The sequence below is a fragment of the Ambystoma mexicanum genome, chromosome 13, assembly GCF_040938575.1.
Source record: "Ambystoma mexicanum isolate Mex_15411 chromosome 13, UKY_AmexF1_1, whole genome shotgun sequence".
Lineage (NCBI taxonomy): Eukaryota > Metazoa > Chordata > Amphibia > Caudata > Ambystomatidae > Ambystoma > Ambystoma mexicanum.
This window is the reverse complement of record NC_090938.1, coordinates 594428539-594572717: the sequence shown is the minus strand read 5'-3', so window position 1 is coordinate 594572717 and position 144179 is coordinate 594428539. Positions and strand designations below refer to the sequence as shown.

The window sequence follows — 144179 nt, the reverse complement described above, 5'->3', positions numbered from 1 at the left end:
TTGCAACCTGACTACATATGACTGAATCCTGACTCTTCTGAACACATGTCAAACCAGGTGTTAGAACACACGTAAAACCAAGTGTTACACCTTGCAACCTGACTACTTATGACTGAATCCTGACTCTGCTGAAAACACTTGACTACTTATAACTGAATCCTGACTCTGCTGAACACACGCAAAACCAAGTGTTAGGCCTTGCAACCTGACTACTCATCACTGAATCCTGACTTTGCTGAACACACCTGACTACTTATGACTGAATCCTGACTCTGCTGAACACACGCCAAACCAAGTGTTAGGCCTTGCAACCTGACTACATATGACTGAATCCTGACTCTGTTGAACACACGCAAAACCAAGTGTTAGGCCTTGTAACCTGACTACTCATGACTGAATCCTGACTCTGCTGAACACACGCAAAACCAAGTGTTAGGCCTTGCAACCTGACTACATATGACTGAATCCTGACTCTGTTGAACACATGCAAAACCAAGTGTTAGGCCTTGCAGCATGACTACATATGACTGAATCCTGACTCTGCTGAACACACGCAAAACCAAGTGTTAGGCCTTGCAACCTACTACATATGACTGAATCCTGACTCTGCTGAACACACGCAAAACCAAGTGTTAGGCCTTGCAACCTGACTACATATGACTGAATCCTGACTCTGCTGAACACACGCAAAACCAAGTGTTAGGCCTTGCAACCTACTACATATGACTGAATCCTGACTCTGCTGAACACACGCAAAACCAAGTGTTAGGCCTTCCATCCTGACTACATATGACTGAATCCTGACTCTGCTGAATACACGCAAAACCAAGTGTTAGGCCTTGTAACCTGACTACTCATGACTGAATCCTGACTCTGCTGAACACACGCAAAACCAAGTGTTAGGCCTTGCAACCTGACTACATATGACTGAATCCTGACTCTGCTGAACACACTCAAAACCAAGTGTTAGGCCTTGCAACCTACTACAAATGACTGAATCCTGACTCTGCCAAACACATGCAAAACCAAGTGTTAGGCCTTGCAACCTGACTACATATGACTGAATACTGACTCTGCTGAACACACGTAAAAACAAGTGTTAGGCCTTGCAACCTGACTACTTATGACTGAATCCTGACTCTGCTGAACACACCTGACTACTTATGACTGATTCCTGACTCTGCTGAACACACGCAAAACCAAGTGTTAGGCCTTGCAACCTGACTACATATGACTGAATCCTGACTCTGCTGAACGCACGCAAAACCAAAACCAAGTGTTAGGCCTTACAACCTGACTACATATGACTGAATCCTGACTCTGCTGAATGCACGCAAAACCAAGTGATAGAGGACATGTCAAACCAAGAGTTAGGCCTTGCAACCTGACTACTTATGACTGAATCTTGACGCTGCTGAACACACGTAAAACCAGGTGTTAGAACACACGTAAACCAAGTGTTAGGCCTTGCAACCTACTACATATGACTGAATGCTGACTCTTCTGAACACACGCAAAACCAAGTGTTAGGCCTTGCAACCTGACTACATATGACTGAATGCTGACTCTTCTGAACACACGCAAAACCAAGTGTTAGGCCTTGCAACCTGACTACATATGACTGAATCCTGACTCTGCTGAACACACGCAAAACCAAGTGTTAGAAGACACGTAAAACCAAGTGTTAGGCCTTGCAAACTGACTACATATGACTGAATCCTTACTCTGCTGAACACATGTAAAACCAGGTGTTAGAACACATGTAAAACCAAGTGTTAGAACACACGTAAAACCAAGTGTTAGACCTTGCAACCTGACTATTTATGACTGAATCCTGACTCTGCTGAACGCACGCAAAACCAAAACCAAGTGTTAGGCCTTACAACCTGACTACATATGACTGAATCCTGACTCTGCTGAATGCACGCAAAACCAAGTGTTAGAGGACACGTCAAACCAAGAGTTAGGCCTTGCAACCTGACTACTTATGACTGAATCTTGACGCTGCTGAACACACGTAAAACCAGGTGTTAGAACACACGTAAAACCAAGTGTTAGGCCTTGCAACCTACTACATATGACTGAATGCTGACTCTTCTGAACACACGCAAAACCAAGTGTTAGGCCTTGCAACCTGACTACATATGACTGAATCCTGACTCTGCGGAACACACGCAAAACCAAGTGTTAGGCCTTGCAACCTGACTACATATGACTGAATCCTGACTCTGCGGAACACACGCAAAACCAAGTGTTAGGCCTTGCAACCTGACTACATATGACTGAATCCTGACTCTGCTGAACGCACGCAAAACCAAAACCAAGTGTTAGGCCTTACAACCTGACTACATATGACTGAATCCTAACTCTGCTGAACGCACGCAAAACCAAGTGTTAGAGGACACGCCAAACCAAGTGTTAGGCCTTGCAACCTGACTACTTATGACTGAATGTTGACTCTGCTGAACACACGTAAAACCAGGTGTTAGGACACACGTAAAACCAAGTGTTAGGCCTTGCAACCTACTACATATGACTGAATGCTGACTCTTCTGAACACACGTAAAACCAAGTGTTAGGCCTTGTAACCAGACTACATATGACTGAATCCTTACTCTGCTGAACACATGTAAAACCAGGTGTTAGAACACATGTAAAACCAAGTGTTAGAACACACGTAAAACCAAGTGTTAGACCTTGCAACCTGACTACTTATGACTGAATCCTGACTCTGCTGAACACCCGCAAAACCAAGAGTTAGGCCTTGCAACCTACTACATATGACTGAATCCTGACTCTGCTGAACACTCGCAAAACCAAGTGTTAGGCCTTGCAACCTGACTACATATGACTGAATCCTGACTCTGCTGAACACACACAAAACCAAGTGTTAGGCCTTGCAACCTACTACATATGACTGAATCCTGACTCTTATGAACACACGCAAAATCAAGTGTTAGGCCTTGCAACCTGACTACATATGACTGAATCCTGACTCTGCTGAACACACGCAAAACCAAGTTTTAGAAGACACGTAAAACCAAGTGTTAGACCTTGCAACCTGACTACATATGACTGAATCCTGACTCTTCTGAACACATGTCAAACCAGGTGTTAGAACACACGTAAAACCAAGTGTTACACCTTGCAACCTGACTACTTATGACTGAATCCTGACTCTGCTGAACACACTTGACTACTTATAACTGAATCCTGACTCTGCTGAACACACGCAAAACCAAGTGTTAGGCCTTGCAACCTGACTACTCATGACTGAATCCTGACTCTGCTGAACACACGCAAAACAAAGTGTTAGGCTTTGCAACCTGACTACTTATGACTGAATCCTGACTTTGCTGAACACACCTGACTACTTATGACTGAATCCTGACTCTGCTGAACACACGCCAAACCAAGTGTTAGGCCTTGCAACCTGACTACATATGACTGAATCCTGACTCTGTTGAACACACGCAAAACCAAGTGTTAGGCCTTGTAACCTGACTACTCATGACTGAATCCTGACTCTGCTGAACACACGCAAAACCAAGTGTTAGGCCTTGCAACCTGACTACATATGACTGAATCCTGACTCTGTTGAACACATGCAAAACCAAGTGTTAGGCCTTGCAGCATGACTACATATGACTGAATCCTGACTCTGCTGAACACACGCAAAACCAAGTGTTAGGCCTTGCAACCTACTACATATGACTGAATCCTGACTCTGCTGAACACACGCAAAACCAAGTGTTAGGCCTTGCAACCTGACTACATATGACTGAATCCTGACTCTGCTGAACACACGCAAAACCAAGTGTTAGGCCTTGCAACCTACTACATATGACTGAATCCTGACTCTGCTGAACACACGCAAAACCAAGTGTTAGGCCTTCCATCCTGACTACATATGACTGAATCCTGACTCTGCTGAATACACGCAAAACCAAGTGTTAGGCCTTGTAACCTGACTACTCATGACTGAATCCTGACTCTGCTGAACACACGCAAAACCAAGTGTTAGGCCTTGCAACCTGACTACATATGACTGAATCCTGACTCTGCTGAACACACTCAAAACCAAGTGTTAGGCCTTGCAACCTACTACAAATGACTGAATCCTGACTCTGCCAAACACATGCAAAACCAAGTGTTAGGCCTTGCAACCTGACTACATATGACTGAATACTGACTCTGCTGAACACACGTAAAAACAAGTGTTAGGCCTTGCAACCTGACTACTTATGACTGAATCCTGACTCTGCTGAACACACCTGACTACTTATGACTGATTCCTGACTCTGCTGAACACACGCAAAACCAAGTGTTAGGCCTTGCAACCTGACTACATATGACTGAATCCTGACTCTGCTGAACGCACGCAAAACCAAAACCAAGTGTTAGGCCTTACAACCTGACTACATATGACTGAATCCTGACTCTGCTGAATGCACGCAAAACCAAGTGTTAGAGGACACGTCAAACCAAGAGTTAGGCCTTGCAACCTGACTACTTATGACTGAATCTTGACGCTGCTGAACACACGTAAAACTAGGGCTGTACCGAATAGCATATTTAGTATTCGGCCGGATACCGAATAGTTTGTCAACTATTCGGCCGGAGCCGAATAGTGAGCCGAATAGTTTTTTTTTTTTTAGGCCCCCCTATGCAATACAATCTCGGGCCACCGGCTTTGGCCCGGTGGCCCGACAAACACAACATTATTGCGGTGAGGCCGCAGGGGTTCCCTGTGGCCCCGCGGCCTCACCGTGCTCAAGGGGTGAGGGGGGGGGCACATTTCACAGCGAGGCCGCCGGGGTCGGCAAAGGGCCCGGCGGCCTCATGAGTCTGGGGGGGCGCTCCTTTAGGAGCGGCCCCCCAATGCAAAATAAACGTCGGGCCACCGGCTTTGCACCGGTGGCCCGACAAACAGAACATTATTGCGGTGAGGCCGCGGGGGTTCCCTAAGGCCCCGCGGCCTCACCGTGGTGAGGGGGATGGGGGGCACCGAGGCCGCCGGGGTCGGCAAAGTGCCCCGGCGGCCTCATGAGTCTGGGGGGGCCGCTCCTGTAGGAGCGGCCCCCCAATGCAAAATAAACGTCGGGCCACCGGCTTTTCACCAGTGGCCCGACAAATTGAACATTATTGCGGTGAGGCCGCGGGGGTTCCCTGAGGCCCCGCGGCCTCACCGTGGTGAGGGGGATGGGGGGCACCGAGGCCGCCGGGGTCGGCAAAGTGCCCCGGCGGCCTCATGAGTCTGGGGGGGCCGCTCCTGTAGGAGCGGCCCCCCAATGCAAAATAAACGTCGGGCCACCGGCTTTGCACCGGTGGCCCGACAAACAGAACATTATTGCGGTGAGGCCGCGGGGGTTCCCTGAGGCCCCGCGGCCTCACCGTGGTGAGGGGGATGGGGGGCACCGAGGCCGCCGGGGTCGGCAAAGTGCCCCGGCGGCCTCATGAGTCTGGGGGGGCCGCTCCTGTAGGAGCGGCCCCCCAATGCAAAATAAACGTCGGGCCACCGGCTTTGCACCGGTGGCCCGACAAATTGAACATTATTGCGGTGAGGCCGCGGGGGTTCCCTGAGGCCCCGCGGCCTCACCGTGGTGAGGGGGATGGGGGGCACCGAGGCCGCCGGGGTCGGCAAAGTGCCCCGGCGGCCTCATGAGTCTGGGGGGGCCGCTCCTGTAGGAGCGGCCCCCCAATGCAAAATAAACGTCGGGCCACCGGCTTTGCACCGGTGGCCCGACAAATTGAACATTATTGCGGTGAGGCCGCGGGGGTTCCCTGAGGCCCCGCGGCCTCACCGTGGTGAGGGGGATGGGGGGCACCGAGGCCGCCGGGGTCGGCAAAGTGCCCCGGCGGCCTCATGAGTCTGGGGGGGCCGCTCCTGTAGGAGCGGCCCCCCAATGCAAAATAAACGTCGGGCCACCGGCTTTGCACCGGTGGCCCGACAAATTGAACATTATTGCGGTGAGGCCGCGGGGGTTCCCTGAGGCCCCGCGGCCTCACCGTGGTGAGGGGGATGGGGGGCACCGAGGCCGCCGGGGTCGGCAAAGTGCCCCGGCGGCCTCATGAGTCTGGGGGGGCCGCTCCTGTAGGAGCGGCCCCCCAATGCAAAATAAACGTCGGGCCACCGGCTTTGCACCGGTGGCCCGACAAATTGAACATTATTGCGGTGAGGCCGCGGGGGTTCCCTGAGGCCCCGCGGCCTCACCGTGATGAGGGGGTATGGGGGGGGGGGTCGGGTCACTTACCTGGTGAATGGGTCCGGGTGCTGGCATAGGAAGTGAGGGAAGGGAAGAACTGTTCCCTTCCCTCGCTTCCTATTTCAACACGTTAGGCTGGTTCCTCTGTGGTCAGACTGCAGAAGCCAATAGGCAAACAGCTTGTTTGGCTTCTGCAGCCTGAACACTGTCAAACATTCTATGATTGGCTGTCATCTCCCAAACAGGGAGAGGGCAGCTAATCATAGAAAGTGGACTTCGGCTTCGAGTCCCTAAACAGAAACTATTCTGCCGAAGCCGGATAGCTGTATTTCAGCCGAACTTCGGCAGAATAGGGACTCGAAGCCGAAGTTCGGTACAGCCCTACGTAAAACCAGGTGTTAGAACACACGTAAAACCAAGTGTTAGGCCTTGCAACCTACTACATATGACTGAATGCTGACTCTTCTGAACACACGCAAAACCAAGTGTTAGGCCTTGCAACCTGATTACATATGACTGAATGCTGACTCTTCTGAACACACGCAAAACCAAGTGTTAGGCCTTGCAACCTGACTACATATGACTGAATCCTGACTCTGCTGAACACACGCAAAACCAAGTGTTAGAAGACACGTAAAACCAAGTGTTAGGCCTTGCAAACTGACTACATATGACTGAATCCTTACTCTGCTGAACACATGTAAAACCAGGTGTTAGAACACATGTAAAACCAAGTTTTAGAACACACGTAAAACCAAGTGTTAGACCTTGCAACCTGACTATTTATGACCGAATCCTGACTCTGCTGAACACATGCAAAACCAAGTGTTAGGCCTTGCAACCTACTACATATGACTGAATCCTGACTCTGCTGAACACACGCAACACCAAGTGTTGGGCCTTGCAACCTGACTACATATGACTTAATCCTGACTCTGCTGAACACACGCAAAACCAAGTGTTAGGCCTTGCAACCTGACTACATATGACTGAATCCTGACTCTGCTGAACACATGCAAAACCAAGTGTTAGAAGACACGTAAAACCAAGTGTTAGACCTTGCAACCTTACTACATATGACTGAATCCTGACTCTTCTGAACACATGTCAAACCAAGTGTTAGAACACAAGTAGAACCAAGTGTTAGAACACACGTAAAACCAAGTGTTAGACCTTGCAACCTGACTACTTATGACTGAATCCTGACTCTGCTGAACACACCTGACTACTTATGACTGAATCCTGACTCTGCTGAACACACGCCAAACCAAGTGTTAGGCCTTGCAACCTGACTACATATGACTGAATCCTGACTCTGTTGAACACACGCAAAACAAAGTGTTAGGCCTTGCAATCTGACTACATATGACTTAATCCTGACTCTGCTGAACACACGCAAAACCAAGTGTTAGGCCTTGCAACCTGACTACATATGACTGAATCCTGACTCTGCTGAACACATGCAAAACCAAGTGTTAGAAGACACGTAAAACCAAGTGTTAGACCTTGCAACCTTACTACATATGACTGAATCCTGACTCTTTTGAACACATGTCAAACCAAGTGTTAGAACACAAGTAGAACCAAGTGTTAGAACACACGTAAAACCAAGTGTTAGACCTTGCAACCTGACTACTTATGACTGAATCCAGACTCTGCTGAACACACCTGACTACTTATGACTGAATCCTGACTCTGCTGAACACACGCAAAACCAAGTGTTAGGCCTTGCCACCTGACTACATATGACTGAATCCTGACTCTGCTGAACACACGCAAAACCAAGTGTTAGGCTTTGCAACCTGACTACATATGACTGATTCCTGACTCTGCTGAACACACGCAAAACCAAGTGTTAGGCCTTGCAACCTGACTACTTATGACTGAATCCTGACTATGCTGAACACACCTGACTACTTATGACTGAATCCTGACTTTGCTGAACACACGCCAAACCAAGTGTTAGGCCTTGCAACCTGACTACATATGACTGAATCCTGACTCTGTTGAACACACGCAAAACAAAGTGTTAGGCCTTGCAATCTGACTACATATGACTGAATCCTGACTCTGCTGAACACACGCAAAACCAAGTGTTAGGCCTTACAACCTGACTACTCATGACTGAATCCTGACTCTGCTGAACACACGCAAAACCAAGTGTTAGGCCTTGCAACCTGACTACATATGACTGAATCCTGACTCTGCTGAACACACGCAAAACCAAGTGTTAGGCTTTGCAACCTGACTACATATGACTGAATTCTGACTCTGCTGAACACACGCAAAACCAAGTGTTAGGCCTTGCAACCTGACTACTTATGACTGAATCCTGAATCTGCTGAACACAACTGACTACTTATGACTGAATCCTGACTCTGCTGAACACACGCCAAACCAAGTGTTAGGCCTTGCAACCTGACTACATATGACTGAATCCTGACTCTGTTGAACACACGCAAAACCAAGTGTTAGGCCTTGCAATCTGACTACATATGACTGAATCCTGACTCTGCTGAACACACGCAAAACCAAGTGTTAGGCCTTGCAACCTACTACATATGACTGAATCCTGACTCTGCTGAACACACGCAAAACCAAGTGTTAGGCCTTGCAACCTGACTACATATGACTGAATCCTGACTCTGCTGAACACACGCAAAACCAAGTGTTAGGCCTTGCAACCTACTACATATGACTGAATCCTGACTCTGCTGAACTCACGCAAAACCAAGTGTTAGGCCTTCCAACCTGACTACATATGACTGAATCCTGACTCTGCTGAACACATGCAAAACCAAGTGTTAGGCCGTGTAACCTGACTACTCATGACTGAATCCTGACTCTGCTGAACACACGCAAAACCAAGTGTTAGGCCTTGCAACCTGACTACTCATGACTGAATCCTGACTCTGCTGAACACACGCAAAACCAAGTGTTAGGCCTTGCCACCTGACTACATATGACTGAATCCTGACTCTGCTGAACACACGCAAAACCAAGTGTTAGGCTTTGCAACCTGACTACATATGACTGAATCCTGACTCTGCTGAACACACGCAAAACCAAGTGTTAGGCCTTGCAACCTGACTACTTATGACTGAATCCTGACTCTGCTGAACACACCTGACTACTTATGACTGAATCCTGACTCTGCTGAACACACGCCAAACCAAGTGTTAGGCCTTCCAACCTGACTACATATGACTGAATCCTGACTCTGCTGAACACATGCAAAACCAAGTGTTAGGCCTTGCAATCTGACTACATATGACTGAATCCTGACTCTGCTGAACACACGCAAAACCAAGTGTTAGGCCTTGCAACCTGACTACTCATGACTGAATCCTGACTCTGCTGAACACACGCAAAACCAAGTGTTAGGCCTTGCACCCTGACTACATATGACTGAATCCTGACTCTGCTGAACACACGCAAAACCAAGTGTTAGGCTTTGCAACCTGACTACATATGACTGAATTCTGACTCTGCTGAACACACGCAAAACCAAGTGTTAGGCCTTGCAACCTGACTACTTATGACTGAATCCTGAATCTGCTGAACACAACTGACTACTTATGACTGAATCCTGACTCTGCTGAACACACGCCAAACCAAGTGTTAGGCCTTGCAACCTGACTACATATGACTGAATCCTGACTCTGTTGAACACACGCAAAACCAAGTGTTAGGCCTTGCAATCTGACTACATATGACTGAATCCTGACTCTGCTGAACACACGCAAAACCAAGTGTTAGGCCTTGTAACCTGACTACTCATGACTGAATCCTGACTCTGCTGAACACACGCAAAACCAAGTGTTTGGCCTTGCAACATGACTACATATGACTGAATCCTGACTCTGCTGAACACACGCAAAACCAAGTGTTAGGCCTTGCAACCTACTACATATGACTGAATCCTGACTCTGCTGAACACACGCAAAACCAAGTGTTAGGCCTTGCAACCTGACTACATATGACTGAATCCTGACTCTGCTGAACACACGCAAAACCAAGTGTTAGGCCTTGCAACCTACTACATATGACTGAATCCTGACTCTGCTGAACTCACGCAAAACCAAGTGTTAGGCCTTCCAACCTGACTACATATGACTGAATCCTGACTCTGCTGAACACATGCAAAACCAAGTGTTAGGCCGTGTAACCTGACTACTCATGACTGAATCCTGACTCTGCTGAACACACGCAAAACCAAGTGTTAGGCCTTGCAACCTGACTACATATGACTGAATCCTGACTCTGCTGAACACACCCAAACCAAGTGTTAGGCTTTGCAACCTGACTACATATGACTGAATCGTGACTCTGCTGAACACTCGCAAAACCAAGTGTTAGTTCTTGCAACCTACTACATATGACTGAATCCTGACTCTGCTGAACACACGCAAAACCAAGTTGTTAGGCCTTGCAACCTGACTACATATGACTGAATCCTGACTCTGCTGAACACATGTAAAACCAAGTGTTAGGCCTTGCAAGCTGACTACATATGCCTGAATCCTGACTCTGCGGAACACACGCAAAACCAAGTGTTAGGCCTTGCAATCTGACTACTTATGACTGAATCCTGCTCAACCTACGCTTGACCCAACCTCTCCCAACAACTACCGGCCCATCACCACCGTTCCATTTTTACTCAAGATACTGGACAAAGCAGCATACCTGCAGGTGCAACACTTTATCGAAGAAAACGAGCTCCTAGGGCTACGTCAATCTGGCTTTCGCTCAAGTCACAGGATGGAAACCGCCCTACTGGACCTAAAAAACCAGATGGACGATGCCAGAGACCCAGGTAAACCAGCCCTACTCTTACTTCTTGACCTCTCTGTGGCATCCAACGTCATAGACCACAACGTCCTATGCCACCACCTCTCTTCCACAGCTAAATTCTCCCCCGACACCACTGCCTGGATCACCTCCTTCTTGTAAGGAAGGACCATGCAAGTCTTCTCTGACTCAGCCTCTGCATCTACCACCATCATGCTGTGCGGGGTACCTCAAGGATCCTGCCTCTCTCCCACTATCTACAACATCTTTACACACCCTCTCTTCCTCATCCTTGATGCACCGAGTATCTCCTACACCAACTACGCAGACGATACCCAGATCCTCCTAACTCTCACAGGTAACTATGACACAGACTCCACTACTCTCAACAACATCTACAACACTATCCAGGCATGGATGGCAGCCAACGGACTATGCCTCAACTCTGACAAGACAGAACTCCTTTTGGTAGGATCCTCTGACACACTTAAAAACCTTGACACAAAGTTTAGCCATTTCATTATTGACTCTATTAAAACCCCAGTATCTGACACAGTCATAACCCTCGGAGTCTGTCTGGATTCTAACCTTTCCATGAATAGACAAGTTAATGCAATCGCCTCCTCAGTGGCCTACCATGCTAAACTCATTAACGCAGCTAGGCCTTTCCTCTCCAAAGAGAACTGCACTAACATTGCCAGAGCCAGCACTGGTTCGAGGTTAGACTACTGTAATGTACTCTTCTTAGGGACATCCACCAAAAACCTGGAAAGACTGCAAGTCATCCAGAACAATGCGCTCCGTGCAGCTCAAGCTATCTCCAAAAGAGAACACATCACGTCCGACAGAAAAGAAGCCCACTGGCTCCCAATAAAGGAAAGGATCATATTCAAAGCGCTGAAACTGACCCACAAATGCATCCACCTCTCCACACCTGACTACCTATCGCAAAGGATACACCCCTCCACAAGGCAAACTAGAACACCTCACGCCAACATGCTCAGTGTGCCCTTGGTAAAAAGAGCTAGAGCAGGTGGTGCTAGCTTCCCCTACCTTGCACCCTCACACTGGAATGCTCTACCTTCCACTCTCCGAGGCAAGGTATCTCTTATGGCGTTCCGCAAAGCCATGAAAACTGCGCTTTTTCCCTGATGTAACACACCTCCACCGGCATCTCATGAGCAACTACAAAATGTATTTACAAATCTATTCTGTACCTAATGTATTAATGTACAACTTGTAAATGCATTTCTCACCTGTTTCCTCCCCTGTAACTAAGCTCCCCGCAAGTAACAGCGCCTCGATGCCCAAGGGCTGTCTGTGCACTATACAAATGTAAATAAATAAATAAATGGAATGACAGTGATCTAATGTGCGTGAACTGAGATGTGTGAGACGTTGCTGCCACCTAGAGGCCTCAAATGAATTCGAGAGCTTTGTGGTGGCAGTGTCTATTTTAGCCCATGGTGCAAAGTAGGGCTAGTGTGTTTGTGGGGGGGGGGGGGGGTCGGAGCCCTGGCAGAACCGTAGTTCACAAGCACTCTTTGGAGTCCACTTAATCATTCCTTAGACTTGATATTCCCAAATACCAGTAATCTCCCGGCAAATGAAAGCTCAGTCTTAAAGATGAAGTTTTGTATAGCAGCAGGGCCCTCTGCAGGCTGCTTTGGAAAGAAATGGCCAGACGGTATGGATGACGTATATAATTGGGATGTTTACTGGGAAGTGATTTGTGGAACCAGTTTACAAAAAAAAAAATCTTTTAAATACATTAGAAAAGTAGATGTAATATGATTGACAAAATGGGTCTATGACTGCAGTAAAATATTGATACACATGACGTTGCTCTAATTTGAAGCGAGCCTGCCACCTCACTTTATTGCTGTTTCATCGTGTGATTGTATGTTGTTAAAACATGCACTTTTTGGCTGAACTGTTCGATTCTCTGTCTCCACTGACTCTTGTCTCTGCTAGTATTCGCCCCTGGACGTGGGAGAGCTAGGGAAATCATGGGCATGGCTGAGCCAGGGTCGAGCCTGGGGGTCTGGCCTGGATCTGAGACCAAACACGAGCCAAGCTGGGGAAACGGCTGCGCAAAACGTGGGAGGGGCCTGTGTCAGGGGGTGAGGGCAAGAAAAGGGGTAGAGGGAGTTGGGGGTAACAAAGGGCTGAAGGGGCAAGAAAGGGGGCTAAAAGGGACTGGGTCAACACAAGGGGATGATGGGGTTGGGGCAAGAAAAGAAAAGGGGCAACAAAATGGACTACACGGGATTGGGATAACAAAAGAGGCTAAAGGGGTTGGGGCAACAAAAGGAGCTAAAGAGGACCTGGGGCAATAAAATGTTCTGGCGGCACCAAATGGGGCTAAAAAGGACTGAAGCCAACGGAAGGGGCTAAATGGGTTGGGGGAAACAAAAGGGGGCAATACAAGGGGCTTAACAGGACAGAGCACAATACAAGGGGCTTGTAGTTGGGATGTCGCTGGCATTTAGTGGATGGTGGCGCTAGAAACGGGACTGGTGCCATTTGGGGCAAAGTGATGGGGACTTGTGGGTGGTGGCATGGGGACAAGAAGGGGGCTGCCTTTACTCGGGCAGAGAACAAGAGAAAGGGGATGGTGACCGGCAGGGGGTCAGAGGAGACACCAGTGATGTTTCGGGGTTGGTGGGGGCGCTGGAGCAGGGATGGTGGCACCTCACTTTAATGTTTCTCATCAGTGTGACTTTTAGGCTGAACTCTTTTCTCTGGTAGTATTCCCCCTAGACGCAGGAGAGCTAGGGAATTCATGGGTATGTCCGAGCCAGGGCCGAGCCTGGGGTTCTGACCTGGATCTTAGGGACAAACACGAGCCAAGCTGGGGAAATGATAGGAGGATATATATGTGTTTAATTGAACTCATTCAGCTATTTTATAATACTCAAAAAGTCATAGCTCCCTGCTATGACATCACTTCAGCTACATATGAAAGTCATATTTCACTGCAGTAACTCTACACCCTGCACACTTACCTTCCACTGCAGTCCTCCCGGTGCAAATGCTTGACAAGTCCCTCTTCACAGTGCTCCTTCTTCCATATTACAGCTGCTCTTTACCCACCTTTTGTCCAACCACACTCAGGGCATAGTAAAACAGGAAGTGATGCATGGTTAGAGGAAAGGACCCTACTATACCTCCAAGACGCCAGAATGGGTTTATAGACACCCATATACAGCAAAACATTGTATATGGGTGACTATCAAACAAGGGAAAATATTCCATCTCGGAGTTCAGGGCCACATCATAGACAACGCGAGCTTTGCTCCCGAGGTCTGTCAGATGTAATAGGGGAGGCCAGACACATGAGCAGGGGCCGCTGTGCCGTAGGCAGTAGTATGTCTTTATATCAGTGCGCCTTAACCAGTCGACTTCTTTTACTATGTGTGTTTATTGGGGTAACATCAAAGCACAGAATAAAACATAAGAACATTGGTCATGGGAAGTATTTGTAGTTATTGTATTAATGGAGGATGCAGGGTGTGCCTCCCAGAAGCACTTACAATAGCAATTACCAATCAACAGGGATATCCTAAGTCAGGCGTCCTACATTAGAAGCAAGTGCCCGGGGGATGGTGAGGAATGCGTGATGCAGAAACTTGGGACAGGGCAGGTATCACAGACGGTAGTCTGAGGGCATTGGCTACATGCAGGTTAAAATGTACTGTGGAGTTAAGTGCAAATTGCACAGGGAGGAGGGACAACGTAGAAATAGGTGCATTGCTCTGCTCATTGGTTTAGCGAGGATTGGAAGGAGTGGATCGTAATAGCGTTTTTAATATAGGGAGCAAGAGAGCTCAAGAAGGGAGAAGGAGCGGAAGCAAGAGACTACACATAGTGGGACAAGGGATCGAGAGATGCGCGAGTGAACTGGAGTGGAGGGTGCACAGAGGAGAGTGATGGGAGACAGTGTTAGCTAGCTCGGGGGTGAGCAGAGTAAAAGCAGGGCTGGAGAAGGGGATTTGTGTGCCATCCGTGAAGAGGTGGCAGAACAACGCAAAGGAGGAGATCAGTTGGCCCAGGAGGATGTGTAAAATGTGAATAGTAGGGGATCAAGGATGGTGTCTTGGGGGAGGCCAGCAGGAAGTGGACTGGATAAGAGGTGCCCATGTTTCAAAGGACAGAGAAGGACCAATGTGAAGAATGTGAGGAAATACATTTGAGATCCCTGTCCTGGATTCCGAGGTTGGTAAGATCCCTGTCCTGGATTCTGGGGTTGGTGAGATCCCTGTCCTGGATTCTGGGGTTGGTGAGATCCCTGTCCTGGATTCTGGGGTTGGTGAGATCCCTGTCCTGGATTCCGAGGTTGGTGAGTGGCTGGAGAAGAGAGGAGTAGTCAACCATAGCAAAGGCATCCGAGAAGTGCTTTAACATTAGGATAGATGATAGTTTGAAGTGGTGAACAGAAGTCATGAAGTGGGAGATGGGATGAGGATTAATTGGGTAGAATTACGGCTGTGAAATCCAGACTGGAAAGGGTTGTAGAGGTCATTAGAGTCAAGGCAGGAGGAGATCCTTTAAAAGAGGATTTGTTCTGGATTTTGGAATCGAGGGAGAGCGGAGAAACAGGTCGATGGGTGGCATAATTGTTAGGGTCAGTCGAGGGCTACTTTAGTATTGGTAGGGCCGCTGCTCCCTTAAGGTAGGCTGGAATGACTCCAAGGGAAAGTTGAAGTGGGAGGAAAGATAGAAGTGGTGAGAGGTGCAAGCTCCTTAAATGTCTGAGGGCCAAACAGGGAAAACGTCGAGTAAGCACAAGTACTGGGGTTTCACGGTTAAAGAAATTAAATAAATAAAAGCACGTGACACACAATGCACTAGACCTCTGACCTTTTTTTTCCAAATGTTTCCAATTACATGTTTCACAAGTAATTATTGTACCCCCAAAAAGACCCTGCCCTCCTCATGTCCGGTGCAGGTCCCTGTATATTCATTCACTGATGAAAGAACTACTGCGGCCACGCATGTGTTCTTCTGTGGATCTCTCGAAAGCTCCCTGCTGGAGTTGGAGAGTGAGGCAGTGTGAGTATTCATTGAAGTACTTAGGGCCTGATTCATGGAATTTTTTTGCATGGTGCAAAGTGACTTTTCACTGGTGCAAAGTGACTTTGTACTGCCAACAAACACTCTGATAAATGGAGCATTGTAAAGTGTATTTGCACCAGTGAAAGGTCACTTTGAACCGTGCTAATAATTCCATGGATCAGGCCCTTAGTGTCCACATGGGTCCTTTGCCTATTTGCACTGCTTGAGTTAGGTCACACGAGAATGAAAAAGGAATGTGTTTGAGACAGCGGTCGAAGTGAGTGGGAGCGGTCGGGAGCAGTGCTCCTCTACTTCTTTTAATTAAGTTTTACTGTTCCTATACTTTTACTTTAAAAAGAAACCGTTCTGGAATGGTTTCAATTTTAAAATAAAAGTGTAGGAAGAGGTTGAAACTGTCACTTTCAGTGCACTGCACTGACCATTCCCCTAAACAGCAGGAGCATGTGTTTTGGACAGGCACCTGCCTGCAGGCCCTGACTCATGTCCCACCCCTAACACGTCATCACGATCCACAATCATGGCCCTTATGGCCACCTAAATCCAACCCCACACCACCCCAGTCCAAACACACAACCAAGTATTACATCCACCCCACATTGAAATCCCCATCACATGATACATCCCAAATGGCAAGTATGCACATATATACATGTCCGTCACACACACACAATGGATGCAAGTGAATGAGAAAACCCACATCGTGACATGCATGAAACCAAAGAGAGAATACCACACATTGAAGTATGAAATAAAAATGTATTAAACACAAAAGCCAGGGAATGAAATGAAATCACACAATAATGGAAATAATAAACAAAATGCTTCATGTCCAAAATAATAGAAAAAAAATGTATGATAGCAGAATCCAAATTAATCCGAATGAACATGGGTCCAAAGTGTCCGTCCCTAAAACCAAATCCAAAGATAAAAAATAAGACAAATCCATTGATCCATGGTAAAATAAAAAAATAATGAAGTTAAATCCAGTGTTCAACTATATACAAAGTACAAATCCAGGGTCCATGAGCCCAACTATTGAAAGGAAACCTACAAAAAACCCTAACTAATGAACAACTATATACAAAAAGGTGGGGCATTGTCCAAGCGCCCCAAATGAAAGAAAAACAGAAAGGAAACCTAACACTAATTAACTATATACAATGGCGGCGGGCAAGTCCTACGGCTCACTTGTTGATTTCCCGGGCCAGAGCATCATCGAACTCCCGTTCTACGTTCTGGAGGCGGGCCTGCTCCATGGCCCCGAGGTTTAGGGATAAAGCCATATCCACTTCCAAATCCCTACGAATTGCCTCGAGACACTCAGCCCGCCTCAGCGCCCTGTGCATGGAGTTCTCCGCCCTGACCACAGTGAGTCATGCCTCTTCCACCCGCCGCCGCTCCACATCTATTTGCTGGCCCAACTGCTGCCACACGGAAGACACTCCCAATCCAGGGTCCTCCTGCCCTTCGGCCGATGCCTGCCCCTCTGATGTTGATGGCCCGAGCCATCATCGCTTTCACCTTGAGCCTGCTGCTGTCGTGCCTGTGCCCTGCCTCTTGCTGCCTGCACATCCTCCTCCTGCTGGGGTCCAGTTTTTGGGGTGCCCACCCCTGCTCGACCTCCGACTCCCAACTGTGGCAGGGAAGTGTCCTCCACCAGCCTGGCCGCTGGGTCAGAGGCAGCTCCACAGGGTACACAGGTGATATTTGGGCCAGAAGATGGCACGGAGGACAACTGGAGCATAGGGGGTTCAGTTGAGCAGGGGGTCAGTACAAGGTCCAGCACTGGTGACCCGTCCTAGTAGAGCGACGCGGTCAAAGAGGCATCCGAGATAACGTGCAGAGTCTTCACGAAAACCCTGCAGGTCATCTTGCATGCGTCGTTGACTCAACGCCATCTCAGCCAGGACAGGCTCAACACGGTCCCGGATTGCCACATCTGCAGGGAGAGGAAGGCCAGTTGTTGTGCGCTCATCCCCTTCGTGAAAACGGGTCTGGACGAAGGCATCCCTGCTGGCATCCCTGCTGGTGCGGGATGATGCAGTCACAGGATCGGGGACAGGATTACACACAGGCACCTCCGCGGCGGCCTGTGCTGCCTCCTGTCCCTGCCCCTGGACTGCACCACTAGCACCAGTGGAATCCCCCCCTCCAGACCCTGTGTGTGTCCCTTCCACAGCCTCCTCCTCACCAAACCCCCCACCAACCTGGATGACTCCGTGCCATCTTCCTCCATCGGACCCTGTGGGGTCTCAGCTGTCCCTTCTGCTGCCGAGAAGTCCACCTCCGACCTCCGCCTCTTGGACCTACCCTCGGCAGCTGCGGCCTTTGACGCGGCACCAGACTCCTCACTCCCCGACGAGATGACAACATAGGAGGGGAGCCGGGCCTTACGTCTCTGGCTGGCGGTGCGATCCCTGTCGCTTTGCTCCACAACACCGTCTCCGCCCTCTTCATCAGTTGACGCTGCAGACAGGGAGAGATAGAACCAAGGCATCAGGGCACTGTACAATGAATGGTATGATACACATATGACAGTTGCACATGAGTGGCAGTGTCAAACTTCACACAGAGCATCACAATCCCCAACACACATATCATTTAAACTCACACACATGAACAAATCAACAGGAATGTTGCACCAGGCAGCACCATCCATACACAAACAACAGCATGAGCAGTCGAAGGTTAGCCTGATGTCACATGCAACACGGGGAGTGCAGAACACATGCACACACAACACCAGACATACATGCATCTGTACATCTCCACCACCTGTCGCAGTGATATCATCACCATCCATATCACATCTGCCAATCAGCCTCCTACATGTCAGTGTCACATGCATCCATCCGTGTATCACAGTTGCGCTCTTGTCAAATACACACACATGCACATGTACATAGTGCAGATACATGCAGGTGGAACCAGCATCCATGTGTGACACTACAACCATGCCACAGTACATACACAGAAATGTAAACATGTGTGCACCCACACATGCATTCGGCCAGCATGCATTCCAACACATACACCATTCATGTGTCTCACACATGACACGACTCACATGCAGCAGGCTCATGTCCCTGTACATACACATCCATACATGGGCCTACAAAGACATATGTGCAACCTGCACACTCCTGGGACACCACAACATGCACAGCGTCCAATCAGTACACATGTACACTTACCGCTCGACTCTGGACGGGTCTGCCTCTCAAGGATCTGGAGGTGGAGCGCTGGTTGTATAGGTTCCAGGACCCTCATCAGGTTGTTGGTTAGGTGAACCCGGCACCCCTCAGCATCCGCTGCCTTCAAGAGGCGCCGGGCCTTGTTGAGGGGTCTTGGACCTGAAGTCCTCCCAGCGCTTCCAGATGTGTTGAATGTCGCGGACTGCCATCCCCTCCATGTTGATGGCAGCTACAATATCCATCCAGATCCTCTTCCGTCCTTCATTGTCGGCGCGTGAACTTCCAAAGAGGGCATCATACTGCCCCAGGACTCGCTCCACCAGGATACCAACTTCATTGGCGCTGAAGCTGGTAGCCCTCTGCCTCTCTGCTGGGGGGTTGCCACTGGTGCCAGATGGTGTTGTGTCCGACATGGCAACCCCCGAGACAGGTGTGGGTGGGCAACTGGGGCTGGGCTGTGGAGCGATGGAATCCCAGTCGGGAGTCTTCTGTTCCAGCAGGGGTGGTCACAGCAACTGGACCCCTGCAGATGGCTGACGTGCAGGCACCAAACAGCAGGGCACGTGGCCAGCAGGCAGGCAGGCAGCAGCAGATGGCAGGTGGGAGCATGCTCGGGGCTCTGGGGGCAGGAAAATGGCCTTCTGGGCAGGAGCGTTGTCTTCCATGTGTTGTTGCGTGGCCAGCTTTATACAGAGTGATTTGGCACGTGAAAAAACTGCGTGTCAGTGTGTAATTCGAGGAAAGGCCCTTAGCGCGTAAGCGCATCTGTGACGTGAGGCGCAAGGGCGTTTCCCTCAACACGGGTGGATGTTGATTGTACATGTGCAAAAACTGCATGTCCGGGTGTCACTGCGTGTAATTGGAGGACAGGCCCTTAGCGCGTACGTGTGTGAGTGTCGTTGCACGTGTGGGCTGGGTTAAAAGGTGCATGTAGGACGCCATTTTCTTGTATGTGCTTTTCGTGGAGAGCGGGCGGGTGATTCTTGTACTTCTTGTTGGTTCACACGCGATTACTTCACAACGGTTCCAGTTCGTACTCCCTGTATACTCAGACAGCATTCAATTCTTCTTTTGGCGGGGGTGTTGCCAACGCCCGTCTTTTTCACATTATTTTTCCAGGCAGACGGTGAGTTACGTATGTATTTTTCAACTGTGGTTGCCCCGTGTGTCGCGTACCCATTCAGAGGTCATTGTAGCCTGTGTGTACCACTCGTATGCTTATTTTTGTGTTTCTGGGTGCCACAGCGTAGTGCAGGTTCTTTATGGTCTACCAGGGGTCGCATGCACGTCAAATGTTGTTTTCGGGGTGCCTGAGCATTGCATGACCCGTCATCTTCCCCCAGGGGTCACAGACAGCCTTGCTAGCGCACTGGGGTACGTATTCCATCTAGTACCCTACTCCTTTCACTCCAATTGCCCAAGACAATTGTTTACTGCACCTCCCATTCACACAACTACATCAGTGCCATGGTTGGGAGGTGACCAAGCAGTAAAGGAGGCAAAGGTGGCCGACCTCAAAGAGGTGGGTACGGTAGGGGATGTGGCCAGGATGTGCAGGGTGGCCCAAGAGGCCAGTGTGTGGAGGACCAATCAGGGACACCTATACCCCCCCACAATGGGTTGGGGAGATGTAGCTGACATCATCCCAGCTGAGGCCTTGTTAACCCGGCCCATATTGTCAACCGATCTGGCACAGGATGACTCCCAGGCTGACTTCCGTGTCACCAAGTCAAAGCCACGTGTGGCGGTAAAAGTTGCTGTCACCAAGCCACGTGGATCTGGGGCAGCAATGTCATATGCTGCCCCAAGTAGCCAGGGTGAGGAGGCTGCAGGGGCAGCTGCAGCTCAATCCACCCCAGCTCCGAGTCTCCCAGCCGGGACAGTGTTTGCCCAAGTCCATCACACTGAGGTTGGTCCTGCCAATGCCAATGCCTGCAGTGAGACCTTTGGTCATCGTGCCTTTGGATATTTCCAGTGCCCACCCCAGTGCCCAGTCCATCTGCGCGTCAGCCCCTACCAAGCAGAGCGGCGTAAGCCACTCAGGGTCCGCACCACCTTCCAAGAGGAAGAAGGGTGCTCTTGCGGTACAGGCTGGGACCCCAGACACGGCTACCCACTCCGGCACGTCAAGGAAGCCTAGCTTCAATGATGCAGAACTAGACACACTTGTGGGCTACGTTTCGGCCCATGGCCGCGAAATGGTGGTGACTGCAGGGTGCAAGACAATGACTGCTCAACGTAGGGCCCACTGGCAGACCATCGTGGACCACATTAGTTCCCTTGGATTTGTGAGGCGCACAGCTGATGATTGCTCTAAGCGGTGGAATGACCTGAAACACAGAGCAAAGAACAAGCTAGCTTCCAGTCATGCCTCTACTCTGGTGACTGGTGACTGGCGGTGGGTCTCCACCAGAGGAGGAACAACCGACTGAACATGAGTCTATCGCTGGAGCCTTCATCACAGAGGATCAGATACAAGGCGTGGGAGACCTACCAGATCTTGAAGCAATGTCCGGTGAGTGCCCATGCATGTGTGTGCAATCCATGTGTATGTTGTTTCGGTGATGTGTTCTGATTGAGTGCCAGGTGAGGCTGTGTAGTCATGACTGCTATGGGTCACCCATGTGGTCCCTCCAAACCATTCCCCGGCCTTGGGTTTCAGTTTCACAGTATCCCTTCTGACCGCAGCTGACAATTTGCACCTGATTACTGCACTTGCCCTTCAACTATCATCTTGCCACAACATTGTTCATACAGTTTGCCTGTTCATTCTGCCTGATTGATGAAATCATTAGCATTTTTAGCACACATTTTTGTGCCGTACTGCCCCAAATGTAACATACTTCAGTCATAGATTACACCCCACAATGGCCCACATTTCTTACCTTATTATGGGAATGATTTGACCAATCAGGCTGATTGAGTAATGTGCACCTACACATGGCCTGCACACAATCATTTTGGGGCCCTGTTTGAATGTTGAACATGAAAATTGTCTTCTGCCATGTCGGAGTGACCAACCATTAATGTATCCATGTGCCTGCCATCACTGCATCAGTCAACACTGGCTTTGTTGCAGCGTGTGGCACATGCGTGTTTTGTCACACTATTTTGCATGTTTTATTTCATGATGTCCATCTCACATGGATGGGTGACAGTACTGATTTGCTACCATCTGGGTGTCCTTGTCAAATCTGCCATGGCTATGCTACGTGCCATCTGTGTGCTGGCATGTGTCATGTATGTGGATTGTCCATGCCACTCAAGGCTAATGTGTGATGCCAGTGCATTCCAGCATGCAGCACATGTGTTGGTTTTCCATCTTGGAGTGCTCAGTGTCTGCTTTTTGCCTCCCTTTCCAGTCAGTCCATGCATACCAGAGTTATTGTCATGTGTGACATGTGTCATTTATGTACTGGATGTCTGTCTCATCATGCCTATGTGTGTGTGCTATGGTGCTCATGCCTGTTTTCATTACTTTTCTTTCATGTTTTTGCAGGTGATGAGGCACTTGATGCTGTTGAGGAGGAGGAGATGGCGCAGAGCCAATAGGACTCACAGCCTAAACCGGGCACCAGTGGGGATGTGGTGTGGTGGTGGGTGAAAACCCATTACTCATGCAGACCATACTGTCCACAGGTTTCTCTGGGTACACCTCCTGAGACCTCTATGAATCTGGTGCTGAATCGGACATTGAGACATATGTCCCGTCGCAGGTGAGTGTTTCTGGCAGGGATGCTGTTCTGACCCCTCTATGGGGCATTCAGTGTTGGAAAGTCCGCCTGTGGCGGTTACGGATGCAGGGTCACACTCCACAATATTTGCTCCTGTTCCTGGGCCAGCAGATCAAAGGAGGAATGCAGTCCTGCAGCCTCAGGCAGTGCCAGCAAAGCAAGGTGCACATCACCTTGCCCCAAACAGGTGTGGTGCCCGCCAATGCGGTGGCCATGCGCCACCAGGCAATACTGTGTGGGAGAACTCCATCTACACTATAGCAGCACAACAGGGGGCATTGTGTGAAATGATGGCTCAGGCCATGGATAGGGTGGCCACCTCCATTCTTCCCCTTGAAAGGCAGGTGGAGCTCCAGCAGCAGGCAACAGAGTCCATTTGCCACTCACACAGGGAGGACATGTTGGCGTCTGACAGGGACCGATGGGCTGGACTGGAGACTCTGTGCACAGCCATATCTGCAGAGTCACAGGCCCACAGGGAAGCCCTGAGGTTAGAACACAGCTCCATCAGAGATACTCTGTGTGAACTTGAGGTGTCCCGGAGTACAAGGTCAGAACAGCAGCTGGAGTAGCTGACACGCACACTCTCAACTGAGCTCCAGGCAACCCGTCAGGAGATCCGGGCATCACGTGAGGTCATGCAGGCAGAAATGCGTGCTACCTGTGAGATGCTGCATGGGGATCTCCGTACCATCATCCTGCAGAACCAAACATTTCAAACATGCATGCTTGCTGCCATGGAGGAGCATGCCAGGGCTTTGCGTGGTCTGCCTCCCATATCACGCCCACCTTCTGATGTAGCACCAGAGGGTGATGACAGCGACGGCAGTTCTCCCATTGTAGCATAGCCGTGCAGGTCATGAGCCCATGGAGGGTTTCTTTTTCTCAACATCCACGCATGTGGGTGTTGGGGTGCACCCTGCACCTCGTCCCTCCTGGGTGGCCCCCCCCCAGTCCACACATGGCCATTTTATTTATTTATTTATTTATTTTATTTTACAGTGTGTTGCTTTGTGTGGCTCCCGTAGGCATCCACTGTGTATTCCAGCTGGGCACATGCAGGCTTGTCCTATCTTTGGGTTTGAAACTTGGGTTCCTAACACACACACCCCTCCTGCTTCTCCTTTCCATGGGCTTGCAAAGGGTGTTACCAAGTGATAGTAACATACACAGTGACATTGGGCTCCCATAAGTTGTGGGGCCAGTCTGTAGTCAAAACTGTGTATACACCCCTAGTGGGGATTTTTCTTCAATTCTCCACTGCATGGTGGATTTATATATGGTTCTACATCCATGACCTTTTCCTTATATACATGGACCTTCTTCATGTCTTACCAAGCCCGTCTCCTTTGCAGATGCAGTTCATGTTGTATGCAGTACACTGACACATTTGCCTACCAGCAACACTCTGCAGTTGGAAGGGGTCGATGTGCTGCCTTAGTCAGGTTGTGACACTTGCACTACTTAAATGTTTTACTGTCATATATTGCCACTGTTTGATCCTGTACTGATGTGTTGTCTTGCTGGTATTTCTTCATGTGTGTTGTTTTGTATTCATTACTGAGAGCAAATCTTCTGTGGCCTGTTTCCATTTGGGACAGTGCACTTTGTGACACTTGTGTCATGTGTTGTGCATTCATTTGGTTGCTTTCACATTGCATGCCATGCCATGGTGTGTTGGGTAGCTGAGATGGGGAGGGGTTGGGTGACATGCCACTATTTTCATGTGGTATTTTGCAAGGGGGTAGTCCTTCATGCTGCATGAATGTGTGGCTTTTTCTGACACAGCATTGGGTGTCTTTAAGTAGCTAGGGATGCACACAATGTAGCACTTCCAGGTGAACAATCTCAGGCTGGTATGGTTGTGACAGTTGACTGTCCCTGTTGTCATCATCATTGATTGTCAGCTGGTATGTGCCAGGCGGTGTGCAGTCATAATGTCGACATCAATAATGTCGACAGTCAAAATGTCGACAAATTAATGTCGAAAATCAATAATGTCGACATACAAAAATGTCGACATTTTACATTAATGTCGACATTTTTTCGAAATGTTGTATAAATAAATAAATATATATTTATTGTTGTGTTGTATGTGTTGAGTATGAGGGGTGGGGGGTGGCAGGGGGTATTGGGTGAGAGGGGTTGGGGGGGACATCCCCATAGTAAATGATATTCTTTTTATTTATTTGTTTATTTATTTATTGAATAATAAATAAATAAATAAATATATAATTACTATGTGTTGGGAATGAGGGTGAGAGGGTGGTTGGGGGGGTGTGGGGGGGTGTCAGGGGGGTGTTGGGTGAGGGGGGGTTGGGGGGGGGACCCCCCCCCATAGTAAATTAGACTCTTTTTGGTTATTTATTTATTGAAAAAATAAATAAATAAATAAATAAATAATTAGATTGTGTTGAGTATGAGGGGTGAGAGGGTGGTTAGGGGGTGTGGTGGGGTGGCAGGGGGGTGTTGGGTGAGGGGGGGTTGGGGGGGGGGACCCCCCCATAGTAAATGATACTTTTTGTTGGTTATTTATTTATTGAAAAAATAAATAAATAAATATATAAATAATTAGAATGTGTTGCATATGAGGGGTGGGAGGGTGGTGGTGTGGGGTGTGGGGGGGTTGCAGGAGGGTGTTGGGTGAGGTGTTGATAGTGTTAAGGGTTTATAGTCATATTGGCGAAAAAAAAATGTCGACATTTTTTTTTCGACATTATGACTTTTTACATTAAAAGTATAGAATGTCGACATTATTATTTTCGACATTATTTTTTCGACATTTTTGTCTGTCGACATTTTTTTGTCGACATTATGACTATAAACCGTGCCAGGCCTGTGTGCACTACGCAGGGGTGGGATTTTAGGTGAAGTAATTTGCCACAAGCTGGGTACGGGCTGCCTCACCACGTGCCCTATCACCTCCCATGTGCAGTGGCCGTGCATGTGGTTGGGGATGTGGGGGCACCACCATGTCCACTGGCACACCCCGCCGGGTTGCAACGTTGTGCAGGACACATGCTGCCACTATGATCCTGCACACTACTGGGGGCACATATAGCAGCTGCCCACCAGAGCGGTCAAGGGAGCAAAAGCGTGACTTGAGCACTCTGAATGTGCGCTCCACTAGACCCCAGGTTGCAATATGGGCTGTGTTGTATCTTACCTCGGGTGGTGTGGTTCCGAATTGGCGTCATCATGTAGGTGCTCAGAGGGTAGGCACTGTCCCCTGGGGAGGTGATAATGGTTGTCATTAGTGGGGTTTTCACATGTCTCAGTCTCTGACATGCATGCATGTGCAGAGGCATTTATACTCACCAATTAGCCATGTGTCACCATGCCGCCCAGCTTCCAGGTCCCGGTTTAGGGGTGACATTCTGAATATAAAACTATCATGGCTGGACCCTGGATAGTTGGCATATACTGAGGTGATGATTCCCTTGGCATCACACACAACCTGCACGTTGATAGAATGCCAGTGCTTGCGGTTTCGATAGATGTGCTCAGTGGCTCTGGGAGGACGTAGAGCCACATGGGTGCAATCAATGGCACCTAGCACTTTGGGGAAGTGTGCCACCCCGTAAAAGTCCTGGACGACAGCCTGCCTTTCTGCAGGTGTTCTGGGCATGTATATGTGCCTGCGGACTGAGGGGCATGCAGTCATGATGGTCAACACCTGGTGTAGACAGCATGACTGCGTGGCCTGTGAGACACCCCCACTATGGCACTTGTCCGCTGAAATGACTGAGTAGCCAAGGAATGCAGTACATTGAGCACCTTTTCCAAGAGGCTCAGTGCTTGGGAGCACAGGGTGGGTGATGCGAGGTCATCCTCCCACTCCCTGACCAGTTCTAGGATTATGTATGGTGGAAACCTGTACCTCCCATACACCTGGTCATCAGGCATCCCAAAAAGGCTGGTCCTGGGTAAAAAAATGCGGGGCCTGGCTATCCTCCTCCTTCTGCGGTGTCCCACGACCACTGCTGCGAGGAACGGTATATTCATCATAGCGTATGAGCTTGTTTGTTGTTTGTGCGCACGTTTATGCTGCGCGGGGCCACTTACGCCTGCTTCCTGCAGGCGTACGTGTTTCCGGATTAGCGTGTCTTTTTTGGCGCACGGCTTTCCCCGGTTCGATTCCATGAATATGTGTTGTTAGCGCGCGTGTGGGCGTTGCGAGCATTTACCTCCTGTACTTCCCCCATGACATCCACATTTTCACGCGTTGTTCCCCATTCTGCATGTTATGCCCCGTGTTACGCCCACTTTTCTTGTGTGCGCTACACGATGTGTGCTTTCCCTGTGCGTGTCGCGCACGCCATTTAGTGACGTGTGCGCCCGCGTGCACCACCCATGGATTTGGTGCACATCCCAGGTTTTACAAGCGCAGCGCATTCCATGAATCAGTGAACGGCTGCATGCACGGCTTTAGCACACGTGTGCTGCGATTTTCACGCTTGCGCTCCCCTTTTCGGCGCACATTTATTCCATGAATTACCCTGCTAGTGTGTCAATTATACACAGCCAAACTCATTCACTCATTTTCAAATCCATTCAAATTCCATAAGAGATACAAATTACATCAAAAAGAAGAAAACCCACACTAGTGGGGTACACAATTTCATCATAGATTAACAATTCAAAATAATAGGCTCTCAAGATTATTCAAGAGTCCGGGTAGAAACAAGTCCCAACTGGTTTCGACATATAGCTTTTCAGCACGTCTTCATCAGGAGGAAAACAAATGTCAACACGAAAAATCAGTAAAAGGAAGGTAAGGAGTATTTGTTCATAAACATTCTTGAAGACATACGATCAAAGCATGCATTTTTTTTCAAACACTTGTGCAAGGCTCCAGAGTTGGCTCCAAAAGTTGAGTTAATGAATCGTTTACCCACTCCCTGCACACTGTGTCATACTGTGGATAATAACAAAATATTCCATAAATCAAGCCCTTAGTGTCCACATGGGTCCTTTGCCTATTGGTACTGCCAGAGTTAAGTCACACGAGAATGAAAAAGGGATGTGTTTGAGGTCTTTCTAATAACACAGCAGGATCAACAGATGAATGGGCAACACATGCACAAACGCACTGACGCAGGCGTGCATGCACACGTACACACACACACTGAAATGAACAAAAAATACTAAACCGTGCACTGTTTGTCTCGCAGTACCTACTTTCTGCTGAAAGTGCACGTGTGTCCCATTGAAAGTGTTGTAGAACTGTTCCGAATATTCCCTAGTTACCCTTGAAAAATCGAGACGCAGAATCTCACACAACCTCACTGTACCTACGTATTAAGGGCCTGAATCACAGAAGCGTTTTATAATGGTGTTTTATAATGGGGCAATCCCATAGGAAAACGTTATAAAAGATAAAAGGTTCGCCCGAAAAGATGAGCACACCAACTCAGGTAAATTTGTTTTTTTTTATGAGAGTGTTAACACACTATCACGGTCTAAGGAGAAACTATTCTGCTGAGCATATTATATATGTGTTCTCAATACACCATATACACATAACAGCAGCCTTTTCTGTATCTCGGCGGGCCAGCCCTGACATCAGGTATAGCTCTGCTTATTTACAAATAGTAGAGAAACGTTTTTATGAGAGAACATTTATTTAAGTCAGGGAAGGTGTGATACAGTCACAGAAGTATAACACGCGTTTTGCTGTGCGCTCAAAATCTCACTCTGTACTATGGAAATAAGGCACAAGTTCAATAGAGCATGATAGAATCTTGCTTAAAATTCGAAAAGAAAAGTGTAAAACATCGAAAACGTAAAATTTTGAAAACTGTAAATAAACAAAGTTCTGTAGGAAGAACTAAGGTGGGTGTAGCGGGTAAAAAGGGAGGGGTTGGGGCGCGACACATTATTTAATATGAAAAAAACACTTTGTAAACAAGGGATGGAGGACACCTTTTTTGGGAAAGAAGGAGAAGATGTCCGCAGGTTAAAGGGAGGACAACAAGGGCGTTATCACATGACCAAATAAACGCATGTGCACAGGGGGGCATCATGAGTTAGGAGATAGGAGTATAGCTGGACAGGGGGTGCCAGAGGGTAGGAGAAGGAAAGGAACGTCAGCAAAAGGCATAGCAATGACAAAAATACATGCATTTTCCAAAGCGACTTTTCAATCTTTCATTTTCAAACTTAATGTTTTCCAATGAACTATAATCAAGATAACACACTGCAACATATTCTGCATTCCCTTTTGGAGGCTTGACTATGTTATCACCCATTAGAGCCTCACACGGACTTACGCAGATCTTTACATGGACACACCCTCACACGCTGATCCCAGAAAACCCTCACATGCCCTCAACAGACCACGAGTCTGTGACCAATTGTCCTTCTAGACGGGGATCTCACAGGACCCACGAGTGAGAATCTGTCTGGTCCCGCAACCGCATGCGGCAATGTGGGTGGTCCTGGGCACTGCTGGTTCTTCCCAGGGTTGGGGCAGCGCCTCCACAGTACACACTGAGACTATGCATGGGAAAGTGAACATTTAAGCAATTTCATCTGGGCTTATTGGCACATTTCATGGTCGTTCTGGAAACCCAAATGGAGTTAACTATTCCGTGGGTTGACGACACCACGCCCTGTTTGAAATTCAATGGGTGTTTCTCATCCCCCATTGACATGACACCGGCCATACTGGGTTCTGATTGGCTGTTATCCTTTTCCTACAGAATCCAAACTTTAAGGATGTGGAGATTTTTTGGTGAAGTCCATCCCCTGCTTCTCTGAAATGGAGGTCTACTGGGTGAGGCCACGGCTATCTCTGTGGTGGCAGAAAGACCCTCGGTGTACACAAAGGTGGCCTCACTACATGGACGTTTTGGAAATGCACAGTTTTGGTTTAGCCACATGAAGTAAAACAAAGACAGCAATCAAAGTGTTTGGCAATGTTTAAATGTGTTTCTTTGCAGCATGACTCCCCTTACGCAGCCTCCTATCCCGGTCCAACACCACTACCCCTCGGTTAGATGTTACAGTCATCTGCCTCTGCTTTTTGACGCCTTTTGACCATTTGCTATATTGAATATTAAGTTTTGGCTAATTGATGGCCATCTGTTGTCATGCACACCGTAAACGGCATTGGTGAACAACCTGACTTAGTACTGCACCCTAAACACTGAATGTTGGGTGTAACCTTCCACATGCAAAGAAGGGCACAGCAGTGCTGTGGGGTGCATGAGCCCCGAGGTGGCAGAGAACAGGCGGTGTGCACTTCCAGTAGGAAGCTTTGAGGTGAGCTGCAGCTGTGAGGTTGTTTGTTTTTTCACTACATACTTCATCATGATTACATGTAGTCAAGGATTCCCCAGCATGTGATGTCACGCTTTGGCCTCGTCATGTGTACCTGGGCGTTTAATGCCACACCCGAAAATGGTGTGATCACCTGGGCGTCTAATGGCAACACATGGTATTTAATAGCCTTGTGAATCATTTGATGTGTATGCTAGGGCACGGCATGGCAGTACCCGGGAATATGATGGCAGTAGTTGGTCATTGATCAATGCCTAGGCAATGACATGACAAAAGCACAAACTATCGACACAGCAAATGCTTGTGTATTCATGTGAGGGCTTCCAGAATATGTGAGTGTGCAAAAGACCTTGAAACTCAGATAAATCTGTCGGTGAAGGGATTAATACACTTGGAATAGAAAGCTTGTTTCCCGGAAAAGGACTGAGGGAGGGATTCCAGTATAATTGATTACATCTCTATGTGCTATGAAATGACTAAATGTAACCCTTTATCCCACCCAAAAATACATTCGGTATACAGGTTTTTGTTATAAAATGCTCGATATATGTGAGTTTCAATATAACATAAAACTGCATGCCCGGTTGGTCTTACCATCATGGTATTGTTTTTTTTTTTTAAATTACAAATACTACATCCTGATTGGGCGTGTTGTCCCTAGTCCAGCAGTGCAAATCAATAGTCATCCAGCATCCATCGATGGACAGTCACAGGGGAGTCGAAGACTGCTAAAACCTCTGAATTTGGACACTGACGTCAGTGCTGTCACTGCCTTCTGCCTCCTTAGCAATGGTAGCTGGAAGGCCCTGAGCTTGTGCCTCACCGGCGCAGCCACGCCGCACGCGGCACGCCGCACTCATGAGCAAGAGGCCTTGATACACAGAAGAGATGCTGGGATAGGCGTCTGCCCCAGATCTTTCAAAAATAAGGTTGTCACCAAACGCAGATTCACGAATTTGTATCTTATTAAAGTTTTTATTACTTCTTTTAATGGGGGTATTCACCTATACGTCCTCCGCTGACTCCCACTTCCCACGGCCAATAATCTACCCTAAACTGCACTAATACCCGTTCCCTTCTTTTATTCTGGGGGACGGGAGTGGGGGGGGGGGCGATTTGGATCACAAATTGCATTTTCATGGCCAGGTAGATTTAGCTTCTTTTTTTTAAAATGTTTTTGTGAAAGTGCATAAATTCCCTGTTAACCCATGTGCCGTAATTTTGGGGGAGCGAGAAGCATGTCAACTACACTGGTGTGGTGGGAGGCACGGTCCAGTCCAGCTTTGGATGCTTTGAAATCTTAGCATTATATCCTTTGTCAGAACCACCCCTCCCCCCCAAAACCCCCTATCAGGCCCCACTGCCCATGAAGAAAGCCCTATGGAGGCAGTGCAGAATAAGAAGGAAAGGTTCAGAGGGGACAAATAAAGAATATAAAATTCAAGATGTTTAAGAATCCAGAACTGGGGACCCTGTTTTTCAGACGCCTGGATACCGTTCCAATCTTCTGGTAGATGATGTTGCTCGAGATAGGTCAATGGAAACATTTTTTGTCTAATTGATGCCAAGCTACAGAGTAAAACTGCTTGTATCCATGTTAGTTGAGGAAGAGTATCGTTTACTGGTGCGGTGGCCCTCCAGATGCTTTAAGGTTTCTGAGCGGGCACGGCAGCCTGCGCTTTTCATCATTAACAGAACTTCCCTACGGAACTTGACCCCGACAAAGGCATAGAGCACAGGATTCAGGCAGCAGCGGGTGAAGGCCAAGCTGCTGGTGATGATGATGGCGTAATCCCTCTGCTTGCTCTCAGTGCAGCTCATCTGCCGACTCCATAGAAAGTCTGTCGTTTCCAGGAACATAACCACGCTGTATGGCAACTGGAAGACTAAGAAGACAACCACAAGGGCAATAATCACCTTCAGGGCCTTATGCTTCCCAAAGTTCCGGGCCACCAGAAGGGTCTTTGTGATGATGGAATAGCAGAAGACCATCAGGAGGAATGGGATCACGAAACCAAGAATCACCTGAGCAAAGTTGGTAAGTCCTTTCACTGTCTTGGTGACGTCTTCAGGAAATATCATCCTGCACAGATACACGCCTTCTCGGAGAATGGAATTGCTGTAGACATACTGGGGGATAGTGAGAAGGATGGAGAAGATCCACACGGCAACTGAGATGATCTTGCTGTAGTAGGCTGCTTTTAGGCGAAGCTTCCGTGCTGACGTTGCTCGGACAATCATGATGTATCGGTCAATGCTGATGCAGGTCAAAAAGAGGAAACCACTGTAGAAGTTGATGGTGTACATGCCCTGAAGAAGCTTGCACATCGCAGTGCCAAAAATCCAACCATGCACAGAATTGATGGCGATGAACGGGAAAGTCATAAGCAGGAAAAGATCGGACAAGGCAAGGTTGAGCAGGAAGACATCGGTCATCGATTGGATCCTTCTGTAGTAGATGTATGTGGCCAGCACCAAGGTGTTGCCTACAATTCCCAGCACAAAGACAACAGAGTAGATACAAGGTTGGTAGATTCTGCTGAACTCTCGGACGTCATCCTTTTCGCATATTTCATGCATTAAATTGTAATCCGGTGAATAATAATCTCCATCATAAGTGGTGGACGTGGAAACTTCTTCCCAGTTTGTGATGGAACGCTGCATGGAAAGGAGACATTAATAGGGCAGCAGTTAGTGAAATAGTATTTCTAGAATCGTCAAAATTCATGTAACAATGGAGTAACAAATAATAAACGTGGCTAGGGGTTAGGGAAATCACCCACCATGACATGGCCAACTGACACCAAGAAGGTGTCCAGGAGTTTATACATGCGGCCCGCAGAACCACCGGCTGATCAATGCAAATTTACCACTACCAAGTTACGTTGTGGTCACAGGAAGAATTGATTAGGAAAGACCAACAATGTTGCACAAACAACAAATTGCCACTGGTTGGCATGTACAAAGGTATGTTGACAGTAGTTAATGATGGACCCGGCTATACAACGTGACTCGATGCTGACAGTTGTGTGGGAGGTGAACAGAAGGAGAGAACAGTAAGAGGAGCAGACACAGAGATGCTCGAGATCAGGAAGAGTCAGTGGAGATTAGAGGAATTAGGCAGAGAAAAGAGAAACAGCCGATGCAAGGAGAAGGTGCTGATCCAGAAATTACAAACGAGGTTTGAGTAGAGAAGAGAACTGAACAACGGGAGGAGGAGGAAGGAACCCAGGGATGGGGGCAGAAAGGCCCTAAGAACCACAGGGGGGGGGCGAGCCAAAAGGCCAAAGAGGAAAGAGGAATAGGGGAGACAGGTGGTGGTAGGTGGAGCCGGTGGGCCCTAAGGTGGGGAAGGGCCAAGACATTTGGGTTGAAACAGTTGGAAGCCTGGTTCACCCGGGGCAGAGTCTGGTGGGGCCCAAACCTAAGCACCCCTTACTAAGCAGATAGAAATGGAGCTAGACAGTAGCAATAGGAGGCTGAGATATGGTAGGAACGGAAAATCCAGCAACGACACTAATTGAAACTTGAAACAAGAGATAGAAAGACAGACTGAACTCAATAGAAAACTTCAAGCTATCCAGTGGCTACAAGACCAGATCTTGTGGAACTGGAAGTCCACCAAGAGCACTCAAGAAAATGTGCCCAGCAGCCCAGAACCAATGATTGCTGCCCTGTAGGCTCCCTGGGGTGCTCATCAGCTTGAGGTTGCCCCAACAGTTGAGCTGAGCTCCAGACAAGCTGGAGGAGATCTGAGCTCCTACAAGACCATCAGGGAGTGACCACGGTGGAAACTACAATGACATTGCCTGAAAATTGACCAACAGAAGTGAGGGAGAAAATAGGCTGTCAACGCCAGAGAATCAGGTATGATCCAGGAGAACCAGTATTTACCAAGGAGCTTGAAAGGGCCTAAGGAGCTAGACCCAAAGATTTGATAAAGACTTGTCATCATTGATCATGAGGAGGGAGACCCTGAGAATCAGAGGAGATCTTTGGTTCTTTTATATTGTTTTTTTGTGTCAATATCTAGGGAGCAAGTTAAAGTGAACTGTGTGAGAATCTCAGATAATGACCCCAGAGGAAGTCATCCCCTTCAGGATTGAGAGTAACTTCTGTTTGTGGACCTTTTCCTTTTACTACTAACCTTTGTTGAAATTTACGCAAGGAAGCGGTCTGCAACATTTTGCTGTTTTGGACTACAACTCCCCTTGGCCCTCCCAGAATAGTTAATGGGGAGGAGTGATGTGAGTTGTAGTCCAAAACATCTGAAGAGCCACAGGATTTAGACCCTTAGCATAGGGTAATGACCCCCTCAATGACCGAGAGGAAGAAAAGCTTTGCAATGGAAGTTCTTTGCGTTGAGTGAATGGTAAAACCTGCAAACTCCTACTGGAGCAAGGGGTCCCAGCCAATTCACCCCAAGGTAGGACAAACGGGATCTGTTTGGTTTCCAAGAATACATCTCCTACAAATGTGTCAAACCTGCCAGTTCAGAAAAATGATTCCGTACACAAAGTCAGAAATATTAAAAATAAATGTTTCCTGGATAGAGGATTTCCAAAAAGATGCCATATTTTAAGACACATGATGCCAGTCTACAAGAAATACAACCGTATGAAGAGTACAATCATGCCCAACATAGCTGAATTGGTGCAAAATTATTTTACAACTGGAAACATGTGTTTCTCACACAATCAAGAGCATTTTCGAGGCCCAGCATAAACTAGAAACTGGTGTAACATTTCATTGGACATTTCTTGTGGAATAGTCTCATCTGGTGAGGGTTTTCTGAAAAGTAAGTATTGTTGTTTTAGGAAGTGTTCACTTCTTCATACATTGAGTGTAGTTCACCCAATGGCATATCCACAAATGCAGGTCCACCGGCTGACATTCCCAAAAGGAAGTTTTGAAAGCTTACCTATTAGCAGGAAAAAGCAGCCTGCACAAAATGCAAGCTCACGAGTAGTCAGCAGTCGCAGGTTTGCGAAGCTTGTCCATTTTGAGATGCAAAAATCTGGACGAGGAGTGCAGGCGCTGGAAATACCCTAGGGGCAGCAATGAGGTGCAGGGTGTCCAGCGATGAAGTCATCTGGGACATGGACGCCAGGGGGCGACATTTCCCAAGAAATGCACCCTCAGTAAAATCAAACACTTTCCCCACAATTTCTAGGATTGGAGTTTAGAGTATAAATGTATATCCCTCCTCGAATATTTGGGGAAAGCATTTTAGGGGTCAGGAATAAAAAGTCACCTCCCTGGTAACTTTTTCCAGGAGACATTATCACATGGAAACAGGTGTAGAGTGGGCAGAAGACAGCGTTAAGAAGGCAGACCGTACAAACAGTACACTGAGGGGAGCTCTACAGGAAAGCAGGTGAAGGGGATCAGGATACGCGGGCGAACTAGAAGGCGGTGTGTGCAGGGGTGGACTGGCCAATAGGGAACTCTGGAGATTTCTCGGTAGGCCTCTGCACTCTGGGCCTCTTTTGTGTGGTATTTCTAAATTTCCCCATAAGAAAAGGGTTGAGCTTGCTGAGAATGTGTAATATGGGGCCACTTTGAACATTATTTCCAGGGCCTCTTTTGGTTCCCAGTCCACCCCTGGGTGTGTGTGGCACCCTCATGAATGCAAAGCAGCAGATAGGAATCCAGTTGTTGAGAGGAGGTGCAAGGGGGATGGGAGAGAACAAGGAAACGATAGTTGGGGAGAGAAGTGGGGCAAAAAGCAAGTGGGGAAATGGTAATGGTGGGATAACTCGAGCAGAGTTGTCTACTACAGCTGCTTGGCTTATTTCATGCAGTCAGTGCATGTCAATAATTCATGGATAAATTACACGTATGTCCCCCTCTTTTTGTGATCTAACACCTCCCAAATAGAGGCCGGTACTAAGGCAGGTATCTGGTCCCCAAGCAGTGATCTGTGGCCCCCTGACTCTGTGGAAGTAGATATTTTTGCACACGAACATTTGCACTGTGTAACCTGTCGATAGACAAAGACAGGTGCAGGGTGCAGGGTGCAGGTTAACACCTTCAACAGAAATGACTGAGCAAATATGCACTATAGGACTGCATTGAGCTGAAAAGAAAATGTTTATGCGTTGAGCTATATGTTTTGCTCATTCCTGGTGCAGTAACAGTGTCCAGTCATTTCGTCGAAAATAAAAGATTGGTCGAAAAAAAAAAGTTCAAATTTTTTATTTATTTATTTATTTTCGTTTCGGTTGGTAAAAAAAAAATAATAAAGAAAAAGGGGGGTTGGGGTGGGAACCCCCTCATAAAAAAAATAAAAAAACCAAAAAAAAAATCGACCATTTTTTCGACCATTTGGCAATCGACCAAATGGCATTCGATCATTTGGTTTTCGACCAAATGACTGGTAACCGCAGTAACCTCTGCCATTAAAACGTGGCGCTGCACTCACATTTCCACTGATGCCCATTGTGCTATGTATTTCTTAGATTTACCTTAAGTGCAGTACCTCCAACCTCATCTAGATGCCCTCCCTTTTGCCATTGAATTATTGCATTTTCTCGATTTTTTTAAATTATCTTATTATTTTGCAACAACAACAAACAAAGATAGCATCGCCGAACCATTCAACGATATACCATTCAAGCAATTCACATACATGTTCATGCACTATTGGAATCGGAAATTGAACTGCCACAGCAAAAAATGTTTTTGTGGGTCCCATACATCTCTGGACCTTGCGCCGAAGGTGCCAGGCTTCTATAGTCCGATTCCATATCGTGACAGTCATGGGCGTAATTTTAGAGGGGGACAGGGGTGTTTGCCCCCCCCCCCAACATTCATGGCACACCATTTTGTCCCCATTCATTTGGCTGGGGCACCTTTTCTTCAGATGAGATGTCCCCCCCCCCAACATTTTCAGCAAAGTTACTCCACTGGTGACAGTACATAATATCTTTCAACCTTTCGTAGGAGGAAGTCCTCTACCCCAAGCCTTTGCTACCCGTCGTTTTGTTAGGGCTAATAGCAGTCCCACTAAGCATTTCGCAGGATCCCATGGCTGTGTCGTATAGCCTGACAACGCTACCAGCAGTGACATCTCCACCTGCTCACCTATGATCTCACTTATTGTAGAAAGAACCTCAGTCCAGAAACACATCACCGGCGGGCACTGCCAGGCAAGGTGTATTAAAGAAGCTGGTGCGAGAGCACATCTCATACATCCCTCTGAGCTGTTGGTGGAGAATTTGTGAATCAACATCGACGCATAGTAGGTTTGATGTAAGAATTTAAAATGTAAGAGTTTAAACCGGCTCTTAAAGGCAAGCCTTCTCATCTGCTTACGGCAGTACCGCCACGTGTCATCAGGTATTGGGTGTCCCAGTGTGTCCTCCCATTTACGGGGCGCCTCCTTGGCCACCCCATGGTGCCCTTTATTATTTATGCATATAAGCTCGAAACCAGTTTCCCAGGACCCTCAGCCATTATTTCCAAGTGAAGTAACGGTGAGACGTCCGGTGGCTTGGGGAAGGAGACAAACATCACCTTTAACTTGTTTCTGATTCTGAAATAGAGAAATATATCCAACGGCGAAGTACTCCCCAGTTCTTTAAAATTGTCCATTGTCATAAATTGTCCCTGGGGGAAGACATCTTGAAACCTGTTCAGACCCAGTTTCCCCATACATTGCTTGTAACCCTTTCCGCTAGTGAGTAATACCATGGGTATGTGAGTAATCGGGAGGAGTGGGGAGTAAAGAGCCCCAGTACCTAGTTTACGTTCCAGTTTTCACCAGGCTGTACATGTATATTCAATAATATCCCTCGTCCCCTTCAAACGAGGAAGAGCTGTAATGACTATCGCCCGTAAGAGGGATGGTGTTGCGAGGGTCCTCTCTATCTGAACATGTGCCCTATCTGGGTTTGGGACGTACCAATAACATAAGAAGTGGGCTTGGGTTGCCAGATAGTAGACTCAAAGTCAGGAAGTGCTAACCTCCTCTATTCAATGGGTCAATCAACTTCTCCCATCGTACCCGATGCTGTTTACCGGGCATTGAGAAAAACATATAGGAACCTAGGCATAAGTACCATCAAGACCAAGGAGATCCTACCATATATTGAGACGGCGAGCGTCATCCATCTTTCTACTGTGGAGAGTGCCTGTTCCAGTTTTTTAACCATAATTTTCCCTCCATAAAATGTCTGGCACCCTTGACAGTTCCGCTCCTAAATATTGTGTGTTCGTCATTTGCCATTGAAACCCAAATCCTTCCAGGTATGCCACCACTTGTTCTGTAAGTGGAAACAGAAGTGACTTTTTGGGGTTGATGTTAAGTCCTGAGAAGCACCCGAAATGCAGAATATTAGTCATAATGGGCCCTAAATTAACTCTGGGGTCCCCCACATATAGAACCATATTGTCTGCATATAACGATATGACCACCCTGTGTGTGTAGAGTTGTATCCCCCTTTGAATATGTCGCTCCCTGATTAGTTCTGCCAGTGGCTCATTTGCAAAGGCAAAAAGAAGAGGGGGTAGAGGGCACCTCTGTCTCGTACCTCTGCCCATCGACACCTTGTCTGACAGCTGTCCATTTCCCTGGTTTCGTGCTACTGGTTGCGTGTACAATAGTGAGACCATCGATAGAAACTCTTTCCCAGCCCCCATCCTTCTTAGTACAGTGAAAAGGAATGGCCACTCCACTGACTCAAAGGCCTTCTCTGCATTCAACAGGGCAGCCACTACAGGAATACTCTGATCTTCTGCGGAAATCAGGCCGAATATCCATCGAAGCCCATATGATGTTGATCTACTGCGTATAAAGCAAGCCTGATCTAGCTGCGAGGCCAGCACCCTGGCCAGGATCTTATTATCTATACTGATAAGGGAGATGGGCAGGTAATCTGAAAACTCTATGGGATCTTTCTTTGGCGCTAACAGCACTGTCACCGCTGCCTCTCTCATTGTTGCTGGTAGCGTCCCCTCTTCAAGGGGCTAATGGTACACCTTTAGTAGATGCAGAGCCAAGCTTGCTGAGTATGTTTTGTAGAAATCAGCAGTAATACCATCTGGCTCAGACACCTTCTCGGAGGGAAGTGCCTGAACTGCTCACTGCACCTCTTGCGATGTAATGGGGCTACAGAGCAATTGCTTCTCCTCCTGACTGACCCAGTACAGTGCCACCTGGTCTATAAATCCATCAATGTGTGATTGCGATGCTTGGATGACCGATGAGTAGAAATGTCTGCAGAATTCCCACATTACTTGAATAATCTCACTGTCGGTGCATCTTACACAGTGTTGTCCCTGATAGTGGTAATATGTGTTTTCGGATTCTCGGCCCTTGCCACCCATGCAAGTACTTTCCCATGTCTCTGTACTTCCCCATACTGGCGAACTGCAGCCTGCCTGCCCAGTAACCGTACCTCCCTTTGCACCGCCACATTAAATCGTTTCAGTTCCTCATGTATCTTGACCTGTGTGGTAGGGTCATCTATATTAGTGATATCAGCCTCAAGGCTTTTAAGCACACTTTCACCTTCCTCAAGTTCCTTTCTGACGGTTTCAATACACCACATTCCTTTCCTATACATTCTCCTCTAACAATGCATTTAAAGGCCTCCCATAGCACTTTATGCAAGGCTACCTTCTCTCCGTTCTCCTTAAAAATGTTGTTGACACATTCTAGGATACTGGGACGAAATTTTGGGCTGGCGAGACCTTCACTAACACCCAACCGGGAAGGCCCGCTAACCTCCCCGGGATATCTAGGTATGCACTGACAGGGGTGAGGTCTGATAGTATTCGTGCTAATATTTCACATAGTGAAATCAAACCGGCCTCCCTAGTTGATACCAGGATATAGTCAATTCGGGAATCTGACTGATGTACCACCAACCAAAAAGGGAATCCTTTCTCTCCTCTGTGCCTGTCCCTCCAAACATCCGATAACCCAAATGCTTTGCCAAGCTGTGGCAGCTTGCCTCTAGTTTTAGGGACCAGCCTGAGTGTCCCACTGGTTCTGTCTTGGGCAGGGTCCAACACTGCATTAAAATCACTGACCCAAATGATCACATTATCAGTATATTTCAGCAGATGCTGGTCTACCCATCCCAGAGTGTCAAGTGTGTCTGTATTTGGCCCATAATAATTAACCAACGTCACTTTGCATTTGTGGATGGCACCATTTACTATGAAGGCTCTCCCTTCCAGATCATTAATTACCTCGATAAGATGGAAGCCTAAGGATTTATGAATCAAAGTGCATACCCCCCTGGAATCGGCAGAGTAGAATGAAAAATATCAGTGGCAGCCCCATGTTTTGGCAAATTTAGTTTTGTTGGTCGTAAGCAGGTGTGTGTTTCCTGAAGAAATGCGATTTCTGTATGGTGTCTCGATAAGTACAGCAGAAACTTTTGTTCTTTCAGGGACAATAAAGACCCCTGATGTTCCAGGAAATCAAATTCACCCCTTTAGTTATCAGCATTGCAACTTGCTAATTGGCCCATCATCCGATCCCATCTAATGAGCCCACCCATGGAAGTATGATATGCACCCTGATTGCTTCTTGCCCCATCCTAAAAAATCCATGCCTTCAACACAATGTATTCTTTCCACTTTTCTGTTCTCTCTCATGAACCCTGGGTTGCCCTTGTCATTTTTGCTTTCAAATAGCAAAACAACACTAAACATTTCAACATACGCCAAATTCCCAACCCCACCCCGACCGGCAACCTCAACCTGTCGATACAGAAGCTCCCAATCCCCATCCTCCTTAATGTAGTGCGTACTTCACTTGGGCGGCTGGTCTAAGCATCATCCCCACATCCACAAAGGTTATATCTCATCGGAGCTACAAGAACAAGAAAAAGGATTATTATCTTATTTGCAGCCCCCCACTGCCGGGATATAATGTTTCAAGAACATTCAGTCCAGTTCCTGAGTTGGTGAACTGCAGAGTTCTCTTTCCCTTGGTTGAGCTCACTGGGTAAGGTGGTAGAGTGCCCAAGAAGTCTCTGTCTTCATCTGGTGTCGACAAAGAACATGGCTTTCCCTTTGTGTTCCATGCATAGCTTTGCAAGGAATATCGTAGTATATTTCAAGCCCCTTGCCCTCATTGGTCGCTTGACTTCAGTGTATGCTTTTCTCGAGGCTTGCACTTTATTGAAGGAGTCAGGGAATATTCTTATTTGGTCACCCTCGTGAACGAACCACGCTTTCTCTCGCGTAGTATGGTATCTCGGTCCCTGTAATTGAGCAATCTAGCTATTAGGCCTTGGCATGCTTCCAGGAGAAGGTCACCATCCGGGAATCCGATGCACTCTTTCAATGTGGAGCACTGTAGCAAGCTCTTCTCGTCTTAGCAAGTCTTTGGCCCTCATTACGACCCTGGCGGAAAGTGACTGACCGGACCGCCACAGCGTAAATAGCGTTTCCGCCATTGCACGATGGAGCAAAGTGCGGCCCATTCCGACCCATCGGGCACGAGCACCACGCCATGGCGGAAGTGCAAAGTCCGCGATGGCGGAAATGACCCCAAAACGGCCCACACCGCCGCCGTACGGCGCCCTAGGTGCAATACCGCCACCCATCATAGCGGACACCGCAGTGAGCGCCAACCGGAAAGTACGGCGACCGTAAATATACGGAAACGGAAGTAAAAACATGGGCCCGGAACGGGAAACAACACCCCGTACACCTATAAAACTACAAAATACACACAACCACTAAAAACACCACCCTGAGACACATCCCAACCCGTCATCCACCCTAGTGAAACCAAGAAAAATGGGAAAAGTAGCGAAGAAAGCGTGCGACCGCAAGCGGCAGGTCCACTTCTCCCGTGAGGAACTCACCGTACTCACATAGACCCTCCAGGAGAATGCCGCCGCCGTCTTCTCCACGCAAATGACCAGGACGGCACTTGCGAACAAGAAGGCCATATGGGCCCTGGTGGCACAGCGGGTAAGTGCGGTGGGGACCGCACCCCGCAACCCACAGCAATGCAGGAAGCGGTGGGACGACCTGCGGATACGCGTCCGTAGCATACTTTCTGCCAACCGCAACATTGCCACAGCCACCGGGGGAGGGTCGGAATCACCCATCAAGTTGACCCCCTGGGAAGAAATCTGTGCCTCCACCATTGGAATGGAGAGCATAGAGGGAGTCGGAGGGATGGAGAAAGGAGTGCAGACATCCGGAGAATCAGGTAGGTGGCCCAAATAAAACCATGCCAAATCCACAATGTCCAATCATGTGACTCACATGTGTCCACATAGCGCAACAGCAACACATGGCCAGGAGAACGTCCACACACATTGGCCTGATAGCGCACTTTAAAACACACAATAAATACATAAATAAGTAAAAACCCCAAAAACACCCACTACACGTGCAGCAGGCACACCCTAACTGCAGGCTGCCAAACAACTGCACCATCACTCCACACACAAATGAAAGCACCTCCAAGGCCCCGACCCAAATCACCCTCAGGTACCACCCCAATGCATGTGATACATTGCCATTCCAATTCCCACAGACCCATTAATAACGCTCGCCCTCCTTTACTCCACCACAGGGTCCGATCCAAACGACGAGCTCCAGGACACCCCTACCAGCACACCTGCAAAGAGGGCCAAGACCGACGGCCAAAGACCCTCCACCTCAGCTGCACGCATCAAGACACGGCAGCAGCACATATCAAGTGGCAGCACACAGGAGGGAACATCAACAGGCACCCCAGCAGCCAGCATGCCCACAACAGCACCACCACAGGTCCCCCCAATGGATGCCACAGAAGGTACTGCCTCTGGTGGCAGCAGCACCATAGGTGACACCCCATTAATGGCAGCATGCTCCGACACAGAAGACGGGGATGTCGAAGTCAGATCCATCCATGACCTGTCCCAATCCCCCTGTCTGTTCCATCCCGTACACCATGAGGATACCACGCAGGGGCACCCACAAGACGACGACTGGCCATCCCCCACAAGCCCTGTGGCAGGGCAACATGAGGCGAACAGCCCCTCTGTGACACCACCGCAAATGGCCATGGCCCAGCAGAGGCAACAGTCCCTCGACCAGTTAATCGTGCAACAGCAGCAACTGGCCACGCTCCTCAAGGACCATGCCGATGGATGTGGGGGCACCAAGGCAGACATAGAAACATCAACTGAGACACTTAGGGCACAAATGGAGAGTAGCACCGAGAGCCTGAGAGTCCAAATGGAGAGTAGCACTGAGAGCCTGAGAGTCCAAATGGAGAGTAGCACCGAGAGCCTGAGAGTCCAAATGGAGAGAAGCACCGAGAGCCTGAGGGGGGAACTGCATGCGACGTCCAAAGACGTATGTGCCGAACTTGCCGCAGTGTGCCGTGTGCTCACTGAGCTCTCACAAACCCTTAGGGACATGCATGGACGTGAGCAGGCAGAGACATCATCCGTTGCAAGTTCCGTCCAGGGCAGCCCCCAACGTAGATCTGGGAGGAACCTGCGCTCCACAGGCAGGGGTGCCCCTGATACCCGCAGAGGGGGCTTGCAATAGCGACTGCCCACTGACAATGAGCATCTTTGGACACTGGTGTTCGGGGGGGAGGTGGGAGGGTGGAGGGGGTGTGTTGGGCTCACTTGGGTGGCGGGTCGATAGGGTGTTCCACATGATATCACATATGCCATAAACAATGCACGATAAAACAATGAGATGTGTGGACAATGATCTTTGTGTACTAGGCCATCATAGGCGTACAGTCCATATTGTGCATGTACCAGACACACACAGTGCCACGAGTCCCGTGTCCATGTATCAGCCACCAGGCGTGAGTGCTAGAAGCATGCATCTATGAGATGCTGACGAATTTCACGGCCCTCCTGTGCCTCGCAGACTCCTTGAGGTGCTGCCACATCCCCACCCTCATCATGACCATCTTCAGGTGCTTGCAGTTCTGCGTCAGGGGGCATGGGCACATTTCTACGTACGCACATGTTGTGGAGCATGACACATGCCATCACCATCTTTGCAACCTTCTCATGGCGGTACAGGAGTGCCCCGCCAGACCTGCTGAGGCACCGGAAACAAGTCTTCAGTAGGCCGAATGCCTGTTCAATGACTACACGGGTACGTGAGTGGGCATGGTTGTAGTCCTCCTCATGCTGGTCCCGTGGGTTCCGGACTGGTGTGAGGAGCCATCTCTTCAGTGGATATCCGGCATCACCTGTATGTGGACGATAAACGAATTATGTGGAATGCCATTGCTACGTACGCACCCCCCCCCTTCCTGCCAGGTCATTGCCGCATCACATACCCCACATCATCATGCATGAAATGAGACTCACCGAGTAGCCAGGATCTGTTCCCTGCGTGTCGCTCCATGTAGCGTGGTATTGTAGAGTTCCTCAAGACCATAGAATCATGGGTTGATCCAGGGAATCGGGCACAACAATGTGTAATGATCCTGTTGGAGTCACACACCATTTGTACATTCAGTGAATGAAATTGTTTTCGGTTGCGGTACTGGGCCTCCATGGCATGTGGGACGACCAATTCCACATGGGTGCAGTCGATGGCACCAATGCAACCCGGTATGCCGCCAAGTGCATGGAATCCCACTTTTGTGTTGGTTATTTCCTGCTCCGAGCGTGGTAGAGAGATGTAGTCGTCTGCGTGCTGCAGGAGGGCATCGAGCACTTGCAATAGTGTCCGTGAGAACAGTGGCTGAGAAATGCCATGCAACTGTCCGACTGTGTGCTGGTAGGTGCCTGTGGCCAGGAAGTGGAGTACAGACACCACCTTCAGTAGGGGTGGGATGGCGGTTGGGCTATCTATCATGCTGACAAGGTCAGCCTGTGTCATGTCCACAATGGCGGCTATGGTGTCCCGGTCCAAACGGTAGAGGGTGTGGATCTGCTCATCAGTGAGGTTGAACGGATGTGCTCGGAGGCGTGGGATTGCGGGCTGCCTGCGTGGTGGTAGTGGCTGTGCTGGCAGCCCTTGCTGGCCCTGCCTTGCCCTCCTCCTCCTCCTGCATCTCCTCCGTGCGGCCGGTTGTAGTTGGTGTTCGTCTTCTTCTTGGAGTTGGAGTACTTGCAGTGCTATCAGGTCCCCCAGGGCCAACATCGCGAGTCCTGCCGGTGGCATTTCGGAGTGGTTGTGGGAGGAGACTGGGCGTGCAATTTATGTGTTTTCAGGCTGTATGGCCTCCACCTGTGGTGATTCATTCCACCTGTGCAAGCTGCTCTCCCCTTTGGGCGAGCACGTCCCGCACACAACGCTGCAATTCGAGGACTGGCATCTTGCTATTACAATCATGTATTAGTACCCGATGGCCGTGTAACATTGGTTGATATGTTCATTCGGCTATGGTCCCATTGTTTCACATGCATTCTTTGCAGTCGCGAACAGACTTGTGAAGGGTCAGTGGAACGTAGTACTCGAGTAACGGTGGACCCTCATGCATCACTGTACCGAGGTTCACCGACGGGCGGGGCCTCCCATTTGTGAGTGAAGGCAGTTGCCATTTTCACACACAGCCGCACTAGATGGATTAATTTGTGATTTCAAGCGGCCACAGATGCCTTTTCGACGTGATGTTGCAAATGAGGAATTCGAAGGGCGGCGCTTTCGGTCTTCAGCTAGCGGCGAGGAGATGCCCACAGGTCTGACTGCAAATATAACGTTCTATTGTTCAGTGTCCTTGGGACAGGGGCCATGGCGAGGATGCAATGATTGATATGAATAGTTTGGGATGCGCAATAGCGAAGTGGATGATGAGGCCGGACGTTCCCAAATACATGTTACTTCACAACACTGGAATTACGGGCTGGGGCACAGTGGATTTTGCAGGCTGCATAACGCACAGACTCAATGGAATTCTCACATGTTATGTGAGTATGGAAACAGGCGTTATCATTACGGGATGAGGGAATGATGAATGGATGCATGGGCAGATGATTTGATACGGTGTTTGCCATGTACAGGGCTTCTTGGAATCTGTCCGCCTCCCCTGCGCTATGTGATGCAGGGCTGCCATAGTGGGACCATCGTCTATCTGGCCTTGTTGAGCCCTCCCTGTCTCGACGCGCCTTCAGACACTTGTGTCCATGCACGTTACCAATCCCATCTGATGGATTCTGTTTTCACAGACGCATGCACAGGTACACTCGTTTGTGATGGTGTTTTCACCTCGATATGGATAGTTATGAGTCGCAAGTGGTTTTGGGGTGGTGATGATCCTTTGGAGTGGGCTAGCATGCATATGGCTGTGGATCTAGTGTGATCATTGAAGTGAGTTGTTCGAATGTAGTTCTGATGGCCATTCTTTTCTTTTTCTTTTCTTTTGGTTGACAGGTATCTCCTCCCCTTTTGCCACTGCCATCTGTATGCCACTCCTGCAGATGGGTTTTACTCCCGACACCTGCTGCTTCGTGTTAATCAGTGGAGCAGCATTACGATCTTATGGGACGATCGCCAATGGGCCACATGCCCTTACGCAGTACTAGTGGCTCGGAGCAACATTTCGGCCTTTCAGCTGGACTAGTGCCTCCCTATTGGGACGGCCCTGCGGTTCTAGGCGCTTCCATGTTGCCTTTTCGTACGAGAATGTAGCCCATGTGTACCATGAAGGAACAGGGCGTCACACAAGAAGTAGCTGGTCATTTATTGCGGATGCAGCCCACAATGGTGAAATGTGTTTTGGAGTTCATGGCCTAATGGCTGTATGGGCTTGGTGAATTTGTTGTGCATTAAATTTCTATTCTGATATGGGCCGTGTAGCGTTCTTCTTTGCAAGTGATGTGGCATATTCCTATTTGGGGAGCGATGTATTGTGAGGAGATCTGCATTGGGTTCCAGCTTTGGAGTATAGTTGCGTGGTACTGTGCTGGGCGCGTTTGCCTACGAAGCCCAGTGAGGTCAGGGGTGAGGGCTGCCAATATGACTGTTTGGATGATGTCATGCTCAGGGGCGGGGGATTAGCTTTTGTGTAACAGATGCCGGTCAGCCAGGTGGATTGGTGGAATGATGTGATTATCGGAATATTGCTGGTCACAGGTGCCTGTGTTTGCGTGCGTTTCTTGGTGGGAGACTGAGGTCATGTCCATTGGTATAGCTTCTGTATTCGTGCCATCTGTGCCCTACAGCTCCCATTGGCCCCTCTTGTGATTCTTTTGTTCGTTGGCATGCATGGGTGACTTGTACATTTCACTGGTTGCATTGTGACTTCGTTGCACCTACGGGGAGTTGTACTATGTGGCCAGGGAGCGGTGTACAGGCACTCAGTGGGGCCGTTTACGGTTGATTCGCGATGCCGTACTTCTCACCATGGCGGAATGGTACTTTCCGCCGTGCTTGATGGCGTTAAGTACATGTCCGCTAGGGTCGGAATTCGCGTACCCTTGCGCCATGGTGCTAATTACGGTTTGGCATGGCGCGCGCGCGCGTACTTGGTGCAGTTAGCGTTGGCGTTCACTACGGTGTCGCTAATGGCATCGTACTTTACGGTGACGGGTCATAGTCGCACCGAGCGCTATTCGATGGCGGTATTGCATTTCCGCCATCGTTTTTCGATTTCCACCAGGGTCGTAATGAGGGCCTTTGTCTTTAAGCAGCGCTTCCGCAAACTGCTCTGGCGACCTGGTGTTGTTTGCTTCAGGGACAGCCACGATACAAATGTTATTCCTTCTTTTTGTTTTTTCAACTTTATTTATCATATATAGACAAAATTATAAACCCGAAGAACATACATGTGAGAATAGATCTGCAGGTAGTTCCATAGAATCAATTTCTATATAATACATGCCACTACCAATTGCCTGACCTTGATTCAAGGTCATCCTGTTTGTCTGTCCACTCCTTCAGCATTTTCTTGACTTGTAGCATGTCCTCTGGCCTCGTGTTCACCCCATTCTTCACTGCTTATGTTCTATTTTCTGCCTCATCCAGTCGCTTTCCATGTTTATCCATCCGAACCTTCATATGATCAACCTTGCAGGTGAGAGAATCCAATTTAGAGCCCAGGGAAGTTATACCAGCTTGGAGTTGCGCAAACATTTATCTGATGTCCCCGAGAGCCGTTGACCCGGCTGTTCCAATAGAGGTTCCCCTGGGCTCTGATTCGCTGCTTTACTCTTCTTCCCTAGGGGGGTTGGTGTCAAACATAAGTTCAGTCTGCTGCTTTTTTGTCTGTTTTTCCCATCCTGGCCCAGAATATAGCCTGAACCTGCAGCTAATCATAGGGCGCATGTCCTTTTAGTGAAGTAAAATTGGTTCTCTCTGACTTTTGAGCAGAGCAGTCCCATAGTACCCCCCAGTGGGATTTATCGAGGAAGCCCCCATCCGTAAGTCAATCTGTAGATGTCCATCTGGGTACCCTTGATCCTCTATGGTGATATCAAGTGTCCGCAAGCACTCTGTGGGCCCCGCCCCATCCTCAGGTGCTGCCTCGCCTATATGCACAGAGCCGCAGGATGGCCAGTGCGCTATAGGTCTTAAGTGTCTGTTGCCAAAGAGCACCCTGGTGACTACCCCTTGGTTTGCAGGATTACCACTGCCTCACAAGTGTCCCGCTTAGAGTCCCTCCATGGAGGCCTTCGCCTCTAGATTTCCACCAGGGTCTGCTTACAAATGACCCTGCTGGCCTTAATGACATTCTCCCAACAGCTTCTGAGCTCCTGCGGCACTCCCCACTGCACCAGCTCCATCTACCTCCGAGCCTCTATCACCTCCCTTGGTGGTCTGGTCACTGCCCCGGGGTAGGGGGCCTCAATGTGTCTTCCCAAGATTATCTGCTAGGGGGCGCTTGATTCCGCATTTATCGTGGCCTGTGGGTGTCTGCTCTAGGTCGCTCCACACCTGGTCTCCCGTGACATTCTGAAATGGCCACCGGCCCCCCACCTGTAGTGCTGCTCACCCACCATGCCTGACCTGAGCGTTCCCTGCTTTGTTGGTTGCTCCACCTTGTAAAATCCTTGATCCGGCTCCCTCATGCCGCTCCAACTGTCCCCAGTCAGCACTCACAAGCCCATGGTTATTAGCTGGTAGTGCCTTCCCCTGCATTTATGCACCGCTGTACCTCAGCTCTGGACGTTCCATGGTCACCCAATGCCCGCCATTTTGCCTTGCTGCATTGCCAATGAGAAGTTCTCCGTCTTGGATGGTGCTGTTGTTTATAAGTGTCCTCTGCTCGGGTCTTTCCATTACCAATATGCGGGCCGGGTACCAGGAAGTATTCTCCCGGCTCAAACCCGGCCACTTGGTCCTGTCTCCTTCATGACCTGCTCCACCCATGTTTCTCCATGATGGTGCGCCTCTGCTCTCGAGTCCGCCTGTGTATTCTCACTCGCTTGGGCTTCCTGATGTCTTTCCCAGGATGCCAGCAATTTCTCAGGTTATTAAAAACACATGCAGCTGGGGGATTCTTATAGATAGCTCCGATGCCAGGATATCATTTAAGATTTATGCTGAAGGTGCCGCAGAGCTCAATGGAGAGCGGCCATCTTGGCTGGGTTCTGAGCGCCCTCCAACTGAATTTATGCGCAAGTCTGTTTTTTTATGTTCGGAATATTTTAGACAGTTCCCCTATAGTAGGACTGTCTAACCTGTATTTAAGCTTTGTGTGACCCTCTCAAGTGTAAATATGCAGTATATAGGTTTACTCTGCCGAAATGTGTTGTTGTAAATAATTTCCTGGACTCTTAAAGCTCATTACATGATTCATTGTCCCTGCACAGAATTGTGGGTCAGCTTGGCCCAGCGGTTTTCGGGAGGCAGAGGGCTAGTGCAGGATACATTATTATTATTCCCAAACTCTCTGATGGCTGTTGCAGTTGGGTGTAGTTTATCCAGTTTGTGAAGGTGAAGGATTTGTATGTGAAAGAGAGGAGTTCATAAATGCAAGCTGAAAAATAAAGAGTCTTTTAACACTGGGGCCCATTTACACAGAACTTTATACATATATAATTCATGGTGTTCTCATATAGAAATAATTACTTTTCATGTCTAATTCTTCTGGCATCTAAGCGGTGTAATAACCAGTGATATTAATATACAATTCAATGGCACTCAATTTCTCTGTATCTGAAGGGTGACGAGCTTCGATGTCGCAACTGCAGTAGTCGAATGTGTGAAGTGCAGGTTGACATGTTTGAGACAAATGCTTAACTCATGTACTATTCATCCCAACTTCTTCCTTGACCTTTTCTGTTCCTTTGTGTCAGAGGGTTGTAGATTCCCCCTAGTCTCTGGTGTTATGCTCTATATGCTACTTGCCCTACTTGCCTATCGGGTGACACTAACTTTGCCAGTTGGTATGTCTTTGTTTCTTCCGCCCTACGTAGAAAGAATTTCCAATATAAAAATTCTTGAAGTAAAAAGACTTTTTGGTAATGATCAAATTAACAAAGCAGGAAACAGCATGCGTAAACTGTTAGGAATCTACACGAACTGGGAAAAACCAGCGGCCCTATCACTGTCCTTTTCCCCACACTACGGATTGGGATAAGGTCCAGAAAGCACTACAGGACAAAGTGCTATTGGCGCACCATAAGATCCAAACTTGCCGCCACATACCGCCTGATTTGGAATATGAACCAGATTTCAGGAAAGAAGGTTTAGACCTACGTTTCTCATTTCAAGTCATCTCCACGCCAGAAATTGAAGACATCCTCGCTAAAATGAGACCCACATCATGTTCAGGAGAACTACTGATGTCTAAAGTAATTCTAGCAAATAAACCTTTTGCCCCTTTGCTGAAAAGATGTTTAAATGCCTCCATTAGACATAAGAGCATTCCTAACACCATTAAGGAAGTGGTTGTTAGTCCCCTTATCACGAAGCCAGGCCTTAAGCCAAAAGACCCCGGTAATCTGAGACCTATTACTAATACGAGTTTCATATTATAAATCTTGCATAAGGTTGCTTCCAAGCAACTACAGGCCCACTTTGAAGCATCTGCCATTCTACATCCCAGTCAATCAGGATTCAGGAGACACCATAGGACTGAGAGTGCTTTGTTGAATTTACAAGCACAAATGCTGGAGAGATTATAGGGAAGTTAAACCGGCGTGCTGATCCTCTTGGATTTATCAGCCGTGTTTGACTTGATGGATTACTTCTATCTCCTCAAAACGCTGGCTTCTGTGGGGAAATGCTCCAGTGACGTTGTCACATGGATAAACTCGTTCCTCAGTGAAAGACACTCCAAAAACTGTTGGGGTGCTGCACGTTCCAAGACAATCCCAATCAGAAATCGAGTTCCCCAGGGTGCAAGTATCTCTCCAGCCCTTTTCAACCTGTACATAAGGCCCTTGTGTGACCACCTTGAAGCAAGGGGCCTGCAATATACCAACTATGCAGAGGGCTTTCAACTTCTCATGGACCTTAGTGGGTCCTACAGTACTGAATACTCATCCATCCAGGAGTGGATGGTAAAACACGGGATGTGCTTAAATGGGCCTAAAACGGATCTCATGATTTTTGATACAAATCTAGCAAGAAACAAGCTATATTCAGCATACTCCGAGTTCCGGATTGATAGCTTGCAGATCCCAGTAGTAAAAAAAAGTGAAAACCCTGGGTACAGTGGCAGAGGCATCTATGAGTGCTGATGCTCACATAAACAACATTGTCAAAAATCCCTGATACCACCTAAAATAAACCCAATTGTTTCACACAAAAATTGCGAAACGCTGATTCGCGCCATCATTATGCCACGGCTGGATCATTGTAATGCCCTCATTGGGGGGGCAAGCAAGGAGCGTATACACAGACTCCAGATTGTTCAAAATAACGTGGTTAGAATAGTTTGTAGCATCCCCAGGAAAGAACATGTCTCCAGTTATAGGAGAGAACGCTACTGGCTGCCCGGCACAGAAAGGATCCGGTTTAAGATCCTCGCACTAACTCATAAATGCCTGTTTGGCAAAGCCCCGACATACCTAACACAAATGCTAACTAGGCATGTGCAGACCAGATCATAGCGCTCTAGCACAGCAAACCTGCTTGTAGTTCCTCGGGGGAGAAGACCAAGAGGGAAAGGCATCTCCTTCTCTGTTAAAGCATCTATGGCTTGGAATGCCCTTCTGGAGGTTCCATATAATAATGTCAGTGCAAAAATGTTTCCTGACAAAAAAGTCGCCGTATTTTTGCAGAGACATTATTACATTGGACATGCCGGTTTCACCTCTGCAACCCCTGATATTATTTTTTCACAAGGGGTGCAGCGGACCTCCCTGCAACCCGTCCCCATACATAATGTCGCCAATGGCTTTTCCCGGGGGCATTAAGTATTGGGACATTGTGTATGGGGACATTATTACCTGATACCCTACCGGAGCCCCTCCGCAAGGAAGAAAATCTCACCACATTTAGAAGGAAGTTGAAAACGTTATTTTTTAACTCAATGGCCCTCATTACGATTTTGGCCGGTAGCCATGCCACTATTGGCGGCATGGCTGCCGCCGAAATCGCATCCGTGTCCGGGTCCCCGGAATGAGGATTTACCAGGCCATTCCGAGGTCGGATGGCCTGGTAATTCCTCTCTCAAGGACCCGGACACGGTCCTTCCCCATTACAATTTCAGCCCCCATAGGGCTGAATGGGAATGGGAGAGGGAGCAAACAACGGGCCATTACGAGATGGCCCGTTGTTTGCTCCCTCCTCCCTTCGCGGGACCCGGAAAGCACGCCTGGTTTTCCCAGGCGTGCTTAACGTGTCCCGCGAGGGGGCCTCGTAATGTGGCGGAACGGGTTGAACGGCGCCGTCACCTTTTACGGCGCCGTTTAACCCGTTCCGCCAGTGTCGTAATGAGGCCCCATGTGTTGTTCATACTGTTTTATGTTTTTTGTCGTGGCCCTCCGGACGGCACCCTGATGTCTGTGGGCTATGGCGCATTACAAATAAATAAAAAATAATATAATATGCGCTCTGCATCCTACATCCCTCCCTGGTTGTTGCACTCCTTTCAGCTGCTACCCTTGGGGAGCTACAGCCCCTCCTCCTCATCCTCCTTTTTAGCCAACATCCATTCCAGAGAGTTCAATTCACCAAAACGCCAATGGTAGCAGGAGTGACATCACCTACCCGATCACATCTCCGCAAATTACACTACATGATCTTTGACCCTGACAATTGCCCTGGTGACATTGATGAAGGGACATTGAAGCAGTAAAACAAAAACTACAATAAGTGTAGGATTAATAAAATAACAGATAGTACTGAGGGGAACAGCCAGCAGAACCATCATAGGTCAGGAGCACTGCTTTCATATTCCAGTACTGCCTCATAGAGCCGGTCACTGCCATCTTTTTTCTATGAAAGCCTCACATGCCAGGTATAGTCGTCATATGTTAAATACTGCCTCACATTCCAAGCACTGCTATAACATGCTAAGTGGAACCTCACATAGCCTATAATGACATCTTAAACCAGGATACGCCTCAGGCGCCAGGTACAGTAGTACGGAAGCTACTGCCCCACATGCCCATTTACTGTCACCTTAATAATAATAATAATAATAATAATAATAATAATTAAGCATTTATATAGCGCTACGAACCCTCAGGTATCTGAGCGCTGCTTATTATTACCCACGGTGTGTGGTGCTCATTTATCGACCTCGTGTCAAAGCGAGCGCTCTACTCGCTGTGCATCTTGAACGGCTTATACCTTGTATTTGGTAAAGCTTGAAATGCTAGAGACTTGGTCCAGCTTTATTTGTATAGGGCCAACTTAATTGAATCACTTTTGGCGATCTCAATTTGAGAAGTTAGGGAAAACTAGGCCTTGTGAGGTAAAATTATTTGCTCAGGATTACACATGTTGGTCAAGTGCAGTAGCTGGGATTTGTGGCTATTTCACTGTCCATAATTGATCTAGTAGCCCCCATTTCTTACCATAACATCTTTATTGTCACATTAACAGACTAAGGGTTTTGCTTTTATCAGTAGACACCATTGCTTTTCTTTAATAAAACGAATATGTGAAGCACAAAACCACATTCTAAATTAATCTGACCGCATTAGTGAAATATTTATCAAAACCTGTTGGGTAAAAACAAGCATTTATTGTGACGGGATACAGGAGGAACACAATAACCAGCAGCGATCACTTAATTCACTGAAATATTCCCATTCATTTCTACATACTGCATTAATAATTGGCTAAATAAACAAGACTACATAGAAATACCTGTTTTGCATAGTTTGTCAATGAAGTGTTACACGTAAGACATAAACGTCATACTTAAGCAAACTGCAAACACAGAGATGGCTCACAAGCACCCATGCACAGACAACTTATACGTAGGACTACAGTTTCCGTCAGATTGATCATTTGGAAGATGCCATGGCAAGTCCTAATGTGAACAGTGTTCAGTTTCTTTAAGCAAATGTGTAAAGAAATGGCGCAGGAGGGCAGCAGAGCAAAGTTCACAGCTCTGCTTTGCTTTACTCCATCTTGGAAGAGTACCCAGTTTCATGGGCATATTAGAGATTTTCATGCAGGCGTAAAACCAGTGGATTCCTATGTAATAAGCCTCACATTTTCACCAGGTAAATAGCAGGTGGAATCCATTATAAGCCGCTGCCTGCAACACGTAATTTGCAGGCAGGGTATTATATTTTACAAAACAGAGCATACAAGTGAAGAGTAAAGGCGATTTTGCCTTGAGTGACTCTTCAGGTTTACACTCTGCTTTGTGAGGGTTGAACATTGCAATCAGGGAATCCAGCATGAGGTAAGTGCTAACATTGGTGGTTCCCTGTCTGCAATTTGCATTTCTTTAAAATGATCCCCGTAGAGTGCTAAGAAGGGAAGGGGGGGGGGCATTATTGTTTTTGTTTAGGCCAGTGGAACACAAAATGCGGCCCGTGGGCCAAGGCCCTTTAGGCCATTGTTTCTGGCCCTCAAAGTCATTTAAAGGCATGGGGCCTCATTAGGACCCTGGCGGAGAGGGTGTTACGCCAGCGTAGTGCATGGCGTACCTCTCCGCCATACTACGAGTTCCCGTAGCGCCATGGAGGTTTTCTCCGCCTGGTTTTACCAGCCGGAGAAAACCATGGCGCTACGGGACCTCGTTGTTAATTACGCCACCGTATTTTACGGTGGCGTAATTAACTCCTTCCCCACTCCCATTATACCCTATGGGGCGAAAATGGGAATGGGGAAGGGCAGAATGGGGATTGGGGATTTACCGCTCCGCCGAGGTCGTAATGAGGCCCATGGTCTAGTAAAACATTTTATTGTCCCTACGGGTCGGCCATGTTTTTTTAAGCCTAAGTGGCTCGATTTTAGAAAACTTTCCTATGGACCTTACCCGAGTTTTCGTCCATTAAAAACACGCGAAAACAGGCATCAGGGCGCCGCCATTTTGTGATAATCGTATCACTTGCCGCATCCCCCTGGCTGACCTGCTTCTGCGTCACTAAATCGATTCCACCGCCCCTGAGCCTGTCATCAGCAGACTCGTCCCGCCCATTTCCCAACGCCAAAGCACGTCTTGTGTCAACATTCACTGCGCTTCAGCTAATGACGTGTCGCCATGGAAATGGCAGGACGCCTCTTTCCTCAATAAGTATAAAAAGACCGTTTCACAACACACAGAAGCAGATTTTCGATTCCATTCCTCTCTCTGTGTTACTTAGAGTATTTTGTGACTCGTTTCTGTGCTCTGGTCAGCTACATTCGCCACTTGTAGCCCGTGTGAACACCTGTACCATCTTGGTAAATTATTTTACTTTGTTTACCACACAATGGCTACAATAATGCCCTACATGTACGAGCCCGAGTATACCGAGGAGGAACTACTGGAAAGGGAAGCACGCGAAAACGATGGGGCTTCGGACGGCAGTTGGCAGGACGAATCAACAGATGAAGAGCCTGGGCCTAGTCGCAAGGACGGCGTCTCCACCTGGTGCACATGCAATCGGTGCGAGCTAATGCCAACCGAGGAGGAGAACTGCTGCTGCCGAGAAAACTCGGGATGCCTGGCCTACATTTCGGAAGGCGAGCCACGACCGCAATGCATCACCGAGCTGCCAGACTTCAGGGCAGCCTGCCTCACACGGGCCGTGTTGAGAATAATGATGGTGCTTATGCACGAACTTCGTGCAATTTTTCGTCCTCGTAATCCGAGTAACGAGTAAGTATACTCTGCTTGTCATGCCACTCCTATTTCATGTTTTTCTACTATATCCAAAATTACATCTACATATCATTGTAACGCATGTAAGTCGTTCAATAGTGTGCATTATCTAGATAGCATTTGTCCGTGCAGAATGTCATTAGTTACAAGAATTGTCATTGACAACAAACGTTTGTTAAACTTATCTTGGTCATTTAAAAACAGTTTGTTTCATTCCTTTTCACAGCTGGTACAGGCTGGTGGCCTATCGTTCCTTTACATGGTGGCTCCACGGGAGGCTTGGACACCACGTTCGAAGAGTGATACCCGCCTGTGCCATTCGTGCCATTAGAGAAACGTTCCTGAGTGACAGCGGTCAGTACAGGGGATTTTCTCTCGCTGTGCTGCAACCTGACCTGTAAAATGTGTAAAGTCTTGTATTTTTGTGTCATGAAAATAAGATACAAAATAAAACACCACATATATTTTAACAACGGTTGTTTTGATTTTTTAAATGAATCAAGTGTGTCTCCATTCAAGGATGGACGTCAGACATCTGTGCTCCGAATGGGTGAAGGTCTGGTCGCTGTGAAGCAGGGTGGTCACTATCTATCTAAGCTAACATAACATATTCTCGATAATGCATGCACTAAATAACACTTGTTCAAAGTCTTTCAGTAGGTTATGTCTCTATAAAAGTCACACATATATCTATACTAACAATTACCATTGGATTATACAGGCCTTAGGGTCTTGACCACTAAAATACACCGGTTGAAGTGTGGGTCTGTGCTCACAAGAATCTCCGGTATGTGGCATTTGTTATTGATAAGCAACAATATACTATCAAAGGCGGTTCGCGCCAGTGGATGAGCGCTGGCATGGGGGGCTGTCAGGGGCGCGAAAGGCCAAGGTGCCAAACTGCATGTACACTTCAAAAGGTATCCCATGCCAAGGGGCCATCGGTCACATGGCCTCCTCAGACCCCGTATCTCCAGCCAGGCCTCCCCTTGAAGCAGGCCGCCCCCCTGCAATCCACATAAGTGTGTCTCCATTCAGCAGTCTTCCTGTGCCTTATCTGCACGCCCCAGGCCCATCCATCCCACCCCCTCTATCAAAGGCGGTTCGCACCCGGGGATGCGCGCTGTCAGGGGCGCGAAAGGCCATGGTGCCAAACTGCATGTACACTTCAAAAGGTATCCCATGCCAAGGGGCCATCGGTCACATGGCCTCCTCAGACCCCATGTCTCCAGCCAGGCCTCCCCTTGAAGCAGGCCGCCCCCCCTGCAATCCACATAAGTGTGTCTCCATTCAGCAGTCTTCCTGTGCCTTATCTGCACGCCCCAGGCCCATCCATCCCACCCCCTCTATCATAGGCGGTTCGCACTCAGGGATGCGCGCTGTCAGGGGCGCGAAAGGCCAAGGTGCCAAACTGCATGTACACTTCAAAAGGTATCCCATGCCAAGGGGCCATCGGTCACATGGCCTCCTCAGACCCCGTGTCTCCAGCCAGGCCTCCCCTTGAAGCAGGCCGCCCCCCTGCAATCCACATAAGTGTGTATCCATTCAGCAGTCTTCCTGTGCCTTATCTGCACGCCCCAGGCCCATCCATCCCACCCCCTCTATCAAAGGCGGTTCGTACCCGGGGATGCGCGCTGTCAGGGGCGCGAAAGGCCATGGTGCCAAACTGCATGTACACTTCAAAAGGTATCCCATGCCAAGGGGCCATCGGTCACATGGCCTCCTCAGACCCCATGTCTCCAGCCAGGCCTCCCCTTGAAGCAGGCCGCCCCCCCTGCAATCCACATAAGTGTGCCTCCATTCAGCAGTCTTCCTGTGCCTTACCTGCACGCCCCAGGCCCATCCATCCCACCCCCTCTATCATAGGCGGTTCGCACTCAGGGATGCGCGCTGTCAGGGGAGCGAAAGGCCAAGGTGCCAAACTGCATGTACACTTCAAAAGGTATCCCATGCCAAGGGGCCATCGGTCACATGGCCTCCTCAGACCCCGTGTCTCCAGCCAGGCCTCACCTTGAAGCAGGCCGCCCCCCTAAGACCACGACATACATACGTCATTCATTCACAAACACACCCCTGTTTCTAATACTTTATAAACCACTTGATATGTCTCATGAGAACATCTTTGTGCTTTGCAAGTCAACTCCTGAACGTGCTACCTGGCAGCCACTGAGATCTACGCTAATCTGCTCGTCGCCGTGCTATCCGTGAACTTCTGTGACCGCTTAGAGCAAACCCATTAGTGTGCTACCTGTGGCCACCCACCTATTCTCCTGCAACATACTGCTCTGCTTGCTGAATCCAACTGTTTGTTGGTCAAGGTAAGGCCATGTATCCTAGTCATATTTCGCAGATTTTTAAATTTCTATCTATTTGCGAGTAGAGTACACAATAGTGCTATGTTCATTGGTCTCATTGCTATTGACTTGAGTTTCCATTGCTATGCTATCAATAGATCTATTTATTTTCATCTGTGTCTATTGTCATCGAATTGCATCCTTTGGGGGTCCAGTCTATAATGTAAGCATGTTTCCTTCTCGTGCAAGACAGAACATCCAAGGGACGAGTCACATGTTCAGATTTTAGTCACATCATTTATACATTTCTGCAACTTATGCAAATACTAAGCCGCACATAATGAAATGGTATAGTTCCTGCGACCAAAACAAACCTTGCATTGATCATTGTATGATTCATTTACTTTTGTATCAAATCTTTATTCTTGAAGATTGTATAATAATGTCGATATTTACTTTTCAGATTTATCAACAATGCCTGCCTGTTCGATTAGCGGTTGCCCTTCGAAGACCCATGCGAAATCTGAAAGCACTACAATGCATGTATTCCCGAAAACTGTTGATCGAATAAGAGAATGGGTAAGAGATTGCGGATAACCACTGGATGAGCTGGAAAGTAGAGTCCAACAAGTCTTACAGGACAAGAGGGGTGATCGATACTGCATCTGCAGCCGGCACTTTTCCTTGGACATGTACACAACATCTTGGGTAACAAAGAAGAATAAACGGCGAACGACACGGAAATTGCTCGAAAACGCTATTCCCACTCTATTCGTCCACATTCGGCCACCGGTGAGTCAAGTGTCCGGATTTAGCTTCAGGCCTTGTGGTAGTGTGTAGCTAGCCGAATGGATTAATTGATATTGTAGGTGTTCTATCCCTTGTAATAATTTCGATATTGATATGAGTGTATAGTTTTTTGAATAATTACATTTATCATATATTCTTTTTCGATTTCATAACCCACAAACGCAATGTATATATATTTGGGAACAGGGAACTGTGCTGTATTGAGCATTTTTCAAGTATTCTGTCGCCTTACATGACTATTTTTAATATTGGCATTTCATTATCAATCATTAATTTACCTTTACAACTTCTTGACTATCCCTTGAATCTGAAGCAAGAACATTCTTCATCCTTGACGTGGTCGCAGTTATCAACCACTTCTAGCGCGTATCAGGTAATCTTACTAGGCTAATCCGCTACATACTTGTTTTATGCATGTCAAGTAATAGTTTTATTCTATTGTGTAATTATTTTACCGAATGTTTGGTTAGTGCTTTCCAATTGATATACACCTTAGTTATCGTCCACTGGTGTTTGTTTTCAGTTATAATTAGTGTTATCCATACTAATGCAAGTACTGTCTTTCAGGGAGATGCTGAAGCGTCCGCCACATCTACAACATTTCTAGATGTTCTTCACCAGCAGGAGGTATGGATACTGACAGCTCCATCGAGCGTCATCATCAGAGCTGGAATTCTTGTTGTTTGATTGTTCTACACAATGTTTCATTCGTGGTTAGCCGTTGATATGTACCTGTGCTGTCGACCCCAGGTGTGTGTTATGTTTTCACTATTGTAATCCTCACTAATGCAAGTACTATATTTCAGGCAGTTGATGGAGCGTCAACCCCTACACTTGATGCAGAGCCTGACATTCAAGTAATTCCAGGGGAAGTGGAAGCTGGACCATGCGTATACGAATCGGCGCAACAGCTTTCGGAAGTGCGCACTACATTTGCAACATCCATAGATATTCTTCAGCAGCACGAGGTATGGATACTGACAGCTCCATCATGCGTGATCATATAACGTGATTCCATTTGCTATACTTTCTTCCCTATTAGCGCAAGTGCTGTGTTTCAGGGAGACGACGAAGCTTCCACTACAATCACAACATCCAATTTAGATGATGCAGATGTAAATAAATCAGAGAAATAAGTCGATGAAATCTGCATACTTATATTTTCCTTGATTGTTTTAGACAATGAATCATTTGTGGTTATCTCTTTATATGTACCTGTGCCGTCGACCCCAAGTGTGTGTTATGTTTCCAATATTGAAAACCATACTAATGCAAGTACTGTGTTTCAGGGAGACGACGGAGCTTCCTCTACAATCACAACATCCCATTTTGATGATGCAGATGTAAAGGAATCGGAGAAATAAGTCGATGAATTCTGCATACTTATATTTTCCTTGATTGTTTTAGACAATGCATCATTTGTGGTTATCTTTTTATATGTACCTGTGCCGTCGACCCCAAGTGTGTGTTATGTTTCCAATATTGAAAACCATACTAATGCAAGTACTTTGTTTCAGGGAGATGCGGATGCCTCCTCTCCAATACAACCATTCATGGCAGTCCATGCAGAGCCAGAGGTATGGATACTGACAGCTCCATCGAAACAGATCATCACTGGTCGAATACTTGTCGTTTGATTGTTGCACACAATGTTTAAATCGTGTTTGGCTATTGAGATGTACCTGTGTGTTCGTCCTCACATGTGTTTTATGCTAACAATATTTTGATACATAGTAATGAAAGTACTATGTTTCAGGGAGACGATGGAGCCTCATTCCGTGCTGTCTATGCGGATACAGAAAATATAGTCGTTGCAGCGCCAGAGGAAGGGAGGACATGCAGAAACGAATCGGAGCTACAGCGTGCAGATGTTGAAGGTCGAGTCAAAAAAGTTGCAAAGAAAAATAAACAAAAAAAGGTTAGTTACAAACAGTTCATAATTTTAAAAAAATGTTTGTGCTGGGGACTATTTTATGTTTTTTTCCAGTCAATTGGACTACACTTTATCTTGTGTTTAAACTGAACATCCCTTTTCCAATCTCTCCTCCAGTTACCCGTGGGTGTCAGAACTATACATACACAGACAGTGAAGCGAATGAGAGATGTTGCTTGCCAGACCATGTACACTATGGAGGAACTATTAATTGAGGCGAGGCGTGTTCAGGCTTGAGATGCTCAAGTCCAATGGCCAGAACATGAATTAACTGTGTTTGGAGACTACAGCAAAGTTGCATTGGACCATTGCTACAGTGCGACCGCACCACCACAAGAAGATGTTATTGAATGTATTGAAGATAGCTCTGAAGTAGTTGCAGATCAATTCACACAATCTACACCCGCCAAAAATTTGCCACCCAAAAACCTGTCGACATTGTTGTGTTCTCCCATCAATGTTGAAGTAATAGATGTCGAAATGACAGAGAATGAACCAGCCGCAGCATCCATAGACGCATCAGAACTTGATATCAGCGATATTACTTTCCAATGTGTTGAAATCTCCACAACGTCACAGGCCGAAACAACGTTGACGCAGGATGACAGTCTAATGAAAGAGAGCAAATACATTGTATTCGACAGTTGTTTGATGGAAATTATAAGTATGCTGAAATGTGTCCATTCCATTAGAGGGAAAGTATGTGGGAAGCCATTGATTAATGTGACTCGTCAAATAAAAGGCAGTAACGTCAAAATAAATGCCGCCTGTAGATTAAATCATAGGTTCTCATGGTCTGCACAACCGATGCTGGGGAAACTGCCAGCAGGCAATCTACTGTGTGCAGCTGCATCACTTTTTAGTGGCTCCAGTTTTAGAAAGTTAGAGGCTTTCTTTCAGTTTGTGGGACTCCATTTCATTTCTAAAGCGCTGTACTACATATACCAACGTGATTATCTGTTTCCGGCCATTAGTGATGCTTGGAAAATTGAACAATTGTCTCTAGCAAGTACATTCGAAGGCAAACGATTCAGGCTAGCCGGCGATGGACAGTGCGACAGCCCTGGATTTTCTGCCAAGTACTGCACCTACCACTTTCAGGACATGGATAGTAAGAAAATTGTGAGTTCGGTGGTCGTGCAGGTAACACAATGTACATCGTCAGTGGCCATGGAGAAACTAGGATTTATAAAATCAGTGGAATATCTACAATCAAGGGGAATGCACATCGACCTCATAGCCACGGACAGACACGTTTCAATTGCCAAGACAATGAGAGAGCAGTTGCCACATATTAATCAACAATTTGACGTATGGCATCTTGCTAAATCAATCAGTAAGAAAATCTCGGCTGCAGGAAAAAAAAAAGGTTTTGAAAGTATTTTACAGTGGTCCCATTCTATCACCAACCATCTTTGGTGGAGCTCAAAAACTTGTGAAGGGTCAGTGGAAATACTACTTGAAAAATGGCGGTCACTGATGCACCACTGTACCAACGTTCACCGCTGGACAGCAAATCAACATTTCCACCAATGTGAACATGGCCCTTTATCCCCAGAGGAGGCACGGAAGAAGAAGTGGTTGATTCCATCTTCACCGACACACAAAGCCATTGAGAAGATTGTTTTCGACAAAACTCTATCAAGAGATTTGAGAGGACTGACAGAATTCTGTCACACAGGAGATTTGGAGGTGTTCCACAATATGTGCCTAAAGTACAGGCCAAAGCACTTGCATTTTAGCTTTCGGGGCATGAAACATCGCACTCTACTAGCGGTCTTGGCCCATAACAGCAATGTCGGACGTGAACAATCTAGGACTAGGGGTAAAGTAAGGATGCCTCGCTACACTAAGGTGTTTTCAAAACGAAGTGAGCAATGGGTGATCAAACCAGTCTATGATGAAATGCAGTTCGACTTTGTGAAAGGCCTTATTGTTGCTGTGTTAGAGAAGCACAGATATGTAATTTTGGACGTTTCTGTGCAGAGCAGTGATCCATTGCCACCGAACATTGCGACTGTGCCATGCCCACCCGAAGCAGAGCTGGTTGTGAAGTACAAATCCCGGTTTAAATAATTGCAATACGATTGTCTTTTTCTAAATAAATGTTATTTTTCAGTGTACCTGTAACCCTAACCCCTACCTTCACCATCATGGGTGGCGAACAAGCTGGGTGTCATCTTTGAATTCTCTCCACCTCATATATGTGTATGTATATATTTTTCTCATGTCTCATCTCATGTAAATGTAAATGCTGCGCACTGTTGCGCACTGTTAACGGAGGGGAGGCTTGCGTATTGCAAATAATAAAACAAACAAACAAACAATAAATCTCACTTTTAACTCAACTCCTGTGGTACTTTATACTTTCCCTGACCTTCCGCCAAAAATTAAATGTCTCAATTTGGGCTGCAAAGCTTGCAGACAACGGGGACAAAATTGGGGCACTTAGAAAGCGCCAAACGTGCCGTGGCATTTGGGAGAGAAGCCAGTTCGCATTTGCACATTGAGGCGCACTACATAGAGGGATTCTAAACTTCAAGTTCTCACAGATGCCTTTACTACGTGATGTTGCAAATAAAGAATGCGAAGGACAGCGACTTTGATTTTCAGCTCGCGCCCAGATGAGGCCCACAAGTCGCACTGGAAGTATAAGGGTCTATTGTTTTTTGACCTTGAGACAGGGACCATGCCGAAAGAACTACATTTAAAGGGGGTGCACAATAACGTAAGAGACGATAAGGCAGAAAATTCAGAAACTAGACCGAGTTTCATTTTGTTCAGTATATGAAAAATCGTTGTCAAGAGCACGGTCCGTTTTACAGACTGCATTACGAAGAGACACAATGGAAATTTCAAATATAATGTGAGTAAATCTTTACACGCTTTTATACCGGAATTAACATTTAATGAATGGATGCATGAATAAATGAATGAATGAATGAAGAGCTAGGAAAAGCAAGGAAAACGTGTTCGTAGTGGGCACATGGGCATGCAGGTCCACTGGTCTCACCGATCTCGGTCGTTGGCCCAGCCACCTTTCCCTGCACTGCCTACCTGCACTACGGGACTGTCTCTGTATCCTTCAGCCCCTTCTTCCGGCATTTACCTTGCACTTGCCACCAGCTGGCCCTATTATTTAATTTGTATTCAACTAACCATGTACCGCACTTTTACCCCCCCTTCCCCCTTCCCCATGCGCGATCAGAAAGACACCTGGCCTAGTAGGATCGTTGTCTGTCTGCCCTTGTTCCCCACCTGCCTCGTCACGCCTTGAAACACTTGAGTATAGGCGCGTTACAAATGCCATATCATATATCATATCATTCCTCACGCATGTAGACTAACTGTCGTTTATCATTGTGTGTTGGCCTCGATTTATTTCGTTACTTTTCGCATTGATTTTAGAGCCGAACATACTCCATTGAACTATCCTTGCAAGCAAATAGTTTCTGATCGGCTGTAATAAATAAAATGAGTAATATTAATGAAGATCGGCTGGAGAGACTAATTATAATTTTTTTGTTTTCATAACAGGTATTTGCTCCCCTTCTGCTACTGCCATCGGTTTGAGACAACAGCAGACGGTTTCTTTGTGAGACACCTGCAGCTTCGTGTGAACAACTGGAGCACACTGACAATTTTATGGGACGATCGCCAAGGGACCACATGCCCTTACGCTGTTCTAGTGGCTAGAAGCAACATATCAATCTTTACGATGGACTAGTGCCTAGTTGATGGAACAGCCTTGCGGTTCACCATGCTTCCAAAGTGCTTCTTTTAACGAAAAGCAACACCCTGTGTACCATTGCGGATACAGATAAAAGAAAATAAATGGCTTTCGGAGTTCATATGGCAATTGCTGAATATTCTCTAAACATTTAATGTCAAATAAATGTTCTTTACCAAATGTACCGTGTTGCTGTTTGATTTTAAAGTACAGTTTCATATTCCGAATTGTGGCGCGCTGTGTTGTGAGATGGTCTGTGTTGGTTTCCGGGTTCTGTGTGAAGTCGCGTAGAAGACGACTGGGCGCGTTTGCCTACGCAGCACAGTAACGTCACGGAGAGAGGCGGGGAATATGAATGTTTTGGATAATGTCAGGCTCAGGGGCAGGGGAATTGATTTAGTGCCGCAGAAGCAGGTCAGCCAGGGCGATGCGGCAAGTGATAGGATTATCGCAAAATGGCGGCGCCCTGGTGCCTGTTTTCGCGTGCGTTTAATGGACGAAAACTCGGGTAAGGTCCATAGGAAAGTTTTCTATGATCGAGCCACTTAGGCTTAAAAAAACATGGCCGACCCGTAGGGACAATAAACATTTTTACTAGACCATGCCTTTAACGAAGTGTTGCCTGGCCTAAAGCCAGTCAGTCACTAAGTCAGTCATATCAGGTGTGTCAAGCCTCTGTGGTACAGTTTTTGTCTGCATCATGATGTGTGCAGTTTTAAAAGGTCTAGGCATAGCCTCACAGTAAAAAAGTAATACATAAAAATGACACCTTTAAGAACATGTTTTTAACTCAAATTTGTGAACTGATGCCCCTACCACTCGCACATTCACTTTGATAGTTCGGCCCACTGTGTGTGGCTTATGTGGCACATTCGGCCCTCAAGCTAAACAGGTTGTGCACCCCTGGTTTAGGCCAACAGTGTACTAAGCAATAAATCCCTCATTGATAGCTAAGTGTAGACCAGGAGTTGCAGAGACACTGGGCCTCATTACGAATTTGCCTGTCCGGATACAACGGTACCAGTAATTTCACTGGTACCGTTGTATCCAGACCGGCAAATTCCAAGTTGTGCTCACGGGTGCCTTTCATTCCGCCAGGTCTGACCTGCGAGCACAGCACTTCAGATGCACAGGCACCGCTGTTAACAGTGCCTGTGCACCCCGGCTTCCCCATTCCCATTGAGCCCTATGGGGCTCAATGGGAATGGGGAAGAATTTTTTCCGGTGCCCAGGAATGGGCAAATACTGGGTCTGGGAAGGCCGTAATGACCCGGTAATTGCCCATTTCTGGGCGCCTGAAAGAATGCAACTCCGGCAGCAACCGTGCCTGTTTTACAGGCACGGCTACCGCCAGGGTTGTAATGAGGCCCACTGTTGAGGTACCAAGGAGATTGCAAGGGGTACTTACAACAACCCCCCACATCATGTCCGTGATCAGATATCTCCCATTACTGACATGAAGGCCGGTCGTTATGTACAGTAATGGGACAGGAAAGGCATGCTCAGTTGCGCCGCCGCAACACGCGCCTCCTCCTTGATCTTTGTGCGCCTCACTCACTGTCTCACAAGAAAGTTTCTGGCATCCTGCAAGACCCCATCGCCTCCTTTAGCTTTCCCAACCCATTCCTTCTACTCCTGCGACAGTGAGGGAGCAGTAAGCTTCTTGGTTTTACAGAACCTCCACTCCGGCGCTGCTACTATGAAAAGTGAGGCACTGATGCTGGGCGGCACGGGGCCGCGGGCCTGCAAAGCTGGCGGTCAGAGAGCCTCTCGGGTGAATCAGAGTAGGTTAATATAGCATTTCTTTTTTTTTAGTGCCAAGGACGAGTATGCTCGTCCTTTTTAAATAGACTCGCATAATCGCCTGGCAGTTAACCCTTTAAGTGCCAAGGACGAGGTTAAAACAGAAAAATGGGAAAATATTGAAGTGCTTTTGTTTTTGGCCCATCAACATTGATTTTGAAGAACCGCTCCTGAAATCAAATGCATTCAGCATCACAGAATGGGAATCTCAATCCCCCCAGTGAGTTTTCAACTGCTCTGGGTTTTGTGAGCTCCTAATATTTCAGGCACTACGATGTTTTCCCGGTAGGCTGTTTTCACCGAAGCCCGGTTCCCTGTGCCCAGTTTCGGTGCTGCGGGAAAACATAATTCCTTTGCTGCGCACCTTTCCTTGCCGCTCCGAATGCAGGAGGCACCTCCGCATCTCCCATTCCCTCCACCGCCCACCTCCCCCCACTGGCAGTTGTTTGTTCAGTGGGGGCAGCCCCACCAACCTCGACTGCCACAACGCCCACTGCACTTCCCAACTCTATAAACATATATACACGTGCACACCCCACACACATAAATCCACACATATGCATTTGTCCCCCTCCCCCCCGGAAAACCACCTCCATACCCAGCGTGGCGATGCTTCCTAATCCTTCACTGCTAGCGCAGTAACTGCATGCCGTAGTCCCCGACAGGCCGCCATTCGGTGAAAGCGGCCTGTTGGGGAAATATTTGGATGTAACTGGGCACTTCCATATATCCACGTGTCAGATGTATTATATGCATGTGGTGGGGGCAGATAGGGGAGATAAGGAATTATAGCCATTAAATAAACACTCCAAAGTCATTATTGCTAAAATTAATGGGGGTTGCCACCCTATACTTCAGTTAAAACCAATGTGCATTGACTTTCCCCCCACAAATAAAAATGTCAAGCACGCTACAAGGAAAATAGCACCGTGGACAAGATAATATAAACGTGCTACTGACTAATCAAGGAGAATGTCGGAAGAAGACTTCCCCAACACAGTGCCTCCAAGACTCTCTGAAGCATTTCCACGTGGCCAGGGAGAAACTACCCCATGGCAACTTCACCAGGCCATCGACCTCAGGGACACAGGTAATCTGGGACCCCGGGGGGTCCGATGGATGAAAGATTTCAAGGTATACGTGGGGGCAATGGGCCCTATGGATGAGAAAAGGAAAAAGAACATCCTTCCGTTGGAAGTGGGAGCGCTGTGAGGATATCCTCTATGAGCTGGTTGATGAGGAAAAGGCAACATACCAGGAGATTCGAGAGGCGCTTGACACCTATTTCGCCCCACACACCAATGCAGACTACGAGAGACATATTTTTCACACAACCATGCAGGAGAAATGTGAGACAATTACGTCATGAGACTGCGCATCCACATGAAGCACTGCCCTTTCCACCGGTATTCGAACGAAAAGGCCCTATGCTCCCAGATCACTGTAGGGTGTGAATCCTCTGACTTCAAACGGTAACTACTCCAGAAACAGAGGACTCTTGACGAAATACTAGCGATGGCTCTCACCGATTCACAGTCACGCAACAGGTGGTTGGCCTAGGACGGGTGAAGATATCATCAGACGCCAAAGATCAGGAGAACATTAGGAAATCGACACCAGCACACCACGACAAACCTACACATTCGGCAAGGTCATGCTGCCGGTGCGGCTATGAGTTCCCCCATGAAGGCACATGCCCAGCCATCGGCCAGAAGTACGCAGCATGAGGAGGTGATGACCATTTTAGGTCCTGATGACCTACCGGAGGTACAGCAAACGCCACCAGGCTCACAGCCCATGAAGACAGGAGAGTGAGCCACGAGCGCAGAAGGTATCGCCCTGCGGAGACTGAGAATCTGAATCCTCCATAAAATCACTCTGGTCCCCTGACAGGAGAACCTCTCACAGACCCCGGAGGAGCATTTGCTACATACAGATACGATCACAGTCAGGGAGTGATTCTTCCTCTTCCCACGTCAGCCAAAGGAGAAAAGGATACATATGGGCACTGGAGAAAGAGACAGCAAAATAACATAGCCCCATCATAACACTGCAAGTACAGAACACGCCGACAGAATTCCTCATCGACATGGGCACAACCATAAATGTCCTGAGTGATAAAGCCTACAATCGCACGCCTCATCAACCGAAGCTACGGCCCTCTCAAGTCGACATTTTTCCCTACAGCTCCAATACACACCTGCCATGCAAGGGCACCTTTACCACGGTCTGCGCACACAAATCGCACACGGCCCGAATACTACTACATGTCCTCTCCACAGAGGCCAATAGCAGATGCATCCTGAGTTTCAGGACGGCTATTGACATGGGACATGTCCAGATCCTATACAACATGAGGGCCCATAAATACATGGCCCCTGAAGGAGACGTCACGAAAACCTACCAGTACCTCTTCAAAGGTGGGGCAAACTGAGTGTCTGCAAAGTGATACTCCACATTGATCCTGAGGTCAAGCCAGTTGCCAACATTACAGGGGCATCCCGATAAACATACAAAAGCAGGAGGAAGAAGAACTGTGACACCTGTTAGACCTAGACATCATCAAGCCAGCTGTAGGACCGACCCCATGAGTCTCCCCGATTGTACCAGTGCCCAAGAAATCAGTTGAGGGCTCCATTCGTTTGTGCGTAGACATGCGCTACCCTAACATGGCAATACAGAGAGAGCGACACCAGGCTCCGAGAATAACAGACATGATCCACCTTCTCAATGGTGCAACCGTTTTTCAAAGCTCAACCTCAACAATGGCTACCATCATCTGGAACTGGCACGGGGGGTCCCGATACATCATCACTTTTGTAATCTACATAGAGCTCTTCTGCTATAAACGCCTGAACTTCGGCATATCATTAGTGGCAGAAATTTTCCAGGAGGAGATCCATCAGGTGATCAAACATATTCCAGGATGTCTCAACTACAGCGACGACATCCTTGTGTTTGGCAAATCAACCCAGGAGCACAACGACAACTTACACAAAATGTGTACAGCCCTAGAAGTAGCCAACGTCACGCTTAATAAGGAAAAGTGCAAATTCGAAAAGCGTACCCTCAAGTTCTTTGGCCACATATTCTCGGACCAAGGCATGAGGCCGGACCCTGAAAAAGTAAAGGTGCTGCAAGACACCCCACGGCCAATGGATGTGTCAGACCTTAGGTCATTCCTATGGCTGGCCAGCTACTGTTCGCGCTACCTGGAAAACTTTGCGACAGTGAGTGCCCCACTGAGAGAGCTGACCAAGACTGGCCAGGATTTCATCTGGACTACCCAATGTGAAGTTGCCTTCACAGACATCCAGCCCAGATTGCCTCATCCTCAGACATGGCATACTTTAGCTTAGCCAATGACAATAAGGCAATGGTGGACGCCAGCCCCGTGGGATTGGGCACGATACTGGCACAATACGATCCCAGGACTCCCCATATCAAGATGGTGGTATCATACACCAGCTGCAGCCTCACCACAAACGAACAAAAATACTCCCAGCAGAGTAAGAAAACCTGGCGGTCTTCTGGGCCTGTGAGCACTTCCATCTGTTCCTATTCCGAAAAGCATTCCCAGTGGTCACCACCACCAAGCCCTCCTCACCATTTTCGGCAACTCCCAGGCTCGCATGCCCCCGCGGATAGAATGATGGGGACTCCGCCTCCACGACTGCAAGTTCTCTATCCGCCACAGGCTGGGCATGGACAAGACTCCAGCTGACTATCTCTCCCGTCACCCCACAGAGTTGTCTGTCCCGGAACATTCAATCGCTGATGCATATCTGAAATACATCATACACCAGCTGAAACCGCTCCCAATAGTGTGGAAGGCGTTTCAACAAGAATCAGCAAACAATCCAGTACTGGCCATCCTCACCCAGTGCATCAGCAAAGGAAAACTGAAGGATACAGGAGAACGAACAAAACAGCTAGGGAATCGCTGCAGGGGGGACGGAAAAGCAATGCTGTTGGTCCAAGAGGGACTTACTACTACAGAAGACCAAATAATCATGAAGGGCTATTGAATTGTCCTGCCCAAATCATTGCGCCAACAAGTGGTCGACCTGGCCCACAAAGGACACAGAGGCGTAGTCTCGACAAAAAAACTGCTGATACAGAAAATCTAGTTTCCAGGGCTAGACAAACAAGTGGAAGACACCCTAAAGAACTGCGTAATCTGCAGTGCCATAGCGCCAGCATCCCACCCAAACCCCCTACAGATGTCATGACTGCCAGGGGGCGTATGGGAGGAACTGGCTGTCAACTTCTTTGGGCCCCTCTGGGATGATAAAACACCTTAGTGGTGGTTGACGAATACTCAAGATACCCATACGTACAGATTATACCATCTTTGGCAGCAACAGAGGTCATCCCTGCTCTGGACCGCATCCTCACGGGCTACGGCATCCCTCAAATAATAAAATCAGACAACGGGCCACCGTTCACCAGCCTGGACTTTGTAAATTTTGCACAGTACATGGGCTTCAAGCATCAGAAAATTACACCTCTCTGGCCCTAACAAATGGCATGGCTGAAAGCTTCATGGGTAATCTCAAGAAAACACTGCAGGTGTTGCGTGTTTCCCACAGACAGTTTGAGCAAATGCTGTACCAGCTCCTCCGGGATTACCACCACACACCCCACAGCACCACCAGCAGATGCCCGGCCGACCTCCAATTCGGTCACAGACTGTGGACATGGCTGCCACAAAAGTGTATACCCTATGTACATCGCTCCCTTGTTTCCCAAATACCTTCAGGTATGTCTTTATGGCATGGGAAAAGGGGCTAGTGCCCCATCCCCCTACCTAGGTATCTGGGGTGTGGCCCACATGGCTGCCAGCTTCAGATAAGTGAGTGCCATTATTTATAAAACATGCCATTGGGCCTCATTACACGGTAGGCGGTGGACCAAGGTGCTATTAGCACCTTGGTCCATGCCGGTAAAATACCGGCACCGCCTTGGAGGAAAGGGGAATTACCACCCTATTCCAAGGTTGGCGGGGGGGTAATTCCCCCTTCCCCCATTGCCCTTCCCCATTCCCATTTTTGCCCCATAGGGCATAATGGGAATGGGGAAGGGGCTAATTACGGTACCGCAAATTGCGGTACCGTAATTAGCACCCCGGTCCCTTTGCGGGTTGGTTTTTAACACCTGCTAAAAAGCAGGCGTTAAAGTACCAACCAGCAAAGGGACTTTGTAGTAAGGTGGTAAGGGTTAATGGTCACCGGTACCATTAATGGTGACCGTTAACCCTTACCGCCTTCCGTGCAATGAGGCCCATTGTGTTTTATGGGGCGCTGCTAAAGCTCTAAAACTGACTGATTGCTCACACTACATTCTTTTATGATCAATTAACCCAGCAAATCTTTCCGACACACAGTGGGCCATATTTTCAAACCTTTTGTTGGTGCAAGTTATGAAATGCGATAACACATCCAATCCCTTGTGCCAAAAAAGGTGCGCCCAAATCTACAAAGGGCCTCTGAATGTGTGCATCTTAGATACTCACATTCACATGCCCTTTTCTCCATGTTAGATCTGCGAACCCATTAGAGAAAGACGTCTTACAACTATAAAGAACAAAATATAAGCAGCTCTCATCTGTGGAAATAGAGCCTATGCAAAAAGCTCCTGGGAAGCTCTGTACGCGGCCATGGAGGAAAGAGATATGTCTAGATTTTGGAATTTGTTCACCCCTTGCGAGCTGGGCGGTGTGCGGTCGCTGCAATGTTTTATACCGGGTGTTCCTTGGAGAAGCCACTTTTCTAACTTATACGCCAATGCGGGTAGGCTGGCTGAGCTGGTGGAATTTCAACTCCCACAGGCTAATTATACTGAAGGGGCACTGGTTATTACCAAGAAGGAGGTGGAAGAGGCTTTGCGTTCCCAGAAATTGGTCAAAGCTGCAGGGTCCGACCTGATACCTTTGGGCTTTTATAGAGATGAACCATCCATTTCTATCCATAGTCTTTAATTCCGCCATTTGTGGTGCAAAAGCTGCCCCTAGTACTTAGAGGGAGGCTTTAATAGTCCAAGAATATACAGAGGGAGGAAAGGAGCGGCCTGAGAATTATCACCCTATACCCCTACTGGATTGTATTGGGAAAACATCTGGTAAAGTTTTGCAAACAAGATTACAAGGGTTGGATGATAACCCTGGCAGGGTTCAGAGTGGGTAGGGGAAGTGTGGACCATTGTTTTTTTATTGTTCTTACTTATCCAAAAGTATTCTAAGTTGCTTAAAATGAAAACGAAGTTATATGTTATCTTTCTCGACCTGAAAACAGCTTTTTACTCAGTGCCTAGAGAAACCTTGTGGCTGGTTCTACAGAGAAGGAATGCCCCTCAATGTTTAGTTGAAGCAATTAAATTGCTTCATGACAAGACCTCTGCGTCAGTCCGCTATGGGGAAGGAGGGAAACAAACGAAACCCTTTGAAGTAAAGAAGGGTGTTTGCCAAGGATGCATCCTGGCCTGCTCGTTTTTTTATTGGACAACCAGGAAATAGTGGATGCCGTGGAGTTGGGTGCTTTGGACGCGCCTAAAATTGCAACCACGAGGTGGCCCACTTTATTTTTTGCTGACGATGCAGCGATACTTGCAACTTCGCCTAAGGATCTTAAATTAGCCTGTGATATCTTTTTGGGGAAGTGCCAGGAGCTTGGGTTAGAACTAGACGTCAGCAAAAAAAAGTTATGGTTTTCAAGCCACCATTTTCCAAGTCCTGTAAGTTGAAGACGAGATAGAACCTGTACGTTGAAAGTCGAGATAGAAGGTCAAGTATTGGAGCAAGTTAGGCACTTCGATTGCTTGGAGATTAGATTTAATGGAGCAGGGGATGGGCCGACCAAATGTTGAAAGCTAAGGTCAACCTAAGCAAGTACAGCAGGGGTATCTCTTCCCCTCTTTTTGAGCCATGGAAGTGGGGCAATCTCTCTGGCTATTGAGCTGTTTGACAAATCGAGCCCTATCAGCAGCGCTGTATGGAGCCGAGATATGGGGTTACACACCTGCAAAAGGGCTATCCTCAATTGAGAACATTTACTTAAAGAAATTGTTGTTCCTCCCCAAAAATGTCCCGACTTCGTTGATTCACTTGGACTTGCAAACTTGGCCTAAAGCCAGCACTGTATTGGGTAAGACTCTGTTCTTCTCCGGGACTGTCACCCTACAGAGATGCACTTGGAGACTTTCTGAAGCTGGATGTTGCTGCCAACTGTGGGTGGCTGCGCCATGTGTAATATATGTTAATTGGTTTGAGCACAGTATCTTTTGGGGTTATTCCCATAGATTGCTGATACGCTTCTAAATCTGCCCTCAAAGCAAACGCTAAGACTATTGCCTTGGTCAAATTGGAGACTTTAGGCCGAGCTTTGAAGACGTTCCGACATTTTAACCTTTTAACATGAAGGAGAATTGTAAACCCATCTTGGATCTTACGAGCGTACGCTATATTTACGTTTTAGACTAGCATTTTTATACACTGCTCACTACACCCGTTTCTGGTCTGTGTCCAATTCTGCCGAATGTCCTCTTTCTAGATTGACGAATTAAACCTTAATATTGCATTTTATGTTTTTCTGTCCCATCTCACTTCTGATGCGACGTCGGTACCTGAGACTCATTTTGGTGGAGCCAAGGATAAGAAATGCTCGAGATGCTATGCAGTTGTTAACTTCCTCAATGGGCTGGAAAGTTATATTCTCTCTTGCCAGATATGTGCATCACGCTTAGCTTTTAAGAAGAAGGTTGCAATGTGTGATTTACTTGTTGGGTAACCCTGTGAGGCTGCAAGCGTGCTCTCCTCATAGATGGTACCCTTGCGAGGTGGTACCAATTCACGAGGTCTTACAAAAGTTCACATCAACTTGTCCTTTTAAATGTCATAGTATTTGTGTATTTCAATCCTATGCATTACTTTTCCTTTGCACAAACTGATTATGGTGCTGAATTTTGCTAGAGGTCAATCCAAATAAAGCTTTACATTTAAAAAAAAATAGATGCCCTTTTCCACTCTGTTTCATTGTGCATTTCAATGTGCATCCCGAGACCACAAATAGGATGTGCTTTTAAATGTGCAAAAATGAAAGATCGTCCATTGTGCCTGTTTGGCCAAGATGCAGGGTAAGAACCAATGCAAAATAGGTCAATTTCTGAACCTTTTATACATTTTCTTTGAAGTGGGAGTTAACACGGCTGCTCTCCCACTTGAATTTCTATCCTTGAAAGAAGGATAGAAATGCATGTTTATCATTTATCGCATTTCACAGTGGCAGGAGGGCCTGTTACTCCGAAATATGCTCCAAGCACCCACGTGGGTGCCGAGAACCTGTAATACTTAAGTGTTGGGAGCACGCTCCTGACACTGATATATTTAAGTGGGCTGGGAAGCGCATCTTTGCGATACGTTTCAGCCACCCTTGAAATACGCAAGTCACCTTTGAGAATAAGGTGACCTGCACATTTCTGAAATGAGCACAAATGAAAAAAGCACCTCCTCTGCACATTTGCACACAATTTTGAGAATGTGCCCCAGTTTGTGGTTCAATATAGCACAACTCCTCTAGCGTCCTCACCCTTCTGTGAAGAAAACATTGATCAATATTGAAAATTAAAATGCATATTGATACATTTGAATGCCACGATTTCTCAGAAGATGGCTCAGTGCGATAAACACTCATGATAGAGATTTGCGTTTATATATCAGATCACTAATTCCAGCAAGGTAGACTCAGCCTTTCCAATGCCTGAGGTTGATAAACTTGGGTGTATACATACTTTTGTGATAGTAACACCTGCTCTGCTACATGTCCCCCCTCGCTTCCCCCTCCCCTGTGTCATCTCTCCCCTCGCTCCCCCCACCCCGTGTTTGTTTCTCTCCCTGCCCCCCCCCTCCCCCGTGAATGTCTCTGCTGCCCCCACACCCCCGGAAATTGTCATGTTTCTCCCCTCCCTCCAAAGCCCTTACCCCCTTGCCTTCTTGTAGTCTCCAGTTTGTTTCCTCTCCTCTTCACTCTCTCCACTTTGCCCTGCCCCCTTCCCCTCCTCCTGTAACTCTTGCACTGCAACAATTGTCGCCAGGCATAGTAATGCTACTGCTTGTTTTGTTCTCCTTTTTCCCTTCCCTTTCTACCCTTTATTGTTCCATGCACTTGTACTATCTGTTATGATATGATAGTTATTTTTCACATTCTAATTTGTTTCAAGGACCTGAAAGAATGTAACTGTATTCTCCCTTGTTCCCTCCCTCCTTGAAGCCCTTTGAAACACATTGTGTACAGGCGCTATACAAATAAACAATCAATCAATCATTCAAAAACAGCACTATCTATAAAACGTAACATAGCATCAGTATGTTGCCGGTCTAGAGCTTGATTCCTCCAAATGAGAGTTGTAAAAACTAGCAGCCATCCCAATAAAGAGCATAAAGTGTAAGCCAGGAAAGGCGATTAGGTAGTGAAATTGAAGAGTGTGGTACCAAAGTGTTGAGGCTCACATCCTACCTTTGCCAGCAGATGATACAGTGATCCTGGACAAATCATCTTATCTTACTGTAGAGTACTCTGCTGCCTTACGTGGAAAGGCTTGCCTTCTCAAATACTGGTGCCATTGTTTATCCCATTTCCTGACCTTCCTTTTTATGTTAGGCCATTTGAGCTTTGGGGTTATATACAACAGAGAACTGACCAAATGTCACTGGCCTCCGGCGAGAATATGTTCAGGTGTTCTTATGCAGCACAAGACATTGGTTGCTTTCTTATACAATTTTAAAGGCACTTCTACCCATCATAGATAACTGTCAACAAGTCTATGTGATGGGTGTATTAAAAGCTTGAAAATACAATAGAAAACCCCAGATTAAATCTTTTAAGCTCAGAAAGAATTATCTCAACCTGCTCAACTCTACCGACCATTAGTTATACTATTGCAACAGCCTCATCTAGGCTGCCCTAGTCCTTCTTAATTTAGTGAAACCTAACTTGTTTATAACCTGTACATTTGTATCTATACTGCTTCTGTAATTTTACCTGTAAATACATTTTGTCATACTGTGAACTTGTTTCTAACCCTGTAAGCTTTGCACCTCCGTACTGTTGCGCCCTGTTGCCTTTGGGTTTGGTGCGCATTAGAAATAAACAAACAAACAAACATAAATTGATATTCTGCTACTTGTATACTTACCTTGATGATGGAGAACATGAACCTGAAATCATTCTCCTTTTGCATAACATGTTTGTATAAACTGTTGTTTTAAAATATTATCAAGTCAGGTTATTATCTGGTTTGTGTACTTTCCAAGTCAGTTCTACAAAAATGTGGTATTTTAGTTTATGAAAGTGAAAACATTCATAACTAATTGAACCTTGCTCTATGATAAAAACTGGGAAACAATAAGACAAGTGCAGAAATTGCAGATTAGCTCAAATCCCAGCATCCCCTCGTAATCAGTGTGTGTGATTCTGGCCAATTCATGCAATCTTGTGATCCCTCTGAAAATTGCTATTCTCTAAAGAAAAATGTGGGTTGCCAGTACCTAATAGTGATTTAAGTTCACTGGATATGCTCTTCATCAAAGTCTCATTCATGGTTTAATTAGCTATAGTATTGTGTCATGTATAATGATAGTGGCCTTGATATATTGCACACCAAAAAGTCATTTGTTTCTGCGCTGAACAATATGAATACAACTTGAAAGCCATAGTTCCCTTCTAATCTCTGTTAGCATACATGCACCTTTCTGGTAGCTTCTAATTTGTATCCACTATCTCATCCATGCAATGGGATGAGTACCCTTTTCATTGCTTCCAATCTGTCTGTATGCCTGCGCACTATTACATTCTGCTAATTTGCGCCCTCTTTCTGTGCTTGGGGGTCATGTACCTTTTTCATACATCAACTAATCTGTGCCCGGCATATAAATCTTCACCCTTCTTGTAGATGCTATTTTTAGTTTTGTCTTTTAGGCGGCAATAAAGAGACAACTAAGCCGAAACTGTTGCATTGAGTGCAGCAAGAAGGGAGATGGGATGTGACGAGGGGCATGTAGTCTGTGTGAGTGTTGTTTTTTTAGCCATTGTTTCACTGCCCTTGGCCATGCTAATCCTTATGGCCATTTCCACCCACTACCAACCCTTCCCCGCCCAAAGCACATCCTGCTAGGATCTCTCTGAGCTAGATTTATCAAGCTTTAACATCATACTTTAGCCTGCCAGTGTTGCACCTAAACAGTCAGCTGGCAGTTAATGAGTTAGGGCCCGATTCTTGGAATTTTTCGCACGGTTCAAAGTGACTTTTCACTGCTGAAAAGTGACTTTGCACTGTCGACACAAACCCTGATTCATGGAACTGTGCAAAGTGGTTTTTTTGCTGTGCAAAGTCAGTGCAAAATCATTTTGTACTGCAAAAAATGACTTTGTACAATTTTGTACTGACTTTGCACTGCAAAAATAAAACAGAGCCTGTGGTAAATTCGCTGACTTTCCGCCCATTTTTGATGCAATTACCGCCAGGCAGTTACTGCACCAGTAATTGCGTGAAAATGCTCCATTGAGTCCTATGGACTAAAAATAGGACTTCCTTTAGTCAGGCCATGACGTCTATTGGGGCTTGTGAGGCTGAAAATGACCTAGGACCGGCAAAACATGTTGGCTTTGCGAATGCTTGTTGTGATAAGCACTGGCTCATTGCTGTTTCACTGCAATGCATTGGTTAGGATTCAGCTGGCAGGCGCAGGGCCCTCGGTCCACAGTCTATAGATAAATCAATTGAGACCTTCCGGACAAGAAATGATACAGCAGTTCCTGTGTTGCGGGCAGGGGAGTCTGTCCTAAAAGGTTTCAGCATAAGAAAAGCCTCACATATCTATAATTTAACAGCAGACCAGCAGGGACAAACTGCTTTCTGTTTACCCACACCTCTTCCCTCAGGCATGCATGCCAATGTCACCCTGGGCGCTGAGGGCAAGACTGGACTGGTCTACGGGGGGAGGGGATGAGGGGAGTTACCACAGGTTTTTACCGCTGAAAAGTCGGTAGGTATGTGGAAGAGTCTGTTACACCCATTAGCAAGTGTGCTGTCCAGATAACTGCACCCGCACACCCAGTTTTGTGGAACTCGTGCTAGGATTATTCTGAATTTGTACAGATTCCCTTTGGCACAGTGTTTTGCATAAGTAACTAGGGGCGAGGACGGGGGTAGCAGTAAAACATGGCAGTAATGGAATTACCGCCAGTTGTACGGCTCCACCGAATTATGATGTTGGAGGATAGTAGGAGGCAATTCTTCCAGCCCTTGCCTGGCAGTTTGCCATCTCTGAAGACTGCCGGTGCCACAAAAGCTACTCACCTTTTTCCTTTGCAGGTATTGGTGGAGTTATTACATTTTTCACACTTATTCCAGTGAGTTTATATATATTACATGGTGTGTTTTTGTGTGGTATTTTACTAGTGGATTTCATTAGACTTTGGGCCTCATTACGACCCAGGCGGTAAGGGGTTAACGGCGCCGTAAAAGGTGTCGGCGCCGTTAAACCCTTACCACCTAATTACGAGGTCCCTTTGCGGGTCCCGACCTTAACGGCTGGTTTTACCAGCTGTTAAGGAAGGAACCCGCAAAGGGACTTTTGAGGTAATTAAGCTACCGTAATTTGCGGTACCGTAATTACTGCCTTCCCTATTCCCATTGAGCCCTTTGGGGGCAAAAATGGGAATGGGGAAGGGCCAATGGTTAATGGTGTATTACCGCCCGCCAACCTTGGAATGGGGCGGTAATTCCGCCATTCACCATGGCGGAGTTGGTAAAAAACCGGCATCAACCATGGCGCTAATAGTGCCATGGTTAACGCCAGGGTCGTAATGAGGCCCTTTGTGTTGTTATGTCTATCCTCCAGAGAAATGTAGGAATTATTGACAGTTATTCTTCTAATATCCCTACACAGTGGGAATAACCAAAATTTGGAACTAGAAGGAATTACCCCAGAATCCACCAGCGGTTACGGTATTCCATTTTTTTTTTGGAATGAGGATCTTTATATTGTCAGAATGGGATTTGTGGCAGGGAAGCCTGCCATCCGTTGTCTTGGTGCTATGGTCGTTCTATGAGAGGTAGTTTCCAAAGGCTCTTAGAACAAGACGGCTTGGAATGACTTGGTTTGGGTTCATTTATTCAACTTGAAATATCTCTGCCCAATTATATGATTAAGAATGCTGTCGCCTCATTATTCTCTACGGCATAAGTGCACAGTGCAGTGTTTGATTCTAGTTTACAAACAGAAGGCTGGGATTGGCTCTTTCAAAATAATAGCAGCGCTTTTCAACCTTTTGCTCTCCATATGTTTTGGACTACAACTCCCATTGGCTCTAGTCAGCATAGTCAATGGTCGGGGGTCATGGAAGTTGTGGTCTCGAACCGCTACTTGGAGACCCCTATGAATTTATGGTGTTAACATTAGACAGCACAAATTGTAGGCTCTCTTCAGTGAGACGTTCTTCAGTTGGAAACAATGCATGGATGGCATTTTAGGCATTCTGTACCGAACTATTTGGCAGATTATCTCTAAGCTCCTAGAGGATCCGGCTATATATGTCCACGAGTAACGCCAGATACTGAGATACCGTTAAATGGGTGAATCAACTAATGTTATAAATAGTTATTTACAGATTTCTCTTTATGCTGCTGATGAAGAGCGTGAGGGCATCGAAACGTGTGGAGCACTGAAAAGCACTCTAAACAATGGCCCAAAGAGAGATAATACATGGCTAGAATAATCACACCAATACTAACTGCTTTGGTAGAAGGAGCTGGTTATCAGACAGAGCACTGGGTGTTGCAGCTGGTTATCAGGCACAGCACCGGGTGATGTAACTTGTTATCAGACACAGTCCTGGGTGTTGGAGCTGGTTATCAGGCACAGCACTGGGTGATGTAACTTGTTATCAGACACAGTCCTGGGTGTTGGAGTTGGTTATCTGACCTAGCACTGGGTGTTGGAGCAGGTTATCAGCCAGAGCAATAGGTTTTGGAGCTGGGTATCAGATACAGCACTGGGGGCCCGATCAAGAGATGGGTGGTAGACCTTAAATGCAGTGGTAACAGTGGTACTGCTGCATTTAAGGGTCTGGCCGATCTTGAGTCTGGCGTGTTTACCCAGAGCTCAGTCTGGGGGTAAACACGCCGGAAAATGTCAGTTTTCAGCACAATTACAGCCGGCGGTATTACCACATGGTAATTGCACCAATAATTCCCCAATGGGCCCATTGGACTTAATGGGGACTAACGGTTAGCGGCCAACCCGTGACCCGGCTGTAATACCGCCAGACAGGTGGGCAGTAACACAAATAAAGTTGGGCGGTATCCCAAACGGGAATCCACCCAACTCGTGCCGAGACCCTGGGTGTTGGAGCTGGTTATCTGAAACAGCACTGGTTGTTTGAGCTGGTTATCAGACTGTGCACTGGGTGTTGGAGCTGGTTATCAGGCACAGCACTGGGTGATGTAACTTGTTATCAGACACAGTCCTGGGTGTTGGAGTTGGTTATCTGACCTAGCACTGGGTGTTGGAGCAGGTTATCAGCCAGAGCAATAGGTGTTGGAGCTGGTTATCAGATACAGCACTGGGGGCCGGATCAAGAGTTGGGTGATAGCCCTTAAATGCAGCGGTAACAGTGGTACTGCTGCATTTAAGGGTCTGCCCGATCTTGAGTCTGGTGTGTTTACCCTCAGCTCAGTCTGGGGGTAAAAATGCCGGGAAATGTCAATTTTCAGCACAATTACCGCCAGCGGTATTATCACATGGTAATTGCACCAAAAATTCCCCAATGGGACCATTGGACCCAATGGGGACTAACAGTTAGCGGCCAACCTGTGATCCGGCTGTTTATCAGACTCTGCACTGGGTGTTGGAGCTGGTTATCAGGCACAGCACCAGGTGTTGGAGTTGGTTATCAGACAGAGCATTGGGTGTTGGAGCTGGTTATCAGGACAGCACGAGGTGTTGGAGCCAGTTATCAGGCACAGAACCGCATGTTGGAATTTGTTATCAGACAGAGCACTGGGTGTAGGAGCTGGTTATCGGAAACAGCACTGGGTGTTGGAGATGGCTTTCAGACGCAGCAGCAGGTGTTGGAGCTGGTTATCAGACGGAGCACTGGTGTTGGAGATGGTTATCAGGTACAGCACCGGGTGTTGGAGCTGGTTGTCATACACAACACCCAGGGTGTTGGAGCTAGTTATCAGACACAGCACTGGGTTTTGGATCTGGTTACCAGACAGAGCACTGGGTGTTGGAGCTGGGTATCAGACAGAGCATTAGGTTTTGGAGCTGGTTATCAGACACAGCACTGGGCGTTGAAGCTAGTTATCAGACAGAGCACTATGTGTTGGAGCTGGTTATCGGGCACATCACTGGGATTTGGAACTGGGTATCCGACACAGCACTGGGTGATGAAGCTGGTTATCCAGCATAGCACAGGGTGTTGGATCTGGTTATCAGACACCGCACAGGGTGTTGGAGTTGGTTATAAGATTCAGCACCAGGCGTTGGATCTGGTTTTCAGACACAACACCGGGTGTTGGAGCTGGGAATCAGCACAGCACCGGGTATTGGATCTGTTTATCAGACAGAGCACTGGGAGTTGGAGCTGGTTATCAGACAGAGCACTGGGTGTTGGATCTGGTTATCAGACAGAGCACTGGGTGTTGGGGCTGGTTATCAGACATAGCACTGGGTATTGGGGTTGGTTATCAGGCACAGTACTGGGTGTTGGAGCTGGGTATGAGACAGAGCATTAGGTTTTGGAGCTGGTTATCAGACACAGCACTGGGCGTTGAAGCTAGTTATCAGACAGAGCACTAGGTGTTGGAGCTGGTTATCAGGCACATCACTGGGATTTGGAACTGGGTATCCGACACAGAACTGGGTGATGAAGCTGGTTATCCAGCACAGCACAGGGTGTTGGAGTTGGTTATAAGATTCAGCAACAGGTGTTTGATCTGGTTTTCAGACACAACACCGGGTGTTGGAGCTGGGAATCAGGCACAACACCGGGTATTGGATCTGTTTATCAGACAGAGCACTGGGAGTTGGAGCTGGTTATCAGACAGAGCACTGGGTGTTGGATATGGTTATCAGACAGAGCACTGGGTGTTGGGGCTGGTTATCAGACACAGCAGTGGGTGTTGGGGCTGGTTATCAGACACAGCACTGTTGGAGCTGGTTATCAGACAGAGCACTGGGTGTTGGGGCTGGTTATCAGACAGAGCACTGGGAGTTGGAGCTGGTTATCAGACAGAGCACTGGGTGTTGGAGCTGTTTTTGATACAAAGCACTGGGTGTTGGTGCTGGTTATCAGACAGAGCACTGGGTGTTGGGGCTGGTTATCAGACACAGCACTGTTGGAGCTGGTTATCAGACACAACATTAGGTTTTGGAGCTGGTTATCAGACACAACACTGGGCGTTGAAGCTAGTTATCAGACAGAGCACTAGGTGTTGGTGCTGGTTATCAGCCACATCACTGGGATTTGGAACTCGGTATCCGACACAGCACTGGGTGATGAAGCTGGTTATCCAACACAACGGTGTTGGAGTTGGTTATAAGATTCAGCACCAGGTATTGGATCTGGTTTTCAGACACAACACCGGGTGTTGGAGCTGGTTATCGGGCACCGCACCGGGTAGTGGATCTGGTTATCAGACACAGCACTGGGAGTTGGAGCTGTTTTTGATACAAAGCACTGGGTGTTGGTGCTGGTTATCAGACAGAGCACTGGGCGCTGGAGCTGGTTATCAGGCAGAGCACTGGATATTGGAGCTGGTTATCAGGCGCAGCACTGGGTGTAGGAGCTGGTTATCAGACATCGCACTGTGTGTTGAAGCTGGTTATCAGACACTGCACTGGGGCTTGGGTCGTGGTAAACGCCAGTCTTTCCTTGGTGCAAATGGAAAAGAAGAGCAAATGTGGGACTTTCAAAACACGAATACACACAGTCTTCAATTCGAAGTGCAGGAACTCACCAACTGAGTGTGGTGTCATGGTAGGCTTGCACAGTACATGCACTTGTGTTCCGTAGGCTGCAGTACAATCTTTGCGCCGCAGTGCTAAGCTTCTGTAAAACTGCTCATTGCAGACAACAGACACCCACAGAAAACGATAATTCCACTGCCTCTTTAGCCTTTTTCTCTTCTTTTATCTTCTTCTCTCACTCTCTCTCACTCTCTCTCTTTCTTACTCTCTCCCTTATTCTCTCTCTCATTCTTTATGGCTCTCTCATTTACAATGTTTGTTTTCGGAGCCTTTTATCCCTCCCTTTTACACAGCCTCTTTTATAATCTGTCTTTTACACTTTCCCTTTAAATGTGCCTTTCATGCTTTCTCACTTTTGATATCTTTTCTGCATTCTCATTCTAGGATTTTATTTCACTGGCTGCGTCTCAACAGGTAAGCACGTGCTGACATGCTTTTTTCCTCCCTCCATCCCCACATGCTATCCCCATCATCACCAGGTAACGTCAACATCATCAGCCCTTCTCTAAGGCATGGACTCTGCAATGCATCAACCAAACCCACATCAGCCTCAAGCCCATCAGCACCCCCCCACCATCCACAACAAGGAAGTTGATGGTCGCCATCGTCCACTCAGCTATCACCCATGCATCAGACATCGCCAACCTCATCTACACACAACCTTGATTCAATCTGCATTGCCGATACCTGGCTGATACCCACCTCCACCCACATCCGAGACCTCCTTGTTCCCGAAGGCTGTAGCATCCAACACAGAGACAGGCTGAACAAGACAGGGGGATGCCTCACATTCATCCACAAGAGCTTGTGCACTGCACCAGACTTGACGTCAACAACATTGGCTCCTTCAAAGTCCTCTCCTGCCACTTCCTGCTCTCCCCGATGGACACAGTCACCTTACATCTCATCTATAGACCACCCACACCCAACACTGCCTTCATCAGAGACTTCACCGACCTGATCGTCACCATGTCCCTCAAGCACACCAACAACATCTTCCTAGACGACTTCACCCTCCAAGGCAACAAAGCCACCAAACCGATGAACAAGCTCTCCTCAGCCTTCTCGACATCCTCAACCTCACACAGCACAAGAATGACCCAAGGCATGAGAAAGGTAACCTCCTCAACCCAATGATAACTGCACTGCCTTCCCTCCACTACAGCCCTCTTCTCCCCCTTGACTGTTCTGACCACCTGTCCGTGCCTTTCAACATCCTGCACACCACCCCAAGCCAGCACTCCCAGCAGAAACCCATCAGTGAAATCTTCAGGTCCTTCAAGAACTTCCCGGTAGAAGCCCTCACAGAAGACCTTGCCAGCCTCCACCTTACATGGATCGAACATGGACCGAACAACCCAACCAAACTGTGACTCTAATGGAAGCACTCAACACCACCTTCTCAGCCACCATCGACCAGCATGTGCCTCTGAAACAACACACCTGCAAAATGAAACAGCCAGCACCCTGGTACACACAAGAACTCAACCTCAGCAAAAGAGTCATCAGGACACAAGAGAAAACCACATCTGACCTGGTACTCCTCCAGGATCTCTGAGCAACCCACCAACAACTAATCAACACATCCAAGGCCTCCTACTATCAGAACACCATAGCAGACAAAGTGGTCAAGCACTGCGTCAACACGGTCATACCACACTCCATTGAAAAATCCAGCGCCATCAACACCTTCATCGTCAAAATCAGCAAGATTCTGCATCCACAGACCTGCCTTATGTCCCACAACGTGAAATCTCCACACCCCAGGCAACACTCAAGACACTCTCCACAGAGGACCTTGTAGAATCCCTCGCTGCCCTCAAAGCCACATCATATACAGATTACATCCTACCAGCATCCATCCTCAAGAACCTCCCTGCAGAAGCTTTCCTTCCCTACCCAGAGATCACCAAAAGCTGCCTAACTCAAGGCACTTTCCGATTGACCCTAAGACAGGACAAATCCTTCCTGTACTAAAGAAACCCACTCTGGATACCGACAACCTAGGTAACTTTCGCCCCATCACCCATATTCCTTTCCTAGGTAAGATCATTGAGAAAGCAGTAGCTGCGCAACTGCAGCAGCAAAATGACACCAACAATCTCCTCCAAACCTACCAATCTGGTTCAGGCCCAAATTCAGCACAGAGACGGCAACCGTGCAGGTGGTCGACGATGAACTCAACATCCTTGACGATGGCCAGCCCTGTCTCCTGGTTCTATTTGACCTCTCAGCCACTTTCGGCACAGTAGACCACTAGGCGCTCACAGACATTCTACATCGGTGCATGGGGATCAGCTACCTTTTCCTACACTGGTTCAAGTCCTACCTCCCCAACCACCAGCAGTTTGTTCAGATGGACTCCTCTAGATCACCAATGCTACCCATCACCTGTGGAGTCCCGCAGGGTTCCATCCTCTCGCAAGTGATGTTTAGTCTATACATGGAGCCTCTGGGAGCCCTCCTAGCCACACACAGCATCCACATCCACCAACACGCAGATGACACACATCGATACTGCAGGATCGACTCCATCAAGGACATCCACAGGCTCAAAACCTGTCTCAAGAAGGTCCAGTCTTGGATGTCCAGTGCATACTTAAAGCTCAACCCCTTCAAGACCATATTCCTACACCTCACTAGCAACACTGAACACCAGACATCCAGACCTATCTATCAACCATGAATCATCGCCAATATCAGCAAGAGTTGCCAGCACATAGCCACCAGCCCTGCATTCACAGACCCACCTCACATTCCTCCTTGTGAAATCTCCACACCCTGGACAACATTCAAGACACTCTGTACAGAGGACCTGGTAGACACACTGGCTGCCCTCAAAGCCACATAGTATACAGATGACATCCTCCCAGCATCCTTCCTCAAGCCTCTACCCGCAGAAGCTCTTCTTCCCTACCTGGAGATCATCAACAGCTCCCTAACTTAAGGGAGCTTCCCATCGATCCTAAAGACAGGACACATCCTCCCTCTACTAAGAAACCTCCTGTGTATCCTGATAACCTAAGTAACTATTGCCCCATCACCCTTCTTCCCTTCCTAGGTAAGATCAACGAGAAAGCGGTAGCTGTGCAGCTACAGCAACACATCAACACCAACAATCTCCTCCAAACCTATAAATCTGGGATCATACCCAGATGCAGCATGGAGATGGTGCCTCAACAACCCTTGACAACAGCCATTCCTGGTCCTTTCAACCTCTCAGCCCCATTTGAACCAGTAGACCACCAGGTGCTCACGGGCACCCTACATCAGCGCATGGAGATCAGTGACCTTGTCCTACGCTGGGTCAAGTCCTACCTCGCCAACCACCAGCAGTTTGTTCAGGCAGATACTCTAGATCGCCAAGGCTACCCGTCACCTGTGGTTTCCCGCAGAGGTCCATCCTCTCCCCAGTGATCTTCAATCTATACATGGAGCCACTGGCACCCCTCCTAGCCACACACAACATCCGCATCCACCAATAGGCCGATGACACACAGCTATACCTCTCAATTGACTAAATCAAGGACATCCACAGGTTCAAAACCTGCCTCCGACTGATCCAGTCTTGGATATCCAGTGCATACTTGAAGCTCAACCCCTTCAAGACCAAATTCCTACTCCTCACCAACAATACATAACATCCAGACATACAGACCTGGCTATCAACCATGAACCCTGAGCGGTTCACACCGGAGCTCACCTCATGCGCCAGGTCCCTCGGGTTCCACATCGACAAACAGCTCTCCTTCAAGACACACATAGCTAAGAAAACTCAGACAGCTTGGTATCAGCTCTCCCTCCTTGCGGAAAGTCAAGCCGCCTCCCTCCGGACAGCTTTAGATTCACTGTTCAAGCACTGGTCCTATCCTACCTGGATGAGGGCAATGCCTTACTTGAAGGCCTCCTGTCATCCTCCCTTGTGCACCTGAGAAGTGTCCTAGATGGGGCTGCGCGTCTCATCAAGGGTCTACGCAGATATGACCACATCTTCCTAGCCCTCAATGACCTTCTCTGGCTCCCACTGCACCCACACATCACCTTCAAGTCTTGCTGCATCATCTATAAGGCAGTCGCCATCAAGTCACCCAGCTATCTTGCTGAGAGACTCAGCATCTCCGGCAGACAGCGCACCATCAGAAGCCAGGAGAGATACATACTTGAAATCTGATGCTGCAAAAAGGAAAGGACCAGAAAACAAGCCTTCGCTGACTATGCCCCAAGACTATGGCACCTCCTCCCCAGCAGATTCAGTGGCTCTCCTTTTATCATGCAATGTTGGCGGGGCAGATTTGGTGGCTCTCCTTTTGTTATGCAATGTTGGCCGGGGGGGTAGATTTGGTGGCTCTCCTTTTGTTATGTGATGTTGGCTGAGGGGTAGATCCGGTGGCTCTCCATTTATTATGCAATATTGTCTGGGGGGGCCAGATTCGGTGGGTCTCCTTTTATTATGTAATGTTGGCTGTGGGGAAGATTTGGTGGCTCTCATTTTATTATGCGATGCTTGCTAGGGGGGCAGATTTGATGGCTCTACTTTTGCTATGTGATTCTAGGAAGAGAGGGGAAGATTGAGTGTCTCTACTTTGTCATACAGAGCTGGGAGAGGCGGGCAGATTTGGTGCTCCTTTTTTGTTATGTTATGGTGTTGGGGAAACATGGCAGATTCACTGGCTCTCCTTTTCTTATGTAATGTTTGAAGAGGAGGGCAGATTTGCTGGCTCTGCTTTTTATGAGAGGGCAGATTTGGTGACTCTGTTTTAGTTATGTGGTATTAGGAGAAGAGGGCAGATTCGTGGTTCTCGTTTAGTTATGTGGTGTTGGGTTATATTTTGTGGCTGTCCTTTTCTTATGTGGTATTGGGAGAGGAGGGCAGATTCGATGGGTCCTCTTTTGTTATGCAGTGTTCAGAGAGGAGTGCAGATTCTCTGGCTCTGCGTTAGTTATGTGGGTATGGGACAGGAGGTCAGATTTGGTGGCATCCCTTTTCTTATGCAGTGTTGGGAGACGTGTGCAGATACAGTGGTTTTCTTTAGTTATACGGTGTTGGCAGAGCTGGGCAGATTCACCTGCTCTGCTTTTGTTATACAATGTTGGGAAAGTGGGGCAGATTAGGTGGCTCTCCTTTTGTTGCACGATTTTGGGAGTGTGGAGCAGATTCAGTGACTCTGCTTTAATTATGCGATTTTGGAGAGGAAGGCAGATTCAGTAGCTCTCCTTTTGTTATGCAGTGTTGGGAGAGGAGGGTACATTCAGTGGTTGGGTAAGAGGGCAGATTAGGTGGCTCTCCTTTTGTTATGTGATTTTAGGAGGGGGCATATTCAGCGGCTCTGCTTTTGTTATTCAATGTTGGGAGAGAAGGGCAGATTTGGTAACTCAGCTTTAGTTATGTGGTGTTGGGACAGGAGGTTATCTTTGGAGGCTGTCCTTTTCTTATGTAGATTTGGGAGAGGATGGCAGATTCAGTGGCTCTCATTTTCTTATGCAGAGTTGGGAGGGGAGCATTGGCAGAGGCAGCTGTTGGTCAGGGATGTCATTTCACCAAAATTCCAGGGGTAGTGAAAGTGGCATCACATGACCCTTGACCTCTCATGACATCACAGGAAGTGATGTCATTTGGCCCCACCCTAAAGTGACATCACGTGAAGCAATGGAAGATGACCTTTCACCCCTTGATGAAACAGGAAGTGGAATCACATAGCATTGTTCCTAAGTACACTTAAAAAAATATGGTTACAATATCACTATAATGTGATATACATTTCATACAAGAATGGATCACCATACGTATCATTAATATCTATGTATATAGGCCCATATTACTAAATTACTGTGAATGCAAGCAGACGTCCAAGGCCAAATGATAATGATGTGTTATCATATAGCACTTATGCTTAAGCATTTTATATAGAACAAATATACATACAATATCACCCAGCATGTGTTGGTACACGTTGATCGACCTCAGAAGTATGAAAGGCTGAGTTGAGGTGTTTAAGAACAGACTAAATCAGCGACTCACCCTTGAAGTGTGGCTGAAATAAACCTTAAATGAGTCTAGTAATTATTGTATGGAATTCCAGAAAGTCAAATGATTTGTTATTCATATTTTTTCTTATTTAGGGTGACTGCTCAAAGTGCTATACTTCAAGAACCCCCTGTTTTTAAGAGGCCTGAACAAGAACACCAGCTACTCCAGAAACCAAAAGTCACATGGTGCTGGCCAGGAGGGGGAGGGGATTCCACCCAGAACATTTGTTAAAATAATGTGTTGAAATGATGCATTTGTCAGCACAATGTTAAGAAACGATGGGAGGAAAAGCCATGAAATGTATAATTATGTCTCTAGGGAAACATGAAAAATACCCAGTGAATGTCATGCATGGTGAATATTTTGAGCGGAGGCGCCTCAGAGGTGAAAGTGTCTTATAAATGATTGGTTCGCCATACCACTATTTTCTGTGTTGTTTAAAGTGCTTACCCTTAGTTCAAATGATCACGAAAAGTGTCCTGCATGATTTGTTTTGCTTTTGAGGTAAATATACAATCAGCTCGGCTTGGAGGTTCAAGCATGGCCCATTTCCGAAGTCAAAGCTCCTCTGGGATCCACAGGCAGAGTATGTGGCTTTGCTGCTAGCATCATAACGAATTAATCAGTACGGTTCTTTTGTTACCAGCCACAGAGCCTTTCCTGTCACCTTGCAAACCTCCGACATTAAAAGCGGCCAATAAATTAAAGCACCATTTGAAAGATTCTTTTATATCTGTGTTGCCTGCTAGTTTAAGATGCAAAAAAAGTGTTTTAATGTTCATAATCAAATGTTCTTAAAATCATGCATAACAACAAGCTGTACGTTTGTGACAAAGGCGCTCCATATTTAGCTGAGTTTATTAGCCAACTTATTCTATTGTGTGACTTAAAGCGTTGAAAGTACAGTGCTTCAATCGTTTTTTCATGCATGGCTAATTTTGCATTCTGGGACATACAGTTTTCCATTTAGGAATTTGAAAAGCTACAATGATAATATTTTGGCTTCATATGTTGCTATAAGGTTTTACATGTTGTCATTGTGCTTTCCTATGCAATCTGTGCGTTTTGCAAGCAAACTCAATAAGAGACAATTATTGTAGAACTTGAAATCCAAAACTTAAATATTTGCACCATGAAAAGCTTGGAAGGTATAAAGTTTGGTGTCTAAATTGCAGAGTGGATTAAAATCAATCCCTGCTTGACTGTTTACCAAAGTGTGTGATCCTTGGCAAATCATATAATCTTACCCTGATTTAACTGCAAAAATTAGAGTACTGATAAGTGTTTATGTTTAAAACCTTAAAATGGGGTTAATTTAATGAGGTTAGGGACAAAAAAAGGTTGTAGACCTCTGATCCTCTGTTAGTGGCCCCCAAGGCCGCTACCTAGAATTTCATTATTGTTGCACTGGCCCTTCCTCACTCCCATATGACTTGATTGGACAGGCAGGTATATAGTCTCCCCAGTCAGTCAGTGCACCAGAGATTCTAATGCAGTTGGCAAACTACGGCAGAACCGAGTACTGCCCCACAGATTAATGAGTGAACTACTTTACTATGTCCTGTTATGCTATGTTATTGCAATGTTTACTACTCACAATCTGCCAGTTAACTTGCAGAGTACCCCAGAGATCCACACTCTCACCTCTACTCTTCAACATCTGCATGACACACCTACTAGACATCATCAATACATCTGGTATCTTCTGCTACGACTACGTGGATGACACACAAATAATCTACGCTTTTGTGAACCACCCATCACCAAACACCCCAGATACACTAGAAATTGCCTTGCACAGGTGGATGCATGGATGACAGCAAACAGACAAAAGCTCAACCCTAGCAAAATAGAGCTGATACTACACTGCATCTTACTTAACTTTCACCCACAGTGCCATGGCCATCATTTATGTAATGCTGTGCAAACTAGACTATGCAAACAGCCTCTATATTGGACTCCCAGATTACCTAATGTGGAAACTCCAAAGAGTTCAAAATGCAGCAGCAAGATTACTTCTCAGAATGAAGCGATTTGAACATATCATGCCAGCATTACATACTCTCCACTGGTTTCCCATAAAAAAAGGTTTTAATTTAAAAACTATGTGTATCGCCCATTGTTCATACCACGGAGGAGGTGCTGCTTCCTTCATTAGTCAATTTCAACAATAAACTCCCTCGAGAACACTTAGGTCCATTGATGCAGCAATGGTACCAGTCCCTAACTTCAACAAGAAACGGCACAGATGATCCTCTTTTTCAGTTCTGGCCACAAAACTGTGGAACACCCACCCAAACCTCTCCACCTGGAAGGGAACCGACTTTCAGGAAACAGCTGAGGGCTTTGGTTTTTTAACCAACCACTATGAAAGAAATGAAAAATAATAGCAACCAACTAAAAGTTGTGCACCAGAAACTTGGGCTAATTTACGACCAGCATTTACTGAAACTCTGAAATTTTCTGAAAGAGACAGGAAGTGGCAACACCTTCACCCCCAATATCCATGCCCCTTACACCTAAACTGACTCCTCGCTACTAAAATCTTGCATACTAACACCTCCCACTCACCTATAGATCATTCCCTAGGTCTAATGTACTTAACAGGTTTAGACCTTATTCATCTTCTTTCAACAACCATGCTGTTAATCTTTGCACTCTACAATCCGGGGGATGCCAGTATGGCTGACCTGCTCACCGATACCAACCACAAACAACAAAGAGATTTTCCTGTCAACACACAGATAACGGGTACTTCCGTCCTGCATCCATCAACACCAAAGGTTCCTGCATCTGCCTTTGCGCTATCCCACTAATACACCCTGCGCTGCTTTCTTACAGAGCCATGCGCACTGAGGCCAACATTATTAGTAGAAGGGCGCTATACAAGACCACTTTACATTACATTATACATTACATTTTCACAGTTAATAGGAACTGAATAGAGATTGGGTAGAGGGCTAATGTAGTATGATATGATATGATATGATATGATATGGCATTTATAACGCAGCTATACAAAAATGTTTCAAGGCGCAACAAGGCAAGGGAGGGGGAACAAAGGGAAGACAGAAAACAATCTTACTAGGCCAGGTGTCATTCAGATCGCGCAAGTGCAAGAGAAGAGGAAAGGGAAAAGTGCATGGGGGAAGGGAGAGGGGAAGTGCAGTACATTGGATAGTAGAATAAATAAGATAAATAAAAAGCGACCAGCTGGTGGCAAGTGCAAGTTAAATGCAGACATAGGTGCTGGTAGGGGGACTGTAGGGATACAGAAAAACAGTCCCCAGGTGCAGGGGTTGCCAGGGAGGCAGTGCAGGTGTGCAACTGGCGGGGCCTGGGCCCAAGAGCAGAAGGGTGGCCAGGTGTCCAGTGCAGTACAGCCAGGAATTCAGAAGGGGAGAGGGGGAGAGAAAGCAGAAGCAAAGAGGAAGGTTTTGAGGTGCTTCCAGAACCGGAGATGGTTCTCCTCAAGTTTCAGGGAGGCAGGAAGGCTGTTCCAGAGGGAGGCCCCTGCCGAAGAGAAAGATCGACCACCAACTCATTGCTTGGAGAAGCGACTGACCCTGAGGGAGTTGGAGGCGGATGAGCGAAGAGCTCGAGAAGGAAGATATTTAGGAAGAGAGAGTTGAAGGTAACGCAGCCCCAGGCCCCAGAAGGCCTTGTGGACAATGAAGAGGGTTTTGAACTTAATCCTCGCAGCCACTGGGAGCCAGTGCAGAGATTTCAGTCCTGGAGAGATACGATCCCTGGGCTTGAGGCCAAGGACAAGTCTCGCAGTTCTGCTCTGGATAAGTTGCAGAGGGCGGAGAGTAGAGGTAGGCAGATTTAGAAAGAGGCTGTTGCAATAGTCCAGCCTAGAGAGAACCAGGGCTCTGGAGACAGTGAGCTTCTGGGGGAAGGAGAGGAAAGGAAGAATACCTCTGAGGAGGAACAGCTGGTGGTGTGACTTCTTAGAGACGTCAGAGATGTGAGGAGAGAAGGAGAGTGTGGAGTCGAAGATGACCCCGAGGTTTTTAGCCTTGCAGGTGGGAGCAGGAGGAGGACCAAGAGAGGCCGGCCAGAGAGCTGCAGGGAAGGAGGGAGCGGGTGTGCCGATGAGTAGAATCTCAGTCTTACTGGCATTAAGGCAGAGGTCATTTACGGCACACCACTCCTGGATAGCAGACAGACAGTCAGAGATGAGGGAAGGAGAGGAGGAGGCCGAGGGTAGCCTGAAAATGAGCTGGGTATCATCCGCATAGCACTGGAAATTGGGGCAGAGAGCAGCGATGCGGTGGGCAAGGAGTGCCAGGTATTGGTTGAACAGCCAGGGAGAGAGGTTAGATCCCTGGGGACACCCCAGGTAGAGAAAAAGATATTGGAGAGGAAGGACCCCAGTTGGACCTGGGAGGGTCAGTCAGAGAGAAAAGAAGTCAGCCACGCCAGAGCCTGACCAGTGATACCCAGGTTATCACGGAGACGGTTGAGCAGGATGGCATGGTTGACAGTGTCGAAGGAAGAAGAGAGATCAAGAAAGATGAGGGCGCATGGGGTGTTAGAGTCAAGGTTGGAGAGCAGGTCTTCACGGATGTTCAGGAGAGCAGTTTCCATGCTTCTGGTGGCTCTGAAGCCAGACTGATGGTCAATGAAGACAACCAACAGATTCAGTGTGGAGATTAAGCTGGGAGATGGCTAGTTTCTCCAGGAGCTTGCCCAGGAAGGGAGTGATGGAGATCGGTCGATAGTTAGCCGGGCAGGAGGGGTCGGCAGAGGGTTTTTGAGAAGAGGGTGCACAAGGGAGTGCTTCGGGGGGATGGGAAGACTCCAGTGGTGAAGGAGTGATTGCAGAAATCTGCCAGGGCAGGAGCCAGAGAGTCGATGTGGTCTTGATAGTTTTGGAGGAACAGGGGTGAACCTGTTTCAACAAGACTTTCATAGATCTGACTTGTCTAGAAACCTCGCCTTCAGAGAAAAGGGGAAAAGCAGAGAAGGAGGGAGGGGGGGGTGGCTGCAGAAGGGCCAGAGGAAGAGCAGAGAATGGAGGGAGGGAGGCGATAGGAGGAGAGTGAGGACAGGATGTCCTGAGTTTTTGAAATGAAGTGAGAAGCCAGTGCCGTGCAGAGGGCCTGGGAAGGGACAGGAGAGGTAGAGACTGCGTCAGGATTGGCCAGTTCCTTGCAGATTTTAAAGAGTTCAGCTGAGTTGTTAGATGGCGCAGAGATGCGGGCTTAGATATGAGCTCTCTTCTTGGTGAGGACGGAGAGCCGGTATTGCCTTTGGAGCAGGCGGCAGGCCAGTTTGTCAGAGGATGAACATGAAGCACGCCATTTCCTCTCTGCCACCCTGCACTTGCGTTTTAGGGTGACGAGATCTGAGTCATACCAGGAGGTACATTTGGATTTGGGCTTCAGGCGGATTCTCATGACAGGGGCAAGGATATCAAGAGTATCAGATATAGAAGAGTGGAGCGTGGAGAGGGCTGTGTCAGGGTGAGAGTCAGCCAAAGGGGGAGGAGGGGGTGAGAAGGTGGCAGCGAAAGCCTTAACTGACACGCGCTTCATGGGTCGGATAACCGAGTAGGTGGGTGGCAGTGCAGGAGGTGGCTTGGCCTGAGGGGTAGTGAGGGTGAGGTGGGAGGATAGGAGAAAGTGATCACTCCAGGAGAGAGGAGTGGAGAGAGGGACAGAGAGGGGAAGGTCTGAGGAGATCAGAACATCGAGAGTGTGCCCTGCAGAATGAGTCGGGCCAGAGGGGAGAATGGGGAGTGAGAGAGAGTCGCAGAGGTCACAAAAGAGTCCAGAGGGGGGACAGGAGGCATCCAGGTGGATGTTGAAGTCTCCAAGAAGGAGGAGTTGAGTGGTTGAGGCCAGGAGTGAGGAGGAGAGGTCAGCCTACTCAGAGAGGAAGGAAGAAATCTGACCAGGTGGCCGATAGATAGTAGCCACAGTAAGGGAATGGCAACGGGAGAGAGAGAGCCTGCAGACGAGGCATTCAAAAGAGGAGTAGGTCTGCGTAGGAGTGAAAGAGGCAGGAATCCACTCAGGGAAGATAAGGGCAACACCCCCACCAGAGCGGTTAGGCCTGGGCGCGGAGAGGATCTTGTAGCCGTCAGGTAGGAGCGTGTCAAAGCTGGTGACAGAGCTGGCCGTGAACTATGTCTCAGTGAGACGGAGGACATTGAGGTCAAGTTCTTCAAGAAGGTGGCAGATATCAGAGGAATGTTTGACAAAAGAGCGAGAGTTAAGAGTGGCAATGTGGAGAAGGTTGCCATCCTTGAAAGACTTCCGGGAGGGGTACAGATCAGAGGTACACCCTGCGGAGGTGTAGAAGGAGCCCGAGAGGGGGCGGAGAGGGAGGTGGAAGGCAAGGTAGCCAAGGAAAGGGGAGGGGGGACAGCAGGAGAAGAAAGGGAGTTGATGAGGCGTGGGAAGCGTCTATCAAAGAGGTGAAGGTTGGCCTGAGGGCCTCTGACCAAGACGGTCCCATTAGCGTAAACATTAATGATGACCTTAGAGGAATGGAAGGAGGCCAGGAGGGCATCCCAGTGGATGCCTCCATTAATGGGAGAAGAGGAGAAAGGAGAGAGCACAGAGACCATATGAAGGGTCCACAAGTCAGGTGAAGGCACGAAAAAGAGTATGTCACCGAGAGTTTCCTTGGAGGAGGCACTGGTGTAGGTGTCAGCGATAGGGAGGCCTGGGTTGGAGACCAGGATGTCCTTTTTGAACTTCTTCCTACCAGATTTAGTGAGGAGAGCAGGATAGTCAATAGAGAAGCAGTTAGAGAAGATAGGAGAGACAGAGAGCACCATAGACTAGGTGGGAGAGGAGGAGGTGGAGGGAGGGGGGGAGACACTGGCAAGAGTAGGCAGACAAGATAGCGAGCAGCAATCAAGTTGCACAATAGTACAGACTATCGGGGTTAAAGAGCTCACAAGTGCTGAACCTGAAACCTAAGTTTGAGAATCCTGAAGGGGGGAAAAGGCTTAGTTTTCACAGTGTAAACATGTTAAATACTGATACAGTGCGTATTACAACAGCATGTGGAGAAGCCACCTAAGTTTGAGAATCTTGAAAGGGGAGAGAAAGGCCTAGTTTTCACAGTGCAGTGGAACGGGGATCAGGGCAAGATTGCTTTGTCACACCATTGATGTGTGCAGATCTGAACAGATAGGACTCTGTGCTGTGCATGTTTTAGATATTTTGTGAGCTGCCTGGAGCAGTGGATATGATATGATAGTTTATGTCAGTAATGGTCACTTTAAAACACATGCATGGTGCTGCTGCCACAGCATATCCATGCCAGTAATGGTCACTTTAAATCACATGCATGTAGTACTTCATGCATATGATTTAAAGTGAGCATTACTGGCATATATAGTTTGTGGCAGCAGCTTCATGCATGTTATTTAAATTACCATACTGGCATATATAGGGATAGCTATCTATGCCAGTAAAGGTCATTGTAAATCGCATGCTTGAAGCTGCTGGCACTCAACAATCTATGTCAGCAGTATTTGCAAGGGATTTACTGTGACCACCCACATTGTATAGTTGTTCACAGTAAATCCCTTACAAAGATGATACAAATGCATGCACACCATCCATCCTGACAAAGACATACACACAAACTCACTCAATCAGTCTTTGCACGCACACGCACACACAGTGCATTTCATTCAAACACACATGCAAGCATGCATACATATACATAACACAATCACACAATACACACCTTAGATCTTCTCTTCAAGGGGCTAGGGGTCCGGCCAGACAGCACACGAGACAAAATAAAGAGCGTTGCGCCGGTGCACCCTGGAATATTTTCAATCCCTGGGTGCGCTGGTGGTGCTGTGCATTAAGTAAGGCCCATGTGGTTACCATAGCAACCCTGTGAATGGTGCGTGACACTCACATTTAAAAATATATGTATATCATTAGGGCTGGCGCTTAGTCATTTCCCTGACTGTGCAACAGCCCTGGTGATATATATATATAAAAAAAAACTATGAGTGGACTGAGTGCCAGGACTGATGATATTAAAAAAATTAAAATAAATCTTGGTGATGCGCTGCACATGTCGGTGAGCCGCTCACAATTGTTTTTTTTAAATATCAGGTAGGCGCTTAGTCTGTGCCAGTCCTGACTCAGTGCCAGCCCACACAGAGGCATGGGGGGCGCATCAGGGAGGAGCCAGCAGGGGCAGCCAACCCGCACTAGCCTCCCCTGGCTCCGCCCATTGGCAGGAGAGCAGATTAGGTGGCGCTCCATATGTTATGCCATGCGTGTTGGGAGAGGTAATGAGGAAAACCAACAGTGCTCAGCATTACAATGGAAAGAAGCCTACCGCCTCCCACTCAGAATCCAAGATGGGGGATTAAACATGGTCTCCTTTTATGAAAAATTCTAATAACCAAAGGAAGGTATCTGCATATGTGTCCAATGTCGGCTGATTCCAAGATCACCAGGGATCTCCAGAGTCTTCAAATGAATAACAGACCCTCTGTGCTAACTATACTTCAAATCATTTAATAAAAATCAACATGTAAAAATGTTACACCTCAAAATGCTCATACACAATTATAAAAAAAAATACATAAAACCTTACAAACGCAAATGTTTTACGGTTTTTCAAATGCAAACACCTGTGTTTGTAAGGTTTTATATATTTTTTGTAATTGTGTATGAGCATCATGAGGTGTATTATTTTCACATGTTGATGTGTATTAAATGATTTAAAGTATAGTTAGCACTGAGGGACGGTTATTCAGATCCCTGGTGTTCTTGAAATAAGCTGACTTTGGACACATATTTAGATACCTTCCTTTGGTTATTAGAATCTGCAGTGTTGCCCACACAGTAGGAAGGCATTGAGTTCACAGAGGGAGGGAGTACCGTTGTGCCATAGATGCATCTCCTTTTATCAAAAACATGGCTGCCAGTTTCCCAAGTGGTGGACAGACAGGCAGATGTCCAACTGTTCTCCATCTGACACTGAAACATTTAAAAGCCAGCACATAGTCGACGTTCCCCAATATTTCTAGGAACAAGTTGAAGGATGAGAGGAGAATGCGCGTAGAGGACACAGTGAAGAGGAGACGGCCAACGGTAGCTATGCACTGACTACTGTCTTTCAATGGCTGCCTGTCACTTTATTTCACGATGCAGCCCTAACTGGCAGTCAGAAACTCTATGACCACAAGTCTAAGGCACCAGTGGGGTGTTAGATTATTATGGAAATGTAACGACATGCTGCAAGAGGGTTAATGTTTGCAGATTACCACAGGACTGGCAGCCAGCAGTGAACTTAACTGCTATGTCCACTGAAAATCACCCTCCAGACTGAACGCATCCAACTGATTTTCTCAGCACCACACCTTCCGCTGAGAAGCAGCTTTCATGCAACAACCACACCAGCTGCACACATATCTGGTGCGCCCACGCACCATACCACACTCTCTCTCTCTACTGACTGAACTGCGGTTCCCGAGGGCGTTCAACCTACCAGCACTTTCAGATCACACCAATGATACATAAGGCGCTATATAAATGGCAAATAACATGACATAACATTTCTGCGATCTGGTGTTTGGAAAAGTTACTCAGCGTGACAAGCAAATGTAACTTCCTGAAATTATGTAAGCTCAACTATACATAGCTCAACTGCACATAATATTTGTGCGATGAAAAATGGCATGCAAATGTGCGATGTGACCAAAGGAATTGACAGAGTACGTTATGTTATGTTGAATGATATTTATACCGCGCACTCTAAAAAAGTGAGCGCGTAACTCCCTGTTTGTTTCTCTGTCTAGCAATGATTGTCACTTGTGTATATTTTAAAGAGGAGTGAATAGAGGTATAATTTCTTGGGATGATTTGCTTACTGGCCTTGCACACCAATATATTCTGAAAAGAGTTATGAGTTATTAGATGGACCATATTGTGATGATTATTCTGTGAAGACCCGCAACCACAATCTGTATGCAGGCTAATGATACCTACACCGCTTTGTCCCATGGGATATTGTTGTGTGCTGTCAACGTTGCATCCTTGTGCACCATGAAGTGGCGGTTGGGTAAAGGGGCAGGGGATGAACCTTTTCTGAGGGCACTTGGTTCGCTTTTCGATCACTAACCTTACCACTTCCATTAAAATGCCATCGGTCTGTGTGTCAACTTAAAATGCCCGGTCCTTATTTTCTGGTAGGGCCCACTATGTGAAGCGGGTGCATCTGGTATGGTATGGTAATGTTTATTGTAAAGTGCCTAAACACAAGGTAAGAGTTTCAAAGCAGTCAAGGAGGGAGGAACATGGGGGAAAAAACAAATGTCATTCAGAGCCCTTGAATTTTTGAACGATACAAGTCTGCACAGGCAGAGTAAGTGCATATAATATAATTAACAGTGTAGATAACAAATAGGTCTGACAACGATTCTGCAGTTTTTCCAAGTGCGTTGAGGTGCCACCATGTAAGGAGGGGACTCAGGGAAGATAGATAGACGATCTTCAAGGCATGGTACGTTCAGATTGTCCAGGTATACAGACGGTACAGGAGAGGGGAGGGGGTGGGACAAGTGCAGGGTGGGAGAGTCTAAGTGCGCCCAGTCAGTCAGAAACTGGGGTAAGTGCTGAGAGATGCCACTCTCATGGGTCATTGACCAAGTGCAATAGTGATGAGGCAAGTGGAGGCCCGGAGGCAAGTGTGAGAGGACTGGTGAGGGTGATCTGGTTCTCCACCCCATTGGGAGCTATAACTACTTAACAGTGCTACATTGTGATGCACGTCATAGTCTCAACTACCCCCCCCATCACCCCCATGTTGTCATCATGTCTGTATTCATTCTGTGTGGTTTGTGTTTATGATTAGGCTTCATCCTGTTCTGAATTATATGGTAACTTGTTATATTCGATTACAGAAAGGATACCAAAGTATATTCTTTTATCTGTTATCTACACAGCTATATTGTACCCTTCTGTGCATACCATAGTTTCCAGCTACCGTCAGATGGATTCTTCAATCAACATTGGTGAATAACCATAAACAGTGTTATGTGGGACGACTGACAGGGACCAATCTGCCCTTTAGTGGTACCAGCAATAAGGAGCAACCTGCCCTTGTTTATGATGTAAGAGAGAGCGTGCCGAAGCAAAAGTACAGGGATTGATCGATCGCTGATCGCCATCAGTGTATCATGTTGAAGTTATAAAGAAAATTCAAAGCATGCAATGTTTGCTAGCTATAACTTGTATTGCAAAAACATATCATTCATTTTGTGGACTTAATCTTCTCTTGTAGCGTTCTTTGCAAAATAAAAGCACTTGTTACATTGCAGACTATTGATGTTTTCTTAAAAAGAAATGTTTTGCTCTCTTATTTGGGACAAGAAAGAAAAGTTACATGCTGGGAGAGGATGTGTGCGTTTATCTTCCTGGTTCTGTGTTAAGTAACATTTTGGCATGGGTGATGACAGGGAACTTTGTCTACGCTGGCCACTAACATCATGAAAATAGGCAGAGCATAGCGTTTGGAATAGTGATGTCAGTTTGAGGGGTGGGCAATCTGTATACTTGCCGCGAGGGCACTTGAATTTAGGGCGATGCATCAACCGATAAGATTAGCACAAGATGGCAGTGCCCAATTTGTTGTTTTCGCATGTGTAAAAGTGAGGAAAATTATAGGAAACTATTTTAAGATCAATTACAGTATGCTTAAAAATACATGTCCAAATGATAGGCACAATAACATTTTTGAGCGAACTTCCCTTTAAAGGGCTTGCTAGAAAGGCCATGCAGCAGTAACTTTCTTAAACTTAGCAGCCAGTGGCAAGTTAATTACCTTGGCTGCTACGCCACCCACTTACGAAACAGCTTATAAATTCCAGTTTAACCATGCTTATTGGTCCCTGTTAGGATTTTATTGAGAGTATGGTGGTAATGTTAAAGAGTGCCTAAATACGGTATCAAATTTTTTTTGGAATACTTCCTATCTGTGAGTTGGGATCCTATGGTTTGTTTACTGAATGTGGTGCACAGCAAGCACCGAATGGGGTAAATATGAGCTATTGACCCATGCAGTACTTTTTATGTAGCCCATGCCATAAATATCCCAATTGACACCAGATTACAGTTAGATGGTATTTTATAAATAGAATGTAGTTAAAAGAAACATATAAGCACCTTGTGGGTGGGGGGGGCCAACCCATCAGGAGGCTAGGAGCGCGGGCTAAAATTGGCAATCTCAGCCCACATTCCAAGCCGCCTGATGGCTGGTTCAACCGTCCGCCATCTTAACCCCCACCCTCCATTCACTTTTTTTTTAATTCCCCCTACCCACTTACCCCGCTGCAGCTGCTGCTGCACCTTCCGCTTCACTTCATTTTGGCTGCCATGAAAATGGAAGAGGGCCTCCGTACAGAGCCCCATTTTTCCATTCCATGGCACCACCTTTGAACAGTCTTTTCATTCTGTAAATGGGATTCCGCGAGCGGACCGATACACTGAACGCAAATGCTTTAAATTAGACCCGTCTCAGCCCATGGGACGGATGCTAATGGCTTTAAGCACCCGTTCCAAGGGCTGGAAGAGGTGGTAACATCCCGGGCCGGGTGTTAGACACCCTAGATTTGCTTGGTCCTTTATCTCTGGCTGCTGGGACGTTACCACCCGTTCCAGCCCTTGGAACGAATACTTAATGCCATATTTGCACATGCTAATATTTATGGCCCTATTACAACAGCTCCCTGGAAAGAACGTGCTTTGCGGTGGCCCAGTCATATGGTTACATATTTTTTTATTTATTGGACATTTGTATGGCACCTATACACAAGTGTTTCCCTGAGCCACAAGACAAGATGGGGGTGGGGTGCTAACAAAGGAGGAAAGTAGATAAATAAAAAACGGTTATATCGGCCTTGTGACAATCCTACCATGCAAGTGCAAGACAAGGTGGGAAGTGCAGGGGGGGTAGAGCGAAAAGTGCAGGAGTGGGGTGCCCAAAGGGAGGGGGTGGGTAAGTGCTGGGGGGCCAGGATGGCAGTGCCAGGTGAGACAGTAGGGGAAGGGAGGATGAGTGTGGTGGACATGGTGGACCAGATTTAGAACTAGTCCGGGGTAGATGACCCGAAGTCAAGTGCTGGTGAAGGATGCCGGGGGGATTGTTAGGGGGTGGTCTGATCCCTGTCTAACCCTGAGGGGACCAGGATCCAGTCGCAGTGGCAGAGGGAATGATTAGCACGTTAGGGGGAGAGGAAAGGAAGAGGAGAAAAGGAAGGCCTTGAGATGTTTCCGGAACTTAAGAAGATCTGGATCAAGTCTGAGGGCAGCAGGGAGGCCGCTCCAGAGTGAGGAACCCACTGATGAAAGGACCCATGGATCTCATTATGAGTGTAGTGGTAATAGTAAAAATAATTTGACATTTTAATTAACACTTAATCTTGAGTTGGGAAAGCATAGGATGTTTACAATGTGGGGCACATAAAAAGTACTACATAGGGTAGATATGTGTTATTTACCTCATGCAGTACCTTCTAAGAAACCTATTAGGTAAACATTGTATATCATTTAAAATACCACATTTTTACTGTTACCAATATGCCCAGAGAAAGCCCTCATCACATTCCGAGGTTGATTTTCGGATATCCCATATGACACATTAAGACAAAAGGGGTGGGGGAAAACCCAAATTACACACAAAATGGGGGTAACCACCATGAAAGTGGATGTCCCGACGTGTCAAAAAAAACATGTGCTGCCCCTGAAAAAGAGTAAAGTTCAAACCCAACTGCCACATTCAGGAAACCTGAGACCAATCTGAAATTCATCCTCAGACAGGGCCAACCGACACCTTTTCAGAGCAGGAATACAACTGCAAAAGCATTGCTTCAAAGGCAGCCTCGTGCATGGAACCAGTCTTGCAGGCGTCATCACACACACATCTATAGCCAAGCACAACCTTATTTGGGGTGACTGATGAGAGACTGTGCCTTTACCACTTTCCACCAGACATCAGACTAGTGATGTGTGATGAGTGGGCGAGTAGTTGTAGTCACTCCCACAGCGAGGGCAACCCATCCCTGTGCAGCTGACGACACTGACAACTTTGCAATTTCTTCATGCTCGTCCTTCCAAGAGATGAGTCACGTTGTAACTGCCAACTCATAACTAAACCACTCACGCTGCCTTAGCTAGGTAACATGCTATGTAACAGGCCATTCATGGCAACATATATGTATACCATACAACTATGCACCAGCATCCAAAACACCCTCAACAACAAAGTCAAAGGACTCCAAACCAAAATAGAGGACACACGCCAACAACTCTCCAATAACAAGGTCACCAACCCTAGCCTACCTACGCCCAACAATACCAGATCGGGCTTTACATTTAAGTCCAAAAAATCATCACCTCCTTCAAACCATCGAACTGCAAAGGAGACAGCTGCCCCGCCCAGATAATAAAAGACGCAGCTAGAGAGCTTTCCCACCAAACTTATTAACCTATCCTTCATCAATAATTCAGTCCCCAGCAACCTAAAACAATCATGGGTTCTCCCACTCTTGAAAAAACAATACCTAGACCCAACCATACCCACCAACTACAGGCCCATCACCACAGTCCCCTTCCTACTAAAAATCCTGGACAGAGTTGCCTACATCCAAATTCAGGAATGCTTGGAATCCAACCAACTTCTAGGAATACGTCAATCTGGCTTCAGACCTCGACACGGAACAGAAACTGCCCTTGTTGATCTCAAAAGCCAGATTGATGAAATTAAAGACAAAGGCAATGCCGCAATTCTACTCCTCCTAGACCTCTCAGCGGTCTTCGACTTGGTCAGCCACAAAATCCTCTGCAGTTACCTAGCCACCGCAGCTCACTTCTCCTCTTCTGCCATCACCTGGATACAATCTTTCCTGACAAATAGAACCATGCGGGTCTTCTCAACAACAGCTGCAGCAGACCCCATCCCCATCTCATGCGGGGTCCCACAGGGCTCCTGTGTATCCCCCACATTTTACAACTTATTTACAAAGCCTCTATTTGACCAACTGGACCGTCTGGGTGTCACCTACAAGAATTACGCAGATGACACCCAGATACTCCTCACCTTCACAGGCAATTACCAAGCAGACGTCACCCAGATCAACAAAATATTCTCCATCATTCAGGCATGGATGGCCTCTCATGGCCTCTGCCTGAATGATGAGAAGACAGAGCTCCTCATCGTCGGCTCCCCCAACAACCTAACTAAACTTAGTCCCAGCTACAATAACATCACGATCGATGGTCACACCATCCCTATTGCCAAAAGCGTGAAAACCCTTGGCTTCTACCTGGATGCCAACACTAACCTATCCAAACAAACCAATATGATCGCCTCTGCCTATACCGGCAAGCTCATCAGGGCCAGCAGACCTTTCTTATCATCCAATAGCTGCCTCACTCGCACCAGAGCCCTCATTCAATCCAAGCTGGACTACTGCAACAGCCTGTACCTAGGTGCTAACCAATCTGTAATTAACAAGCTACAGGTACTACAAACTAACGCTCTGTGTGCAGCCCTAAACATTCCCAGGTGAGAGCATATCTCCACTGCTAGGAAAGTCTGCAAATGGCTCTCCATACGCCAGAAAATTGACTTGAAAACCATCTGCCTCACGTACAAATCTCTTAATCACCTAGCACCGCCACATCTAGCTAACAAATTCACCATGAAACCTGCCACCAGAACCACTAGATCCTCCAACACGCTATGCTTGACAGTGCCCAGATTCCACCTAAAAAGAGCCGGAGGAACCAGCTTCACAGTACTTGCCTCCCAACTCTGGAACACCCTACCTCTCAACATCAAAACTATCGAGTCCTTCCAGATCTTCAGGAAGCAGGTTATAAGCTGGCTCCTGACCAAAGAGTAGCACTACTGACTCCTGACCTCACATCTCCCGCTCGGTAAACTGCTGCATGTATTGTAAATGACTGTATATCGAAATTGTATATTGCTAACTGTAAATTGTACTCCTTTATACAATATATGTATATAGTATAAGTATGTATGTATGTATTAAGTATGTAACACAAAGATATTTGTCAATTATGTAACCGTCTTCTTAAAGCGCCCTTCTACCTCTGGGTTTGGAGCGCTATACAAATAAATAAAACAAACAAACAAACAAACTATGGGGGAAAGTGCTGAACAGCTGCAGAATTTTCTGGCATTGTAAAATGTTCCCAAATGATGAGTGCAGTAGACTATGGGTTCGATTCATGGAAATGTTTGTGTGGAAAATTGTGGATTTGCGTGCCAATCTGTGCGCAAATCCCTGTTCGTCAATTCATGGAACCGACTGCACAGGACTTTTATGGGACTTGCGTGTAGTTTGTGCAGGCCCGGAACATCTCTGCGAGTGGTCGAGTGCCTTGTGCAAGACTCCACACACAGTGTGGGCCAGGCCTACGCATCGACCAAAATAGGGGGCAGAACATGCGGAATGAGAAAGAAATTGCAGAAATGTGGGCGTGTTGAGGGACAGTACATGGCCAAGCAATCGCACACCCATAGCCACGCAAATATAATCGTATTCATGGATTTGAACTCGGAACATCTGGCTGCCAAAAGCACACGGAAATCCCGGAATCCATATGCCACGCGATTGCAGGTGTAAACGTCAACGCGCCTAGGAACAAATGCCCATAAAGCATGCAATACTCACCAAACGAACGTCTACAGCCACGATGAATCCAGCAGTAGTCGGAGCTATCGTGCACAGACACTCCAGGAGGAGTAGGATGCCCAGCCCCAGATCTTTACAACACGCACTACATTTTTTGGGATGCTGGATGATCAGGTCTATGGCAGGTACAGGTCCCCCTAACCCCCATATAATCCTAGACCTTGTCAGGGAGTGGGAAGAAGGCCTAACATCACCCACCATCTGCTCCCAGGCCCTTACCCCGCTAGAAAAGGTGCCCCCTTTCCCGCTTGGGGCCTTTCCACTCACCTCACATGTGCAAGGAATGAATGGAAGGCTTTGTCCTGGGCATTGTGTGTAACGGAACAATCTACGTGATGTACGATGCAGATGTGGGGTCCAGCAAGGCTCAAATGTACCCCAAAATGAAAAAATATGGTATGCGATACGCAGTGACACCTGAAAAAAAAGAATTGCATACGTGATGGCCAGAAACCTTCTGAAAATGGAAAAGCGGTACATGATGCACAGTGGCACCCCCAAACAATTGCGTATGTGATACCCGGAAAGCTTTCGTAAAGTCAAAAAAGTGGTACGCGATACACAGAGGCACCCAGAGATACAAAGATGACGTATGTGACACACTGTTCACAAAACATGCACTTATGCGCAAAGACCCCCCACCCCAAAAGAAAGTATGTGCGCGGTACCTGAGGTAACGGATTACGTGGCACCCCAAAATGCATCTCAACTACACTTGTCCATCTTCGTTTCTTCACGCACACAAACAGAGTTGCGTTTCCACATCCTTATGTATCCCCGTCAATGCTGTGGCCAGCGTTGGCACGCTGCGTGCAGCACGTGTCACATAACTTACACTCTAAGGGCCTTTACTCTGTTTTCAGCTGCCTTTGTTGCTAGACACAGAAGAACCACTCTCCTGCCTCCTGCTGCCTTGTGCTGCCTCCAACGTTGCCATCTGCTGCTGCCTGCCCGGTGTGGGTGCCTGCTGCCCAACCGCACTGCACTGGGAGTGCCTGCTGTACAGCCATTGCCTGTGCACCTGTCTCTGTGCCTGTGACCACCTCAGCTGCTGTGTCGGACTCCCACCATATCATTCCACCACCACTACTCCACAGCCCATCTCCAGGACCAACTTCCCCACCCACACCTGCCTTGATGGTTGCCATTTCAGCACCATCTTCCTTGGACCAGAGCGGTAACCCCACGACAGCGAGGCAGAGGGTTGTCAACTTCAGCTCAAGGGAAGTTGGCATCCTGGTGGAGAAGGTCCTGGAGAATTATGATGCCCTCTTCGACCCAGCGGAGCAATGCGGCAAGGAAGCACACATGTAGATCTGGGAGGACATAACTGCTGCCATCAATGCGGAGGGGGTGGCAGACCGCTGCTACAAGACCGTCCACAAGCACCGGGAGGACCTCAAATCCAGGACCCACACCAAGGCCCTGCGCACCCTGAAGGCCGGTCCAACCGTGGAGGGGAACCGTGAAGGCAGGCACTGATTCTCAAGCAACAACATGCAGGTCCTGGTGGGGTTCTACCCGGAGTTGCATACCCAGGTCTGCGATTGGCACCAATGTCTGGAGTCTGCTTGTGAGTAGGCATGTGGTGCAGTGCTTTACGGTGCATGTGTGTTGTGCAGAGCTTGTGTACTCAGAGTTTATGTGTGTGAATGCCATGTATATGTGCTTGGGGCCATGGCATCCTCACGTTTGCCTGTGCAATTGATGAATGGGTGTGTTGCATGTGCACAGGGTGGATGGTGACAGAGTCATGTTGTTTGATGTGATTGCGTGGAGAGATGACAAGGCAGGTGTTGGCATGGCCATGCTGTGAGTGGTGCAATCATGGTGGACTACTGCTGGCCAGGAATCCACTGTGTGTCTTGCCCACAATGTGTCCATGGCGGTGGCAACACACATCTGTGTTCACATGCTTTAAATATATGTCCATCCTACCAGTTTACTCCCTGCCCACTCCTGTGCCTGTGGCAGGTCTACCATGTATGTGCATCAGGATGCAGTTGAGTTCCATTGAGTTTATCATTGTAACATTGGATTTCCCTTGGTAGGTGGCTGTGCACTGTCCACATTGTATGGGTCATGACTGTGGTTGACATTGAGCCGGGGGTGTTGTGTCTGTTTGGATGTGAATTGCATATCCATGTGTGTGAGTGTGGATGATGCTGGTTGTGATTTGGACAAATAATGTTCCTGTGAATGTTGTTGATGCCACACCAGCTTTTATGCAGTACACTGATGTCACGGTTCTGTGTCTCCTTTACCTCAGTTGCTGCAGCTGATGAAGAGGGCGTAAGCGATGCGGGGAACGTTCCACCGTACAAAGGCGCAGGCCCCAGCCACTCCCCTGTGACAGTACATCTTCAGGGAGCGATGTGGCTGAGGTAGCGCCTGTACCATCGGGGCGAGGCTGCTGGGGTTAAGTCCAAGGAGGTGAAGGTGGCAGGGGACTCTTCAGCAGCATTGGGACCGGTTGATGCCACACATGGGCCATCCACGGTGTAAGACACCCTGGAGTCATCCAGGTTGACAGAGGGGGGGCAGAGGAGGTGGCTCTTGCAGCCCAGCCCATGGGGTCTTGTAGGGGTGCTGTGGTGTGTGCATGCTTCAACCCTGTCCCTGTATATAGTTATTTAGGTATACGTTTAATTTTTTATTTTTTATTTTGCCTGGACGTTGATGACTTTCCTTCCCTGTCTTTCATGTACATAGCTATTTAGGTATAGGGTTCTTTTCATTTTGCATCATTTACACCAGACTTCTTGGACCTTCCTTCACAGTTTTTGTTGTATATAGTTTTGTTTCATACAGGTTTTATATGGTTCCATTCCATGCTTCATGCAGTTCATTTGTGTTTATGCTACTTTGATTGTTGAAATTTCACCCAATTCATCTCTCCATTTCAGGTCATGTTCACTGTGGCGTGTGTGATATGGCTGTTGTGATGGTTGCAGGTGGAGGCATGTACATGTGCCTGACATGTGAGGGTGGGTCCACCAGACAACTTGGGGCTGCACTGGATGTTTTCAGTTGCATTTACATGTGCAGCATCACTGTGTGTTTAGCGTCAGTGTGGTTGGGGAGCAGGGTTCTGGTGTGTGCACCTGCACTGCCACCAGTTACCAAGTACACTGCGTCAATGATGCCACGCCATGAAAGCCGACATGCACAGCTGCCAAATTCTCCGGGTTCTGCATGCACCAACACAAGAGCACAACCTCTATCCTATCCTTCTTCCCTCACTAACCAACCCCACCCACTTTCTCACAGAGCCACGTGAGCGCACACAGAGACCAACATAACAGGGAGGGGCACAGGTCCCCAAATTTTAAGAGATGAAAAGTAGCTCAATTCGTATGTCTTGACATTTTGACTTTAGAAGCTGTTTGGACTAGAGGAAGTCATGGGTGAGACAATGTCAAACGGTGACAGGATCTCGCGATAATATCCACCTGGGACAGCAGAACACGTTAGAAATTACTGGGAGGCTGAGGCCGACCTTGATCTAAAGCAGGCCATCATCCAAGTGAAGAGGCGGATGTCGCCATGGAGACGGAGGTCCACCTGTTGACTCATCTCAAGACCCAGGCAAAGCTCATCCTGCATAATGGTGAACGCCAGGAAGCAGGTAAGCGGGGGCAGAGACCATACGGGTGTTCAGTGCAACAGGACATATTATATGACGTGTACGGTGTATCCTGTCGCATGTGCAGAGCATGCTTTCTTCAAACCTGCACATTGGCATTTGCCTTTTCCAAATGTTCCCTCAACGCCATGGTTAAGACAAGCAGGCAAGCCCTTGCAAGTCCTGCTTGAACTAAAGTATAGAGGCTGAAGTGAGCTTTGAGGTTTCTGTGGCCACAAGAAGAATAGTTAAAAGAGCAATGAAGGACAGGGAACATGCAGGCGTGTACTCACCGTTGAGGGAAGTACATGGCACTCCCTGTGTGTCACTCCTGTGACTTCAGACCCAGTGAAGACCAACTGGCTCATGGTGGCTATGTGTTCACCTTGTGTGACATGTCAATGTCAGTAGTGGCCGCAGGTTTCATGAGCACAGTAGCACATTGTTTGTCAACACAGTTTTTGTGTATTCATGGAGAGAAGGCGCATTGTCAGTAGTGGTCAGGAGCGCGTTGTAGCTGACTGCGCACACAGACTAGATAGCTCGCGGGCCACAGGATATGCCCTTTTGGTATGTAGCTTATGCTGGTCCCCCATACATCATATGCATTCTGATTGACATTTTACCTGCCGCCATGCAGCAAGCCACTCCGATTCAGGTACTGTAGTGCACCGTACATGTGAACGCACACCACGCCGATGGCGTTGAATGAGATGAGGACATTGCGTTCAGAACCTCACATACAGCGCAATGTTGTTACCAGTGCTGGAAATGGCAAACATTTACTCTGGTTACCCCTCTCCTCCTTTTGGGGGAGGTGCGTGGCCCCAGGCCAGGTCATGCAACACAGTATCTCTGTATGGAACCCAAACCCGGCGATTTGCATAAAAGCAAAAGTCATTTTGGGAACATAAGAATGGCCACAATTGTACATTTGAAATAAGTCTGTGATATTGATTCAGCAAGAAACTCTTTTGAGCGAGTAATGGAAGTTGGACTCTGCCCTTTTAATTGATCATGGTACTCACGCTACCAAGAAATGTCAGTAAATTCCAGACATATATATACCGATTTGGACAGCTTCTGAATAGCTAAGGCTGTTTCTGCATGTAGTCTTGCACGCAGAGTGTTCTGAAGTGTTGGCTTCTTCTGTTTGAGACTCAGCCTGGTGCTTGTGTTTCCTAGGCTTACTCCTGGCCTTTAGCCCCCTTCCGGCTGAATTCCTGTGCTGGTTGTTACTGTACAAAATGTAGGGAATACGATTGTAGGTGGCGTATGGCAGTTGCGAGAATCGGCACCTTAATGAATGAATGGGTAAATGGTTAATGGCTGAACAGAATGTTAGTGAATTGAGAGCGAGTGGAAGAGGTGGCTTAGAAGGAAGTAGACTCAGCAGGCATGAGCAGAGAGGGCAGAAGGGTAGACTACATGGCCCACAGGGGAATGCCCGAGCGAACAACGCAAAATGCTAGTGTGGGACAGTTTTTTGGGGTCAAAGTGGGCTGCTATTTTGGCCAATGTGGACCAGTTTGATGAGTTACGTCACTATGCGGTTTGTAGGTTGGACCATTGTTGCCGGATAAATATTTAAATTGCACAATTTGCATCACAATTTATGAAAAAACTCCTTCTTGGGTACTATTTCAAACAGTTTGTCGCAAAAGGAATGCATTGCATTGCCATTTGCAGCCCTGGGCCACTTTTTCATTGCTGCCCGAGACCATTTTGTGCCCCAGTCCGACCCTGAGCACTACCCTCTAAACAAGGAGTTTCACTTTGGTTCAGAATCGCACGTTTTGAATTTCCACACCTTCATTACAAGAATAAATGGCCATGCAGCCAGCCCTAGCACTGTTACCCTGCATGCGCGGGTGCAGGCCTCTCTACGGGAACTGTGCTGATGTGCACAGCAGCCAGCCCTAGCACTGTTACCCTGCATGCGTGGGTGCAGGCCGCTCTACGGGAACTGTGCTGATGTGCACAGCAGCCAGCCCTAGCACTGTTACCCTGCATGCACGGCTGCAGGCCGCTCTACGGGAACTGTGCTGATGTGCACAGCAGCCAGCCCTAGCACTGTTACCCTGCATGTACGGGTGCAGGCCGCTATACGGGAACTGTGCTGATGTGCACAGCAGCCAGCCCTAGCACTGTTACCCTGCATGCACGGGTGCAGGCCGCTCTACGGGAACTGTGCGGATGTGCACAGCAGCCAGCCCTAGCACTGTTACCCTGCATGCACGGGTGCAGGCCGCTCTACGGAAACTGTGCTGATATGCACAACACTTCTATTTTACAAGTATTAAAAGAAAAAACGTGGGGTATTAAAGAGAGTAACTCAGCGCCTTGGACCCTTGTAGTTATTGCTGCCCGTCGCTCTTCATGTACACCAGGAATTATTACCCCCCTCCTGCATGCAAAAGTATTAAGAACCTTGGAACTTTTGAAGTTGCGCCAGGCACATTTATTTGAATATGTGTTTAGGTTAACACGTGTTTCGGCTTTGAACCTTTTTCAAAACCAGACAATACTTAAACCATCCCTGGTCACTTAAATTGCATCTCACACCAAATTGATGACTTTTTAGAGAAAATTCACAAATCTCTGGTTAATCCCCTGTTTCTTAATTCCTGGAGTTAAATCTCCTCCCTGTCATCTCCAGGAATTAAGAAACAGGGGATTCATGCGAGATTTGGGAATTCTCGCTACCCCGGGGAGATCTAACTCCAGGAATTAACAGGGGATTCATGCAAGATTTGGGAATTCTCGCTACCCCGAGGAGATCTAACTCAAGGAATTAACAGGGGATTAATCCGAGATTTGGGAATCCTCACTACCCAGAGGAGATCTAACACCAGGAATTAAGAAACAGGGGATTAATCTGAGATTTGGGAATTCTCGCTACCCCGAGGAGATCTAACTCCAGGAATTAAGAAACAGGGGATTCATGCGAGATTTGGGAATTCTCGCTACCCCGAGGAGATCTAACTCCAGGAATTAAGAAACAGGGGATTCATGCGAGATTTGGGAATTCTCGCTAGAGCAAGGACATCTAACTCCAGGAATTAAGAAACAAGGGATTAACGCGAGATTTGGGAATTCTCTCTAAAAAGTCATCAAACTGGTGCGAAATGCAACTAAAGTGACCAGGAATGATTTAAGTATTGTCCGGTTTTGAAAAAGGCTCAAAGCCGAAACACGTGTAAACCTAAGGACATATGTCCCTGGAGGACAGCTGAGCGGTAACGTGCTCGCCTTATAAAAATGCAACTAAGAGACATATTCCTGTAACAGCGCCTTGATGCCCCGGGGCTGTGTGACCGCTTTAAAAAGGCAAATAAATAAATAAATATTCAAATAAACGTGGCTGGAGCATCTTGAAAAGTACCAAGTTTCTTAACACTATTTCATATGCATATTCTGGTGAACACCTTTTGTAGAATTCGCCCACGTCTCTCTCTATCACGGTCGCTCACTCGCAACCGCACGGGGAGAAACGTGGAAGCCGCCGCGCACAGTCATTTCACAACAGCACCCAAGTCTCTGCTTCATTCATTTCATGGCCGCAACCGCCGGCTGTGAGTGGCAGGCGAGTTTCCGGCTGCTCAAAGCGATCGTTGGTTTTAACGCGCTTCACTTTCGATGGCCAGATAACCATGGTACCAGGCCGTCTGTACAGTGCCTCGCACCATCAGATCTAGCCTCCAAGCACTACGCAAGAAAATGGCGGCAAATGCACGTGCACAGGAGCTGCAAAGTTATAATTAAACCACAATGGCATCTTAGGCGGACTGCCCCACCTGGTAACAATTCCGCGCGAAGCTAGAGTCTTTCTCTGGCTTCCGGGCTGTAACCAGGCGAAATAGCCCACCTGGGAGGGCGTTATCACTTTTGGCAATTCGGTGGCTTCCTCCTGGCTGCTCATAGATATTTTTTAAAGGAAAAGCTCACCGCATGCATGTCTCATGACCAATTTTCCATTAAAATGTCCAGAATAAGAAATGGGAGGACAGAAGTCCTTTTTTTGATCAATAATGCCCTGCGGCCGGGTTGGGATGCAGAGAAAGATGCCAGGAGCCAGGTGAGTACGGCGAGTGGGCAGGGAAGGACTGAGGGGGAGTGGGAGCCGAGGGAAGCCGTTGATTGAGAGCAAGGCTGGGTGCCTGGGTGACCGAGGCCTACAGACACGGCGGCACCGTGTAGTGGTGCATGAAGGAGACATGGAACGTGAGTTTATCCCCGCTAATACAGCCCACGCTCTGTGCCTCCTGATTGGGCAGCGCCACTTCGCCTGGTGCCAGGGGCGGACTGGCCGATAGGCAACTCTAGAGATTTCCTGGTACCCTCAGAGGCGTAGACAGGGTAGTGCCTGAGTGGCAAGGCCCACCCAAAACTGTGAATGCCCACTCACCAGCGCTGTGTGGGCATTTACAGGTGTTAATGTCACTTCGGTGGGCCCAACTACATTAGCTTCAGGCTCCACTTGTTAAACAATCCCAGATACGCCTCTGGGTATGCTTCTGCGCTCTGGGCCTCTTTTGTGTGGTAACTTATATTATATTGGTGTTAATAGTGGCTAATACCTAAACTTCTTGGCAGAACTGAAGTTTTACCAGCATTTGCTTATGGTGCTCTGCAAAATCCAATAGAGATGGCATGAAACGTTGAATACATAGCTATTTATTATACAACCTTACTCCCCTAACTCATTCAGCGTTAAGAGGCCCTCTATTTGTAACCAAGCGCTATACACAAGATGCATCATCACGCAACCTCACATCAAACAAAATAAAATAACAGTACAATATATTACAATATCACCCTTCCTTTCCAATCGCTCCTTCTTCAGGGCTTTAAGGCGGCATGGAGGCAGCAATCATACGGCCATCGCAACAAGACCTACGCGCTCCTCCTACAGCCATCGCCTCGCCATCCCCAGATGCAGGCGCAGTAGTGCAGGAGGATCCAGCTTCCAGTCATTGGCCCAACGCATTGGAACTCTCTCCCACTTGCCGCAACCCTCCTACTGGACCTTCAGAAAACATGTAAAAAACCTGGTTGTTCGACTAATCCGATCTACCTTTTACCAGCTTGACAAACTATGTACCTCACCTGACTCTGTCCTCTGCAACAAATAAATAAATATGCACATAACAAAACAAAACACAGCATAACACGGCATAACAAAAGTGCCCCCAAATTACTTAAGACATACCGTAATACAACATAGTACACCTAATACACACTGATGTATAACACAACAAAACACAAACGAATGCAGCATAACAAATTATAATAGAGCATAAAATATAATGTTTAGCATTCAAAATGACCACTGAACAAGTTCGAAACCAGCAGACAACGACACAGCTATAATCTTACATAACTATATGTGGCACTTCAGAAGTAGCATGCCTGCTGTATCACAGCTTGCTGACCCTTTTCATCCATTACTCTTCCTTTAAAAGGAGGCATTCAGAGCACCAGGTAGTTGTCTAATAATGTGCCTGTAGATTTAATTTTAAACTTCAGAAGTAGCATGCCTGCTGTATCACAGCTTGCTGACCCTTTTCATCCATTACTCTTCCTTTAAAAGGAGGCATTCAGAGCACCAGGTAGTTGTCTAATAATGGGCCTGTAGATTTAATTTTAAACTTCAGAAGTAGCATGCCTGCTGTATCACAGCTTGCTGACCCTTTTCATCCATTACTCTTCCTTTAAAAGGAGGCATTCAGAGCACCAGGTAGTTGTCTAATAATGTGCCTGTAGATTTAATTTTAAACTTCAGAAGTAGCATGCCTGCTGTATCACAGCTTGCTGACCCTTTTCATCCATTACTCTTCCTTTAAAAGGAGGCATTCAGAGCACCAGGTAGTTGTCTAATAATGTGCCTGTAGATTTAATTTTAAACTTCAGAAGTAGCATGCCTGCTGTATCACAGCTTGCTGACCCTTTTCATCCATTACTCTTCCTTTAAAAGGAGGCATTCAGAGCACCAGGTAGTTGTCTAATAATGTGCCTGTAGATTTAATTTTAAACTTCAGAAGTAGCATGCCTGCTGTATCACAGCTTGCTGACCCTTTTCATCCATTACTCTTCCTTTAAAAGGAGGCATTCAGAGCACCAGGTAGTTGTCTAATAATGTGCCTGTAGATTTAATTTTAAACTTCAGAAGTAGCATGCCTGCTGTATCACAGCTTGCTGACCCTTTTCATTCAATATGCATATATTACTCCTCCCTTAAACGGAGAGTACCAGGTAGTTCTCTAATAATGTTACTTTAAACTTAATTTTAAATATTTGAACAGAATAACCAGTGAGGGCTGGCAAAGAAAAAAAGGAGAAACACTCTAGGGGAAGTAAAGAATGAGATTAGCAATGGGCAGCAGCAGGCGAGGGCACACTCTGCCCACTGCGGTGTGCAGTAACTAAGATAACACGCTCCATAACCAACAAAAAGAAAGGCCTATACAGAAGATCAGACAGACACCCCGGCCAGAGCACGATCGCCCCCTCGCCCCCAATCTCCCCCTCCATGTTCCCATAAACCAGGGGTGGCAGGGTACTTACTCTCCACTTGGACAAGCCTCAGCGCCTCGAGGCCACTGTGTTGGTAAGGGGAGCAGTATAAATGCCTGTTACATTACCGAGTGCTACATCAAGGTCGCAGGTTCCAATCCCGCCAGAGCCGCTCCAATCCCTTGAGGCTGATGCACTGCACGCCATTGGCTAAGATTACTCATCTATTAGCCAAACGCTGGCGGGCAGTTCCGGCTTGGGGTGTGTGCTACACGCGTGGGCTTTATTATCATTTAGAATGTTGGGGCCTCCTTTGCAGAAAACAGAGGGCATTAATCTGTGCTGTCGGCCCCATCCCTTAACGTTCTCATGTTCCTCTTTTCCCATACGCTGTTTTCATGGGCCCACTGCTCTCAATGGGCATGATGTTTTAAGAGCTCGATATCCCATCTGGTGAGGGCTATACGTTTAGTTAAAGGCCCCTCCAGTGGCTCCAGGAATAACACCTACCCATAAGGCCCTCGGCTGCAGTATATAACAATCAGACTTGTACTGCTGCAGTTCGATAGACTTCTTAATGTCTTAATATAGGATTTATTTTCCTGTTACCTTTCCGTTAACAGCTCAAACCTGTTGGGCTTTGTGGGGGAGGATAGCTTAGGGACAACGTGCTCGCCTTGGAAGCAAGACGACACAAACCAACACAGGTTCGATTTCCCGGGTCTGCGCTTCGAAACCTCTGGGTATTAAGCGCATTATAAATAACCTATCATATCATATATTGTCTGCCAGCACAAAAGTTACTCTATTATCAGGTCCAAACTTTCAACTATTGTATAGTGGTCGAAGTGGGAGGGAGCGGCTGGAAGCAGTGCTGCTCTGCGTTTTTTAATTAAGTTTTAGTGTTTATGGTAGTCCATGGTAGACACAACCAGAGATGACACCACAAGGGACCTAAGATAGGAAGGGAGACAAGGAAGAGCCCTATATAATGTTTTCATCTGAAAATAACTCTGATAGCCTCTTCCGGGACAGGACTGCAGACTGGGCTCCTCTCTGATAGGCCTACAGCCTGGGCTGGTCTCTGATAGGCAGGCCTGGAGCCGAGCCTCCTCCAGGACAGGACCACAGGCTGGGATTCTCTCTGATACGCCCTCAGTCTGGCCTTCTCCTTTACAGGACTACATCCTGGGTTCCTCTCTGATAGCCTGTGCTGTTCTCTGATAGGTGTGCATTCCAGCCTTTTCCTGGGCAGGACTGCAGTCTTGGCTCCTCTCTGATAGGACCACAGCCTAAGATTCTCTCCTATGGGCACTCAGTCTGGCTTTCTCCTGGACAGGACTGCATCCCGGTCTCCTCTTTGATAGGCCTCTGCAGCCCGGGCTCCACTGTGATAGGCCCACAGCCTAACCTTCTCCTGCACACTCACACAGCCTAGCCTCATCCGCGACAGGACCACAGCCTGGGATTCTCTCTGACAGGGTCTCGGCTTGGTCCTCTCCTACACAGGACTGCATCCCGGGCTCCTATCTGATAGGCCTGCTGCCTGGCCTGCACAGTGATAGGTGCGCCTTCTAGCCTTCTGGACAGAACTGCAACCTTGACTCCTCTCTGATAGGTCCTCAGCATGGGCTTCTCTCTGATAGGTTTGCATTCTATCCTTCTCCTGGACAGGACTGCAGCATTGACTCCTTTCCGATAGGTCCCTAGCCCGGGATTCAGTGCTGGGTCCGTCACTAATCACGCCAACCCACCACAAATGCAGAACAGCCGGGGGCTCAGTACTGTTATTTGGCTGATACTTGTTCTTATGAAGAACAAGTATCAGCCGAACAACAGAACTGAGCCCTCTGCTGTTCTGCATGTGTGGTGGGTTGGCCCTCTGCTGTTCTTATAAAGTGTGTTAAAGGGCCACGCCCGGCGCAGTGTGATTCTTTAATAGGTGCTGGGTCAAACCGCTGGTGTCATGTAAACTTAAGTGAGCTGGAGGCAAGGCTCCCTTTATTTGCTGCACAGAGGGGGTGGCGGGGTGTGAGTTACCCTTGTGCGGCTGCACCCCCTGGGCGCACCTTGAGCCAGCGCTGCTGGGATTCTCTGATAGGCCCTCAGCCTGGCCTTCTCCTGGACAAGACTGCATCCTCGGCTCACCTTCGTTATGATATGATATGATGATATGATAATATAAGATATGATATGGCATTTGTAACGCGCCTACACACAAGTGTTCCTCGACCCAAGCTCATCTCAGTAGGCCTAGAATCTGGGTTTGCGTGAATTAGAACTGTAGGCTGGGTGAAACACTGAAAGACCTGCAGTCCGGGGTAAACTTGCATAGCCCGGGAAACTGGACCACGTTGCATAAGCCTGCAGTGTGAGCTTAACTGACATAGGCCTGCAACCTGGGTTCATGTGGTACAGACCTGTGGTCTAGCCCCCTGTTGGCAGGGCGGCAGCGTGCCTGTGCTCTGAGAAAGGCCTGCCATCTCAGCTCTGGAATAGGGCTACCGTTGATCGGCCTACGCGCCTGCCAGCTGTGGGAACAGTTTGCCACCATCACAAATGAAACCCCTCTACACGCATATAGTGAGTCAAACTGAGTCAGAGCCGTTTCCCATTTTGTGCCAGCAGATGCCCACAGCAGACATCAAAACTGTGCCCAGTCAGAAACACTGCACGCGGTGCGCACACTGCACGTGGAGGCTGACAGGGCAGCAGAACAGATAGAGCAGGGCTAGGGATGCTGCTTCACACACATGCTGTTTCTGGAGTACCAACTGGTCAAGGTAGGCAAGAGAGTGAGGGCCTTTTGGGCTCACCATTTCCATGGTGTTGTGTTTTAAGTTGTGCTGAATACCCAGTGCTTCATTTGTGGGGGGGCTTGCCGGGGCTCAGCTCCCGCACTTATTTCTGAGCCCCGGCACATAATGAACATGGCTGTTTGTGTGTGCCTCTATGAGAGGATGCCAGTGGCTGTCCGGAACCTCATTCTCGCGACCTGCGTTTTAACGGACGAGGGCTACTTATTTACTTACCCCAGACCCCTTAACTATCCTTCCTACATAGGGTGCGCCCCCGCAGACCCCTCTTTCTCTGTAAAACTTACACTTTGCATCCCATATTTTCTACACCCTCCCCCTCCATAATCCTTTCCATACCGAAAAAATCCTTAATGTTAACAATTTGCATTTTTCAGCCACTTACCTTACAAAGCAAATCGTTAACATACAATGGGTAAAAACGCAGTTTACCGCATGGGTGGTTGTATTTGTAATTGGTTATTTATGACGCGCTTAATACCCAGCGGTTTCTAAGCGCGGACCCAGGGCTCAAACCTGGGTTGCTCCAATTCGTCTTGCTTCTAAGGGGAGCAACTTGCCCCTGAGCTATCCTCCCAAGTGTTATATGGTTATGCACCCCTTTGTGTCTGTGATTGTGTGTCTCTGTATCTAGTTTCACCCGATGTAAATGTCATATGCTTGAGGCCCAACTTTGCAAATATAGACACACAACTTGTTTGTTAACCACCAACTGTAGAGTTGTTGTCAGCCGATTTGACCGTCTGTACTCGCTTTGTCCTGAGGATTTTGAAAGCCATGTCTGAGAGTGATGGGTCTTAAGCTTCAGCCACTGGTGCAGTTATGTTTAAGGGGGCGTGGTGGTCTGTGTGGTGTCTTTTCAGTGTGTTTAAGCAGCACACGCATGTTGCTCTGATGGCAGCTTGCCCTTTATGACCTTGGGAGCTGATCTGAGGTTTGTCAGTGCTGAGGACATGGGGTATGAAACTGGCAGCATAGTGGGATTGTGTACATTGAGCACTTCCTGGGAATGTTCGAGCTGGCGGCTTCCTGGGAATGGAAACACTGCGACCTCAAAAGGAATGTCAAAATAGGTGCTTATCGTACTTGCCAATCATGCAGTTTAACGGTTAAATGTGAGTTTACTGGACAGCCCAAGCTAACTGGCACTGTCAAACTGGGAGCATACTGTGGATGTCTATCTTACTGGCAATGTCAAACCAGGAGCATACCAATATCTCAAAGGGTTGTCAGTTATCTCTGTACTCCCCCCCCCCCCCAGGGTTACCATTCTCCGAGAGGCTTATCTTCACCATTTGCACTCCACACAATTGCCAATCTCTCAAAGGTTTGCCAGCTACCTCCGGGAGTGCCAGTCTCTCATAGGCTTATCAGCAAACTCTATACTCCTCAGGATAACCAGTCTCTCATAGGTTTGTCAGCTGCCGTGGTACTCTTTAGGATTGCCAGTCTCTCAGAGAGGTTTATTAGCAACCATGTATCCCCCAGGATGACCAGTTTCTCAGAGGTTTATCAGCAACCTATGTACCCTCCAAGATTACCAGTCTCTCAGAGATTTATCAGCACCTCCCTACACCTCAGGATTACCAGTCTCTTAGAGGTTTATCAGCAACCTCTGTACCGTCAGGATTACCAATCTCTCAGACTTGTCAGCTACTACTGCACTCATTCACTCATTCTTGGGATTACAAATCACTCAGAGGTTTATTAGCTACCTCTCGACTCCGCATCAGGATCCCCAATCTCTCAAATTTTTTGCCAGGTACCTCTACACTCCTCCCCAGGATTACTAGTCTCTTAAATCTCTTATAGGCTTGTCAGTTACCACTGTATTCCTTCTCATGCTCAGAAGTCTCTCAGAGGTGCGTCAGCAACCTCTATAGCCCCAAGGATTACCATGCGCGCAGAGGTTTATCAGCAACCTATGTACGCTTCAGGATTACCAGTCACTCTGAGGTTTATGTTATGTTATGTTACTTGGCATTTATATAGTGCCTTATATATCATTGGTATGACCTGAAAGCGCTGGTAGGTTGAACGCCCTCGGGAACCATAGTTAAAGTTAGAAGAGAGAGAGAGTGTTGTATGGTGCGTGGGCGCACCGGACATGTGTACAGCTGGTGTGTTTGTTGCATGATAGCTGCTTCTTAGCTGTAGGTGTGGTGCTGAGGAAATCAGTTGGATGTGTTCAGGCTGGAGGGTGGACACCCAAACTGAGTTCTGGCTGCGTTAGGCCTGAAGGGATGCTTAAGCTAGCCGGGATGTGCTCAGCTAGCTGTGTTTTATTAAGGTGATGAGGTGTTCGTGGGGTCATGTTAGTATGAGAACAGCTAAGCCGAATATATCATGGTATAGCTGTGTTCTAGTTGAATGATGGTGTATAGGAGAGAGTAGGCGTAGTAGTGTGATATGGTGGTTACCGGTAGAGCCCCTGAGACCAAGCACGAGAGCAGGACAGTGGGGGCGTACATAGCGGCATACGTATTTAAAGTGACAGTAAGGATAGGGGTAAATATGTAATACAGATAACATGGGGATACAGGTACAGGCATATATAGCAGATACAGCTATGCACCATCTGCTGCAGGATCCGTACCGTCCAAAGAATCCATCTCGTCTGCAGAATCAGCACTGTCAGCACCATCCATAGCATCCGCACCATCCATAGCATCCGCAGCATCTGCAGCGTCTGTAGCATCCGGACCATCCACAGCATCCGCACCATCTGGGGCGTCCGCACCATCTGTGGCGTCTGCACCATCCGTAGTGTCCACACCATCTGTAGCGTCCGCATCAGCCTTAGCATCCACACCATCCGTAGCATCCATAGTATCCGCACCATCCTTATCAGCAACCTCTGTACCTTTAGGATTACCAGTCACTCTGAGGTTTATCAGCAACCTATGTACCTTTAGGATTACCTTGCCCTCAGAGGTTTATCAGCAACCTATGTACTCTTCAGGATTACCAGTCCCTCAAAGGGTAACCAGCAACCTATGTACTCTTCAGGATTACCAGTCACTTTGAGGTATATCAGCAACCTCTGCACCTTTAGGATTACCAGACTCTCACATGTTTTATCAGCATTTGTCTCAGAAGGATAGCTTAGGGGCAACTTGCTTGCCTTGGAAACAAGACGACACGGAGCAACACAGGTTCGATCCCTGGGTCCGCGCTTAGTAACCTCTGGGTATTAAGCATGTTATAAATAACCAATCATACCATATCATATCAACCTCTATACGCTTAGAATTAACAGTCTCTCAGATGTTTATCAGTAACCTATGTACCCCACAGGACTACCAGTCTCTCATAGGCTTGTCAGCTACTGCTGCACTCATTCTTGGGATTACAAGTCACTCAGAGGTTTATCAGCTACCTCTCGACTCTGTATCAAGATCCCCAATCTCTCAAAGGTTTGCCAGCTACCACTATACTCCTCCCCAGGATTACTAGTCTCTCATAGGCTTGTCAGCTACCACTGTACTCCTTCTCATGATCAGAAGACTCTCAGAGGTTTATCAGTAACCTATGTACTCTTCAGGATTACCAGTCTCTCTGAGGTATATCAGCAACCTCTATACCCCAGGATGACCAGTCTCTCAGAGGTGTATCAGCAACCTCTGTACCCTTAGGATTACCAGTCTCTCAGAGGTGTATCAGCAACCTATGTACTCTTCAGGATTACCAGTCTCTCTGAGGTATATCAGCAACCCGCTACTAAAAAAAACAGACCCTGGACCCAGCCATCCCTACTAACTATAGGCCTATCACTACCGTTCCTTTCCTGTTAAAAATCCTTGACAGAGTTGCTTACTTGCTAATTCAGCATTACCTAGAGGCCAACCAATTACTCGGTTTGCGTCAGTCTGGCTTCCGACCTCAACATGGAACAGAAACTGCCCTTGTTGATCTCAAGAGTCAGATTGACGAAATTAAAGATAAGGGCAAGGCTGCCATCCTACTCCTCTTAGACCTTTCAGCAGCCTTCGACCTGGTTGACCATAAGATACTCTGTAACCACCTCTCCCTAGCCGCCCACTTTTCCCCTTCTGCTGTCTTGTGGATACAGTCCTTCTTGGCCAATAGAACCATGAGAGTCTTCTCTCCGGTGGCTGCAGCAGACCCTATCCCTATCACTTGCGGTGTCCCACAAGGCTCTTGTGTTTCATCGACCCTATACAATATCTTTACAAAGCCCCTCTTTGATAAACTTGACCGTCTGGGTGTCACCTACACTAATTACGCGGATGACACCCAGATACTCCTCACCATCTCGGGCAACTATAATACTGATGTAGCCAGGATCAATGAAATTTTCTTTGTCATTCAGGCATGGATGGCCACACATGGCCTCTGCCTGAATGACGAGAAGACCGAACTGCTCATTGTTGGGTCACCGAACAACCTACTAAAACTAAGTCCCAACTAATCCAACATCATAATTGATGGCAATACCATCCCGATCGCCAAAAATGTAAAAACACTCGGCTTCTATCTTGTTGCCAATATTAACCTCATTAAACAAGTCAATTCAACGGCTTCAGCCACCGCCTATACAGGTAAACTAATTAGAGCCTGTAGACCATTTCTCTCCTCTAATAGCTGCCTCACACTAACTAGAGCTCTCATACAATCCAAGTTAGACTACTGCAATAGCCTCTACTTAGGTGCCAACCAAGCGATAATAAGTAAACTCCAAGTCCTCCAAAATAATGCGTTACGGGCAGCGCTAAACATTCCTAGGCGTGAGCACATCTCTGCCACTAGATCTACATGCAAATGGCTTACCATCCAACATAAAATTGATCTCAAAACCCTCTGCCTTACTTACAAAGCTCTCAACCATCTAGCCCCCCCACCTTACAGATAAATTCACCATGAAATCTTCCATCAGAACCACGAGATCGTCCAATACCTTTTGTCTTACTGTACCCAGATTTACCTCCAAAAGAGCCAGAGGCTCGAGCTTCACTGTCCTCGCCTCCCAACTCTGGAACTCCCTGCCACTGAATATTAAGTCTTCCAAATCCTTCCAGTCGTTCAGGAAACTCGCCATTGGGTGGCTTCTGACAAAAAGTCAACTGTGAATTTAGACTTAGTTATAAATTGTACATATTGCATAGGTCTCATTTTGCCTTATCTGGTTGCTATTACCTCTACTGTCTGTATATTCTGTATATATTTGCTGCCCTACTGTTATTGTTGTTACCATGTATTATGCCTTATAACCTGTACTAAGCACCCTTTTACTCCCGGGTCCGGAGCGCTATAGAAATAAATAAACAAACAAAACAAACAAACACAACCTCTATACCCCCAGGATTACCAGTCTCTCAGAGGTGTATCGGCAACCTATGTACTCTTCAGGATTACCAGTCTCTCTGAGGTATATCAGCAACCTCTATACTCCCAGGATTACCAGTCTCTCTGAGGTTTATCAGCAACCTCTGTACCCTTAGGATTACCAGTCTCTCAGAGGTGTATCAGCAACCTGTGTACTCTTCAGGATTACCAGTCTCTCTGAGGGTTATCAGCAACCTCTGTACATTTAGGATTACCAGACTCTCTGAGGTATATCAGCAACCTCTAGACCCCCAGGAGTACCAGTCTCTCAGAGGTGTATCAGCAACCTATGTACTCTTCAGGATTACCAGTCTCTCTGAGGTATATCAGCAACCTCTATACCTCCAGGATTACCAGTCTCTCAGAGGTGTATCAGCAACCTATGTACTCTTCAGGATTACCAGTCTCTCTGAGGGTTATCAGCAACCTCTGTACCTTTAGGATTACCTGACTCCCTGAGGTTTATCAGCAACCTCTGTACCTTTAGGATTACCAGACTCTCAGAGGTTTATCAGCAACCTATATACTCTTCAGGATTACCAGTCTCTCTGAGGTATATCAGCAACCTCTATACCCCCAGGATTACCAGTCTCTCAGAGGTGTATCAGCAACCTATGTACTCTTCCGGATTACCAGTCTCTCTGAGGTGTATCAGCAACCTCTATACACCCAGGGTTACCAGTCTCTCTGAGGTATATCAGCAACCTCTATACCCCCAGGATTACCAGTCTCTCAGAGGTGTATCAGCAACCTAGGTACTCTTCCGGATTACCAGTCTCTCTGAGGTGTATCAGCAACCTCTATACCCCCAGGATTACCAGTCTCTCAGAGGTGTATCAGCAACCTATGTACTCTTCAGGATTACCAGTCTCTCAGAGGTGTATCAGCAACCTCTATACACCCAGGGTTACCAGTCTCTCAGAGGTGTATCAGCAACCTCTGTACCCTTAGGATTACCAGTCTCTCAGAGGTGTATCAGCAACCTATGTACTCTTCAGGATTACCAGTCTCTCTGAGGGTTATCAGCAACCTCTGTACCTTTAGGATTACCAGACTCTCTGACGTATATCAGCAACATCTAGACCCCCAGGAGTACCAGTCTCTCAGAGGTGTATCAGCAACCTATGTACTCTTCAGGATTACCAGTCTCTCTGAGGTATATCAGCAACCTCTATACCTCCAGGATTACCAGTCTCTCAGAGGTGTATCAGCAACCTATGTACTCTTCAGGATTACCAGTCTCTCTGAGGGTTATCAGCAACCTCTGTACCTTTAGGATTACCTGACTCCCTGAGGTTTATCAGCAACCTCTGTACCTTTAGGATTACCAGACTCTCAGAGGTTTATCAGCAACCTATATACTCTTCAGGATTACCAGTCTCTCTGAGGTATATCAGCAACCTCTATACCCCCAGGATTACCAGTCTCTCAGAGGTGTATCAGCAACCTACGTACTCTTCCGGATTACCAGTCTCTCTGAGGTGTATCAGCAACCTCTATACCCCCAGGATTACCAGTCTCTCAGAGGTGTATCAGCAACCTATGCACTCTTCAGGATTACCAGTCTCTCAGAGGTTTATAAGCAACCTCTATGCCCCCAGGATTCCCAGTCTCTCAGAGGTTTATAAGCAACATCTATGCCCCCGGGATTACCAGTCCCTCAGAGGTTTATCAGCAACTTCTGTATTGCTTTTCAAGATTCACAAGTATTTTCTAGAGGCTTCTTCTGGCTGTGGACTTAATCTAGTTTGGTGATTTCTCCTCCCTCTTGACCTTGCTGCATCTGACGTTTTCCCGTTGAACCGTCATTTGATATTGCAGTGATGTTCCTCTAAATCCTCATGTGCCCACAGTACAATCCTTGGGACTTGTTAAGGTTTTTAGTTGCCTCTGACATTGTCTTTACCCTCATTACATCACATATCCCGACCCAATGCATTGGCATCTGTAACTTTCCAAAAAAGAGGCGCAAAGCAAGAGTTTCTGTTCCCTGATTCCCCCTGGGAAGCATTTCCTGGACTGCTTCACGGTATTACTGGCCTCCTACAGACTAACAACAACCTCTGTTTCCGGTTACCAATCTCCCAGAGGATTATTGGAAAACGCTGTATTCCCTCTCAGGATTACCCATCGTGTTGGGATTTATCAGCAAGCGCTGTATGCCTCAGGATTGGCCGCCTCTCAGAAGCTTCTCAGCAACCTTTGTACTCCTTATCAGGATTCACAAGCCTTTCCCAGAGGCTTCTCCTGACTCTTGACTCATCAGGTTGGAGCAGCATGTCATTGGTTACTGTTCAGAAATGTTCTCCTGCCTTTTGACTTCATGAAGATGGCCTAACGGTTTACTGAGGCTCATCCAACCTCCTGGATTTATCGGCAACGGTAAACCTTTCACAGTGGCTTATCCTGACCCTTGACTTTATCAGGATGGGAACAAGCATCACACAGGTTTCTCGTTCCTCTAGACTTTATCAGCATTCTGAAGTCTCATCGCCACTCCATGAAAGGATAAAGCTCTCCTGCTGCCTGCTCCACTAGTTGCAATTCAGTCCACAGCTACCCCAAATGGTTCTGTGAGATAACTGGTCTGTAGTTTGTGGTGATCCATCTTTAGTTATTTTTCAGCGCCCCGATTTGTAGGGTATTTCCCTCTCATTTGTCTATACTACTCATTATTTTGGAGCTTTCAAATTCCGTCTCCTTATCAGAGTTCTCAGTGGTTTCTCACCTGTATCATCCAGGGCTCTACTGAGCACATGAAAGCCTTGGTGGCCATTTTGAAATACATTTGGGGATTGGTTCCATTCTTGGTCTTTGCAACTCACCTCGTTCGGTTCCATGTAATAATGTCGCCACAAAAATATCGGCATGCAAAAATATTGCCGAAAAATTGTCATTTTTTGTGGCGACATTATTGCATGGAACATGCGGGGGACACACCCGCAACCCCCACATTTTTTTAAAAAAAATGTTTTTTTTGCCCCTGTCGCCATATATATGGTCACCCAAATAATATCGGCATGACATTTTCCCGGCGATATTATTTATGGCGACCATATATGTGGCGATATTATTACCCGATACCCCTCGTTCTCCCACTATATGGACCCTCTGGTGACCGATGCTTCCCGGCAACAGATCGACCTGCCAGCACTGTTGTTGACAATGCTTGCCAATGGCCAACGGAACTGGGGATAACGGTTGAGCCGCGAAGTGCAGCAAGCTGCACCCCTCCCCATTGTCCATCCTCCTTTGGCCACGTTGGTGTCCTCACCAGTCGAACTGCTATGGACAAAGTTGCATGGCCACAAGATTTGCCTATGCAAAAACTCACAAATGTTGCCTCTGCAGCGTGGAAGTAAATTGACGTGGGATGGGGAGGGGTATGTAACAAGTAGCCCCTGTTCCAAATATACGCCTGCAACCGGCAGGTTATTGCTTGAAATCCAGAGGGTTGGCTCAACCTTTCATCTGTACGAGGCTGATAAAACAAACGCTGTGGAGTTGGCTGATTTCTGTGGCTATTTACAGCGATAAAAAGACTTCAGATTTTGTCTGCCATATGTAGAAAAGAACATATTCATGCTCCAACTTACTGTAAATGTGTCTTCCTTCCTCCTAATATGCATTGGTGGAAACAGTCTAGTCATTTAAAAGACGATTGGTTATATATATATATATATATATATATATATATATATATATATATATATATATTTGTTAAGCAAAATGAGTGTGATTGTAACTGTTTTTCCCAGCTTGAATCGAACACTATGACCAGAATTCACAGTACGTCAGAATAAAAAAAGAATATCTCTGGGGTTTTGAATCTGTACTTTCAAAACTTAAAGGCACACAACAGCAACTACAGAAACTGTGTGGAAGGTCACCTGCTTGTGGTAATTGTTATAGGCTTTCAACTTGTTATTGTGCAAGAGGTGACGAAAGAAAAGCAAACACTTTTCCGTTCATGTCAAACCAGCAGACATTATGGAATGTACTAAATGTAATTGTCTAGGAAAAATAAATATTTGGTACTTAACTCGAGCCATATATACGATGCTTGGCAAGATCACCCAAATTTAACATTTGGCCTGCTGTAACAGCCAATCGCCCTTTCCAGCTGCGTGTCTGCCTTCTGTCCAGCTAAAGAGCTTACCATCCAGATGCAAAGCTTACAGCAATTGCACAAGTACAACATGCATTTGCCCTCCAAATGGCAGGGCCTCCACTTCTCAACTCTGCAAAGGCTGCAGGGACTGTGAGGGCTGTGCGTTTTGGGCCAGTGGCTTTAATTCGAATTAAGCCCTAGCCATCTTGTTGGTCAGGGTGGTCCCAAGTCCTGCTTGGGACTCCCACCTCCACTTATTACTCCTGTTACTCTGTCATTCATTTATCAATACCAATCCTTCACCAAGCATCTACTGCGATACCCCGGAAGCAGCAAACCAATGAAGTGCGTGTGCACTCTGCTCTAAAAACATTGGCCAGTGGGTGTTGGCCTCCCTTTCAAAATGAACAGCAAAGTCATTTCGCATTTTGGCAATTGATGAACAACAATTGGCTGAAGCTGAATGGGGACAAAACAGAGATTCTGGTGGTGGGCTGCCCTCTAGCCCCACTCTCTGGACTCCTTCTTTCACTTGGTGAATTTCTTATTCCAGTGATGGCAGTGAGGCATTTAGCGGTTATTCTTTCCTCTACTCACTACGGATGCCCAAGTTGGTGCAATCTGTACGGCTGGCCGTTTCCAGCTGAGGATATTGCCGAAGATTCTACCCTTTTTACCTAAACACCTGCATCCTGTGGTTTTGGCTTCTGTGGTCTTGAGCAGATTGGATTCCTGCAATGCCCTGCTTGTGGCTCAACCGGTGGGGCTTATCCATCGACTACAGGTGCTGCAGAAAATAGCTGCTTGAATGGCAACAAATCTAGTTTATGGAACGCACACCGCCCCGGTTTTACGATCTCTTCATTGGCTTCCGGTGCGTAGGCGAGTGGAGTTGAAGGCTCTCTGTCTTCTTCACTGGGCCTATAATCATTAGGGGACAAATTATCTATGTGACAAGTTTGTTATTTACATTCCTAATCAGGCTTTATGTTCGGGTGATGGGTGTTTGGTGGTAGTTCCCCGGTATCGTCCTTGTGAGAGTGGTTGGCCGAGCATTTTCAATATCAGCTGCTAAGCTGTGGAATGGTCTGCCGCCTGCGATGAGACTCATAAGGAACCATCTTGAATTTAGACAGAAGCTGAACACTGTACTTTTTTAGATCTGAGTGTATGTTGTCTCTCGTTGTGTTCTAGCGCCAAGATGCCTTTTTGGCCTAGGTGCGCTTTACAAATTGCACTAACATAACATAAGCATCAGCTGCCATCTTATTACTGGCACTTTTGCTTTTTCTTTACGTGCTCTCTGACTGGGCCTATCGGTAGGCTAGCAACCGTGGTATTAATTCAGAGCAGGTTAGAGTGTGTGGATATAATGTGAGGATGGGTTCAGGCTCCAGAACAAGCGACAGGATGAGTGCTTCTGGTGAGTAGTTGACAAGCTACTGTTCTGCATAACAGTTGCCCGAGAGTGAGTGCCACCTTACCTGGAAACAAGGAGTATGAGCAACTCATGGTTCCCAAGAGAAAAGCCTGGATGATCATGACCCTGGTCTTTAATTATTATGCAGGAAAGAGGGGGAAGCAGATTAGAGGATACTTAAGGAATACCAGCAGAGACTTGGAAAGCAGCAACAAAATTGTAGGCATATCATAATTACCCCACCAAAAGCGGCTTCCAATTGGGTGTTCCGGAGTTAAATCACTCCCCATCACAAGCGAAGGCACCCAAAATGACCAATTAAAAAATAAATCATGATCAGGCTCACAAGCCACGGTTATGTTATGCAATATGTGTAAGGAAAATGATTTGCCATTTGCCATTTCCATGGCGTCTTGTAACAATAACAAAAATATTCATAATATCGTTTTTTATATAGTGCTTCATTCGGGATATGTTACTCAATCTTAATTAGGATCGGTTTCCTCCACTAACAAAGCAGAAAACTCTAAAAACCAGCCCTTAAACACAAAGGCAAGCACAATTTAGTATGGAGCCCATTGATAACTTGATCAAAATATAAAAGCTTACCTCAATCAAAATTCATAAAATATAAAGAATTCTGATGAATGTAAACTACCGTGAAAGCGCCTCTGTAACAATTCACAAACTGTAGATACAACTCATCATTCATCGCATCCGAATAAAAACTAATGGCACCTAAAGTGGGGTTTTTCGCCATTTACTCTGCAGATCAACATAACATTTAGAAATCAATAGAAAATGGCCTAGACCTTCGGAGACTCCCATTGTACAAAGGTATCTCCGATTGGTACAAGGCTTGCCCTATCTCCTTTGCTCATTGAAAGGGAGCATGTTCAGGCAGGCTATTAATGCCAGTCTCCTACGCTCTGCAGATCTTATTTTGCACAAGTCCCTCCCTTGCACCGTATTCATGCAGAGGCTGGCCTGCCTTTTCATAGAGGAAAGGGTGCACACGGTTTCTCTAGTCGCAGCCCTGCCATACCATATTGCTTTGTGTATAAGGGCTCTTTTTAAATGGTTATGTGAAATAAACTCAGGAGCTTCCAAATTCTGAAAATCCCAACTTGCACCTTTCTCTGTACCCCACATATTTATTATTTGCAGACGACCCTGCTATTTCCCCCAATGCTTTCATTTTAATAGAATTGTCTGAATATCCGAAATGTGCTTTCACAGTCGGGCCTGAGTTTCTATACTGGGTGTCCCCAATTCTAAACATATCGCACAGTTACGTGTGCCCGATGAAGCCCTCATTTTATTTCGTGTTACCTCATGATGCGAGCAATGTGAACGCCCCCAGATCTCACTTCCGTATAGCAGTAAAGTGCACAGCTCGGCCATATAGACCGTGAGGCACTGAACAAGTAAACAGGCTCCCTGCTTGTGATACAATCTCAAAAGGCGTCCTAACCATGCTCCTGACTTCTCAGCGTTCATTTTAATATGATTTACCACTTCCCATTTTTTGAAAAAAAGGAGAGCCCCGTTTAAATATCAAGAATAGGGAGATTTACCATTCCCAAACAATAGTACAAAACGGCTTCCCCACCTAAGGGAAAAATAGCTTTCTTACCTTCTGGGGTAAACAGTCTAACATCAACAAAAAGAAAACCTACACAGGTAACTCGTCTGAGGGGCATTCTATGTTACTATTACGTCATAAATGTCATCATAGAATTTTAAGACCATCTGTTCATTTTCATAAAATGGATTTTAATAAACATATGTGCACTCAATCATAAAAAACGTATAATAAATATACAGCTAAGAAACCTACAATAGAACAATATTTCATCTCTATCCCTCACACACATTAAAACCAGAAAAAAGTGACAATATGTACTATTTTATTCTCAAGTGTTGTAAGCAAGATACACGCAATGTGTGTATGTTCTCTCCTTCACAAGCCCAAATCGTCCATGTTTCTGTCCTTCAAGTTTTATTTCCACTGGAAATTCATCAGGGCTGGACAGACTTAGTACTTGTATTATGCTCGATGTATTCCTTGCATCTTAAACTTAGCGTTGTCCCTTGAAATACATAAGGCAATTATATTTCATTAATAAGTCTACAAATGACTTTCTTTTATCACCATCTATATTCCTTTAGAATCACAATATGAGAATTCAATACTCCATATCTTACCGGGGTGTCTAAGATATCTCTTTACGACCACCTTAAACATTAAATATTGATCACGCTCCCAGGTTTACTACTGGTGTGTACTTTAAATACACCACCTCGCTATTCTCAATCAATCAGTGCCAGCATTTGATCTCTGCATCACGTAGCTGGATAATAATGGCTCTTGCTCTAAAAGCAAAACGAGTGACCTACATGGAGAAAATTAGGGAGTAAATAACAAAGGAGCACAGTTGTGGCCCACCCTCCTTTGCTCCCTAACCTCCACTTCTTAGTTATTAGAAGGTGTACAATATCCTACATACTTTGTAAACCCTTTCAGGGACTCCGTCAATCATGCGTAGTCCTCCACATGCGCGAGCCACCCCACAGTGGTCGCCCCCCATAGAGATATCTCCTTCGGAATAATGTGACATCACTGTGTCCAACCAGGACGTCATGATGTCACTGCGTACGCACATCCCTATCTGTCTCCAAATAGATGATCAACTCGCCCTCCATACTGGAGTGGCTAAAGTGTGCCGTGTGGGTAACAAACATTTGTAAAATCATGCCGCTTGTATTTAAAGCGTACTTTTTCACATTTACTATGAGTGGAGGGGCTCACCGCCTGTAAGTCATCTCGCTATGCTCCATTAACTCTGCGTGTACAGTTTCTATAGACTGACTAAGAATTAGCCTACACCAGTAAATGCCCAGATCCTCAATACTTACATAGTGATTATTACGTAAACCGACAAGTAGAAAGTAACATCTGGGACAAGAATGTCACACCATTCACTGTATGATGCACCTTAACTTTTTACATTTTTTTTTTACATTTTCTACATTATTTGCAGGGTGAAACACCCGACACCAACAAATATTGTCCTCGAACCAAAGTACATATTCCACATAGTGATTCATACATAGTCCAGCAGTTAATAAGTAACTGACATTGTATTAGTCACTTCATTGGTGAATGAAGTGACTAATACGATATTGTCACTTCATTCACCACATTGTACATCTTGATTTTTCCTGGGTGAGACTAATGAGATCAATTGAGCATGGAAGATGCCCATCAACTTGCCGCTTATCTATTTGTGCCACTCAACAGAATCGTTTAGCCCAATCAGGTGGCTCTTAGTAAAAAACATCACCATTTGCTCCAAATTTTAAAGTTTTCTATTAATGTCCTAGTGTGATGCTCCTCTAACCTTTTTTAGAATCACCCAATGCAGGTCTGTAAAAGTATGACCTTGTTCTCTGTAGTGTTTCACGAGGGGTGCCTGCTCAATCCTATTTTTAATGTAACTCCTATGCCCTATTAGTCTTTCCAATATAGTTAAGCTTGCATGGACAGGTAGTCAAGTATATGACATTCACCGAACTACAATTGGTATGTTCCCTCATCTCCCATTCTTTGGTTAACCCAATGTTTGCTGTCCCTGTTTTCTTTTTAGTAAATTGACACATAATACAATTACCACAAGGGTGATGACCTATTTCCGGCGGGGGACCCCATGGGGTGCCTTGTTTCAGCCCCATTTCTTGTCTAGCCGCAATATCATTCCTCATTATGTTATTCCTAATGATCGCGCTTCTCTTGAAAGCCATCATTGGTACTGGCATAGATTTCCAAACACCATGATTTTTGCTTTCTGCGTATTTAGCTTTAAACTGTGGCCTCTAAAATATTCTTCTGCCTAAATCAGTCCAAGCTGCAAAACCCCTGCCGTCAAATCTAGTGGGGCTGTACGGTCTGCGTCAGGGGAGTTGCTAGGTCTGGAAAAGTTCCGGGGCTACACAAATGTCGGGACTGTCAGGACTCAGGGCTAGCTAACCTTTTGGTTGTAGACCCTGAGATTCTATCCGGTGCTACAACCAAAAGACCCGGGGCTATAGCCCTCTAAGCCATCCCCTAGCAACGCCTCTGGTCTGCGTAGAAGAATGTACTTTGTAACCAAGGGGATCTTTTCTCGAAGTGTTGGAGGGGTCAATATCCGAGAAGGGTACACTAACTAGTAGAGGGGAGACGGAGCAGCCTTGCTACACCCCTGTCTTTGTTGGGGAAATCAGCTGGAGGGCTTCTGATTCTCGTACTCCGCACTGCTGGTGGGGACATCATAACACAGTTGGATACGATTAGGCACGCCCTTCAGCGCCTCCAATGCACCCATCTTGCCCCACAGCACATGCCTGCGTACTGAATCGAAAGCTTTCTCTGAATCGGGAAAGGCTACATATAGCCTCCCTCCCCTGATCATGCAGTATTTTTCAATAATGACATTTAGGAGAAAGCAATGGTCTGTAGTTGAAAATCCCTTCCTATGATCAATGCTACCACTGATTGGCTGCTTCATGTTTGTGTGTTATGGCTCCAGGTTTGAACTTTATAAATAATACTTTTTTGTGTGCGACTATTTTTAAAAGCAAATCTAAAAATACATATTAAATACTCTAAATAAATGTTGAACAGTGTGACGTTTAGTTTTTTACCTGTGAATGAATCTGTCAGAACATGTTTCAAGGGTTTGCAGTGATTTTACACATAACAAAATAACGTAAAACAATTACAGAGAAACAATTCGGTCGAAAAGAAATACTGAAAATTATTTAAATATATATATGGGTTAAAACGGGTGGGGAGGGGATTGGGAAGGGGTTATTAATATAAGGAAACTGCGGGCTTGGGGATATAAGAAAACAGGGGGATTAGGTGGGGGGATCCCACCTTTCCCCCCCCAAAAGAAATGGTATTTTTTCGACCAAATTGCTTCACTGTAAATGTTTTCGTCATTTTCGTTAAAATCACATAGATACGTTTCAAGTCGGTTTGGTTAATTCAATTTGCGATTGGGCCAATTTTGATATTTACATATTATGATAGTGACATAAAGGAAAGACCGCTGCCCTTCACAGATGAGGCCGGCAATACCAAACCAGGTCCAGCAGATCTGTGGGCTACATTGGATACAAGTGGCCACCAAACTCTGCCGACGGACGTCATAACCCAGAAATGCCTCTAACATTGTTTGACAGGCAGGCACTCCAAACTCACAATAGGCAAAATCAACCCCACACACAATCACCACGGGCGGTATCCCTAAGGCTCAGCTCTTCTAATAATGTACAGATTTTGCAAGAAGCCTCTGTGTTATCCACTAGCCAATCTAGAGACCCGTGCCAAACATATTCCAAAGACACAGAAAATCTCTGGGAATCCATCTACTGACACTGGAACCCTGAACAGGCACTTTCCCGAAATTCAGAGACTCGGGTGGGACAAATCAGTAATTCTATGGATATGATCAAAGGTCAGCATGGCAACCTCCCACTGGCCAACTCACTCATTGGTAGATTGCACGCCCACTGAAGCCACAGACACGGTGAAATCCTTGTTGATGCAATGTAACTCTGACCCGAGCCCCACTGACACCCACTGTGGCTGGCCCGCCTTCATCGTGTTTGCTTGCTGCGACACTGAGGACTGCACGCCTCCACCCATCACCCGGTAGCCACGTAGAGTGAAGTAGGGTTGGGTGAGAGTTCATGGCTGGGAGTTGGATTGTGACATATCAAGCAGCAGCAAAGGGAATTTTGCCCTGGGTGGGAGGGAGATGGTGTGGGGGTCCTTATGTTTAAGAGGCAGTCCATGGTCATGTCACTCTGTTCCTGAGCACGTGAAGCTGTTTCTGAGATACGACTGTGATACGTTTTGTGCCCAACCTGAGCTTGAATATTAAGCCAATTCTTCATTTGTGGTCTATTATTCTTTCTTGAGTTATTTATTATTTGGGGGTTGTATTATATTTTGGTCTGCAAATATGCGGCATGGTTCCGATTTAGAGTCTAAACGTACCTGTTTATCCGCTAAGTATAAGCTCAGAACTTCTGCTATTAGACAAATATACTCAAATATGATGGCTGTGAATGCCGATACACATCCCTCTCAAGACGGTAATATGAAAATGACTAATCATATAAGTGATTTATTACCTGTTGTGTCTGCTGTAGAATACCCTGCAAATATTCTTATGATTCAGCCTTCCTGTTTGTATTTTTGTGGCACTGACTACCCTGCTACAATCTTGAACACTCAGGCAGATTCTCAGCCGGTTCCGCCTCTTCATTCTACCGAGATATGCTCCTCTCACACCTCGCGTGTCTTTACATGCGCTGCAGATCTACCCAGGAAGGAGAAACGTGGTGCTGACTGCTTCCTGTGTATCCCCACCATGTCGTCGCATCTTCCATCTACTGATTCTGCTTTATCTTTCGGTAAGATGGAAGCATAGCTACCAGTAGTATCCAGAAACATTGATAAGATCTTATTTTCTGTTGTACATTCTGACCCTTGCTTCTTCTTGTTAGGGTGACTCCAGAAACCCAGAGTCAGCGATTTCCATCAAACTTGATGATGTTCGCCAAAATATACACCAATCAGCCAACCATCACCACTAGATCTCTTCCCACTTCCGAGTCTCCCGCACAGACTGAAGATATTCATCATCCCTATCCAAGTGCGGCTAATGTCCCTATTGTGACGGATGAGTCTCGTGTTAGCACCGCTACCTCTGGGAACCTGAGTTGTGCCCTTCTTAACGCCTGGTCCCTGCATAAACAGGCCGAAGACATAAAGGGATGTAATCATTGACAGAGATTCAGATATCCTTTTTCTTATGGAAATGTGGCTATCGGATACTTCAGGACCTGCAATCGACATTGCAGTCCCAGCAGGTTATTCTATTTGTAAAGTCATTTGAGTTAAGGGAAAAGGAGGTGGGGCAGCGTTTGTTTATTGCATCAATATTGGATTCTTCCAAAGCCAGTTGGATGTTATAGATGACGGTGAATGTATTTTGATAAAACGCACACCACATGACAATGTTTGTATTCATGTTGTCCTTGTTTACTGGCCACTGAAAGATATGATGCACTTTCCGAATGCTATTATGAAACCTTTTGCCTCTATCCAAACCTAACATGGCTACTCTTATCTTGGGCGACCTGAACTATTTTGGTTGTGAGACCCATTCTGAAAAAGATGCGTCCAGCTGGAGGAAGCACTATCAAACACAGGGTTTAGGCAGATTCTGAGAGCAGCTATGCACATTAAGGTTAATAACCTAGATTGGATCGCTATCAAGAACATCAATAGTGCTGTCACATCTGTAGAGCCTTGTATATGGTCTGACCATGCTGTGTTTTTTTTCAACATCATGCCGCCATTAAATCTTTAGAGAATTCACTCTCCTGTCATTACTACATCAAGCCTTAATCGTAAGAATATATCGGCCTCTGAATTGTCCAATTGTGTAGAGTCTTTAATGGCTTCTACCAAGGAAACAGATACTCCTGAGGCTTTGGTTGAGGTCTACAACTCTACATTGATTACTTTCTTTGACAAGGCAGCCCTCCTGAAATTACAAAAGGTCAGTCAAAACTCTCGACAACAGAAATGGTGGTCTGAGGAGTAGGCTACACATAAAACTGTTAAACGGCTGAAAGAAAGCGCCTGGCAAAAACCAACTGCCCAGATGACAAACGAATCTGGAGATCTATAGCTCTGATCAGAACTCATTTGTTTTTACACTTATTGTGGTGCAGGACATGCTCTTCACACTTAGAACTATGCGTCCGACCACTGTTATGAATGATGTTTGTCCAGCTAAGATTGTACTCACATTTTTGGAAGATGTTGCTCCTTTTTTGACTCGATTTACCAGCGATACCTTTCTACAGTGCCAGAGATTATTAAACATGTACAAGATAAACCACTTATAAAAAAATATGGCCTTGATCCATCTGTTCCGAATAATTATCGGGGAATAACAAACATTTTGTTTTTACCTAAAGTGGTGGACATAACAGCTACAAGCCAACTTCAGCAATATATTGAGGAGAGTAATATCCATCACCATCGTATGGTACAGAGTCGGCCTTGCTCGATCTCCAATCACACATGTTTGGCATCATTGACAGGGGAGGAATGGGGAGCTTTAAAAGTGCAGCTCTATTCAGGGTTTTGATGTAATATGTTTCCAGGAAACATGGGAACTATTACCAGTCCCTTTGCAGCGGTATGATATATGTGATACCCCAGTGATCAAGGGCAAAAAAGTTATATCATCGGGTGGGTTGTCAATATGGATCAAAATTGATCTAGACTGGGAAATAGCACTAATTGAATCCAGTTCGCCGGATGTCCAGATCTTGGAATGTGCCTCACGGGATGGCAATACAATCACTCTGCTTAATGTATATAACCGGGTTTCGGAAACGCACAAAGTAAACACTGTTGAGCCGGCAAGAAGGTTTCTGGAATCCAGGGAAGTTACGTTGGGCATGTCTCCGGGGACCATATTTATGGGGGATTTGAACTTACAAATTGAACCTTTAAATGATATTGAAGAGCTGTGGGACGATCACGATGAGGTGTGGGATATCCCTGACCTTAAAGCCGTTAAGCCCATTCGAGAACATCCGCAGGCCATGGTCTGCGTGGTCTCTCTCCTTGTAATGGGTCTTAGAGTATGTAATGGAAGGTTTGTGGATGATCAGTCGGCTAGGCCCACTTAAATGCATATTGACAGTACCACACACATAGATTATGTTCTTTTATCTATGAAGCTGTGGCCATGTGCTAAAACATTTGAGTTCCTCGTCGTAGTGGTTAGTGATCATAGGCCATTGTCATTAAAGCTGATGCACAGGGCACACGTATGAGAGACCATTTGAACTAATTCAGCAACACAATAGAAACCCAGGGTTGTGCGAAAAAAGGATCAAGTGGGTAGACCTTGATCTTGCATCTCTTAAACAAAAGTTGCATGGTACTATTCTTCCGGATCTAGAACATATATTATGCCTGGACACTCTAGATGCTGAAGTGTCCCTTGCATATGACAGGCTGACCTTGGGTATACTGCCATGTGTTACCAGACCTGGCAATAAAGTTAAACAACATGCTATTAAAAGCACACACTAGTATGATGTAGAGTGTAACACAGCTAAACTAGCTCTCCTAGAATGTATAAAGAGTGGTGTTGGTGTGAATTGGGGTGAGCTGAGGTCTCATCGAGCGCACTATAGGCAGGATGTGTCAGTCCGGCAGGAGTGGGCGAGACTCCAAGAAGCTTCCCAATTGGGGGACCCCAAATCATTCTAGGGAATCATTAGTGGGAATAAAGAGGTCAATGGCAACGGCCCAGCCGATAATATCACCCCATCTGTGTGGTGGGAACATTTCCAGAAATTGTAAAATTGTATAGAGGGGTGGGCTCACCTGAGTGTAAGGGTACAGTCGGAAGGGCTAGAGGGGGCACTATTAGCCCCCTCCCTCTAGAGATGGGGGAGGTTTATAATGCAATAAAATCACAGCATTGGGGTTAGGCACCGGGACCGGACTTCATGCCCATTGATCTGGTTAAAGATTAGCCAGATCTATGGGCTCTAACTCTAGCCCTGTGGCATCTATTTGATGTGATTCTTAGAGTCAACAAAGTGACCCCATCCTGGCAAAAAGCAACGCTAATCCCGATATATAAAGAGGGAGGTCGAGAGGACCGAGTGAACTACAGGCCCATATCTCTATTAGATGGTGTGGGGAAGGTGTTTGCTAGGATTAATTATGAACACATTCATGCATGGGTAGTACAAGGGCTCATTGACCATTTACAGGTGGGCTTCCGCCCTAGTATAAGCACTGCAGGTCAAGTGTTTTCCTTGCGTTTGGTCCCCTAGAAATCTATGGCCCTGAGGAACATGAACCTGTATACTGTGCTCGTGGACCTGAGGACTGCTTTCAATTGTATGTCATGGGATAGGTGGTGGTCTGTTATGGCTAAAAGGGGGATCCCAGGAAATCTCCAGATTATTATACATCTATATTAGAATAACACAGCAACAGTGCGTTGGGGCTGGGTGTCGAATTGACCGAATCATTTGATGTAAGTAGAGCAGTGAGGCAGGGGTGTGTCCTCGCCCCCCTATTATTTATTCTGTACATTGATGAAGCAATACGCCATGTCAGATCAGGGAGCCTTGATCACCCTAAGATTGGGTTGGAAGCCATCCCCATCCTTCTTTTTGCGGATGATGCAGTTCTTTTATCCACATCCATCAGAGGGTTGGAGGTTACGCTGGGAGCTTTTGTGGAGAAGTGCTCTGATCTCCAAATGGAGGTAAACATAGGGAAAACCAAAACCATGGTCTTCCTGCCTAGATTTAAAAAGTATACTAAAGCCCAAGTATATATTAATGCCACACTTTCGGAACAAGTTCGGAGCTTTGATTACCTGGGCATGAGACTATACGACAGGGGTGCTTGGACCCTACAGCTAGTTCAATCGTGTGCAGCCCTGGATAAATATAGCAGTGCAATCTGGAGATTCTACCTCGCACATGGACAGGGGGCTATTACACCTGCACTTAACATGTATGCTGCTCAAGCAAAGTCGGCGGCACTGTAAGCCGCTGAGATCTGGGGACATGCTGCTGCCAGTAAAATGGGTTTGGTGGAGAGGTTTTTTTTTAAACGCCTCCTTGGACTGCCACAATCATGCCCTGGTATACCAAACTACCTTGAGCTTGGCCTCAGGCCGATAGATGTTGATGTTGCTCTAAAGCCAGTCTTGTACTGGCTTAGGGTTTGGACAACACCAGAGCTTAGGGTCTACCGTGAGGCTATAATACACCTGTTGGACCACAAGGGCGGTAGATCTCGCCTTGGTTTGCTTAGGTTAAAGGTTTTTTTGTTGAGTTATCAGTGGAGGCCTATTGGGATGACCCTACTATAATCCCAGAATGCTTAGGCTAAAGAACTCGGTGCAAGAGGTAGCCATGGCAGATATGATTAATGCCTGTAGCAGGCTGGCCATGGGGAACTTTTATCTGGAGTGTAAACTGCTCCTGGGGTTTGAGACCTACCTGGATGTGGTTATCCCGCCCTATGCTCGGTATTTGTATACAAAACATAGGTTAGGCCAACTTAATTTGGCCTACTGCAGATGTAAATGGGACGCAGCAAGAAATGATACCTGCCAAGCATGTGGTCTAGCCAAGGAGACCTTATGCCATTTTTAGTTTTTTTTTGCCAGAAGTATGCAAATGTGAGGAATAAGTACTGAAAGATACTTTACAATGGCTATGGCATACGTCGAAGAAGGGGTGATTGGTTATTATTGTGTTACTCCCCTGATATAAAAATGTATACTTTGTGGCTACCTACCTCTTTCAGGCATGGTCCATAAGGTCTAGGGCCATGAATGCTGTGAGGACCAGGTGGTGGGTTTAAAACAACATAGGAATATCCCAGCAATCCATATAGCCCAATCATTTTGGAACGGAATTGAACTGTATACTTTATGTATCTTGAAAGGTCCATAATAATTGTTAATGAGTATGCCCCCGCCCCTTATAATTATGCACTTTCTTTGCTCATTTGCACACACATGTTAAGCATGAATTTGCACATTTAGCAGGCTATATTGTTTTCATATGTCGTGGTTTTGTAAGCATTTGTATTGAAAACATTCTCAGGGTATTTAGTCCACAATGATTTTATAAATGTTCCCTTGTTGGTTATTTGATATTATCTATTCATGAAATGTTATGAATTGTTTATGTACTGTGGCTAAAAACTATGTCGAATAAAGCCTTATGAAACGGAAACAAATGGGGATTCTTATGCTGTTGGATCTTTTGGCAGCATTTGATCTTTTGAACCACCAGATCTAGCTGAATAGATTAAGCAAAAACCAGGGATTCACTGCCAATGCTGCAACCTGGACTTCATCAGTCTTGTCAAACAGGCTATCTGAATTCTGCTGGGAAGGTATTGATTTGTGAAGATCCATAGGGTGCCTTTTTGTCACCTTCTCTTTTCAATGTATATATTAAGCCCCTTTTTGACCCATTGTCCGAACATATCTGGTGATTTTATTACTGATCAAGAAAAGATCAATAACACAACCTGATTAAATCTTGGATAGGTTGTAACAGGATGTGTTTAAACGGTGCTAAAACAGAGCAGGTGTTGGTGGCTTCTGCGTGCAAATTGGCTATGATTAAAACAGGATTATAATCAGTTTTGCATTGATGATTGTACCATCAATACTTTTCGGAAGATCTAGACTCTGCCGGTTACATTAGACTCTTCCCTGACAATGGATTTTCACACCAGTGCACTGCTGAACTCCTCATGCTTTCATTTGAGATTGGTCCGGCAGATAGCTCCTTATATGTCTGGAAACAATGGCGCCACAATTGCTAGAGCAGTTGTCCTTACTAAATTGGATTATTGTAATAGCCTGTTCATTGGAACTTATGCCAAAAATCTACAAAAACTACAAGTTCTACAAAATGATGCGGTTCGAACCATTGCCTGCATTAACCAAGGACAAAAATATGCTGGTCCGATAGCACAGCGAGTGGAGTGCTTGCTTTGTCATCTGTGCAGAGCCTGCTGATGCAGGTTAAAATCCTGGAAGGGCCAAACTCAGCCTTTCATCCTTCCAAGGTCGATAAATGAGCACCAGACACCGTGGGTAATAATAAGCAGCGCTCAGATACCTGAGGGTTCGTAGCGCTATATAAATGCTAAATTATTATTATTATTACTATTATTATATTTCTGATCATAGGAAGGCCTTGCACTGGCTCCCGGTGAAGGCTAGAGCTGAATCCAAAGTGCTTTCTACGGGTTATAAATGCTTTCATAGGCGTAGCCAGGATTGTCTAATAAATGGGGCCTGACGCTAAAGTAGTTGGGCCCACCACGTGACATTAACATCTGTAAATGCCCACACAGCGCTGCTGAGTGGGCATTCACAGATTTTGGGTGGGCCTTGCCCGCTCAGGCCCTACCCTGTCTATGCCTCTGAATGCTTGATTGCTCAGGCCCCTAGTTACTTGGCAGCAGCCATTCAGCCTTCTAAACTGGCTCGTTCTCTCGGGTCCAATTCCCAGGCATTGCTCTCCTGTCCCAGAGTTCCACAAGCAGGGGGCAAGAAGAAATCCACCTATTCCCTCCGGCCTAATCGCTGGAATTATCTGCCTTTATATATTCGGCCCACATCTAGATTCTTAGAGTTCAGGAAGCGACTACGAACTTGGTTGTTTGAGAAGTATTAACTACATAAGAATCTGAATTTGTTGTTTATTTTGGCCTCTTCTGCTGTCCTTTTAATGTATCGGCATTGTTTTAATGTTGCATATTTGTCTTGTTATGTGTGGCGCCCTGATGCCTGTGGGGTACGGTGCTTGTTAAGTAAATAAATACAAATATTTAAATCAATATATGGCATATGTTATGCATATATGGTGGTCATGTGTGTCAGAACATGGACATTAATAGTTGTACTTTCTATGTGACTCATTGTTATATGAGACTGAACCATCTGTGCATACACACCTG

General features: G+C 46.9%; 1 protein-coding gene across 1 annotated transcript; it reads right to left on the bottom strand.

Moving 5' to 3' along the window:
* Positions 1-31445: 31445 nt before the first annotated feature.
* Positions 31446-32936, bottom strand: CCR10 (C-C motif chemokine receptor 10). Its single transcript, XM_069634420.1, has one exon. It carries the CDS (start codon positions 32866-32868, stop codon positions 31858-31860), a length of 1011 nt encoding a protein of 336 aa, XP_069490521.1. The 5' UTR covers positions 32869-32936; the 3' UTR covers positions 31446-31857.
* Between the last annotated feature and the right edge of the window lie 111243 nt (positions 32937-144179).

Excerpts from the sequence above, each read along its gene's own strand:
- CCR10 (XM_069634420.1), bottom strand. The coding sequence starts at position 32,868 with ATGCATGAAATATGCGAAAAGGATGACGTCCGAGAGTTCAGCAGAATC.